Source organism: Rhinopithecus roxellana, chromosome 1 (assembly GCF_007565055.1).
Source record: "Rhinopithecus roxellana isolate Shanxi Qingling chromosome 1, ASM756505v1, whole genome shotgun sequence".
Classification (NCBI taxonomy): domain Eukaryota; kingdom Metazoa; phylum Chordata; class Mammalia; order Primates; family Cercopithecidae; genus Rhinopithecus; species Rhinopithecus roxellana.
The window spans coordinates 129,810,532-129,954,710 of record NC_044549.1 but is presented as its reverse complement, the minus strand read 5'-3'; the positions used below and the strand labels follow the sequence as shown (position 1 = coordinate 129,954,710).

At 40.4% G+C, this 144,179-nt stretch overlaps 1 protein-coding gene, 1 long non-coding RNA gene, 1 other non-coding gene and 1 pseudogene across 3 annotated transcripts in view; 2 read left to right on the top strand and 2 right to left on the bottom strand.

Annotated features, from left to right (window-relative positions):
• Nucleotides 1-16,629: 16,629 nt before the first annotated feature.
• On the top strand, nt 16,630-16,688 carry LOC115892180. Its single transcript, XR_004052064.1, has one exon. It is a non-coding gene; the product is annotated as a small nucleolar RNA SNORD43 (small nucleolar RNA).
• A 15,321-nt stretch (nt 16,689-32,009) lies between these two features.
• On the bottom strand, nt 32,010-111,397 carry EHHADH (enoyl-CoA hydratase and 3-hydroxyacyl CoA dehydrogenase). The gene is made up of 7 exons (XM_010376587.2): nt 111,255-111,397; nt 106,275-106,378; nt 79,822-79,994; nt 74,984-75,095; nt 64,494-64,598; nt 46,169-46,510; nt 32,010-34,866 (listed from the first exon to the last, which is right to left on the bottom strand). Exons 1-7 carry the CDS (start codon nt 111,326-111,328, stop codon nt 33,605-33,607), a joined length of 2,172 nt encoding a protein of 723 aa, XP_010374889.2. The 5' UTR covers nt 111,329-111,397; the 3' UTR covers nt 32,010-33,604.
• Nucleotides 103,329-104,339, bottom strand: LOC104672739 (annotated as a pseudogene).
• Nucleotides 111,398-139,372: 27,975 nt separating the features above from the next.
• LOC115891988 overlaps nt 139,373-144,179 on the top strand; it is a 10,093-nt gene continuing 5,286 nt past the window's right edge. The window contains exons 1-2 of the long non-coding RNA XR_749435.2: nt 139,373-139,457; nt 141,987-142,113. This is a non-coding gene — a long non-coding RNA (uncharacterized LOC115891988). The remainder of the gene's footprint in view (nt 139,458-141,986; nt 142,114-144,179) is intronic.

Below are 144,179 nucleotides of genomic sequence, written 5' to 3'. Positions count from 1 at the left end.
CTGCCTCGGTGCCTTCTCTCGTCCTATTCTCTTTGCCTTGAGTTTCCTGGCCACCCCCTTTTACACATGTGGAATCCTGCCTTTCCTGCAAGTTCTAGCTCAAATGCTTCTTGAAACCTCTTCTTAATTCACTTTCTCCTCCATACTCCAGAACTCTGCACCTACCACTTGGTGCCTCAAGTAGCAAGGCAGGGGTGCACAGAAGATATTCAACAAATAGTTTTAAATGGATGCATTGAAAGATATATGTCTGAAAATTCACAAATAGGATGGAATTTGAATTTCAAATTCCTATTTTGCAAATCTTAGACCCCAAGCACGAGGAGATTCCCTTGAAGTCTTTGAAATTAAAAAGAAGCCTAACTTAAACAACTGGCTTGTAATCTTACTGAATATCTTAGCTCTGTAGGTGACCCAGGCTGAAATAACCACAAATTCAAAGCGGTATTTTATTTATTTATTTATTTATTTATTCATTCATTCATTCATTTAATTTTTTGAGACAGAGTCTCCCTCTGTTGCCCAGGCTAGAGTGCAGTGGCACGATCTCGGCTCACTGCAAACTCTGCCTCCTGGGTTCAAGCGATTCTCCTGCCTCGACCTCCTGAGTAGCTGGGATTACAGGCACCCGCCACCATGTCTGCCTAATTTTTGTATTTTTAGTAGAGATGGGGTTTCTCCATTTTGACCAGGCTGGTCTCGAACTCTTGACCTTGTGCTCTGCCCACCTTGGCCTCCCAAAATGCTGGGATTACAGGCATGAGCCATCACACCTGACCAAAGCAGTATTTTATAAATTGCGTGAATGACAGACCCGTAATAGAGAAATATTCATGGTTCCCCCTCTAACCTTTTGATACTGCATTACGAAGGCCAGCTTTCCCATAAAACATACCATTATGCCACCATCAAAGGCAAAATAGAAAGCCATATGACGCTAAGCCAGTCCAAAATTGCATTTCTTGTATTTTTTAAGTGGTGGATTATGGATCACCTTAATATGATTTTTTAAATTTGCCATTATCTCCCTCAGCTGCTCTTTGAAAGGAACACAGCAGTTTTGTACCAATTTGTTTTATCAACTAGAGAAGTATTTTTATCTATGAAAATGTTTAGTGGAAAAACGAACCTCTAGAGTAGGTTTTGAACATGGAAGGGGAAAGCAAAAAGGCCAGTCTTTAACTTCCTAACGATCTGGCCCCTGGTGGGCCTCGGTAAACACCCTCAGTGTTCATGCTCATCGGGACCAGTAAGCAGAGAGCTTCTCTTGAGTGATGCGATGTGACACTAATAGGTGTAGGATCAGGTCGATTTTGTGCTCCACACTACATAACCCGTTTTTTATACTTCGACAGTCCGCACCTACTTCGGGAAGCAATGGATCTCTCATCATTTTGAAACAAGAACACTCTTGCTTCTTTTAATGGTAGGATAACACACACATTCTACCATTTTCATTTTTAAAAAATTCTTTTCTCTTGATGATTAGCAATTAAAATAGTTCAGCTTTATCTCATTTCAGGAAGCAGCTAGAGGCTAAAATGACAGTGGAGAACAATCTGGAGTACAATGACTGACTCATGGATTATAAATGAGGCAGCTGAGCTTCCATGTGCAAACTGTGAAGATACGAGGCTGCGGTCAGCCCTCCAAGCACACCCAGGGCCCCGTGCACTCAGAGAGCATCTTGCTCACAATGCTGGGCTCATTCATCCCCTCCACAAATAGCTACTGAGTGTCTTCTATGTGCCAGGCGCTGGGCTGGATGCTAGAGAAAATTTCAAGGGAAGACATAAACCAACCATAGGAATATAAAAGGTAACTGCTTTGATTAAGGGGTTTAAACAAAGCACTATAGGAGAATGAGGGAGAAACATGTCTGCCTGCAGCCATCTAAAAACATTTCCTAGGAAGGATGCGTCGGCACTGGTGACGCAGACAAGCTGGGGTGGGTTACAATGGAAGAAAGGCAAGAAAGGCAAAGGCTGCTCCGTGGATCTGGCTTGCCTGGAAGTCACGTGGGAGCAGTCAAACAAGAGGCAGAACTGTTTGATCTGCAGGGGCCAGATCATGGAAAGCCTGGTAAAGTTTAGACTGAGTCCTCTAAACCCATAGTTTTTGTATATCTTTCAGCTGGGCGCACTTTGTTCAATTAAAAAACTCATCAGAAAACATAAATGAAACATCTGTAAAGTCCAGCTGCTCCAGCTGAGGCTGTTGCATATTGCTGGGGTAAGGCTGGAACCCCGTTTGTTTGTAACCCCACAACACCAGAGCGAAACCACTGCTCCAGGAGGTGGGAAGTTGCGATGGACAACCTCTAAGATGGCTCCCACGATTTCCTTGTGTTCATTCTCTCCCCTGGAATATGGACTGGACTTAACAATCCTAAAAGTAGTGATGGGAGTTGTTTCCAAAATTAATTGACAAGGGAAGTCACTTCTTTCGTGTTGGTCTCTCTCAGGGACTTCACTCTAGGGGAAGCCAGATGCCATGTTGTGGGTGGCCCTAGGGAAAGGCCCACATGGCAAGGCCCTGACATCTCTGGACAACAGCCAGTGAGGAGCCAAGCCCTGACAACCACCATGTGAGTGAGCTTAGAAGCAAATCCCTCCAGTAGAGCCTGAGATGAAACCACAGCCCTGGCCAACCCCTTGATTGCGCTCTTGTAAGAGACCCGGCCAGCGCAGCTGCACCTGTATTCCTGACACACAGAAAATGTAAGATCAGATCATAAATATTTCTTGTTTTAACTTATTAAGCTGTGGAGCAATTCGTTCTGCCACAATAAATAACGAATACAGGACCCACTGAGGAATGCTGAGCACAGAGTGAAGGGATCAAATGTGCATTTTAAATGCTGACTCAGGAAAGACCCAGGAGAATAAATTGAATAGAACAAGACCAGAGATAAGGCAACTGCTAGTCCAAGAGGGAGACGAACAGGGCTGAATGGTGGGGGTAGGAAGGAGGGGAGAAGAATGGTAGACATCCTGGGAAGGTAAAATCAATAAGGCTTGGGATTGTTTCTGGGGAGGGGAGGAGTTTCAAGGACAATGCCAGTCATTACCTAGGGAACAAGGACGGAGGAACATATTTGGAGGGAAAGAAAAAAATGTTCAGTTTGGGATGTGTGGAGATCATAGTGGCTGTGAGTCACTCATATGAAGCATGCAAATATGCAAATAGTCAATACGCAGTTCAAAGCAATCTGAAAGAGGAGACTCTGTGTAAGAAGTTGCCCTTATACATTCAGGGCGCTTCACTCACAGAGGCTGCAAACTCCAATGCCTCTGTGCCAAGAAAATAACATAAAGGAGTGAAGAGTCCTGGGTATAAGTCCTGGGTGAAGATCCTGTATTTGGGAGCAGTAGGGACTGTGTTGAATTGCAGAGTGCCTGCCTTCCTTAGAGGCACCAAAGCCAAACATGTTTGAAACTCTGTGCTGTGTGCGACGCTGAATTCAGTTTCAAAAGAAGCTGGCTTGAGTGGCACTCCTTAGGGAAGTGTCACAGCAGAATGAAAAGGACGAGAGTTTTGGAGTCAAGACAGCACTGAGTTCTAATCTTACCTCTGCCACGTGCTAGCTGGTATCCCTGGACGAGTTAATTATGCTGTCTGAGCCAGCGTTTCTTTAGCTGTGTAAGAGACTAATAATACTAGCTTTAGGAAAGTTGTTGTGATTAAATGAGATAGTGCTTGTGAAGTACCAAGTACAGTCCTGGCACCAAAGAGGTGCTTGAGAAGTGGTAGCTGACATTCTGATAGTAATATAATAATGGCCATCATCTCCCCTGAAGGAGGCGGGACTCCAGCACACAGCGAATGTCCTTGCCAGTCTATTCAGAGAGAAGAGTCATCCTGGAACAGCCGTGCTGGAACTCTCAGAACTCAGTGTCGGCGAGGGGTGTGTGGATCTGTCTTTTGGTTGTGATACTTCAAGTGATGAAAAGTTTAATGTCAGGAGGCACATGGTACGATAGAAGACTCCAAGAACAGAAGTCACAGTACATCCAGGACTTCAGGAAGTGGGGCTGGATCCAAGGCAGCCTGAACTGGCAGCAGCAGAAGTTAATGCAGCTTCACTGGTGTGCTCCAGAATATATGATTTTGCTGTTACCCGTGGGTAAGTGTTCCATATCACCTCTATTCTTCCTATTTTGTCTACCTTGTAGCTTCTATTTACACATAGTATCAGTCTGTTTCCTTCTACTTTGACTTCATCTAATCCCAACTCCATCTTATTCTTTTCCACTGTAAATCCTTTCCAATTCAGCTCTTGATATGACCTGCATTTTCCTCTTCCCTCCCAGATTAAATGCCTGAGAGTTAGAATTTGTTTCAACCCCTATCTTAGCAGTCATCCGCAGCTGAAAGAAGAGAAGGCACGTCATGTGGTGTCAATAAAGGCCACCTAAACTGCTCCTTTAGCATGAGCTATGAGAGGATAATTTCCCGTAGAAGGGACTGTGGGCAAGGAGACCCCATGATTGACATGCCTCAGATAGTATATATGTGTGTGTCCAGTGGAGGCTAGGAGGCTGGGAGTGGTAGGGCACATCAGAAATATGATACTCTTAGATCGGGCACAGTGGCTTACGCCTGTAATCCCAGCACTTTGGGAGGCCAAGGCAGGCAGATCACCTGAGGTTGGGAGTTTGAGACTAGCCTGACCAACATGGAGAAACCCATCTCTACAAAAAATACAAAATTAGCCAGGCATGGTGGCACATGCCTATAATCCCAGCTACTCAGGAGGCTGAGCCAGGAGAATAGCTTGAACCCGGGAGGCAGAGGTTGTGGTAAGCCGAGATCGCACCATTGCACTCCAGCCTGGGCAACAAGAGCGAAATTCCATCTCAAAAAAAGAAAAGAAATATCATATTCTTATTTATTTATTTATTTATTTATTTATTTATTTATTTATTTATATTGAGACGGAGTCTTTCTCTGTTACCCAGGCTGGAATGTAGTGGCGAGATCTCGGCTCACTGCAATCTCTTCCTCCTGGGTTCAAGCGATTCTCCTGCCTCAGCCTTCTGAGTAGCTAGGATTACAGGCGTGCCTGGCTAATTTTTTTGTAATTTTAGTACAGACGGGGTTTCACCATATTGGCCAGGCTGATCTTGAACTCCTGACCTCAGGTGATCTGCCCACCTCAGCCTCCCAAAATGCTGGGACTACAGATATGAGCCACTGCACCTGGCCTTATTTTAAACGTCAGTATGAAATTGTTGCAGGAAGATGACACATAACCAGTACAAAACCAGAAGCTTCCTCCAAAAGTCCCTCTCCCTTTTCCTGACATTCAGGTACAAAGAACCATCAAAGCAATTAGCTTCAACGGTAATGTCAATGATGTCAGTGGTGCTAGGTTCTTTATATAGCTATCTGGACAACGAACCCCTTTCCTGCCCTGGCTTCAAAACCCAAGGATAAGGCTTGCTCTCTTTCTCTGCTGCTCACACCTACTCGGCCTGGGTGTATACCTGTGTAGGATTTGGGTGCACTGTTGTTACCCTAGTTCAGAACAAAGCTAGTTCACCTGGGGTGAAATGAGGGTGGAGCCAAGGCTGCTTCTCCTTCCCTTGCAGCTGGCTTCCCCCAGGGAGCTGCTGTCGGGGAGAGTTTTATCTCCGCTTCCCGGCTTCCCGGAGGAAGAGAGCGGAGCCCCAGTAACAGCTGTTGTGATTTCCAGGAGGCACAGGGCTGGGGACTCCCCACCCTCCTCACATCTCCCGTGGGTATCCAAATGCGTATGTTCCTTCCTGAAGCTGAAGGTGTAAATAGCTGTGAAACTGACAAGAGAGATTTGTGGATTCATAGAGTAACACGACTGGTTAAGTAAAATGTCCCTTTTATTATTCAGGAAAGTGGAATTACAGAAAGGGGATAGGGTTACCTGCTCAAGGTCATAAAACCACTCATCCCACCATCTATTCATGGTGGAGAATGAAAGAGTCCATATTTAGTGATTCCGAAGCCACACTGCTCTGCTTGCTCCCTTAGTGGTATGAAGGGAAATTGGCTGATGCTTGTACACATTTTAAATCTTGATGATTGCTTTTCACTCCCTGCCCATTGTTGGTCATGAGGGTGATATTTTGAGGCTATGCTGTTATAGGCAAGGATCCAGCAACACCCTAGCCCTGCTTGCCACACCCCTCTCCCCTTCCCATTAAACCCCCCCAGGAAGCTAAGCATAATAAATGATTGTAGATTGTGAAACAGGTACTTTTTCTTTCTTTCTTTTTTTTTTTTTTGAGACAGAGTCTCACTCTGTTACCCAGGCTGGAGTGAAATGGCACAGTCTTGGCTCACTGCAACCTCTGCCTCCTGGGTTCAAGTGATTCTCCTGCCTCAATCTCCCAAGTAGCTGGGATTACAGGCATGCACCACCACGCCCAGCTAATTTTTTTTTTTTTTTTTTTTTTTTTTTTTTGTATTTTCAGTAGAGACAGGGTCTCACCATGTTGAGAACTCCCGACTTCAGGTCATCCGCCCGCCTTGAACTCCCAAAGTGCTGGGATTATAGGCATGAGCCACCATGCCTGGACGAAACAGGTACTTCTTTATTAAGACGATCCGAGCACCCATACCCCAATGTAGAGCTCTCTGGTGAGAGAGGTAGGGGCCTCCTGCCTCTCGGGATCTTCCTGCTGTCTGACCATATGCAAAGAGGAGGAAGTCTAAGAAACAGGGGAACTGTGTGACCAGGATTGCATAGCAGGCCTTGGCTTATTTGTTCACCTAAATGCATGTTAGCGGGAAAGCAGAAGAGAGAATGAGTTAGGCCTGATCCACCTAGAAATGATATAGGAAGCACAAGAAAGAAGCATATAGGGCCAAGTGCAGTAGCTCACAACTGTAACTCCAGTACTTTGGGAGGCTGAGGCAGGAGTATTGCTTGAGTCCAAGAATTTGAGACCAGCCTGGGCAACATAGGGAGATCCTATCTCTAAAAAAAAAAATTTGTTTTAAACAGCCGGACGTGGAGGTGCATGCTCGTGGCCCCAGCTACTCAGGAGGCTGAGGTGGGAGGATCGCTTGAGCCCAGGAGGTCAAGGCTGCGGTGAGCTGTGATTGTATCAAGCTGCTGCACTCAGCCTGGGTGAGAGAGCAAGCTCCTGTCTCAAAAACAAAAACCAAATCCACAAAAGGGAAGCATATAGGTTCGCACCCTTTAGTAAACATACGCTTTGGTAAATGTGTTATTTCCTTAGTGCTGCATAAGAAATCACTCTAAAACTCGGTGGCTTACAACAGTAATCATTTATTCTCTCTTGCAGTTTCTGTGGGTTAGGAATTCACACAAGGCAGAGCAAAGATGGCTTTTCTCTGCCCTACCATGTCTGGAGTCTCAGCTGGAAGACTCAGAGGCTGGGAATTGGACCTGCCTGAGGAAGCGGTCACTCATACATCTGGTGGTTGGCTGTTGCTTAGCACACTAACACATGGCGCCTCCAAGTGTCTTCCTCAGAATACAGAAGGGGTCCTGAGAGAGAGCCGAGTGGAAGTCATATTGACTTTTAGGACCCAGCCTCAAAAGTCAGGCACCATGACAGGCCAGGTGCGGTTGCTCACGCCTGTAATCCCAGCACTTTGGGAGGCTGAGGTGGGCGGATCACCTGAGGTCAGGAGTTCGAGACCAGCCTGACCAACATGGAGAAACCCCATCTCTACTAAAAATACAAAAATTAGCCAGGTGTGGTGGAGCATGCCTGTGATTCCAGCTACTTGGGAGGCTGAGGCAGGAGAATTGCTTGAACTCGAGAGGTGGAGGTTGCAGTGAGCCGAGATTGTGCCATTGCACTCCAGCCTGGGCAATAAGAGCGAAACTCCCTCTCAGAAAAAAAAAAAAAAGTCAGGCAGCATGACTACATTGGATTTGGATTCGTTGAGGCAGTTACTAAGGTCAGCCTAGGTTCAGAAGGAGACCCCACTTCACAACAGAGACGTGTTAGCATCACATCGTAAGAACAGCATGAGAAATGAGATGTTTTTGGAAAATACCATCTGCCACATAGCCTAGTCAATGTTTAGGGCTCTGACCATTCAGATTAGAAATGTATTCCTTATTTATTTATTTATTTTTCCTCGAGACGGAGTCTTGCTGTCCCAGGCTGGAGTGCAATGGTGTGATCTCAGTTCACTGCAACCTCCACCTCCTGGGTTCAAGCGATTCTCCTGCCTCAGCCTCCCGAGTAGCTGGCATTACAGGTGCCTACCACCATGACCAGTTAATTTTTTATATTTTTAGTAGAGATGGGGTTCCACCATGTTGGCCAGGCTGGTCTTGAACTCCTGACCTCGTGATCTGCCCTCCTTGGCCTCCCAAAGTGCTGGGATTACAGGGGTGAGCCACCGTGCCCAGCCCAGAAACTTCTTCCTCACTGAGGAGGTAGGAAGGACTGGGACCTGAGATACACATGGCTGGGAAGAGTGCCTAAAGTTTTATTTTCTCATACCACCCCTACCTTTTTTTTTTTTTTTTTTACAGTTATTCATTTAGAGACTCCTTTCTACTCCACTCTTTTTAACTTTCTTACCTTCCTTGACCCATGACAAAAATTCAAACTGTTTTTTTCTGTTTTGTTTTTTGGGGGAGACAGGGTCTCACTCTATTGCCCGGGCTGAGTGCAGTGGCACGATCACAGCTCACTGTAGCCTCAACCTCCTGGACTCAAGTGATCCTCCCACCTCAGCCTCCCCACAGGCGAGAGCTACCACACCCAGTTAATTTTTTAATTTTTTGTGGAGACAGGGTCTTACTATGTTGCCCAGGCTGGTTTCAAACTCCTGGACTCAAGCAGTCCTCCTGCCTCAGCCTCCCAAAGTGCTGGGATTACAGGCATAAGCCACCATGCCTGGCCTGCAAACTCTCTGGTTTTGATATTGAGATAGGACTAGGTTGATGGGTAAGAAAGTACATATGTGGATACTCTGGAAAGACCCCTACCCAATCAACCATTTTCCAAAACAAAGTAAAACAAAACTACAATCTAACACTTTATTTTACTATGCCATAAAAATCTGCATGAAAGTTAAATTTGTCTTAAAACTGCATCAAATGCTAAATTCAAATAAAATATAAGTGCTATCTTATGAATCATGTATCACCTTAGTGGAAATTCATTTGGGTTTGAAATCGGGGGGAAAGGGTGACTGGCAATGGAGTTGAGAGGCTGGTAAGGGACAGGGTAGAGGTGAAGAGAACAGCAGAAACAGCAGAAGCTATAATTACCTGGAACATTGCCTGTATTATAGTTGACCAAGAGTTGGTCTTTGTAAGCAGTTTCCATGCTTTCCCAGGTGTAAACCCACAGTATCAGCTTGGGGATCACAGACCCTTTTACACCCCTCACTCAGAGACCAACTACCAAAGCCAAGGCTTCTCTTTCATCCTGCCACTCAATAGAAATTCCCCTTTCCTCTGAGTCCTCCTATAGATAATTCATATTTTCTAATTAATAACAATGACAACTAATATACTAACATTTGTTAACAGCCTACTATGTGCCAAGTACTATGTTAAAAGCTCACTTTATCTCACATAATTTTTATGAAAATAATCGGCCGGGCACGGTGGCTCAAGCCTGTAATCCCAGCACTTTGGGAGGCCGAGACGGGTGGATCACGAGGTCAGGAGATCGAGACCATCCTGGCTAACATGGTGAAACCCCGTCTCTACTAAAAATACAAAAAACTAGCCGGGCGAGGTGGCAGGCGCCTGTAGTCCCAGCTACTTGGGAGGCTGAGGCAGGAGAATGGCGTGAACCCGGGAGGCGGAGCTTGCAGTGAGCTGACATCCGGCCACTGCACTCCAGCCTGGGCGACAGAGCAAGACTCCGTCTCAAAAAAAAAAAAAAAAAAAAAAAAAAAAGAAAATAATCTATGAGGCAGATCCTGGTAACTACCCCTACTTCACACATGAGGATGCTGGAGGCACAGAGAGGTTAAGGAATTTGTCCAAAGCAGCATAGCTAGTAAGGCCTGAAGCTGAGATTAGAACCCAAGCAGCCTGACCCTGGCGCCCATACCTTTAACCATTGCATTAGGGTATACTTATTGTAGGAAAAGATCGTCCTAAATACTTTTTTTTTTAATTACTTATTTTATTTTATTATTTTTTTTTTTTTGAGATGAAGTCTTGCTCTGTCACCAGGCTGGAGTGCAGTGGCACGATCTCGGCTCTCTGCAACCTCCAACTCCCTGGTTCAAGCGATTCTCCCATCTCAGCCTCTCAAGTAACTGGGATTACAGGCGTGTGCTACCACACCCAGCTAATTTTTGTATTTTTAGTAGAGATGGGATTTCACCATGTTGGCCAGGATGGTCTCAATCTCCTGACCTTGTGATCCGCCTGACTTGGCCTCCCAAAGTGCTGGGATTACAGGCGTAAGCCACCGAGGCCGGTCAATACTTTTATTAATTAAAAAAAATGATAAACTTGATAAACTAAAATTCCACTTAAAATATTTAGTGGGATAAAAGTGGCTAGTCTAAAGTAGGAGTAATAAAACAAGATTACATGTAAATAAAATGAGGAACAAAACCAGACTAGCATATTGAAACAGTAAAAAGTAATTTTTCTACAAAAGGCTATTGTCTCAGTCAAAACAAGAAGAAAGAATACATGTTAATAAGATTTGAATAACACAAAATAGACTTGGCATTTAAAAAAATATTATTTCTATATATGTATATGTAAGTAAATTTTGATACCCAAATGTGTACTTGCTGATAAAAATATAAAGCACTGTGACAGATCAAATAACCGGAAAATAAATACAAGAAATTACACCCCAAAAGATGCCTGGTCCTTATGGGTTTACAAAAATTTTGTAAACTTTCAAAGAACAAGAAAAAAATTCCTGTTATATAAACTTTGAAAGTATGTGAGTGCTCATGTGTGTTGTATGTTACCCAGTTCGTTTTGTGAAGAGAAAATGATGCATTTCAAAATCTGAATAGGAAACTGAAATCAAATCTCATTTATGAACACTAATGTTAAGATTTCAACTTGATAGAAAAAAAGAAAAATACTTTATTAAACACAAGGAGTTGATTTAACTTACAGCAAGGTTTATTTGGAGTACATTATACTTTATTCCAAAGACACAAAACTGGTACACAGAAGAAGTGATAACATAACATGTCACATTGACAGGAAAAACAAATATATGTATACATATAATAATTATCCAAAGAGATTTTTTTTTTTTTGAGATGGAATCTCGCTCTGTTGCCCAGGCTGCAGTGCAGTGCTGTGATCTTGACTCACTGCAACCTCCGCCTGTGGAGTTCAAGTGATTCTCCTGCCTCAGGCTTCTGAGTAGCTGGGATTACAGGCGCCTGCCACTACGCCCGGCTAATTTTTGTATTTTTAGTAGAGATGGGGTTTCGGCATGTTGGCCAGAGTGGTCTCGAATTCCTAACCTCAAGTGATCCACCCGCCTCAGACTCCCAAAGTGCTAGGATTATAGGTGTGAGCCACGGCACCTGGCCATCCAAAGAGATTTTAATAAGGTATTTGCTATAATTCTCATTCTCTTCTTGATTAAATTCTAAAAAATCAGGTGTTAGTAATTTCTGGATTGTTTTTTGTCCTATGGGATTTACTTCAGTAATGCACCAGAAAGGCAGATTGGTCTGCCTTGTTCAAACCCATTTTGCTTATATGATAATATATCCTTTACTCCAAGAGAAGGAATAATTTGTTTTACAGATGACATGACTACAAACCTAGAAATCTAAGGAAATCAACTGAAAATTACTGAAAGTAATGAGTTCAGTTGCAGGACTTAACCCTAATACCTCTAAAACATTTGTATGTATGTACATGTGTGTATGTGTGTATATATATTATATATTGTATGTACGTATACTGTTTTATGTATATATGCCAATATTAAACTGATATCTAATAGAGAAATACAAAAAATAAATTTTATTGTTGCTAATACAACCAAAAAACAGATTAAACACGTGGGGTTGATTTAACTTATAGTAAGGTTTTCTCAGAGAAATTACAGAGGATGTTGCTAATAAATCAAGTTCCATATCTGATTAGAAAAGTAAATAAAATATTATTTCCTAGGTTAACATGTAGATTTACCAGTTAAAGCCTCAGCAGGCTAACTTCAAGTATCTAACAAAGTAAGAGGGCAATTCAGCTGGATAATAACAAGAAGAATGCCAAAGAATACTTATTTTAGAGGATGTAATGATTATTGACTCACCCTATTGTACATTTTTGGTCATACTAAATTTTAATAAATGTTACAAAGTGATCATTATAAAAGTAGTGGAGCATTAAGTTAAAAATAGAATAAGTTACTTAATCCGAAATAGAGATTTAACACATGAATTCAAACACTAAGGGCTTAATATATGACAAAATGGAGTACAGTAAGGAAAAGAATCATGACAAAATGCTATTGGTATAAAGAAGCATTTACATATATATTTATACATATATGTGTATGTGTATGTGTGTATATATATATATGGAGAGAGAGAGAGTGTGTGCACAATTAAGAACGGTATTTTGGAATCAGATAGTCTTTGGCAAGTTCCTTAAAATTTCTGTCTCCCTTTCCTTAGTGGTAAAATGGGACCCGTACTACCTAGCTTGAGGGTAATTTTGCAGAATAACTCAGATATTGTATATACAGCACTTAGCATAATGCCAGGAACATAGTAAACAGTTATTATCATGAGTCAGAGTGCTAAATATAAACTAGAACCAACCGGTTAAATGCTCTAGAAACACGAACAGGAAAACATGTTCCCAGTGGAAGAAGGGAAACACATTTCTGATTATGGAAGCATGCAGGACAGTATCCTAGACAAGATGGATGCTCAAACTCTTAAAAAAAAAAAAAAGAAAAGAAAAACTGTATAAACAAACCATATTATTGAGAGTAAATGCAAATTGTTGAGCTCCTAAATGAAGTAGTTTTGGAAAGAGCGGTGGCAGGCCGGTGGAGATGGGCTAAGTTTCAGGATGGCCTGAAATCTCACTATTTGTCAAACAGCCCTTCCAGAGCTGTGCCTGAGAAGGAAAGTTCATGGACAGTTCATGGACCTTTCATGTGACCCCAAAGGCAATCAATCCCAGTGAAAGTGGTCCCCCTTCCCATTCTATCATCCTCTTTGGCTAGGTCTGTCTAGAGCCCTGTGGCCCCTCCTTCTCCAGCTTGGGATGCAGAGGCGCTTCATGTGCGCCGGATGGACTTGTGGTTCTCACTGGTCACCTGAGAGCTGTGCCATCACCCTCTGCTCCCAGGGCTGCTCCTCTGGCACATTTCCAGCCAATCCAGTGGCCCGTTTAGCTTGCCCAATGGTCCAATGTCTCTTTGCTTCTTTACCTTAGCTGATGAATGTTCATTGCCTCACTGTTTTTTCGTTCTGCTAATGTGGAATTTCATGTCATTCCAACAGCCCCAGCCCAGTCAATAAACCCAATGCAACATCATAATTCATATCCCTAAATCCCACTTTTCCCTTCTTCATCTGGATAATTACTTTATCCTGTATGACTCAAGTCACTCCAGGAAGGCTTCTTTGACACATCCTAGCTGAGCTCAGAGTCTCTCTTGTAAGAATCAAGGCAGCTGGTACACCTTGATTAGACTGTAAATTCCTTGTGTGCCAGCGACAGTCACGGCTCTTAGGCATCTTTGTTCCAAGCACGGTGCCTGGCCCACAGTAGTCCTAAGAAAGGTTTGTGCCATTTGCTGCTGTCTCTCTCACTGCTGGGCACTAGCTTTGACACCACTGCCTGTCCAAATGAAACTGCATGTACTAGTTTGGACAGTGGTTCTCCAGCCTGACTGTACATTGACACCTCCTGGGGAGTGCATAAAAATACCAGTCCCGGCCGGGCGCGGTGGCTCAAGCCTGTAATCCCAGCACTTTGGGAGGCCGAGACGGGTGGATCATGAGGTCGGGAGATCGAGACCATCCTGGCTAACACGGTGAAATCCCGTCTCTACTAACAATACAAAAAACTAGCCGGGCGAGGTGGCGGGTGCCTGTAGTCCCAGCTACTCGGGAGGCTGAGGCAGCAGAATGGCGTAAACCCGGGAGGCGGAGCTTGCAGTGAGCTGAGATCCAGCCACTGCACTCCATCCAGCCTGGGCGATAGAGCGAGACTCCGTCTCGAAAAAAAAAAAAAAAAAAAAAAAAAATACCAGTCCCCTGGGCCAAGTAAGTCAGAATCTCCAGGATTGAATTTTTTCAGAACTCCCCAGATTGTTCTTCTGTGCAGCCAGGAGTTGAGAACCACCAACTTAGGACATTATTCCGAGCCCAACTAAGAGATTTTAATTCTGAGTCTGACTAGGGCAGATGGGAAGCGCGCCCTGCTGACATGGTTGCTATACAGAGCCTAGGGGAATCAGGAAGCATCCCAGCTCCCTCTCAGTGCTCCTCTCTCCACACCCCCACCCCCATAAGGCTGAATGTTTAGTGCGATCACTTTCACTTCTCCTTGGAGGGTAGCTGTTTAAACCCTTTCTCTGGGAACTGGCTCTGAACCTGCCTCAGCAATTCACATGCACTCTCATCACTGGCTCTAATCAGAGGGGTGGGGCACTTTACCTGTCATTATAGTACCTCACTTCTTAGATTCCCTTTAAGTGGAAGGATAGCACAGCAGTAATTCGGCGGATCCAATGAGAACCTGAAAGGTATATAATTTTAGGGGTCCTCTTTAAGGAAAAGAGTACAGGATTACAAATCACAAAATTACCAGGGCCTTCCTGAAGTCTTGGAAAGAGCCTGTGCCAAGTGCTGTAAGCTTTGCTAGCTTCAGAGTAGATCTGCTTCTGAGAATAATGGCTACCATTTGTTGTGTCAATACATATGAGACTTTTTATATATAGCTGTGCTTACAACAAACAAGCAAGGATATATTATCCTCCTTTTACAAACAAGGAAACTCAGTCTTGGAAAACATTCATTTTTTTTTTCAGGTCGCACATGTGGGACTAGAATTCAAACTCATTTCTGACTGGCTTGTGAACTCAGAATCTTTCCACCACACTAACAAATTCCAGCATCTACAAAGGTTATGCATGCCAGGGACCCAGAAGAAACAAGCAAATCTATATATATACTGAGTATTCTATGTAGAGTGAAAAAGTAATGTGACTTTCATATGTGTGGGCCACTTTTACATTATGTAGATGCTGCTATAATTAATCAAGTCATTTAAAATCGTGTGTTACTCAATAGCTTTAATTACAGTGTCTTTTCTCAATCAACAGATACAAAAGGTACAACTCTTTTTCTCTTTTTTTTGAGACAGAATCTCGCTCTTGTTGCCTGGGATGGAGTGAAATGGCATGATCTTGGCTCACTGTAACCTCCACTACCTGGGTTCAAGTGGTTCTCCTGCCTCAGCCTCCCGAGTAGCTGCAATTACCGGTGCACACCGCCATCCCAAGCTAATTCTTGTGTTTTTAGTAGAGACAGGTTTTCGCCGTGTTGACCAGGCTGCTCTCGAACTCCTGACCTCTGGTGATCCACCCACCTCGGCCTCCCAAAGTGTTGGGATTTCAGGCGTGAGCCACCGCACCCGGCCTAAAGGTACAACTCTTATATGAGCATCTGCAAAACTTGTTCGTGTTAAAAAGGAAGCATGGTGCTGGAAAGTACTGGAAGCTCACTGTATTAATGGTGAAGTGGTACAGCTCATGTTCCCTGAGCCTGTCATGGTCAGGCTCTTTCCACAGGGCTCCAAATTCTTAAACAGTGGTCTCTAATATGGGGGATTACGAGACAATCTATTGGAGTCAAGGAAGAAAATATCAGAAATTCTATTTATATTTATTGTTGACATTGCCTTTTAAAATGTCCCTGTATGTCTGTGTTTCATGAGGTATATATTAATGTTATTGCAGTAGCATATGTGTGTGATTTATAAATAAGTACAAATTGCATAGCATAATAATTAGGAGCATAGACTCTAGAGCCAGATTGCCCAGGTTAAAGTCTTGGGTTTATCACCTAGAGACAGGTTGATAGCTGCAGCAAACCACCATGGCACATGTATACGTATGTAACCAACCTGCATGTTCAGCACATGTATCCCAGAACTTACAGTAAAGAAAAAAAAACCCAAAAAAACAGCTGGGTGCAGTGGTGCACGCCTGTAATCCCAGCACTTTGGGAGGCTGAGGCGGGCAGATCACGAGGTCAAGAGATGGAGACCATCCTGGCCAACGTGGTGAAACCCCCATCTCTAAAAATACAAAAATTTGCTGGGCCTGGTGGCAGGAGAATCGCTTTAACCCAGGAGGTGGAGATTGCAGTGAGCCAATACTGCACCAAGATTGCCTGGCGACAGACAGAGCAAGACTCCGTCTTGAAACAAAAACAAAAACAAAACAAAAAACACACAAACAAATAAAAACCTTGGGTTTATCTCTGTGTGTCCTTGGGAAAGTAATCTTTCTGTGCTTCAGTTTCCTCATCTGTAAAATGGTGATAATAATACCGGAACGCCTACTGCATAGGGATATTATAAGAATTAAATGAGTTAATACAAGCAGAATACTTAGAATGGTGCTCTGCAATATTAGGGGTGGTGTAGTTTTTTTAATGATAAAGACAGTGACCTACAGATGATGAACTTATTGATGGGTGGACAGAGATAGTGTGCTGTCATGTTCTGATTTTAGAAAAAAAAGAAAAAAGAACAATTATTATTTGCATATATACATATTTTAAGGTATTTTAAAGATGCATTTTCTGTATGTCTCCTTCTCTTGTCTCTCTCTTTAACCCCAAAAGAGTGTGGTTTTACACATTTCGCAATCATGGCTCTAACAACTCTACTAACTAGAGGCACAAAAACAAATGACACTGGGGCATCAGAGCAAGACCACCCCCCAGATTGCCCCTTCCGCTTAAGCCAGCCTCTAGCCTTGGAATCTGGGCTAGCACTGCCAGGTTGCCTAACTCCACAAGTGGTGGAAGAGGGCCCTAATATGCTGGGGTTATTTATCTCGGTGTTGTCCTCTTGCCCAGCCCTGCCCAGGAACAGGAGACAGACTGCTACACAGAGCCTTCCCTCTGATAACTGGGGGATGGAGAGGCTGAGAAACAAGGCTTCACTTAGCAACTTCCTGCTCCCTCCGAGGAAGAAGAAAGGGGTAACTGTGCTAGAGCCACCCCCCTGCCAGCAGCCCAGCAGAACAGCTGCCGATCCCCTGCATCCCCAAGTCCAGGCGCAGGCCCTGGGAAGTGAGAACATCAGCTGGAGAGAAAAGAAGAAAGCAGTACATTGAGTGTTGCTTAGGCCGCTTGCTTTGCTTTCTTCTCTTGCTCTCCCCAGAGACAATCTCATGGCCTGTGTTTCCCTGCAGGCAGGCCCCAGAGCCCTCAAGCCCAGATGTCTGCTGTCCACGCTCTTCTGACTTCCTGAAAGCTAACATCTCATATTCCCTCTCCCTGAAGGACCTTTGGGAAGTCCCAACCCCCACCCCAGGCTCTTCGCTCCCCCTGGGTCTGCTTCTCATTCTCTCAAATAGACGCATAACTTATGTAAATAAATGTACATGATTAGGCAAATGATTATGTAAATGATTCCTTCCTTTTCTCGTCCCAATTCTGGTAACAATAATGATTAGAAGATGGAAAATAGAGTCAACATGTAAAAGGTAAAGAAGCTGGAATTTAATCTGGAAAAGCAAGTGTAATGGCTACTTCATGGCAAGTTTCCATTTGCACAGAGGATAAAATAAAAGAGGTCATTGACTCTCAAATTTCCATGAAAGCTCCAAAACGGTAGCAAATCAGGTAAAATCTGGCCACCTATATTCACCAATTTTCTCATCAAAATTAGTGGCTCTTAGGAAATGACCAAGTAGACTAATTGCTATACTGTATGAATGGTTCATACTATTATTACAGTGATACACGGTATATAGCATACACTCAAAAAAATCCCTGAATTTACTAATAGACAAAATATCTGTGTAGAAAGAGCCATAAATCCAACTGTTAAATTATTATTTTTTAAAACTCTTGCCCGTGTTTTAAAGAATTAATAAAGCTAGCTTTTCAGGAACCATGTAAGAATAAGCAATTGGATTTTTAAAATTGAAATGGTATTATTATGCTCACTCTTGTAGGTTGAACAAGATCTACAAAAAATTATGTACATTTTACATAATTTTTTAACTCTGGGAAGCCAAGTACATAATGATCCCTGAGAATCTACTAAATTCAAATGCCGCTGCAGCTGAAATTCTATCTCCAATTTCCACCTACTCACATTGCCTATTATTTATGAAACTGACCCACATCCCACCCATGCACAAGTTCCAGGAGCCTACAGAACATTTTGTCTAAAGTAATAAAAACAATATTAGAGAACTGTTATTGAACATAGAAATTATATTCTATTACTTGGTTAATAGTTGACTCCCAACTCGGAATTTTTAAGAAAACTTCTCAACAGCACCATCTGGTGGGCAGTGCAGCAAAAAGCAAAACAACAACAACAAAAAACACAGCAAGACAAAAGCCACACTCCATACTTTCAGCTCTTGGAAGTGATTATCAATTGCGCTTCACTAAGTTTATTTTCCAACGTAGAGTCTACATTATGAGATGTTCCTGAGGACCAGCTGGGTAACTGATAATTTAGTGGTATGGCCAAGTCATTTTCTATAACAGTTCATATTTCAAATATTCATACATTCTAATAACAAATATTATTGAATTTTATATTCTTTGTTATGTAATATTATTGTCTCGAAAACGTGGATTTGTAAATTGTACAATGAAGTGTAATTTGAGTTTTAATTTTTTTTTTTTTTTGAGACAGTCTCACTTTGTCATCCAGGCTGGAGTGCAGAGGCACAATCTTGGCTCATGGCAACCTCCACCTACTGGATTCAAGCAATTCTCCTGCCTCAGCCTCCTGAGTAGCTGCGACTATGAGATATTTTTTATGTAAGTCACAAATCAGGAAAATTTTTTTGGATCATTTGTTCTATAATTAGGGGTGGGTAGACAAGGCAAAAGTTAGGTTACCAATGGAAATTTGGCTTTTACATTTCTTATGTTAAGCTGTGCTAGGTAGTTTTGAGACAGATGATGGATGAGCAATCTTTCTATGGCCTTCCTTCAATGTTCTAACATAGCCTGGGCTAATCTCCAATATGCAGAACACAAGGTGTGATCTTTTAAAATGGCTAGTCTAAGACAAGATATAAACTAAGATTTTTATTTCTTCAACAAATATATTGAGCATCTCCGATGTCCAGGCACTGGTCTAGGTTCCAGACACAACAACAAACAGAACACCCAAAATGACTGCTTGTGAGGAGCTGATATTTTAGAGGGGGAAGCATAGAAAGTATTGTCAGACAGTAACTGTGCTCTGAAGAAAATGCAAGATCAAGAAGATAGGGAATATTGGGGAAGGGAATGGTTACTGTTGATATGGAATCATCAGAGAAGCCCTTCTAACAAGGTGACATCAAAGCAGAAGGAAAGAAGTGAGGCAGAAATCTATGCAGTAGTTGAGGGAAGTGAGTTTCAGGTAGACAGAATAGGAGATGCAAAGGCCTTGGGGTGGGAGTTTGCTTGGCATGTTCAGAAAATACCAAGGAAGCCACGTTGGCTGGGACAGAGAATGAGCCAAACATTCCAGATGATGAGGTCAGGGAGGTAATGGGGTTAGATCATGTAGGGTCTTGTAGCATTGTAAAGATGGGTTTTTACTCTAAATAAGATAGAAAACCACTGAGTATTTTGAATAGAAGAGCTATTCTGGCTGCTGTGTTGATATGGTCATAGTAAAACAAGGGCTGAAGCAGGGAGTCCAGTTAGGACACCACTGCCTCAGAGCAGAGACAATAATAATAGGTTGGACCCAGTGATAGCAGAGGAGGCAGTGATAAATAGTTGTATTCTGAATATATTTGCTGGTAGAGCCACCAAGATTTACTGATGGATTAGATGTAGAGAGTGACATAAAGTGAGGAGCTGAGGATGACGCTAAGGTGTATGTCCTGAGCAAATGGCAGAACGGAGCTATCACTTACAGAAAATGGGGCAGATTTACAGAAGTCTGTTTTGGGGGAGGACAGGAAGGGGGATGGAGAATATCAGGAGCTCAATTTGAACATGTTAAGTCTTAGATATTCACTAGACATCCTAACATAAATGTCAAACAGACAGACAAACAAGAGAGAGGTCTAGGCTGAAGGTATGAATTTAGGAGTTCTCTGTGTATAGTTGATATTGAAAACCATGAAACTAAATGAGATCACTGAGAGAGCAGGTATGGAGCATGAAAAGAAGAGATCCAAGGCCTGGGCTCTGGGCTCTCCACTACTTAGAGGTGGGGGAGATAGACAACTAGTAATGGAAACTAAGCAGGAGACCAATGAGGTGGAAGAAATAAAGAGGCTGGTGAAGTCCTGGAATCAGGCAAAGTAAGCTTTGTAAGGAAGAGGGAATGATCGATGAGTGAAGTGAGATGAAAACCAGGAATTGATCATTGGATTCAGCAATAAAAGTGTCACTGGTTGGCTGGACGCAGTGGCTCATGCCTATAATCCCAGCACTTTGGGAGGCCGAGGCAGGTGGATCACGAGGTCAGGAATTCAAGATCAGCCTGGCCAAGATGGTGAAACCCTGTCTCTACTAAAAATTAGCTGGGCGTGGTGGAGAGCACCTGTAATCCCAGCTACTTGGGAGGCTGAGGCAGAGAACTGCTTGAATCGGGAGGTGGAGGTTGCAGTGAGCCAAGATTGTGCCACTGCACTCCAGCCTGGGTGACAGAGCGAGACTCCATCTAAAGAAAAAAAAAAAGTGTCACTGGTGGACTTGACAAAGGCAGTATTGGTAGATTGGTGGGGATCAAAGTCTGACTGGAGCAGGTTTAAGGAAGAATGAGAGGAAATGATAGGAAACGATGAGAAAAATCAATACAGAAGTTTCGCTGTGAAGAAGAAGCAAGTTGGTAGCCGGAAGGGGAAATGGGATCAAATTTTTTTCTAATAGAAAAAGGATTTTTAAACAAGATTTTATTTAATGTGGAAGAAAGTACAACTTTACGTACTGATTAGAAAGAAGCTGTAGCGGGAGGGAAGTTGATGAGGCAGAAGAAAGGGGAGAGAATTGCCGGGACAAGGTATTTGAGTAGGTGAAGGGAGATGGTATCCAGAATATAGCGGAGGAGCTGATTTTTAATAGATGGGCAGATAGTTTATTTACAGAAACAAGAGGGAAGGCAGAATATGTGAGCACAGATGCAGGGAGGTGGGTAGATGTGTTGGTGGGTACTTGAGGAAGCTCTCCTGATTGCTTTCTATTTTCTCAGTGAAAGAAGCAAGGACATCAGCTGAGGAGGATGGAGAAGGAGGTGACAGAATTTGGAAGAATAGGAGGTATGAAAGAATCATCTAGAAGAATGGGGGAATGAATGGTCTAAAGAAATGTGGCAGCATGGCCTCCTTAAGGTTAAGGAGCATACATTTTTAGTGACTACCTTATTCTCTGAATTCCAGTATTAATATTCTACATCATTCATTTGGCAATTGACACTTGTTACATTCAATTATTGCTTATCTGTTCTTGAGAGTTCCATCTCCCTGTTTTTCCTGATTATACCTCACCTGTTAGGGCCTGAGACAAGTAACGCGCCATAGGGAATCATTTAAAACCACATAACTGAGGGCTTCAGGAAATGTGAGAATATACTTGTGGCCCTCTGCTGCTGTGACTATGTAGGGCGGTCCGTCTAATTCTCCAGGGCAGTGTTTTCAAGTCCGTGGGGTTAATATACATCAAACCACATCCTCCTACCTCTCCTCTATCTCTAATAAAGGTGCTATTTTGGCCTCCAGAGTTACTTTTTTGTTTTATTTTTCAATGTATTCAAAAGCTGGCTGATGCAGTCATTTATTAGAGACTCCCTTGAAGACCCCAAGGAGATACAGAAGTGTTCAATAAACATTTGAGACTAGAAGAGATGTTGATGCAAATGTTGAGTTTGAGAGGACTCAGGAGAAGGATTTGGAGAGTTGAGGAACATCAGACATCAGATTAGATGCCATATGATGAAAAGAGTCCGGGGTCACACAGGGATGAGTGTCCAGGTGAGGAGGGATGCTGGGAGTTGCAGGTTTCTTGAGCAAATTAGAAAAACAGGAGCTAAAAGTATAATGAGAGTGATTAGAGCGATAATGAAGGTCTCCAAGGCAGGGCTCTGTGTTGGATGCTGTGCCGCACCGACCAGATTCCTCCAGCTGCTGTGAGTACTGGGTGCTCCTGGGAGACGGTAAGGACCTGAGTTCATCCCAGGATACTGACCTTGGCTGATGGTATATCCAAGGCTGTGCCTTCCTCCCTAGGGGCAACCCACAGCCAAAAGCAAGTCAAGGTCAGGGTACAAAGGTCCATCCCCTTTGCCTTAATTTAGGATCTCTGAAGGGCTATCCGAGCCCCTGACTTCCCCGTGGGTCCACTGAAGCCCCTGTTACATCTGTATCAACCCCTCCTTCTGCTCAATCCTGTTTCCTTCACTCTCTTACAGCTATTGCTGCCAAGGGCATTCACTAGTAGACCTGCATGGAAATCTCTGCTTCAGGTTTCCTTCCCATTCCATGGCAATTTTAACAGAAGTGGTCCTAGGAGGCAAACTGCTAAAATGGAATTTTGGAACTGGATCAGCAACCAGCCACCTGGCAATGAGGACATCATCCCTCGTAGTAAGTGGAGTATTGATACCACCTGGTGTGCTGTGACTGCAAAAGTTAAAACTTTTACCCATGGAGAAGTTGTGATGGGATATCAGCAGGAAGTAATGAAAACAGTATCTCAGGCATTTGAGAGGCTTATCGGAAATTGTGATTATGGAGTCAGATGGTGGCTGCTGGAGGCTATTGCTGAACTGGAAAAATATAATAAAAGATGTGAAGGTGATTAATTACCAATGTAAGATGAACTGTGAACATCACAGGACTTCCCTGGCAGCATATGAAGAAGCTCATCTCCTGTAGTCACAGGGGAGAAAAAGCAGAGTGTCAGGCCTGGGACTTAATTTTTTTTTTTTTTTTTTTTTTTTTTTTTTTTTTTTTTTTTTTTTGAGACGGAGTCTCGCTCTGTCACCCAGGCTGGAGTGCAGTGGCCGGATCTCAGCTCACTGCAAGCTCCGCCTCCCGGGTTCACGCCATTCTCCTGCCTCAGCCTCCCGAGTAGCTGGGACTACAGGCTGCCGCCACCTCGCCCGGCTAGTTTTTTTTGTATTTTTAGTAGAGACGGGGTTTCACCGTGTTAGCCAGGGTGGTCTCGATCTCCTGACCTCGTGATCCGCCCGTCTCGGCCTCCCAAAGTGCTGGGATTACAGGCTTGAGCCACCGCGCCCGGCCGTGGGACTTAATTGTAAGGAAAGTGGAGTTCTGCAAAAGGCCGAATTTTCATGCTAAATCCACTATGATAAGGTTAGGGCTTTGATTAGGAAGAAGTGCGACCCTGTGACTTGGGATGGGGACATCAGGTCAATGAATCTGAAAATCTCAAATTCTGAGATTCCCCTAAATGCTCTGGGCCTGCAGAAGTGATCTGCCTTTCCCTGCTAAACACTAATGCTCCTCACCTGCTTGAAAATAAGAGGTTTCTGTCCTATAAAACAACACATGCCCAGCTCAGAAAATGCCCCTAGAACAATAATTAGAGTTAAGTCACAAAATAACTCATCCAGGGAAGTGTTGAGATCACTAGGGGAGAACAGGGATCATACCCTTAAGGTGCTGTGGGACGTAGCCAACACCTATCAGCAGAAGCCAGGAGAGCATGTGTGGGACTAGACCTGAGGGTGTTAGAGCAAGAGAGCAGCAGCACATAAACTTTGGTAGGTAGAGTTTATCAACATGGCAACACTCTTCAAGACACAGGACTCAATGCCTAGGCACTCTAGGAGACGTCGTTAATACACTGCTAGGTTAACCGTTGAAACTGCTCTGGCAGACGGTGGAGGAAGAAATCCAAAGACTCAGAGAAGTAGCTTGAGGTAAGGATATGTGGGCAATGGTAAACAGCTTGGATGGCTGGTCAAGGCCTAGAAGGAGGCATATTGGAAGCCAGGGAACAGTGAGAACTGGGGAACTTAGAGATGGATGACCTGTGGGAGTGGGCATGAAAAGTGAAAAGTGGTATATCGTATGTTGATGACCTCCAAAGGACACCTACCACAGAAGATGAATTAAGCAACCAAGTAGACAGAGCGGCCAGGCTAGCTGACATCAGCTAGTCATGATCACTGCCCACCTTAGCATTGGCATGACTGACCCATGAACAGAGTAGGCATGGTTGTAGGGATGGAGGCTATGCATGAACTCAACAGAAGGGGCTCCCACTCACCAAGGCTGATCTAGTTGTTGAATGTACAATTTACTAGCCAAAGACTAGTAAATGCTGCACCCCAGGGGCTGGTACTCAAGGACACCAATCAACCTCTTGGTGTTAAGTTGACTACATCAGAACTCTTTTACCCTGGGAGGATCAGTGATCCATCTTGATTGGAATTGACATATATTCCAGATACAGGTTTTTCTTTTCTGACTACAGGGTTTCAGCACCATTCTCCGAGGACTTAAAATCTGAATCAGTGGTACAAGATCTCACATAATATTGCATCAGGGAAAAGGACATACTTTGGAACAAAAGAGGTATAGAAGGTATAGATGACTATGGGATCCTCTAGTTCAATCACATATTGTACTACATAGAAGCCACTAGCCTTCCTATTAGAGCATTTATTGCATTTATTGTTGAGGTGCCAGTTTTGAAATGATGCCCTTGAAATGGGGTATCATTCTCCAGGATATAGTTCATACTCTAAATCAATAATCACATATGGCACTATGTTCCCAGTAGATAGAATACAGGGCTATAGGCACCAAATAGTGGAAGTAGAAGTGGCCCCTTTGGGGAATTTTATTTCCCGCATGAGCAACTAACACTCTGTATCTAGAAGTCCTGGTTCCTAGAGGGGAAATATTTCCACCAGAGATACAGTAAGAATCCCTTAAGCTGTGGCTGTCCCCCAGTCACTTCTGGCTCTTTGTAACCACCCTGGCATGGGTAATTGACCCTGCTCATCAGAAGAAGGTAAGAGTACAAATAAAACATCGGCAAGGCTATACAGAAAACTAGAGAAAGATAATTAATAAGCTTGATCTAATAGTAGAATTCCATATTCACGAAATAGAGAATGAAAATTCTAGCACATATAGAATATTTATAAAGACTGATGGCATGTAAGATCAAAACAAGTCTATTAAACAAATACTAAAGAGTTGATGGCTTGTAGGTTGACGATTGCTAAGCATTTTTTTTTTTTTTTTTTTTTTTTGAGGTGGAGTCTCAGTCGGTGGCCCAGGCTAGAGGGCAGTGGCATGTTCTTGTCTCATGGCAACCTCCGCCTCCCTGGTTCAAGCAATTCTCTTGCCTCAGCCTCCCAAGTAGTTGGCATTACAGGTGCACACCACCATGCCTAGCTAATTTTTTGTATTTTTAGTAGAGGCAGGGTTTTGCCATGTTTGCCAGGCTGGTCTCAAACTCCTGACCTCAGATGATCCACCCACCTCGGCCTCCCAAAGTGCTGGGATTACAAGTGTGAGCCACTGCGTCTGGCTTGCCAAGCATTTTTAATCATGCACCTTCACTGTTGTAGGTTAGGTTTCCTGGGAAGCAGAGACTGAGATTGAGATTCATGTGCAAAATTTTCAGTCATAACCCAAACCTTGGCATTACGCAATATACCCATGTAACAAATATGCATGTGTACCCTGTGATCTAAAATCAAAGTTGAAATTATAAATAAATAAACAAATAAACAAAAAAAACCCAGAATGTTTAGAGAGTGATCTCAGAATTAACACCTTTGAAAGAGAGGAGGGAGAAGCAGGAATGAGCAGAGGAAGAAGTTGAGGGACATTGCAGGATGAAGGAAGACCTCATTCCAATCAATGTGGCCCACCAGGAGCGCTAGACTATGTCAGCCCTGCAGAGCTGGGGCAAGACGACTGCTGCCCAGAGCAGGCAGTGGATGCAAATTACCTTTGGAAGAAGGTGTGACCTTGAGCAAGGCAGTCCCTAAAGAAGGCCGTATTCTGGCAGCACTTCTGGAAGCTGAGAGAATTCATCTTTCATTCCTGAAAGAGGATGTAGGTAGCACATCACAGAAAATTTTAGTATATATATCTAATATGCAGAATGCTTATTGACTTACAAATCATATACTTTCCCTATTATATTGATGTACATGTACATTATACAACGCAAAAAAAAATTTAAAAATGATGAGATATTGACTAAATAATATATTAAAACATCTTACTAATATGTGATGGTTTCATATTATTATTAGCTAATATCATCAGACAGTATACTTTTAGGGCAAACTTCACTATTTATGGCAGGTACATAAATATTTCTTTTTTAAAAAATTTATTTATTATTATTATTTTTGAGACGGAGTTTTGCTCTTGTTGCCCAGGCTGGAGTGCACTGGTGTGATCTTGGCTCACTGTAACTTCTGCCTCCTGGGTTCAAGTGATTCTCCTGCCTCAGCCTCCCGAGTAGCTGAGATTACAGGCGTGTGCCACCATACCAGTTAATTTTTGTATTTTTAGTAGAGATGGGGTTTCGCCATGTTGGTCAGGCTGGTCTTGAATTCCTGATCTCAGGCGATCCACCTGCTTCATCCTCCCAAAGTGCTGGGATTACAGGCGTGTGCCACCGCACCTGGCCATCAATCAAAATTTCTAATAATCTTCTTGATAATTTCCATTTTTTGGCCAACTTCTTGCAAGATTTGACTAACTCATTCTACCTTGTAATGCAGCTGACTAAAAGCTGACACCAGAACTACCAGCTCTGCCATTGTCTTGTTGCTCACCTTTGCTTGCTTTGTTTCATCTTCCCTTGTGCTTTCTTTGAAGGAATCCTTTTTTTATAATTTTATTTTTTAATTAACAAATAATAGCTAGACATATTCATGGGGTTTATGGTGATGTTTTGATACATACACTACACTGTATACTGTTCAGATCAGGTTAATTAGCATATCCATCATTTCAAACATTTATCATTTCTCTGAGTCTAGAATATTCAATATTCTCCTTCCAGCTATTTGAAACTATATAACATATTATTGTGAACTATATCATCCTACAGCCGTATAGAACACTAGAACTTATTCCTCCCATCTAGGTGTAATTTTGTATCCTTTAACAGCTCTCTCCCTATCCCTCCTTTCCCCTTACCCTTCCCAGCCTCTAGTATCCTCTGTTCTACTTTTTGTCACTTCTATGAGATCTGCTTTTTTTAGCTTCCCCATATGAGTGAGAACGTGGTATTTAGCTTTCTGTTCCTGGCTTATTTCACTCAGCACAACATCTTCCAGTGCTATCCATGTTACCACGAATAACAGGATTTATTCTTTTGTACGGCTGAACAATATTCCATCGTGTATGTGTACCCCATTTTCTTTATCCATTCACAAGGAGATTTTTTTAAGAGGGCTTCCCTTCAAGGAATTTTTTGTGAGGGTGAGTTTAGTTAAATTAAATAATGTAGTCTGAATATCCACTTACCCCATTACATAGAATCTGCAATATTTCTGAATACGCTGAAAACAAATGAAAATGGGAGGATACCGCTGTCAGCCTCTGCATTTTGGATGTTGCTTGCTTTGCTCAGGACACCTCATAGCTGTCTGAGATGCAACCTGTTGAGGGCAACAGTGTACATCAGCCCACAAAATATTAATCAAGGTTAAGTTCTTATTTTGTAGGCAAAAATAAGTAGCAATGATAGTTCTAGTATTATCTACCTACACCTCTATGGATCATTTTTCATACTTATTTGGGTAGAGGCACCCCATTTTGGAGATCTCTGATCTAGTGAGCAGAAAGTTTATGCACCCCAGATTTAGTACTTTTAGTCAGTGTGAGAGATGCTGCTTTTCCAATTTTTCTTCTTTTTCCCTTATGCTATTGTTGATCACTTCTCCTTCTGTTAATACATATTTTCATGAATTTTTTAAATTTCTAATTAAGTAACAGTCAAGCTGAGGTTCAAGTAGGCCTGTGAGACTACTTCCTACTAAATGTTTATTTACAGCCCTATTCTCAGGTTCTTAGTGGGCATCTCCATCTGCCCACAACAATTATATGTGGAACATACAAAAATTTCTGAGTAATTCAATATCAAGTTGAAAAACACATCAGACTGGCAAAAACATTTTTTAAAAAAACAAATATGTTTAATGAGACAAGATTCTTAAAACTACCTGTGTGGCCGAGCCTGGTGGCTCATGCCTATAATCCCAGCGCTTTGGGAGGCCGAGGTGAGCAGATCACCCGAGGTCAGGAGTTCAAGACCAGCCTGGCCAACATGGTGAAACCCTGTCTCTATTAAAAATAGAAAAATTAGCTGGGTGTGGTAGCGCGTGCCTGTAATCCCAGCTGCTTGGGAGGATGAGGCAGGAGAATTGCTTGAACCCAGGAGGCAAAGGTTGCAGTGAACCGAGATCGCGCCATTATACTCCAGCCTGGGCAACAAGAGTGAAATTCTGTCCCAAAATAAATAAATAAATAAAACTACCTGTGTATCAGAATTGCCTATAGCACTGAGAAAAAAAACAAACAACAACAACAAAAACAAAGAACCCCAAACTGTACCAATTCTTGGATCCCACTTGCATTCATTTAGATTTTAGGGTCAGTCATGAGTAAAGACTTAAAAATAACACTAAGTTCTCCATGATACAAGTTGATTGCTCTCACATAAATGACTGCTGAAGGGAGTGTGGCTAATGCTGCTCCACGAGCTCCTCAGGGACCCATGTTCTTTACTGCTCTTCATTCCAGGGCCTGGCCTCTGTCTTCATGGTCTAGTCTAGTGGCTGCAACTCCAGCCATCACATCTGTGTTCCAGGCTGGAAGATGGAGGAAGAGACAAAAATGAAATGGGCAAAGGCTGCTCATCATCTGACCGTGAAGGCCAGTTCCCAGAAGCGGCCATGTGATACTCCCTCTGACATCCCATAGCCTAGAACTTAGTCACATATCCACAATTTCACGTAAAAGAAGCTGACAAATATGTTGTGTATTCCGGGCCACTATATGCTTAGCTAACAATTGGGACGTTTATTCCTACATAAGAAGAGAAACTTTGGGGGACAGCCAACGGTCAGTTTACAAATCAACAACACTCTAGGCCTCGGCCCGCTTTGGAAATCCATGTGCATTTAGGATCTGGTTGGAGAAGGTTTTGCCCTAAGTTCATCCTAGGGATATCACACGATGGCTAGAATTAGCGACTGTTTGTGTGTCCTTAGAGAGTGTGGAATAGCCCTAAGTATAGTGAAAATATGCGTGCACGAGTGACTGCATTAGCTCTGCTCATGTCAGCTTATGAGATGCTTTCAGGCACTCATTCTGCCAGGCTACTTTAAGTTTGGGTGAAAGAGAACAAATAAATATTTCTTTCTTTTTTTTTTTTTTTTGAGACGGAGTCTCGCTCTGTCACCCAGGCTGGAGTGCAGTGGCCGGATCTCAGCTCACTGCAAGCTCCACCTCGCGGGTTCCCGCCATTCTCCTGCCTCAGCCTCCCGAGTAGCTGGGACTACAGGCGCCCGCCACCTCACCCGGCTAGTTTTTTGTACTTTTTAGTAGAGACGGGGTTTCACCGTGTTAGCCAGGATGGTCTCGATCTCCTGACCTCGTGATCCGCCCATCTCGGCCTCCCAAAGTGCTGGGATTACAGGCTTGAGCCACCACACCCGGCCTAAATATTTCAATTGAAATGCCCTCGGAGACCGGGTGCAGTGGCTCAGCACTTTGGGAGGCTGAGACAGGAGGATCGCTTGAGCCCAGGAATTTGAGATTAGCCTGGGCAACATAAGTCTCTACAAAAAACAAAAAATAAATTAAATGCCCTGGTATTCTTTGGACAAGAATTTAAAGTTCTGTTCATCTCTCTCATATTCCTCTTTCTCAGGGTGCTAGGGAAAAAAAAGAACAAACAAAACACAAACATTTTGTCCCATTTTGTTCCAAATTTGGTCCCATTGGTGATCCAGTCTAAATAGAAATTTTCTGAACCACTTTTGTCAACTATTATTTAGAAAGATACAGCAATAACCAGAAGAGTTTTTGGCTTGAAACCGCTACACAGAGTGTCCTGGAAACAAAACTAGGCATTATACAATTCCTGGGGATGTCATTCATATCATTTCTATGTGGATGACAGCCCCTTGGTACACAGTATGAATGGTGTCCGCTGGAGTTGTGCAATGCTGCTGTCCTGCATGGAAGCAGTGTAACTTGTCTGTTAATCCCAGAATACGTATAAGCTGTTAAGATAAGCAGATGGTACTGACAGTCCCAGGAATAGTCAAGAACTATTCTGTTCTTGCAAAAAGCTGCTTTTAAACATAGTCCAGAGAACTTGATTTAATCTTATCAATGGCTACCAAAAGGGTTCAGATAATCTAGTGAGGCTGCAATATTTCTGATTTCTAGGTGTCTGTTTTAAAGACAAATCTAAGACCCTAGAAATTCTAGGTTCCTACAGTGCAGTAGAGTGTGATTTGCATAAACGACTCTGTAACATCATTAATCAGGGGAATTTAGGATTCTTCACTTTATCGCTCTCATGCACACCTGTTCCTGCTGGAGATAAATAAACAGAGAGCAACTGCAGCTGCATGGTGGCTTCACTGATTTAAGGAGTATCATTAAGAGCGTCTTTCAAGCTGGGAGTCTTACAGCTTCAAGGGTGTTTCCAATATATCATTCCCGTCACAGTCAATTATCATTAGAACATATTTTTAAAAATGAAATCCAGAGGTTTTTCTTAAACAAATGTTTTAAAATTATTAACAAAATCAGCCTTTTAAGCAAGTATATTTTCAAGGACAGGAGAGAATATCCTGAAAAATTTCATCATAGTAACTACTATTATATGTAGGACCCAGCAAATTTGAATGTTTGGCTTCATTTGATGTAAAATAAGAAGGAATGAACTCGTATTTTCCTTTTCCTGTTTTCTTTCTTTTTTTTTTTTTCTTTAGACGGAGTCTTTTTCTGTCACCCAGGCTGGAATGTAGTGGCGAGATCTCAGCTCACTGCAACCTCTGCCTCCTGGGTTTAAGGGATTCTCCTGCCTCAGCCTCCCGAGTAGCTGGAACTACAGGCATGCGCCCCCACTCCCGGGTAATTTTTGTATTTTTAGTAGAGACGGGGTTTCACCATGTTGGCTAGGCTGGTCTCAAACTCCTGACCCCAAGTGATCTGCCCACCTTGGCCTCCCAAAGTGCTGGGATTACAGGCATGAGCCACCGTGCTGGGCCGCTCTTCCATTTTCTATTGGTCCTTAACCTTTATTGGGTCATGATACTTTTTTTTTTTTTGAGATGGAGTCTCACTCTGTCGCCCAGGCTGGGGTACAGCCGCGCAATCTCAGCTCACTGCAACCTCTGCCTCCTGGGTTCAAGCAATTATCCTGCCTCAGCCTCCCAAGTAGCTAGGACTACAGGCGCGTGCCACCACACCCGGCTAATTTTGTGTATTTTTAGTAGAGATGGGGTTTCACCGTATTAGCCAGGATGGTCTTGATCTCCTGACCTCATGATCTGCCCACCTCGGACTCCCAAAATGTTGGGATTACAGATGTGAGCCACAGTGTCCAGCCGGGTCATGATACTTTTTAGAATATGATGTAAGATCTGGTACCTCTTCCAAGAAATGTACTCAGATACATATACACAAACTTTATCATAACATTTCAGGGGTTATTGACTGATAAAATCTATTCATAGACGCTCTAATTTCAAAACCTCAATCTAGAGGCTAGTGTAGGGTGAAAATAAGTTGCAAGAACTCAAAATTAATTCCAGGTTTGAAGAAAAAGTTAGTGGGTTTTATTTAACATTAATTTGAAAACAAGTCACTTTGGAGACAAAATTACTACTTTCAGGAATCATTTTCATTGATATCTTTAATTTCACAAACCAAATTATATAAAATTAAGTAGTATATATTTCAAACATAATAATTGTGCTCTGTACAATTCAAGGCACACTTGGATTTTTTGTTGGTTTTTTGTTTGCTCTTTAACAACGGAAAACTTATACTCTATTCATTCAAGATTTTTCCATCAGAACTTTCATCATTTTGTTGGGGTTCACAGGTGAAAATATTGTGAAAGTTCATTTCCACCACAATGAAGGATAACATCTTCAGCCCCATTTATTTACTAACAACTTTATTGAGATACAATTCACATACCATATAATTCACCCACTTAAAATATTCAACTCAATGGTTTTTAATATATTGTTATGTGACCATTACCACAATAAGTTTAGACCATTTTCATGAACCATAGAGAAATTCTGTACCTATTAGATGAATCCTGTACTCCCCATTCATCACCCCTAATTCTAGCCTTAGGCAACCACTAATGTACGGGAAGTATTTTTTATAGAGACAGGGTTTTGCTATGTTGCCCAGGCTGGTCTCAAATTTCTGACATCAAACAATCCTCCTGCCTCAGCCTCCCAAAGTGCTGGGATTACAGGTGTGAGCCACTGTGCCTGGTCCTTTATTTCTTTTTATGACTGAATAATAGTCCATTGTATGGATATACCAGATTTATCTATTCATTAGTTAATAGACATTTGGGTTGTATCCAACTTTTGGCCATTATGAATAATTCTGCTATAAATATTTGTGTACAAGTTTTTTGTATTGACCAGCCCCTTAATTTTTAACTACACAACGCAAAAAGTAAAAAGAGAAGAACTCTTATAACAAAATTATACAAAATATGTTTTGCAACAATTTTAGATTTTTCAAGATTCAACCATTTCCATACGTAACATCACAGAGGCCTGTCATGACAGGAAACTGGTGTCATTACTCTATCACAGAATTGGGAAATCCTAGGTTAGATGTTCTCTAAGACCCTTTTACACTAAGTTAACGACTTACTACTTTCTATTATTTCCTCATAAACAGAAGAGGAAAGACCAGAAGAGGAAAGGCTTGCCATGCTAATCTGAGTTCCCTGTGCTGGTTTGAAGTACTCAGTTCCCTTACCAATTTCCAACTGTGTTTTTCCTACGACTTTAATGTTTGTTGAGTGTATGTATGATTCATAAGATTTCTGATCAATACTATGTGTGTGACATTGAAAGGAGTCAAAATCAATGTATGACTTAGCTGCATTTGTCATTTATTAACTGATGACACATTTATCCAATGATCAAAACATTTGAGAATCTCAACTTATACCTGAGCCTCTTTCATCAGCGATTATGATACTACATTCACACAAGTTCATGCATTGAATTTATCTGGTAAGGACAGATTCAGAGGCATAGGAAGCACATTCCTAAAGATTTGACCATTAGAGTTGTCACACAGAAGACTCTACTGATTATTTCTTTTGCTTTGTATTTCAGAATAATCTTACTTTGGATTTTTGATTTAATTTCACTGAAATTCAGTGAGCATTACCTGATGCTAGCATGTGAGGCATAATCTGGAAGGCTGAATCACAAGTGACTGCTAGGGGAGCCTGCCAAGCTTTGCCATTCTTTCAGGGGAGGGTTTCCCTGAGAAGCCAGTTTTTTTAGATAGTCACTGGGCTCCAATTGGGGAATATCAGGGTTCTGCCTGTAATATTTCTGCAACTTCTCTAGAACTGTGGGCAACCCAACCGTGGAAGCATAGAACATGGGCCCGCCCTTGTGCCTTGGCCATCCATATCCATGTAAATAGACAACATCAATGTGCTCTGGGCTAGCAGCTATCCCTTCTCCCAAGATACGGAATGCTTCATTGATAAGTGAATATAAGCAGCGCTCAAGGATCTCATCCTGGCTAATGGCACGTGGTTCAATGTGATAGGTTTCTCTATACTGTGATAGGAATTTGGAAAGCCAGGGATCGGGTTTGTGAATCCTACCCAATGGCTTGTCATATTGATACCAACCCTTACCTGTCTTCTGGCCAAATCGTCCTAATTCACAGAGCACATCAGGAATTGGGCAGTATCTCCTATTGCCCCTTTTTCGGGCAGGAGTTCCTGGAGGCAATGTAGGTCCAGTAAGACCTTGCCCCTTTCTAGATTTCCAGCCCACATCCAACCCAGCAAGATCGGACACTCTAAAAGGTCCCATTTTAAAACCAAACTCTTCCAGCACCTGATCTACCTCCTCTGGTTTGCTGCCTTCTTCTAACAAGAAATATGTCTGATTGTAATAAGGATTCAACATTCGATTCCCCACAAATCCAAAACAGTTGCCTACAACGACTCCAATCTTTTTAATCTTTTTTGATAAGTTCATAACAGTGGCAATGGTAGTGGGGGAAGAGTATCGGCTGGGAATAACTTCTAACAACTTCATGACATGAGCTGGCGAAAAGAAGTGGGTGCCAATGACCAAGTGAGGACGATCAGTGGAAGAAGCAATCTCATCAACATCCAGGGCTGAAGTATTAGTGCACAAAAATGCTTCTGGTTTGCACACGGCTGAGAGTTCAGCAAAGACCTGCTTCTTCAGGCTCATTTCCTCAAATACTGCTTCAATGACTAAATCTACATCACTAAGCTCCTTCATAGATGAAGTTAACCTGGGTTTTGGTCCTGACCAAGGGTGGCCACTCTGTTGCATTTTGGAGGCTTCTTTTTCCAAGACAGAGGTTATTATCTTGTTTGCAGTTGCTAGCTGGTTTTTGTCTGAGTCTACAGCAATCACAGGAATCCTGGCCCTTGCAAAAGAAATGACAATGCCTCGGCCCATTGTTCCCAAGCCTGCAGATAAAAATCAAAGGTGAAAAAGAACGATTCAGTGGTATTGGGAACTGAGAAATTATTCACTGGATGGAAGGCTTATGTGAAATGTGGCATTTAAAGAGATCGATTCAAGAAACACAAATGGATTGAGTAGTAATAAAGACTCTGCACTCTGTTAAGTGTTTCAGAGGATATAAAACTTAGTCGGATTCATACACATAAATAGAAGCTATACAAACTAATAAATGGGTCCAACAGGGTTGTAGGTACATAATTGATACACAAAAATCAAGTATATTTCTATATATTAGCAATAAACAACCTGAATATAAAATTAAAAGAAACAATTCTACTTACAATAGCACCAAAAAGAATACTACACAGGAAGAAATTTAACAAAGAATAGGAGGATCTGTACACTAAAAACTGTAAAACATTGTTAATAGAAATTAAATAAGACCAAATAAATGGAAACACATTACATGTTTATGTATCAGACAACTTAATATTGCTAAGGTGGCAATAGTACCCAAATTGATGTGAAGAACCAACACAATTCCTATAAAAATCCCAGCTGGTTTTTTTGCAGAATCAATAAGCTGATCCTAAAATTCACACAGAAATGCAAGAAATCCAGAAGAGCCAAAACAATACTGTAAAAGAACAAAGCTGGAGGATTCACTCTTCCCAATTTCAAATTGTATGACAAAACTATTCAAGGTTGGGTGAGGTGGCTCGTGCCTGTAATCCCAGCACCTCGGGAGGCCAAGGTGAGAGGATCACTTGCAACCAGGAGTTTGAGACCAGCCCGGGCAATATAGTGAGACTCCAACTCTATAAAAAATTAAAAATTAGCCAGGAGGCCAGGTGCAGTGGCTCACCCCTGTAATCCCAGCACTTCGGGAGGCTGAGGCAGGCGGATCACCTGAGGTCAGGATTTCGAGACCAGCCTGACCAACATGGAGAAACCTCGTCTCTACTAAAAATACAAAATCAGCTAGGCGTGGTGGTACATGCCTGTAATCCCCACTACTCAGGAGGCTGAGGCAGGACAATCACTTGAACCCAGGAGGCAGAGGTTGCAGTGAGCTGAGATCGCACCATTGCACTCCAGCCTGGGCAACAAGAGCAAAATTCCATCTCAACAACAACAACGACAAAAATTAGCCAGGCATGATGGTGCGTGCCTACAGTTACAGCTATTTGGGAAGCTGAAGCAGGAGGATATCTTGAGCCCAGGAGTTTGAGGATTGCAGTGAGCTATGATCACACTACCGCACTCCAGCCTATGTGACAGAGTGAGACCCTGTCTCAAAAAAAAAAAAAAAAAAAAGCCTACAGTATATAAGACAGTGTGATCATAGCAAAAGGATAGACACATAGATCAGCAGAATACAACTGACAGCCAAAAACAAACCCATACAATTATGGCCAATTAATTTTTAACAAGAGCACCAAGAACATTCAATGGAGAAAGTATAGTCTTTTCTTTTTTTTTTTTTTTTTTTCTTTTTGAGACGGAGTCTCGCTCTGTCGCCCAAGCTGGAGTGCAGTGGCCGGATCTCAGCTCACTGCAAGCTCCGCCTCCCGGGTTCATGCCATTCTCCTGCCTTAGCCTCCCAAGTAGCTGGGACTACAGGCGCCCGCCACCTCGCCCGGCTAGTTTTTTGTACTTTTTAGTAGAGACGGGGTTTCACTGTGTTAGCCAGGATGGTCTCGATCTCCTGACCTTGTGATCCGCCCGCCTCGGCCTCCCAAAGAGCTGGGAATACAGGCTTGAGCCACCGCGCCTGGCCCAGAAAGTATAGTCTTTTCAACAAGTGATGCTGGGACAACTGGATATCCACATGTAAAAGAATGAAGTTGGACCCTTACCTCACACCATATACAAAACTAACTCAAAATGGATCACAGGCCTAAATGTAAGAGCTAAAACTATAAAATTCTTAGAGGCAGATCTTAGGAGTAAGTCTGATAGATGGATACATCTTTGCGATCTTGAATTAGGCAATGGTTTCTAAGATATGACACCCAAAGCACAAGCAACACATAGGCAATAATCACATGAAAAAATGTTCAACATCAATAGTCATTAAGAGAATGCAAATCAAAACCACAGTGAGATAATGCTTCAAACCCACTAGGATTGCAATAATGAAAAAGACAGACAATAACAAATTTTGGTGAGGATTTGGGGAAATTAGAACACTGATACATTGCTGGCAAATTTTTTAAATGGTACAGTTGCTGTGAAAAAGAGTTTAGTAGTTACTCAAAATGTTAAACATGGAGTTACTGTATGATCCAGCAATTCCACTGATATCTAAATCTCCAAGAGAACTGAAAATATATGTCCACATAAAGCTTGTACATGAATGTTCATTAGCAGCATTATTCAAAATAGCCAAATGCAGCCATAAAAAAGAATAAAATCACACATTTGCAACAACACAGATGCAGCTGGAGGCCATTATCCTAAGCAAATTAACAGAGAAACAGAAAACCAAATACTGCATGCTCTCACTTATAAGTGGGAGCTAAACACTGGGTACACATGACCCCAAAGATGGGAACAGTAAACACTGGGAATTTCAAAAGAGGGAGTGAGGGAAGACGGAAGGGTTGAAAACCTACCTATCGGGTTCTATGTCCCACTACTTGAGTGAACATTAGAAGCCCAAACCTTGGCATCATGCAATATATATACCCATGTAACAAACCTGTACATGTACCCCCTGAATCTAAAATAAAAGTAAAAAAAAAATTTCAGAAACCCTGAGCTAAGGCTGGATCCAGAAAATTGTGTATATTACATGTACACAGAATGTATACACATCTTTCTTATCTCCTCCCCAAAAGAAATAGATCAGTGGCTATCAGTACTTATTAATTAAATTATTAATTAAATCTTCAACAGAATCAACTGTCTTCCACAGAAATGGAATCTTTCAAAATCTGAGATACAATGAGACATTTTAAAATGAAATCTATTAATTTAGTATAGTTCTCCTGCTTTGTGATTTTCCTGTATCAATGTCACTTGGCATTTTTTAAAGCTTTAAAATATTTTCTTGTAATTTTTGCATTTATACAATAAAAATAAATTTCATCTTCTCACATTAAAAAATTAGCCAAAAAATAAAAGCAATCTGAATGTCCATCAACTGGTGAATGGATACACAAAATGGAGAATATTATTCAGCCATAAAAAGGAATAAAATACGAGGCAGGCAGATCACCTGAGGTCAGGATTTCAAGACCAGCCTGACCAACATGGTGAACCCCATCTCTACTAAAAATACAAAAAATAGCTGGACGTGGTGGTGCACACCTGTAATCCCAGCTTCTTGGAAGGCTGAGGTAGGAGAATCGCTTGAACCTGGGAGGCAGAGGTTGCAGTGAGCTGAGATCACACCATTGCACTCCAGCCTGGGCAACAAGAGCAAAATTCTGTCTCAAAAAAAAAAAAAAAAAAAAAAAAGAATAAAATAATGATACATGCTATAACATGAATGAATCTTGAAAGCATTATGCTAAGTTAAAGAAGCCGGGGCCGGGTGTGGTGGCTCATGCCTGCAATCCCAGCACTTTAGGAGGCCAAGACACAAGGATCATTTGAGCTCAGGGGTTCAAGACCAGCCTGGCCAACATGGCAAAACCCTGTCTCTACCAGAAATGCAACAAATTAGCCAGGTGTGGTGGCATATGCCTATAGTCCCAGCTCCTCAGGAGGCTGAGGTGGAAGGATTGCTTGGACTCAGGAGGCAGTGGTTGCAATGAGTTGAGATTGTGCCACTGCACTCTAGCCTGGGTGACAGAGTGACACCCCATCTCGGAAAAAAAAAAAAAAAAGCCAGACACAAAAGGCTACATATTATACATATTGTATGGTTCCATTTATATGAAATGTCCAGAATAGGCAAATCTATAGAGACAGAAAGTAGATTCATGGTTGCCAAGGGCTGGAGGGAAGGGTGACGGAGAGCGACTATTGATGGGTAGAGGATTTCTTTGGGGAGTGATGAGAATGTTCTAAAATTGATGTGACAATGGTTGCATAAACTGTTAGTATCTAACAACCATTGAATTGTATTCTTTTCTGGTGATACTCTTACTATGCATTGTCTTATTTTTAAAAATTGTGGCAAAATACACATACGATTTACCATCATGACCATTTTTAAGTGCACAGTTCAGTGGCATTAAATACATTCACAATGTGTACAACCATCATCAGAACTCTTCAAATTGCAAAGCTGAAACTCTGTATAGCTTTCAGCTTTGATGAAATGGTAACTCCCTATTTTCCCTCTCCCTAGCCCTGGCCAACCATTCTATTTTCTATATCTGTGAATCTGACTACTCCAGGTACCTCATATAAGTGGAATTATGCAGTATTTGATCTTTTATGCTTGGCTTATTTCACTTAGCAGTATGTCCTCATGGTTCACCCATGCTGTAACATGTGTCACAATTTTCTTCCTTTTTAAGGCTGGATAATATTCCATTGTATGCATATACCAAATTTTATTTACCCATTCATCCTTCAATGGACACTTGGGTTGCTTGTACTGTTGGGCTATTGTGAATGATGCTGTTATGAACATGAGTGTATAAATATCTATTTGAGTCCCTGCTTTCAATTCTTTTTTTGTTTGTTTGTTTCAGATGGAGCCTCTCTCTGTCACCCAGGCTGGAGTGCAGTGGTGTGATTTCGGATCACTGCAACCTCCACCTCCTGGATTCAAGCGATTCTCCTGCCTCAGCCTCCCAAGTAGCAGGGATTACAGGTATGTACCACCACGTCCAGCTAATTTTTGTATTCTTAGTAGAGATGGGGTTTCACCATGTTGGTCAGGCTGGTCCCGAATTCCTGACCTCAAGTGATCCACCTGCCTTGGCCTCCCAAAGTGCTGGGATTACAGGCATGAGCCACTATGCCCAGTCCCTGCTTTCATTTCTTTGGGGTAAACATCCAGAAGTGGAATTGCTGGATCATATGGCACTTTTTACCTTTTAGAACTGTCATGCTGTTGTCCATAGCAGCTGTACCATTTTATTATTTATTTATTTATTTTTTGAGATGGAGTCCTGCTCTGTCACCCAGACTGGAGTGCAGTGGTGTGATCTCAGCTCACTGCAACCTCTGCCTCCTGAGTTCAAGTGATTCTCATGCCTCAGCCTCCGAAGTAGCTGGGATTACAGGCACCTGCCACCATGCCTGGCTAATTGTTTTTTGTATTTTCACTAGAGACAGGGTTTCATCATATTGGCCAGGCTGGTCTCAAATTCCTGACCTCAGGTGATCCACCCACGTCGGCCCCACAAAGTGCTGGGATTACAGGCGTGAGCCACTGTGCCCAGTCGCAGCTGTACCGTTTTACATTAAATCGCTTTAAAAGGGTGATTTTTGGCCTGGCGCAGTGGTTCATGCCTGTAATCCCAGCACTTTGAGAAGCTGAGGCAGGTGGATCACTTGAGGCCAAGAGTTTGAGACCAGACTGGCCAACATGGCGACACCCCATCTCTACTAAAAATACAAAAATTAGCCGGGCATAGTGGCACATGCCTATAGTCCCAGCTACTCAGGAGACCGAGGTACAAAGAATCACTTGAAACTGGAAGGTGGAGATTGCAGTGAGCTGAGATTGTGCCACTGCACTCCAGCCTGGGCAATACAGCAAGAACCTGTCTTCAAAAAAAAAATTAAAATAAATAAATACATACATACATAAAAGGGTGAATTTTATATATGAGTTACATTTCAATTAAACTGTTATATATAAAAAAAAACCTGAAGAGCATCAACCTTCAGGGAGCTTCTGATCTAGCAGTGGAAAGAGGAGTTCACAAATATCCATTCCATATGGTAAAGTAAATGATGTGAAAAGTTCAAATTCCTTTGATTCAAAGGGAAAAAATTACATTCAGTTGGAGGAATCAAGAAGAGCTTCAAGACAAAGACATTTGAAATGGACCTTAAAGGCAGATTAGACTGTAATAGGTAAAATTCAGGACGTTGAACCATCCAGGTCAAGGAAGGGAGAAACATAAGGAGAAATATTTTAAGCAAAGGCAAGAAAAAAATGGAAAATGAAGAAAAATTATTTGATGAAAAATATGTTATTTGTTTCCAACACTAATTCCTTTTCCTCCTGGCACACAGAAGACTGTACTTTCTAGATTCCTGGCATCCTGTTAGGGCCCGTGAGTAACTGTGATCAGTGAAATATTGTGGTGGTGACTGGGGGCAATGTGGGTTCTCAGATTGACTCCTAAAGTCTCCCACAAGACCCTCCATAGATACGCGGATGTAGAGAATGCAGAGAACGACTCCAAGGCCTTGAAGAAGGCCTAAAGTAGGTGATGGGGTAAACTGTGGCCTGTAGGTCAAACCCTACCCACTGCTGATTTTTGCACTGCCTGCAGACAAAAACATGTTTTTACAGTTTTAAATAAAAAACTTAAAAAGCACCGTTTTGTGACACATGAAAAATTTTTTCACATTCAAAATTCAGTGTCCATAAATAAAATTTTATTGGAATACAAGGCTAATTTGTTTCCATATTGTCTATGGCTGGGTTTTTGTTTTGTTTTGTATTTTGTTTGTTTTTAGAGATAGGGTCTTGTTCTGTTGACCAGGATGGAGTACAGTGGTGGCATCATGGCTTACTGCAGCCTCTATGTCCTGGGTTCAAGTGATCTTCCTGCCTCGACCTCCCTAGTGGCTGCAATTGAGGCATGTGCCACCACGCCCGGCTCTATGGCTGTTTTTGTGCACAATGGTAGACTTGGGTAGTTGCAACAGAGACTGTATGGTCCACAAAGCTTAAAATATTTACCATCTGGAACTTTACAGAAAAACTTTGCTGACCCTTATCATGGAGAATGGCAGAGCCACTAGTGGGAAAAAACCCCAGTCCTAGAATGACCTTATGGAATAAGCATTAAATAAATACTTATTGTGTTAAGCTACTGAGATCGCTGGGTTACCTGTTACAGCAGCAGATGATCTGTTGCCTAACCAGTCCACTGTGGATAAAAAAGCTTTGTGAAAGCCACTTATATATTACTCCTCTATACTTTGTATTTACTAGCATGGAGGATTGGTTTTGAAGATAGGATGTATCAGTCATCAGAAATACTGATTTAGTCTATCCAGAACATATTTATTTAATTTTCCAAGTGTATTAAATTACTCAATACTATATAATAAATAAATTATTAAGAACACAGTTTTCCAAATGTATTAACCCCCTGCACTTCTCCCAAGAACAAGCAGACTGAATGACTCTCACTTCTACAGCAACTTGTATCCTAAACTTTAGCTTTGATAAACCTTTTCTACATTAAAAGGTAGAATGTGGGGTTCAAAACTCTGCTAGTTTTGAACCTATCTCCTAGCTATTAGTTTCAAGCTTCATACAGTTCTCTAATTTTGCCTCATAGATGTATATAGACAGGGACAAGGAGTCCTGCTCCCCTGCCAAATTACTGCATTTGACTGCCATGGAATTGAATTTGATCAGGAACCTCTTCTACTCAGAGAAGTAAATACCAAATAAGGATGTTTTAAATGCTAGTTTTGCAGTTTCTTATCAACTACATTCCCCTGTCCTGACAGGCCTGGGAGCCCGCGTGTGGTGTGAGAATGTGAACTTGCAGGGTTACCAATTGGAACTGCATCTCCTGCGGGGCTGAGAAGCCTGGGCCTGGGCTCATGGAAACAAGCAAACAACTGGAATCATCAGGGTGAGGATTCTGTGGGGAGCACAATGGAAGGGCAATGAATCACAGAGTTTTGAGACTTTGGCCTGAGAGTGGCTGAAATGATAATTCCTAAAATTAAAGCTGAATAAGAAGAAAATAAAGATAAGGGGAGCTGATCGAGTAATGGATGTAGTTGAAATAACCCATTAAGAAAGATATAAGGAAAGATATGAGGTATTGGTGAAGAGTGGGATTTCAGATTTTAGAAGTGAGGAAATATTCAGGGTAGTGACAAGACCTGTAGAGAAGCAATGAGTATGGAATGTGGAAGTGAGGTGAGGCGAATGTCCCTGAGTCTGAGGAGGCAAAAAACTCAGACGCTACAAGCAGGGAATGATTGTCCATGGAGACAATGAGGACAACCAGGATGGCAGCAGGGTTTGGGCCAAAGTGGGTAGCTGTGAGCCAGGAACTAAAGTTTTCAGCAAATGGAGGGGGAGCCATGACAGTAATGAAAAGGGATAGAATGACAAGACCACAGGGCAGGACCACAAAGGACAGTGTCCCATAAAGTGCAATGGTCTGAGAAGTGACCCAGAGGCCCATGGAGTGTGGGAAAAGTGGCAGCATTCCCTGGAGAGGGCAGCAGATGCAAGTCCTCAGGGTAAGCCGGGTTTCAGTCAGGAGGCAGAGGAGGGTCATGGAGTCTTTCAGAGGACACGAGGGAGCAGTAGAAGGCTGCACCACAAAGATGAAATGCAGGGTAGTGTGGCAATACACACGAAGAGGGCAGAAACGTCCAGATCCTCTTACTTTATTTCTATCTATGTGTCTTTTATATATTTATTACGCCCTTTCCAATATTTTTCAAAACAATGTGGATATCGTTTTAAAAAAATACTTCAAACTTTTAAACATTATATGCCAGAAACAAACCTGAAGCCTTTTAAAGAAAGGCTCACAACAAAATTGGGAAATTCTGTCAAACAATGGTTGACAAACACAATACTGATGGACTTACCAGCTTGCTATTATTTGCATTAATTATTCTTGGCTTGAAGGAATTGAAGGGAGAAGAAAGAGGTAAGTGCATAACAACTAGAAATAAATATTGGCATTGCTGAAATATTTAATAGTACAAAAAGAGGAACAATCATAGTTCTTTGTCACTCTACTTATCCATCTTCTTAAAAAATCACAAGCAAGGCCAGACACAAAGGCTCATGCCTGTAATTCCAGCACTTTGGAAGGCCAAGGTGGGCAGATCACCTGAGGTCAGGGGTTCAAGACCAGCCTGGACAACATGGTGAAACCCTGTCTCTACTAAAAATACAAAAATCAGCCAGGCTTGGTGGCGCAGCACTTGTAATCTCAGCTACCCAGGAGGCTGAAGCACGAGAATTGCTGGCACCTGGGAGGTGGAGGTTGCAGTGAGCTGAGATTGTGCCACTGCACTCCAGCCTAGGTGACAGAACAAAACTCCATTTCAAAAAAAAAAAAAAAATCACAAGTGAACCAAGGATAGACCTCAACAGAGTCAGAGCTGAAAAGAACACAATGTATTTATATTAAAGACAGATTCTTTGATACCAAAGCTGAATTGAGACAACAAACAGACTGAGAAAATGTGGAGTGAGATCTTTGCCTCCAAGTTGGGTTGGTGCTAGAGCAGGGGTCCTCAACCTCTGGTTGTGGACCGGTACCGGTCCGTGATCTGTCAGCAGAGCAGGAGGTGAGCAGCAGGCCAGGGAGCATTTCAGCCTTGACCTCCGCTTCCTGTCAGATCAGTGGTGGTATTAGACTCTCACAGGAGTGCGACCCCTATTGTGAACTGCGCATGCGAGGGATCTGGGTTGCACACGGGAGGGATCTGGGTTGCACACGGGAGGGATCTGGGTTGCGCACGCGAGGGATCTAGGTTGCGCATGCGAGGGATCCAGGCTGCGGCTCCTTCTGAGAATTTAATGCCTGATGATCTGAGGTGGAACAGTTTCATCCCAAAACCATCACCCCCGAGTCCGTGGAAAAATTGTATTCCGTGAAACTGGCCCTGGTGCCAAAAAGGTTGGAGACCACTGTGCTAAAGAGCTGGGCAAGGGTTAAGAAAGTTGATGCTTTTACACTAAAAGGCAAATATCATATGTTCTCACTCATATGTGGGAGCTTAAAATGTAGATCTCGTAATGATACAGAGTAGATTGCTGGTTGCCAAAAGCCAGGAAGGGAAGGGGAGAAAGGGAGATGAAGGGGGAAAAAAGGATATAAATGTATTTATTACCACTGAACTGTATACTTACAAATCGTAAAGATGGTTAAAAAAAAAAAAGAAAGAAAAATCAGAATAAGGGCTATAGACTAAATAATCGTTTTTTATATTAATCGCCATGTTTTTAAAGATAAATTATACTGTGGTCACGTAAGAGAATATTTAGTTTTAGGAAATACACATAAGTCTGTAACTTATTCTTAGAGTTCAGAAAAGAGAGAGGGAAATAAAATAAATATAGTAAAATGTTAACATTTGGAGGATCTGGATAAAAAGTATATGATAATTTTTTGTACTATTAAAACTTTCTTGCGTGTCTTCAATTATGATTAAAAAAACTTAATTGTAAGAAAAAAAGGAAGAAAGTTGATGCCTTTAGTAAACTATGGACCCTCTCCCCAGAAGATTGTACCTGAGCTGGTACAAAGAATGTTTCACTTGCCATCTCAAGGGATTTAAAATCTACCAAATACCATTCTTGAGCAAGTGAAGCTTAGGAAGGTGGCCCAGAGAAGCCAATCAGGCAGCCAGCTTCTGAGGAAAGAAGATAATTTGTTTGGGAAAATTCCAGAGGGAAAAAAGTAGGGAAGCCATGGTTTCAGGGTTTAGATGGATTTGAGGATAGTGGTTTTGAACAGGAGAAGTGAATGGCTCAGGGGCCAGAAAGACAAGAGACTTCATTACAAATACCTAGCTATGAGAGTGACAGGCCATACCTTGAAATGTGGTACAAATCATCATCAGGAAATCCAGGAATGAGAAATTCATACAGGGAAGAGGTAGCATAGAATAAAAAATGCCAGGCCAGGAGTGGTGGCTCACACCTGTCATCTCAGAACTTTGGGACACTGAGGCAGGTGGATCACTTAAGGCCAGGAGTTCGAGATCAGCCTGACCAACATGGCGAAGCCCTGTCTCTATTAAAAATACAAAAATTAGCTGGGCATGGTGGCAGTAGTCACAGCTACTCAGGAGGCTGAGGAAAGATAATCACTTGAACCCGGGAGGTGGAGGTTGCAGTGAGCCGAGATCACGCCACTGCACTCCTGCCTGGGTGACAGAGCAAGGCTCTGTCTCAAAGAAAAAAAGAATAAAACATTCCTAGTCTGAGTCAGACGTAGGGTCCGACTTTCACCCTACTCGTGTTTAGCTCACTGTTGAGAAGGCTGGCATCTCTAGGCCTCTTATGTTAAAGAAGAGAGCTCATGGGGCGGTGTGAGAATTAGCTTAGCTAACACAAGTAATGTGTCTTACGTGAAACCTAGCATCTGGTGGCCCTAAGCAAATGGTAGCACATTACATGAGCGGATTTGGAGGATTCCATTCATTACCCAATGCTCTTACCAACAACACCAACTGAGGAGACGGGCTGCGCCGATGCTGTTTTCCATGATGCTCCAGAGGGAGTTGACCACTTATTTGCTTTCCTTTCAGCAAAGAAAGCATATTGCAGGGCTCTAGCCTGCCCTGATTGCAAAAGATATAGAAACAGCTCCTCCTCCTTCTTGATGCCCACTTCATAGGGATACTGCACAGCAGCCTGGACTGCACGGACACAAGCCTCCTGAGCAAGACACCCAGGGTGCTGCTTCCACATCTTCAAGAGGACCTCACTAAAAATGGTGTCCATGTTGGGCAAGCTCTGAATTGGCTTGTTGCAGAGTCTACGGGATTCTAGTGGTTGATCTGAAAGGAATAAGAATGATCAGAGCTTTGGAAATAGTACTTGTACAAAGGAAATATGAAAATATAATAATAATATTAACCTGTTCAAATTCAAAGCACAAACTAAAGGCTATTCATTAAGATATTTCATGTACACTAAACCTATGTACACTAACATCTCTGATATTTTTATAACATAGTCTTATAAGATAGAATTTAGTAGATTCAAAGCAATTTTAGATTACCTAGTTTAGGCATAAAAGTTGTATTTTCTTTTTAATCTAAGACCAAGACCATTTTTAATAGATTAATTATTAATTTAATTAATCAATCAATTAATCAATAGATTAAATATTAATTATAATAGATTAAATATTAATCTGTCCAAGGAAAACAGTTCTGAGTTAATATTTTATTTATTAATTTTTAAAAATAATTTCAGCTTTTATTTTAGATTGAGGGCATACATATGCAGGTTTGTTACATGGGTATATCACACAATGCTGAGGCTTGGGATATGAATAATCCCGTCACCCCAGTAGTGAGCATAGTACCCAAAAGTCGGTTTTTCAACTTTTGCTGCCCTCCCTCCCTTCCCCGTAGTAGAGTCCCTAGTGTCTATTGTTGAGTGAATATTTTATATTCAAAATAACCTTAACTCCATTCCTAATAGTAACAAAAACCAGAAAAGGAGACAGTGTGATATTGATGCAAGGATAGGCATATAAATCAATGGAAAAGAATTGAGAGTTCACAAATGAATTCTTACAATTATAGCCAATGATTTTCAATATACGTGCCCAAACAATTCAATGGAAGAAAGGAGAGTCTCTCTCTTTTTTTTTTTATTCACATTCAGAATGTTTATCTTAAAACAAAGAATCGGAGGAACATTAATAATAGAAAATCCATATGGAAAGATTCACAATCTGCTCATTGAGAAATGGGAAAACAACTTCCCTGCCTTACTGCCAACCTGCTGTTTGAGGAGCCAGAAGTTGACGTGAAGTTGGAAGGTCACCTTTTCCAGCTAAACCCCACCGAATAGTTGTGTGCATTTTTCTTCAAAAGCTCCACGACCAGAGGGAGCAGAACTGAGAACCAAAATACTGTTATTGGCAAGGGTTTGGCTCAAGGGTCTGAGATGTGTAAGCACCAAGAAGGGATAAGGAGATTGAGTAACATATGAAAAGGGGGGCTATAGGAACAAGCACAGAGAAAGTAAGTCAACAATAAACTACTTCCATGCAGAGCAAAGTGACTGTGCATATACATTCACACTCTCAAGTGAGGGCTACACTGCACGCTGACTCATACTATCTCAAACGTGGTTTATTGGAAAGATTCTAGTCCCCTAAGGGCACTCAGCATAGGAGCACAGTGACATGGTAACAGACATACACAAGCATACTGTTACCCTAAAGCAACAACACACTTTAGATCATAATCGTTCAGAAAAAATCCTAGAAAGGAGCGTCTTTCAACAAATGGTGGTGGGATAATTGGATATCCACATGCCAAAAACAATCAAACAAAAAAACAAAACTTATGTCCTTACCTAGCACCATATATAAAAAGCAACTGAAAATGGATCACAAATCTAAATTGAAGAACTAATACTATAAAAATTCCTAGAAGAAAATACAAAAAATCTTTCAGGACCTTGGGGTTAGGCAAAGTATTCTTAGATATAACACCAAAAGCATGACATATAAAAGAAACAAGAAATCAGACTTCATAAAAATTGAAGACTTTTGTTATTCAAAGGATATCAATAAGAAAATGAAATGACAGCTGGGTGCTGTGGCTCACGCCTGTAATCCTAGCACTTTGGGAGGCCGAGGTGAGTGGATTGCCTGAGCTCAGGAGTTCGAGACGAGCCTGGGCAACACGGTGAAACACCATCTCTACTAAAATACAAAAAACTAGCTGGACATGGTGATATGCTCCTGTAATCCCAGCTACTCGGGAGGCTGAGGCAGGAGAATTGCTAGAACCTGGAGGGGCGGAGGCTGTAGTGAGCTAAGATCACACCATTGCACTCCAGCCTGGGTGACAGAGCGAGACTCCGTCTCTAAAAAAAAAAAGAAAAAAAAGAAAGAAAGAAATGATAAGCCATAAACTAGGAGAAAAATATTTGTGTGGTAGTCAGAATAACACCCCCACAAATGTTCATGTCTTAATTCCCAGAATCTGTGAATGTATTACCTCACATGGTAAAGGGATGTATCGGTGAGATTAAGATTAAAGACCTTGGCTGGGCGCAGTAGCCCACACCTGTAATTCCAGTACTCTGTGAGGCCGAGAGCTCAGGAAGTCGAGACCAACCTGGGCAATGTGGTGAAACTCTGTCTCTACCAAAAATACAAAAAATTAGCTGGGCATTGTGGCACACCCCTGTGGTCCTAGCTACTCTGGAGGCTGAAATGGGAGAATTGTTTGAGCCTGACAGGTGGCAGTGAGTGAGCCAAGGCTGCGCCACTGCACTGCAGTCTGGGTGACAGAGTGAGACCCCATCTCAAAAAAAAAAAAAAAAAAAAAATCAGACCTTGAGATGGGGAATATTACCCTGTATTATCTGAGTGACTGCCATCTAATCATATGAGTCCTTAAAAGCAGAGAATCTTTCCTGACTGTGGTGAGGGGGATTCAACAAGGAAGAAGGATTAGAGAAATGCAACATGCAAAGGACTTGACCTGTTAGCACTGATGTAGCTTTGAATATGAGGAAAGGAGAGCAAGAACTAAAGAATGCAGTATTCTCTAGAAGCTGGGATTGACCTTTGGTTTACAAGACCGCAAGTTTGCAAGCAAGAACATGGGGACGTTGATCCTACAATGCAAAGTGCTGAGTTCTGCCAACAACCCAAATGAGCAGGAAACAGTTTCTCCCCTAGAGCCTCCAGAAAAGAGTGCACCAGCTGACACCTGGACTTTAGCCCAAGGAGACCTCTAGAATACTTCTAGGCTACAGAACTGGAAGAAAATAATTTCGGATGATTTAAACTGCTAAGCTTGTGGTAATTTGTTATCACTGCGATAGAAAATACAATTGGCACATCGAATATTAAATAAAGAACTTGTTTCCAGGATATGTAATGAACTCTTATGACTCAATAATTAGGTAAACAATGTAATTTCTTAAATGGGCAAAAACTTGAGCAGATATTTCATCAAGGAGCATATGTGAATGGTTAATATGCACACGAAAAGATGCTCGACATCATTAGTCATTAAGGAAATGCAAATTAAAACCACAACAAATGTGGTAGACAGCCTCTAAGTAATGGGCTGTCATTTCTAGACTAGGTTACAAAAAGACTCTGGCTTCAGTCTTGCTCATACTTTCTTGCGCTCTCAAATTGGTCACTGTGATGGAAGCCAGCTGCCCTGTTGTGAGCCACCCTATGGTGAAGCCCACATGGCAAAGAACTGAGGGAGGCTTTTAGCCCACAGTCAGTGAGGAACTGAGGCCCTCAGTACAACAGCCCATACGGAACTGGATCCTACTGCTTGAGTGAGTTTGAAAGCAGATTCTCCCCCTGACTCTCAATCAGCCCGAGATGATGACAGCCACAGCCAACACCTTGATTATAGCTTCATTTGAAATCTGAAAGCCAGAAGACCTAGGACGCTTGGATTCTGGACCCACAGAAATTGTGGAATAAATGTTTGATTTTAAGCCACTAAGTTTTGCGGTCATTTGTTATGCAGTTAGACTTACTAGAATGACTATAATAAAAAGACATCACTACTGAATGTTGCTGATGATGTAGAGAAACTGGAAGCCTCATACATTGCTTCTGAGAGTATAAAACAGCACCTCGCTTTGGAAAACAGTTCAGTTGTTTCTTAAAAAGATAAACATAAACTTATTGTTCAACCCAGCAATTTCACTCCCAGGAATCTACACAAGAGAAATGGAAGCATATGCCATAAAGAAAACCTGTCTACAAATATTCATGGCAGCATTATTTATAACAGCAAAATCTGGAAACAATTCAAACATCCATCAACTGTTGAATGAATAAAGAAAATGTGATAGAGCCATCCAATAGAATATTATTCAGCAATAAAAAGGATCAAACTGTTGACACATGCTACAATATAGATACAGATGAGCCTCAGAAACATTATGCTAACCAAAAGAAGCCAGACGCAAAACATTACACATGGTATGATGCCATTTAGATCCAATGTCCAAAAAATGCAAATCTATAGAGACAGAAAGATCAGTGGTTCCCTAGGGCTGGGGATGTGAGTAGGAGTTAGCGGTAATGGGCATGAAGAAACTTTTTGTGGGAGTGGACAAGTCTTAAAATTGATTTATGGGGATAGCTGCACAATCTGTGAGGCAAATCATGCCTCATTAAAGCTGTTAAAGTATATCTAAAAATGAATTTATCAAGAAAGGTACAAGACCTTTCAGAAGATAACTCTACCATTTTATTGAAGAACGTAAAATAAGACCTTAATAAAAACAGAAAAGCCCCATGCTCCTGGATATAAATATTTAATAGGATAAAAATATAAATATTTTCCATATGTATTATATATGAAATTTTAATAAGAATCCTTATGGTACTGTTAAAAAAATAACTTTACGGAATGATTCCAAAGTTTTCATAAAATAATAAATTCATAACAACTTATAGTTACCAAAACTTCAGCTATACCAGAAGTTGTTTTCTATAATGCACTGGCATCTCTTAAAAAATAAAACCATTTTATCAAAAATGTACATCTTAGTTATTTAGACAGAAAGCCTACCAAGGCTTATACCAGAGCAATTTCACCAGAAAAAGACATGAACATGAGCCCATCTGGCATTGAGCCCATCTGGCATTGGGTGTGTTAGGCGTGTTCAAGGGAACGTAAGGTTTGGATGTAATAATGTGCACATGGTAATACAGATATATTGTATAATCTCAACCTCCTTTTTTAATCAAAGAGACAAGAATATTTTCTTAATGCTTGATTAGTAAGTAGTGTTGGAAAGAATGAGTTTCTAAATTAATGATTTCCCATATGATGTTAAAGGATAGGATTCAGGAATGGAGAGAAGACAGTGGTTAAAGGCATGTGGTCCCTCTCATCCTACTACTCTGAAAAAACATGAACTGTATCCAATAGGCCCACCAATTACTTGCTCAATTACCCAAAGAGTTGCCCAATCCTCAATTTATGGGAAAGCAAACTCAGCAGAGAAGAATGGGGAACTCCCCCGGGGTCTACAGATGATTTTTAATTTGCCGGTGACCTAAAAGGAAGGCAAGAATGGACGATGGGGAGAGGAAGGAGAGAACAAGAGCATGGAGGTGCAAGTGGAAGGCAGGCCGGGTGGCTGGTGCAATCTATGCCATGTAACAGGGCATAGACAGCATTGGGATATCTTAGAACTGGATCTCTGTCTTGTGATACTACCTCTGTTCCCAGCATTCCTGGGGGTGCTTCTCAACATCATAGCACACATCAGATGTATTTGAAGAGTTTAAGAAGTTCAGATGCCCACATCATACCTCAAAATTAACTGTTGAATTTTTTAAGAGTAGTCATGCCCAGGCCTCACCATCGATTCAGTTAAGAATGTTTGCCGAGCACGGTGGCTCATGCCTGTAATCCCAGCACTTTGGGAGGCCGAGGCAGGTGGATCACGAGGTCAGGAGTTCAAGACCAGCTCAACCAAGATAGTGAAACCCTGTCTCTACTAAAAATACAAAAATTAACCAGGCACAGTGGCAGGTGTCTATAGTCTCAGCTACTCAGCAGGAGAATCGTTTGAATCTAGGTGGCAGAGGTTGCAGTGAGCCGAGATCATGCCACTACTCCAGCCTGGGCGACACAGTGAGACTCTGTCTCAAAAAAAAAAGAGAAAAGAAAAGAAAAGAATATTTAAAGGTGGGGCATAGTAAGACTATTCTTGAAAAGTCCAGAAGTTGATTTTAAGGTATAGTCTCTGGGAGCTCCAAGAGCAGAGAGTGTTGTCCACCACTGAATCAGGGACAGCTGCAGTTCCTGGCAATTTCGTTTTAGGCCAGAGATTGAGAAGAAAAGAAGGGGGAAAAAAGAGAGGAGAGAACAAAACTGAAATGAAAAGAAAGCCTGCTTAATGGTGTGCAGTAATTATTTCTGATCAGCATAATCCTATTATCCCGGGGACACTGAAAACCTTGCAGACTGCATATGGGCATTTTGGGAGCTATCCAAGGCACTTGTCTAGACCAGCCCTAGGGCCAAACTAAGCATATCCACTGGAAAATTTTGGATCTGGGCATAATTATAGATGGGTTTTCCCTGCTCAATTTCCTATTTCTTTCTTGCTGCAGCTATAACTAAGGAGGCTGTTATCTTACAACTTCGGTTATAAGATATTCAGAATTTCCCCTTTGGGTCTGTAAGTACAGCTGTTTTCAAAGTGTATTTCTTGTATACTTGGTAGTTTTCAAGTCACTCAGCAGTACCTACACAATAAGAGAGGCAAGTGTCAGCATGTTAGCATCAGCCTTAGCTGCCCAGGGAAATGGGGAGGAAAGGAACTAATCAGTGATTCAAATACATTATTAATTGAATTCTTTCCTTGACCCACTCACATTTTGTCTTAGTTCTATGAGGTATTCTATGACATTTTTGATAAAAAAGATAAGTGAGTCATGTTTCTGAAGGAAGAAAAGGAGGTGATTATTTCCCCTTCTTCTGCTGTAATGGCAAGAAAAGATTTTTTCTGCCTAGGCTAAAGAGAGACTCAACAAGGGGTTCACGGAAATCGTGAACACAGACATAAAGGAATCTCTCTCTCTCTCTCTCTCTCTAACCCTGATAAACAGAAAGCTGTGTCCATCATAAAAGCTTTGCAAAGGACAGACAGAATAACTGCACATTAACAGGCTTCAAGAAGGTGACCCACAGAACTTGTCTAGCAAGTAAAAAGGAAGCTCAATTTAGACATGTGCGTAGGCCTCCTATGTAAGACAGGTCACTCTGCTCTTTTGAAACACTGTTCATATAAATGTTCACAGAGAGCAAAAATAAATTACAAAGTGAGGAAGATAAAATGAAGAGAAAGACAAATAAAACCACTAAGGTTTTTTAAAAGCCACAACTCCAAAAGGACAAATAGACCAAGGTCTTTAGGCAGAATTAGAATTGTTAAAAGTCGCTAACACAGCCCAGCACAGCCACAGGAACAGGACCAGGGTTCATTACAGAGACAAAAACGGAGCATTAGGTTCCAGAGCTGAGACTCCCAGTTAGATAATTCCCTGTGCCCATTCCAGCTGGGGAAGGTTGAGAAAGAGAGAGCCTGTAGTCTCTTGGTCTTTGAATAAAGCACACACATTCAGTGTCATGCCAGAAACATGCACATGAGAACAGGAGTTCTTAGTTCAGAAACAGGCAGGCTGCTGGCCACATGCATGTGCAAATATATAGCATTTTACATGATCCTCCCCTCCCTGGTTTAGTCAAAGCAATCTGGTTTGGCCAAGTAATTCTGCATTGCACTACTGAATGCATTGCACTGCAGTAGTCTGGGAGGCTTCATAGAATACGAACATTAAAATGCATAAAGCTAACGAACTTCCACACTCAGCTCACCAGGATACAGTGTTAAGTTTGTAGAGGAATGTGCAGCTAAGTCCCAAATTGCGTTTTAGGTATGTTAACATTGTACACTCCCTTCCCACCTATAATTGGTTCCAAAAGTGCTGACTGGGACACTGACCACTGGAAATTCCCTTTTCTCCCTCCTTTCGTATAAGAAGTAGAAACTAAATAAATGTTCTTCATCATCTTCTTCTTTTTTTTCTTTTAAAGCAAACATTTGAGCAGTGGGAATGAGAATAGGTTGAATAATTGGAATATTGTTACAAATGGGAAGAGGGAACACAAAAATTTTACATGTATTTTTAAAACAGAGACAGACTTTGCATAACACAAAAGTCCCCACTTTAAAGTGTATAGTTCAGTGTTTTTCAGAATATTCACAAGGTTGTGCAACCATATGTGTATGTATTTTAACCATGCCTTTCATAACTGATTTACAAAAATATCTTTAAGACTATAGCAGCCAGGTGCGGTACCTCACACCTGTAATCCCAGCACTTTAGGAGGCAGAGGCAGGTGGATCACTTGGGGTCAGGAGTTCGAGACCAGCCTGGCCAACATGGTGAAACCCTGTCTCTACTAAAAATACAAAAATTATCTGGGCGTGCTGGCACGCGCCTGTAATCCTAGTTACTTGGGAAACTGAGATAGGAGAACTGCTTGAACCCGGAAGGCGGAGGTTGCAGTAAGCCGAGATTGCACCATTGTACTCCAGCCTGGGCGAAGAAGCAAGACTCGGTCTCAAAAAAAAAGACTATAGGTAGTGTTTGCACGTCAGGTGTAAAAAAATCAAAACTAGCAAAAATTATCTCCTTTCTTACCCTTGTTCTCTGTATATCAATGGTTCTCAAAGTGTGGTCCCCAGAACACAGCATCAACATCACCTAAGCATGTTAGTTAGAGATACAAATTCTTGGGCCCCACCCCAGATTAAATGAATCAGAAAGTAATGAGTGGGGCCCTATCTATGTTTTAACAAGACCACCAAAAAGCAATTTTGATGCACAGTGAGGTTTGAGGACCATGGCTCTAGATCAAGACAATTGCTCTAGCTTTCCATAACTATAGATTTCTAATAAATGCATATATATGTAATGTAATTAACATATTGAATTTTTGTGGAAACTTTCCTTCAAGTTAATCCATCAATTTTGTTCTGATAAATGACCACACACTAACAACTATATTTAAAACAAAGAGGCTGGGTGTGGTGGCTTACGGCTGTAATCCCAGCACTTTGGGAGGCAGAGGCGGTGGATCACCTGAGGTCAGGAGTTTGAGACCAGCCTGGCCAACATGGTGAAACCCCGACTCTACTAAAACCACAAAAATTAGCTGGGTGTGGTGGCGCATGCCTATAATCCCAGCTACTCCAGAGGCTGAGGCAGGAGAATTGCTTGAACCCGAGAGGCGGAGGTTGCAGTGAGCCGAGGTCATGGCACTGCACGCCAGCCTGAGCAACAAGAGTAAAACTCCGTCTCCAAAAAAAAAGGAAAAAGAAAAATAAAGAGAAAAAAGAGGAAAGTGGGGAAGCACAAAAAGAAAAGATAGGCACAAGGCCTCAAATGAAAATGAAAGGCAAAATAAATAGGTCTCATTAAACTACAAAGTTGGTAAGAGAACAAATGGCAAATGTAGATAAGATTCTGAGTTAATCCTTGGTTGATCTGTCCTTTTCTCTACCTTGATCTCTAGCGTTTGTCTATTACAAATCAGCACCAAGAAATCATAGGATTTCAAACAGTGGAACTCATTTAAAAAAGGAAAAACAGTAAGAGTCCTAGGGTTTCCGTAGGATTCTAATCACTAAACCCCAAAACAGACATTACACCCCAAAACCTTGCTTGAGTTGTGGCAAGGACAAATAACTAGGCACCCAACCACTGTAGCCTGTGAGGTCTCAGAACATGATTTGAAACCAACTAATTTTGTTGAACCCTTTCTTTTACCAATACATAAAATAAAGCCCCAAAGGTGATTTGTTAAGGTCCATGTAGCTAAGGCTGAGAGCTCTGTCCCTCCTGACCTCCAGTCCCAAGCCCCTTTCTCTAACAGAATGCATCCTTTCCACACTGGCCTCCCAAAGGCATCCCTTTTTTTTGAGGGGGTAAATTTAATGACTCAGATATTAGGAAAAGATCTTTTTTTTTAAGTCAAGAGTCTAGACTACCTACTACCCAAGTTCAACCTCTACTGAAAATGTTACATCGCCTTATACTTTTTTCCTTATGCAGATATGTATAAGAACACATGCACACACTTGTAAAATTTTCTATCTGGCTGTTTTCTTCTTAATACTATATGTAAGCAATTTTCCAAGTTCTTCAACTTTCTTTAAAAATGGAAGTTGTAATAGCTGAATGAAGTTACTTCATTGAGATTATCGTTTTTACATAATTAATTTCCCAAAACTAAATATTTGACTTTCCAATATTTTATGATAATCTAAAAGCTTTAGTGAGCATTACTATATACAAATCTTTGTGTATTTATGTGATTATTTCTCTATGGTAAATTCCTAAGAATAGAAAAACTAAGTCAAAAGCTATGAGTAATTTTAAGCCTCTATATGTGATTTGTCCAATTGCCTTCTAGATAGGATGTATTACAAGCATTCTAATGAGAGCTTATTTAAACTCAGTCTCACTGTATTTTTTCCATCTGTTCTGATCTGTTTGGCAAAAATTAGTGTCTTTTAAATCACTTTTTTGTTAATAAATTTTAAAAAGCATTTAAGAGTTAAGCGTACACTTACTTTACAACCCAGCAATACTATTCTCAGGTATTTACCCAAGAAAAAGGAAAAACTATGTCTACAAAGACTTGTGTAGGCCCAAAGTGGAAACAACCTAAATGTCCATCAACTGATAATGGATAAACAAATTGTGGTTTACCCACACTGTGGAACACAAGTCAATTAAAAGGAAGAAAATATTAATGCATGCAACAATAGGAATGGCTCTCAAAAACATTATGCAAAATAAAGCCAGCCACAGAAGACTATATACTACTGCATGATTTCATCCATATGAAATTCTAAAAAAACTGTAAAACTATGACAGAAAGTAGGTCACTGGTTGCCTGTGGCCAAGGGGAAGAAAAAAGGATTTATGGGAAAGGAGTATGAGAATACTTTTTAGGGTGATAGAACTATATTTTGATTGTGGCAATGATTACATAACTGTAAACAATTACCAAAATTCACCAAACTCTCCCCTTCAAATGCATGAATTTTATTTGTAGAAATTATACCTCAATAAAGCTGGAAAAAATAAAAACAAAACCAAAAACAATTTAGAAATGTTTGAGAAAGCTAACTTATCCTAAGCCGGGGAATAAAACAAAACAAAAGCAAAAATCACTTAAGAAATTTTGGAGAAAAACTAACATTTTCATTTTTGCTTATTTCCTTTCCATTTGTATCTGTGTCCATACATACTCTAGATCATGATGATCATTACTCTATACACGATTATATACTATATAATTGCAAATACATGTACATTTATATTCTAAACATTTTTATATCACAATTTTACATTTTTCTATATGGTCTTCATGATTATAATTTAAAATAGTAATACATAATTGTCTAAAGCCCTGAAGTGTTAAAAGGCGAATTACAGGTTTAAAGCAAATGGTGCCTCAATATTTGGATGCCACCAAGTGGACAAACTGTATAATGTCATTAAGATTAAACACTACTTGGTAAGTTTTATAAAGTAAAACTGTTTAATTTAATGTTTAAAATTAATTTAAAATTGTCAATAAAATAACGTGTAACCAGACCATTTTACAAATGTAGCTAAGGTTGAGACCTGAATCCAGGTCTCCTAGATCATGAACCTCATCTATTTCTTGAAGTAACTTAATTTTCAAATCAGAATCTAGGGAAATCACTTAAGGAAAAGAACTTCCTGTTGAAATTGAGACCTTTTTCTCCACATCCTCCCCAGCACCTGTTGTTTCCTGATTTTTTAATGATTGCCATTCTAACTGGTGTGAGATGGTATCTCATTGTGGTTTTGATTTGCATTTCTCTGATGGCCAGTGATGATGAGCATTTTTTCATGTGTCTGTTGGCTGTATGAATGTCTTCTTTTGAGAAATGTCTGTTCATATCCTTTGCCCACTTTTTGATGGGGTTGTTTGTTTTTTTCTTGTAAATTTGTTTGAGTTCTTTGTAGGTTCTGGATATTAGCCCTTTGTCAGATGAGTAGATTGCAAAACTTTTCTCCCATTCTGTAGGTTGCCTGTTCACTCTGATGGTAGTTTCTTTTGCTGTACAGAAGCTCTTTAGTTTAATTAGATCCCATTTGTCAATTTTGGCTTTTGCTGCCGTTGCTTTTGGTGTTTGGATTATAAACTAGTTCAACCATTATGGAAAACAGTATGGCGATTCCTCAAGGATCTAGAACTAGATGTACCATATGACCCAGCCATCCCACTACTGGGTATATACCCAAAGGATTATAAATCATGCTGCTATAAAGACACATGCACACGTATGTTTATTGCGGCACTATTCACAATAGCAAAGACTTGGAATCAACCCAAATGTCCATCTGTGACAGACTGGATTAAGAAAATGTGGCACATATACACCATGGAATATTATGCAGCCATAAAAAAAGATGAGTTTGCGTCCTTTGTAGGGACATGGATGCAGCTGGAAACCATCATTCTTAGCAAACTATCACAAGAACAGAAAACCAAACACCGCATGTTCTCACTCATAGGTGGGAACTGAACAATGAGATCACTTGGACTCGGGAAGGGGAACATCACACATCGGGGCCTACCATGGGGTGGGGGAGGGGGGAGGGATTGAATTGGGAGCTATACCTGATATAAATGACGAATTGATGGGTGCTGACGAGTTGATGGGTGCAGCACACCAACATGGCACAAGTATACATATGTAACAAACCTGCACGTTATGCACATGTACCCTAGAACTTAAAGTATAATAAAAAAAAAAAAAAAGAAATTGAGACCTTTACAAACTAAAACTACATATGTGAATGACAGACATGGGTCTATTTTTAGCAAACCAAAGAATCATTTAGGGACCTCCAAATGCAAATAGCCTTTGCTGTGTGTCTATCAAGTGACTTCTAACAAAACAACAAGCCCCCTCGGGAAGCAGTGATGAAATCACAGTGAAGGTTGCCTGAAAGGCAGAGAAAAACAGTAGGAAATTTATTTCTATTTGGGCAAGGACTTGCTGATTCTCTTTAGGGGCCTCCATTATTTTCTCCCCATTGTTCCTCACCTCTCCAGTTCAAGCTTTTACTTTCACATTGAAACAGTAACTGGCTAAAGCCACAAGAAAGAAAGATTATTTCAGGAAAGTGTTTGGTCTCTGCCAGGGTCAACAAAAGAATGACTCCTTCAAAAGAATGCCTTTGAATGACACTGGGCCATCGCCTGCCACCAAGCGGGAGATCAGCACTCTGTTCTGCCTGTGACCCAATACTCTTCCCAATTATTTTTTTCTGGCCATTTTTACCCTCTCCTTCTTGCTCATTTAAAGCTGACAACCTCCATAGACTGAAAATAAACTGTTTACAAACAAACAAACAAAAAACTCTAGGAGTGCCACTGAAAGAACTCTGAAAGGAACATCCCGAGTCCATAAAGTAAGAAATCACTGAGAGAAGGACATAATTCAGTTTGCAGAGACAGAAGTTCTCAAGGTCCACAGCTTTGCTGCAGTAAATTACAGAGCCTGTGATATGGTTTGGATGTGTGTCCCCTCCAAATCTCATGTTGAAATGTGATCCCCAGTGTTTGAGGTGGGAGCCTGGTGGGAGGTTATTGGGTCATGGACGCTGATCCCTCAGGAACGGTTTAGTACCATCCCCTTGGTGATAAGGCAGTTTTCACTCAGTTGATGAGGGATCAGCTTGTTTAAAAGAGTTTGAGCCCGGGCGTGGTGGCTCATGCCTGTAATCCCAGCACTTTGGGAGGCCGAGGTGGGCAGATCACGAGGTCAGGAGTTTGAGATCAGCCTGGCCAACATAGTGAAACCTCGTCTCTACTAAAAATACAAAAATTAACCAGCATGGTGGTGTGCGTCTGTAGTCCTAGCTACAGACGGGCTGCTGAGGCAGGAGAATCACTTGAACCCAGGAGGCAGAGGTTGTGGTGAGCCAAGATCACGCCACTGCACTCCAGCCTGGGCAACACAGCAGGACTTCGCCTCAAAAAACAAACAAAAGAAAAGAGTTTGGGACCTGCACACTTCTCTCTCTTGCCCTGTTGCCATATAACGTGTCTATTCCTGCTTCACCTTCAACCATGGGAAAACTCACCAGAAGCTGAGCAGATGCTGGTACCATGCCTGTACACCCTGCAGAATTGAAGCCAATTAAACCTTTTTTCTTTATAAATTACCTAGCCTCAGGATTTTCTTTTTTCTTTTTTTTTTTTTTTTTTTTTTGAGATGGAGTCTTGCTCTGTCGCCCAGGCTGGAGTGCGGTGGTGCGATCTCGGCTCACTGCAAGCTCCGCCTACCGGGTTCACGTCATTCTCCTGCCTCAGCCTCCCGAGTAGCTGGGACTACAGGCGACCGGCACCACGCCTGGTTAATTTTTTGTATTTTTTAGTAGAGACTGGGTTTCACCGTGTTAGCCAGGATGGTCTCGATCTCCTGACCTCATAATCCGCCCGCCTTGGCCTCCCAAAGTGCTGGGATTACAGGCGTGAGCCACTGCGCCCGGCCAGGATTTTCTTTATAGCAATACAACAGACTAGCACAGGCTGTCTTCAATCTACTGAAGTGTTTGTCTGGTTGGTCGTTTTAATGTATTTTTTAAATTTTATTTTATGTTCCGGGATACCTGTGCAGAATGTGCAGTTTTGTTACATAGGTAAACGTGTGCCATGGCGATTTGCTGCACCTATCAACCCATCACCTAGATATTAAGCCCAGCATCCATTAGCTATTTATCCTGATGCTCTCCCTCCCCCTCCCCTCTGCCGACAACCCCCAGTGTGTGTTGTTCCCCTCCGTGCATCCATGCCTTCTCATTGCTCAGCTCCCACTTATAAGTGAGAGGATGCGGTATCTCGTTTTCTGTTCTTGCATTAGTTTACTAAGGATGATGGCTTCCAGCTCCATCTATGTCCCTGTAAAGGACATGATCTCACTCTTTTTTATGGCTACATAGTATTCCATGGTGTATATGTACCACATTTTCTTTATCCAGTCTATCATTGATGGGCATTTGAGTTGATTCCATGTCTTTGCTATTGTGAATAGTGCTGGAATGTACACATGCAAGTATCTTTATAAAATACAATGATTTATATCCCTTTTGGTATATACCCAGTAATGGGATTGCTGGGTCAAATGGTATTTCTGGTTCTAGGTCTTTGGTGAATTGCCACACTGTTCGTCCACAATGGTTGAACTAATTTATATTCCCACTAACAGTGTAAAAGCGATCCTATTTCTCCACAGCCTCACCAGCATCTATCTGTTGTTTCTTGACTTTAATAATCACCATTTAATAATCGGCATGAGATGGTATCTCATTGTGGTTTAAATTTGCATTTCTCTAATGATCAGTGATGTTGAGCGGTTTTTCATATGTTTGTTGGCTGCATAAATGTCTTCTTTTGAGAAGTGTCTGTTCATGTCCTTTGCTCACTCTTTAATGGGGTTGTTTGTTTTCTTCTTGTAAATTTGTTTAAGGTCCTTGTAGATTCTGGATATTAGACCTTTTTCAGATGGATAGATTGCAAACATTTTCTCCCATTCTGTAGGCAGTCTGTTCACTCTGATGACAGTTTCTTTTGCTGTGCAGAAGTTCTTCAGTTTAATTAGATCCCATTTGTTAATTTTAGCTTTCGTTGCAGTTGCTTTTGATGTTTTAATCATGAAATCTTTGCCCATACCTGTGTCCCGAATGGTATTGCCTAGATTTTCTTCTAGGGTTTTACAGTTTTGAGTTTTACACTTAAGTCTTTAATCCATCTTGAGTTAATTTTTGTATAAGATGTTAGGAAAGGGTCCAGTTTCAATTTTCTGCATATGGCTAGCCAGTTCTCCCAGCACCATTTATTAAATAGGGAATCCTTTCTCCATTGCTTGTTTCTGTCAGGTTTGTTGAAGATCAGATGGTTGCAGATGTGCAGACTTAATTCTGAGTTCTCTATTCTGTTCCATTGGTCTATGTTTCTGCTTTTGTACAGTACTATGTTGTTTTGGCTACTATAGCCTTGTTGTATAGTTTGAAGTTGGTAGTGTGATGCCTCCAGCTTTGTTCTTTTGGCTTAGGATTATCTTGACTATATGGGCTCTTTCTGGGTTCCATATGAATTTTAAAGTAGTTTTTTTTTTTTTTCTAATTCTGTGAAAAATGTCAATGGTAATTTAATGGTAATAGCATTGAATCTATATATTACTTTGGGCAGTATGGCCATTTTCACAATATTGATTCTTCCTGTCCACGAGTATGGAATGTTTTTCCATTTGTTTGTGCCCTCTCCGATTTCCTTTAGCAGTGGTTTGTAGTTCTCCTTGAAGACACCCTTCACTTCCCTTGTTAGCTGTATTCCTAGGTATTTTATTCTCTTTGTAGCAATCGTGAATGGGAGTTCATTCATGATTTGGCTCTCTGCTTGTCTACTATTAGTATATAGGAATGCTTGTGATGTTTGCACATTGATTTTGTATCCTCAGACTTTGCTGAAGTTGCTTAACAGCTTAAGAAACTTTTGGGCTCAGAAGATGGGGTTTTCTAGATATAGGATCATGTCATCTGCAAATAGAGACAGTTTGACTTCCCCTCTTCCTATTTGAATACCTTTTCTCTTTGAGAAGAAGTCTCGCTCTGTCAACCAGGCTGGAGTGCAGTGGCGTGATCTCGGCTGACTGCAATCTCTGCTTCCCAAGTTCAAGCAATTCTCCTGCTTCAGCCTCCCAAGTAGCTAGGATTGCAGGCACCTGCCACCATGCCTGGCTAATTTCTGTATTTTTAGTAGAGACAGAGTTTTACCATGTTGGCCAGGCTGGTCTTGAACTCTTGACTTCACCTTAGCCTCCCAAAGTACTGGGATTACAGGCAGGAGCCACTGCGCCCAGCCCTTGAATGCCCTTTATTTCTTTCTCTTGCCTGATTGCCCTGGCCAGAACTTCCAATACTATGTTGAATAGGAGTGGAGAGAGGGCATCCTTCTCTTGTGCCGGTTTTCAAAGGGAATGCTTCTGGCTTTTTCCCACTTAGTATAGTATTGCCTGTGGGTTTGTCATAAATGGCTCTTATTATTTTGAGGTGTGTTCCGTCAATACCTAGTTTATTGAGCGTTTTTAACATGAAGGGATATTGAATTTTATCAAAGTCCTTTTCTGCATCTATTGAGATAATCATGTGATTTTTGTCAAGTTCTGTTTATGTGATAAATTATGTTTATTGATTTGTATATGTTGAATCAGCCTTGCATCCCGGGGATGAAGCCGACTTGATTGTGGTGGATAAGCTGTTTGATGTGATGCTGGATTCATTTTGCCAGTAAATACATATATATATATATATTTTTAATTGAGATGGAGTCTCACTCTGTCACCCAGGCTGGATGCACAATCTCAGCTTACTGCAATCTCTGCCTCCTGGGTTCAAGCAATTCTCGTGCCTCAGTCTCCCAAGTACCTGGGATTACAGGGTGTGCACCACCATGCCCAGCTAATTTTTGTATTTTTAGTAGAGACAGGGTTTCACCATGTTGGCCAGGCTGGTCTCGAACTCCTGAACTCAAGTGATCCGCCCACCTCGGCCTCCCAAAGTGCTGGGATTACAGGTGTGAGCTACTGTGCCTGGCCTAGTTTGCCAGTATTTTATTGAGAATTTTTGCATTAATGTTCATCAGGGATATTGGCCTGAAGTTTTGTTTTTTTGTTGTATCTCTGGCAGGTTTTGGTATCGGGATAATGCTGACCTCATAAAATGAGTTATGGAGGAGTCCCTCTTTTTTAATAGGAAAAACATTCATGTGATAAAAAATTTAAAAAGCTACAGCAAGGTAAACAGTGAAAAGTCTCCTTCCAGTAGCTTCTGCTGGCTGACCAGCCCTCTTCCCAGAGGCAGCCATTAAACATTTCTTGTGAATTTCTTCAGAAATATTTTATGCATAAACAGTTAGATATATACATTTTCCCATGTTCCATCCCACCCCTCCTTTTTGTTATACCAATGGCAAACCACTATATACAATAATGCTTTTTTCACTTAATGATGTATCATGGGCTTCATACCATATCAGTACAGTTTCTCATTCATTTTTAAGCAGTATCATATTTCATCATATGGATGTACCATAAGATATTTAGGAGTTCCTTATTTAAATGAACATGTATCTTGTTTACAGTCTTTGGCTATTTTTATTATTTTCTTACCTGAAACTCTCTGAGCAAGTCTGATTGCTTCTTCAACTGGGTCTGAGTTCACAACTTTATCTAGAATGCCCAGCTTGAGTGCTTCACCTGCTAAAACATGTCTTCCTGAAATAAACAACAGCAACAACAAAACAATCAAAGAACAACGTAAGATTAAAGCAAAAGCATCACTCTCTCTAGTAGGAAAGGCTGTCTGTCTGGATATAAACATCTATTATTGAATAAGATAAGTAAGAACCACACTGACTGACAGAGTAGAAAGATCACCACCAAGGTAACCAGGAAACTTGGATTCAAGCTCCAGCTCTAGTTTCCACTATTTGTGTGATCATGAAGAACTGCACCAGGACCACCATTTCCTCATCAGCAAATGGCAATAATTATGCTTATCTCAGTAATTCTGAGTATTAAGTGAGAATAATAGATTCTCTTTATATTCTATAACTCTCTACAGAAGTACTTTATGAACTACAAATCTCCATAGAACTCTATAGAAAAGTGAGATGTTTAGTTTTTGATAATAATAATAGAGGCAGTAGCAGCAGAGTAATATATAGTATCTATCTTATCCCTAGCATACACCATTGGCTGTGGTTGGTTTATAAAAAAAAAAAAAAAAAAGACCAGGCACGGTGGCTCATGCCTGTAATCCCAGCACTTTGGGAGGCTGAGGTGGGCAGATCAACTGAGGTCAGGAATTTGAGACCAGCCTAGCCAACATGGTGAAACCCTGTCTCTACTAAAAATACAAAAATTAGCTGGGCATGGTGGCGGGCACCTGCAATCCCAGCTACTCAGGAGGCTAAGGCAGGAGAATCACTTGAACCCAGGAGGTGGAGATTACAGTGGGCTGAGATCACACCACTGCACTCCAGCCTGGGCAACAAAGCTAGACTCCATCTCCAAAAACAAAAACAAAAACAAAAACAAAAAAAAAGAGAGAAAAAATTAAAAAAAGATAGTTCCCAGACATAAATATAGTTAGCTCAATGAGAAAAAAAATTAAGTTGACATTCTATAAGGTATAATTAAAATTACATAGGACAAATGGGATGGACTTCTGCCAGTTTTTGGCTACCCAGCATCTCAACTCTTCCCTTAGTTTGTGGAATTGCTATTGTGTAGGCTTTGAAGCCCTGCCTCCTACTACAGAAGCTGAAAAGGACACAGATGATTAGACAATTGACAATTTGACTGTGGCAGCTGGAGTGTGGCCCATGACCCCAGTTAGTGAACTGAGTGCTCTGTTGAGGGTTTTTAGCTTGGAGTTAGTGACACTAAGCAGCAGCAACAGGTTAAACCTCATTTCACAGCTGCCAACATCTAGTGTCTGGCAGTGGTGGTGCTGGTACACTTAGCATCCAGTCATACCATTGGCATCCTCCAGTACAGAATGTCAGCAATAGGGGATATGGAAGTTTGATGAAGGTTTGCACCATTCCTAAATTTGCCTTGACAGTTCTTCACCCATTGTAAATATGCAATTTGATCGGCATATTCTGAGGTAAGAGGTAGAGGACATCACCATCCCCTACCCCAGGATCAGAAGGAAGGAGACAGTGACACACCGCTTGCTTTCTTGCCAGTACCATCTTGCCTTCTGAAAAGCAACCATCAAATCCATCTTGGTGGCAACAGTTCCACAGTCTTCACTGCACTTACAGTGTTGGTGGATGCCGTCGGAGACAAACCTTCCATTCCTGGTTCTTATTAGTGCTTCAGAGAACTACAAATGAGTTTTCTTGATTGAATAGAAAGTTCAGTGATTTTTTTTTTTTTTTTTGGTAGGTGTCTCTTTGAAAAGCAGTATTTGGGCAGTTTTCTGGAAGTATTTCTGAAAACAGGCTTTCAGAACTCCTCCTGGAGTAAGGAGTAGGGTAGGAAGTACATAAGTGGTTTCCGGGGTCAAGTATCCTGTGTATAAAATCACTTTGGTAAGGAGAGATTGAACAGCCTACCCAGGTTAAGGGAACCAAGCAAACACAAAATGGAACATGGAAACCTGGATACTGTTACAAAAGGATTTTGAGGTCAACTAAGCAGGGAGAATGTGAGCTACTCCCAGATGGACTAAAAATTTATTTAGCTGCAATGATTTCTTCTGGCTTGGATTTCACAAAATTGGAAGAGTATCACTACTATTCTAACAGAGTCAATGGGATTCCAAGTACAGTAATATACCATATAATAACATTTCTGTCAACAACACATATATGATGGTGGTCCCATATGATTACAATATCTTTTTTTTTTTTTTTTTTTTTTTTTTTTGAGACAGAGTCTTGCTCTGTCGCCCAGGCTGGACTGCAGTGGCGGGATCTCAGCTCACTGCAAGCTCCGCCTCCCGGGTTCACGCTATTCTCCTGCCTCAGCCTCTGGAGTAGCTGGGACTATAGGCGCCCGCCACCTCGCCCGGCTAGTTTTTTTGTATTTTTTAGTAGAGACGGGGTTTCACCGTGTTAGCCAGGATGGTCTCGATCTCCTGACCTCGTGATCCGCCCGTCTCGGCCTCCCAAAGTGCTGGGATTACAGGCTTGAGCCACCGCCCCTGGCCTACAATATCATATTTTTACTGTACCTCTTCTATGTTTAGATGTGTTTAGATACACAAATACTTTCCATTATGTTACAAATGTCTACAGTATTCAGTAAAGTAACATGCTGTAACATGCTGTATAGGTTTGTAGCCTAGGAACAATAGGCTACACCATATAGCCTAGGTGTGGTAGGCTATACCATCTAGGTTTGTGTAAGTAAACCATGGTGGTCACATAACAACAAACTCATGTAATGATCATTTCTCAGAATATATCTTGTTGTTAAATGATGCGTAGCTGGACTTCTATCCTGTTTCAAAGAACTAAGGATCTAAAGACATGGCTCTGTATATCCAATCCAGATTCTTAGGCTGTAATTTACATTTGTTTTTTCTTATGACACCGTTAAGTGTAGATGACAACCACTGTCCAATGTGCTCTGATAAGAACCCTGTGTGCCCTAAGGGAACTGAGGCTGAGAGTTCTCTTCTCCAACCTGAGTAATCTCAATTTTCTCCAATTTTCTTGATAGCTTCTTTCCTAACCTTTAAAATTTTTTTCCACATGGAACTCTTTCCAAATGTCATATTCAGGTTTTCCTAAAATTGTGCAGACTACTCAAAAAGACAGGTGTTTAATTCTAATGTTAGCTTTCTTCTAATTCACTGTGACCTTTTCTATGCAAATCAAAACCCCATCATATTCTTACTGTTTTTACCTCTTTTCTGCATGTTAAAAATAGTGATATTTCTTTAAGCAGTGCTTTGGGAAAAGGCCAGTCCTAGTTCGTTTTATTTCTTTTTGTCAAAGCCAGTTTTCCTGATTTCTTCCAATAATCTTGGTTTCAGGCAATACTGCAAATAGGGCCACAAAATGATTCAATATTCCCCCACATGCTTTAAGTTTCTGTAAACCCTCAAATTTACAGACTCATTTCACACTATTATGATTTCCTCCTATATTTTAGGCTTCTTTGCTTCCTATTTTGTCTTTTGCACAATAAATTGTCTCATGTGCTTTGAATTTCTGAAGTATGTTGGATCCTAAGCATCCTTTTATGCATTTGACATTAAATACTTAAAATAGTTCACATTCTTTAAACTGTACTTATTATACCATTGTAAATTAAAACAATATCTACTTGATTTATTGAAGGAAATAAATGTCATATTTCTGGACTTTCTCTCCTTTTATACACTACACTACAGATTTATAAAATCATCCCCCCATTTAAAAGAAAAAAGCCATTTTTAATGCATATAGCCTCACAATATTTTCCTTTTTTTTTTTTTTTCTTTTTCTTTTGAGACGGAATCTCACTGTCACCCAGGCTGGAGTGCAGTGGTACAATCTTGGCTCACTGCAACCTCTGCCTCCCGGGTTCAAGTGATTCTCCTGCCTCAGTCTCCTGAGTAGCTGGTACTACAGGTGCATGCCACCACCCTCGGCTATTTTTTTGTATTTTTAATGGAGATGGGGTTTCACCATGTTGACCAGGCTGTTATCAAACTCCTGACCCCAAGTGATCTGCCCACCTTGGCCTCCCACAGTGCCTGGCCCACCTCACATTATTTTCTAATTTGGCTAATGTATACACAATTTTATATCATGGTTTCTATGTCAAAAGATGTGGATTTCTACTAGCAGTTCTCGAAGGGGTCTTAGGACCCCTTTGCCCTCTTAAAAATTCTGGAGAACTCCAAAAAGCTTTTGTTTATATAGGTTATATCTATCAATATTTACTGTATTAGAAATTAAAACTGCAAGCTTTTGTCTGGGTGTTGAAATTACAAGGCTAGATGCTGTGGCTCACACCTGTAATCCAAGCACTTTGGGAGGCCAAGGTGGGCGGATCACCTGAGGTCAGGAGTTTGAGAGCAGCCTGGCCAACATGGTGCCCCCCACCCCCATTACTACTAAAAATACAAAAATTAGCTGGGTGTGGCACAAGCCTGTAGTCCCAGCTACTTTCGAGGCTGAAGCAGGATAATTGCTTGAACCTGGAAGGTGGAGGCTGCAGTGAGCCAAGATCGTGCCACTGCACTCCAGCCTGGGCAACAGTGGGAGATGCCATCTCAAAAAAAAACAAAAACAAAAACAAAAACAAAAATCACTGCAAGCTTTAAAAATGTTTCTTTATTAGTTCATTTTAAAATAATAAACTCACTGCATGTTAGCATACGTTTTTATGCAATAATAATTATATAAAAAATTTAAAAATTAGTGAGAAGAGTGCAATTGTTTTAAATTTTTGCAAAGTTATTTACTGTCTGATTTAACAGACGACAGCTGCATTCTTATTCTCCTATTGCTTCTGCATTCAATCTGTTATGATATCACACAGCATATTACAGTCTCTGGAAAATTCCACTACACATTTGTGAGAAAGGCAAGTAATGTCTTATTATTATGAAAATAGATCTGATCTCAAGGACCCTGTAAAGGTCTTAGGCCATATCCAAGAGTCCCTGGACCACACTTTAAGAATCTTGCGATTTAGATAATCATTCTTCATAAATATTACATAGCATCCTAGTATGTGAATGTTCCATAGCATTTACTTGTGGCTGGTATAATTTTAGTTCCTTTGAAAGGAACCTTTCGTTTTATTTGTTTTTATCCTTTGGAAGCTTGCAGGATTCCATTTTCTGGATGTTTAAAATCTTTGCCAAGACACATCAAAGAATTATCTCCTCATCAGTTTTTCCAGGAAAATGGCATGCTTGTTAAAGTACAATTTCTGATGCTATTCAATGTCTGAAGAATTTCTTCTATTTTTTTCTTTTGGTTATTGCTTTCATTTTGCCTTGTGCTTTGGGAGCACTAATTATTCAAAGCAGAGACCTCTGTTATATATCTTCCATGTCTGCTATCTTTATTTACATTTTATTTATCTTTTTGTTAAATTCTTCTGAATTCTCTAGATGTGTCTCTTTTTATCCTCTATGTTGTTGATTCTGAAATCTATTCTATCACATCTTTTCATTACTTCAAAAAGAAATTATTTTGGCTAAGGTTTTGATTTTAAATATGGTATTCTTATTTATCAAAATATTTTCTTTTCTAATTTAGAATAATGTGAGTGTTCTAAACTTTTTTGTTTTCTTTAATGCTTAAGTAGATTCACATTTACATTTCATTTTTTTAAGTTGTAAAATATTTTCGTAGGTTTTAGGGTTGCAGTTATTTTAGTTTTAAGAATTTTTGTGTGTCTGTTTCTTTTGGTCATAGAACAATATTTGCTGCTATTAATTATTTCTGCCTGAGAGCCTTGAGGTGCTAGTACTAAAAAAAATATAGAGAAAACTCACCTGGACCTACAGCTAAAAGGCAAGCAGGATAAAGATGTTACTCCCAATTCCTCTTCCCCCCTCAAGTATTCTGGGTAGTCAGAGGTATCCCACCAAAGTCTAGAGCTCAAAGCCTGTCCTGTGAATGAGTATAGAGTAACTCATCAGGGCTGGGGCCAAGCTTTATGAGAATACAGCAGAGCTTTCTATGCTTTTCTGTGAACAAAGAGGACAGTGCCTAGAAAATAAAACAGAAAGAGGAGCAGGACACTGTAGTCCTGTCAGCTGATTGGACAGAGAACATCAGGGAATGAACTGCAATATGATCAGGCATATCCTTTGTGGTTAATGCTAAAGATTCCTTCATTTTCAGATGGCATTTTAAGGAAATTGTGGAGAAGGTTGCTGTTGTAATCACTCTACTTTCTAGAATTACCTCTCTTATGGATTTCAGAAGATCAGAAAGGGTCAGCCACCTGAATCTATTTACTTATTAATTTCCTATGGGAACAGTGCCTACAAGGTTGGCACTTTTTTCCCTCATTCACATCAGTAGGGAATCTTCAACTTTCACAATTTAATCTTTTTCTTTAACATCCTTAGAAAAACAAAATTTTCAGCCAGGCGCAGTGGCTCACGCCTGTAATCCCAGCACTTTGGGAGGTCGAGGCAGGTGGCTCACTTGAGGTCAGCAGTTTGAGACCAGCCTGGTCAACATGGTGAAACCTTGTCTCTACTAAAAATACAAAAAATTAGCTGGGTGTGGTGGCACATGCCTGTAATCCCAGTTACTGGGGAGGCTGAGACAGGAGAATCACTTGAACCTGGGGAGGTGGAGGTTGCAGTGAGCTGAGATCATGCCACTGCACTCCAGCGTGGGAGACAGAATGAGACCCTGTCACAAAAAAAAAAAAAAAAAAAAGAAAAAGAAAAAGAAAAAATATTTTCCAAACCAAAGCAGGATTCTGAATATCGTGATTACTAATAGCTTTCATATTAGTAGCATATTACTGCTGTAACAAATTACCACAAACTTAGAGGCTTAAAACACACATTTACTATCTTATAGTTTAAGATGTCAAAAGTCTAGGTCAGCAGAAGGTGTTCCTTCTGGATGCTGTAATAAAGAATGTTTTCCTTGTCTTTTCCAGGTTCTAGAAGCTGCCTACATTACTTGGCTTGTGACCTCTCCCTCCATCTTCAAAGCCAGCACATAGCGTCTTCTCTCTTCTCTGACCTCCTGCTTCCCTGTTGTAAGGATGCTTGTGATAAAATGGGCTGAGCTAGATAGTCCAGGGTAATCTCCCTCTCAAGATCTTTAATGTAATCACACGTACAAAGGCTCTTTTGAATGTAACATAATATATTCACGGGTTCTGCGAATTATGATGTGGACATCTTTGGGGGCCATTTGGATACCATTTATGAAATATGGTCTGTTTAACAGGCACTATATCAGAAGCATGTCATGTTATTTCATTATTCCTTAAAACAACCATGTGGTTGTTTACTGATGAGAAAACAGAGGCCTAGAGGAGTTCAGAAGACCTCTCTCTCCTAAACCCTAGGCCCATCTATCCGATTATCTATTTGACATCTCCACTTGTATGTGTAACATGCCTATCAAACTTAACATGTCCCAAATGAAGCTCTTGTGATACTTCCATAAAACCTGCTCTATCAGTAGAAATCCCAGTCTTAGTGATGGCACCACCCTTCCAGCAACTCACTCCGGCCATTAGATCATCCTTGACTCTCCTCTTTCTCTCACATCTCGTATCTGCTCTGTAACAAAATCCTATTGGTTCTACCTTCAAAATATCTCCAGAATCTGATCATATCTTACAAGTTACATTGCTACCACTCAGATCCATGCCCCCATCATCTCTCCCTTGGATTATGATAGCAGCCCTCAGTCTTCCTGTTTTTGTCCTTGTCTCCGATTAGTATATTTTCAACAGTCAGAGTGATTTTTAAAAAAAAACCTAAGTGAGAGCATGTTACTCTTCTGCTTGAAACACTCCAATGCCTTTCTTCCTCATTCACAAGAAAAGTCAAAGTTCTTTCTATAACCTTCCAAGCCCAATAAGATATGGCTTCATCCCCTAGTACTTTTCCCCTGACTCATTTCATTCCAGCTACATTGACCATTGACCTTCTTGCTGTTCTTTGAACATTCTAAGCATGTCCCTGCCTCGGGGCTTTGTACTTGCTATTTTCTCTATGTGGGATTCCTTCCTCCAGATATTGGCATAACAAGCTTCCTTATCTTCTTCAGATCTTTATTCAGACGTCATTTTGTAGAGAAGGCTTTTCTAGCTATCCTACCTAAAATATTAATTCACTTCCCATTCCTAACATTTTATATCTCCCCCTTCCTGTTTTGTGTTTTCTTAGCACTTATCTCCACCTGATTATATATATATATAAATTATATAATAGGTAGGCATATGTGTGTGTATTCAGTTGTGGTGGATAGTCTCCAAAGTGACCCCCCAGCAAGTCTAACCTCTTGGTATTCAAGTTTCCTTCCATATTGAATAGAGAAGACCTGCATAGCCAATAGGAGAGTTTAGAAAAGATGGCATGTGACTCTAATGCTAGGTCATAAAAGACACTATGGCTTTTGCCTTGCTTTCTCTCTTAGGTCACTTATTCTGGAGGAAGCGAGCTGTCACGTTGTGCGAATACTCAGGAAGCTCTCTGGAGAGGTCCCCGTACATAGGAAAGGAAGCCTCCTGCCAAGGTCAGCACCATTCAGCCATCCATGTGACTGGGTCATCTTGAAAGCAGATCCTCCAGGCCAAGTGTGGTGGCTCATGCCTGTAATCCCAGCACTTTGGGAGGCTGAGGCAGGTGGATCATCTGAAGTTAGGAGTTCAAGACCAGCCTGGCCAACATGGTGAAACCCTGTCTCTACTAAAAATACAAAAATTAGCCGGATGTGGAGGTGCATGTCTGTAATTCCAGCTACTCAGGAGGCTGAGGCAGGAGAACTGCTTGAACTCGGGAGGTAGATGTTGTGGTGAGTCAAGATCGCTCCATTGCACTCCAGCCGGGGCAACAAGAGCAAAACTCCATCTCAAATAAATAATAAATAATAATAATATATATCTAACAATTATGGAGTTATTACCATGTGGAGGACTGTCCTAAGGACATTGTATGTATTAACTTTTCCAATTTTCACCACACCACCACATGGTAGGTACTATTCCTATGCACATTTATAAAGAAAATAAGGCACAGAAAAGTAAAATGACTGACCTAAATTCTTATTATTAGTTATGTCTGTTTGAAGTATATTGTTGTATACATTCTTTCTTCTAAACTTACCTCAACTGAAAGTTTCATTCACATCTTACAAACAAATATATGGTAAATCTGAGGCAGGAGAATCACTTGAACCCGGCAGACAGAGGGTGCAGTGAGCAGAGATCATACCACTGCACTCCAGCCTGGCGACAGAGCGAGACTCCGTCTCAAAGAAAAAAAAATAAAATATATATACACACACACACACACACACACACACACATATAGTAAATCCAGGATCTCTAAGTGTTGTCTAGTGTTGTAGTGTTCACATTCTCTATGAAAAAGAACAACTTAAAAAGCACTGGGCCGGCCGGGTGCGGTGACTCACGCCTGTAATCCCAGCACTTTGGGAGGCTGAGGCGGGCGGATCACCTGAGGTCAGGAGTTCGAGACCAGCCTGACCAACATGGAGAAACCCCGTCTCTATCAAAAGTACAAAATTAGCCGGGCATGGTGGCACATGCCTGTAATCCCAGCTACTCAGGAGGCTGAGACAGGATAATCGCTTGAACCCGGGAAGCGGAGGTTGCTGTGAACCAAGATAATGCCACTGCACTCCAGCCTGGGCAACAAGAATGAAACTCCGTCTCAAAAAAAAAAGAAAATAAAGAGAACAACTGGTATTTCTAATATCTTAATACTTGCAAATGAAAAATTTAGTCATTTTCATATAAAATTTGAAAACATATCTTGAAAATTATGATTTTCTCATTTATATTACAATTTTTTTTTTTTTAGATGGAGTCTTGCTCTGTGGTCCAGGCTGAAGTGCAGTGGTGTGATCTCAGCTCACTGCAACCTCCGCCTCCTGGGTTCAAGCGATTCTCCTGCCTCAGTCTCCCAAGTAGCTGGGATTACAGGTGCCTGCCGCCATTCCTGGGTAATTTTTTTTGTATTTATTAGAGATGAGGTTTCACCATGCTGGTTTCCAACTCCTGACCTCAAGTGATCTGCCCATCTCAGCCTCCCAAAGTTCTGGGATTACAGGCATGAGCCACCATGCCCGGCCTATATTACAATTTCTAAATTAGTTCTGAATATAATGCACTCTATGTGAACACCAGTGTTTATGAATAGTCACTTGAACCGAAATAAAATCCTAAATTTGATTTGCTCTTCACATCCACTTTCATTTAAAAGGTTCTCACATTTGATCTTCATGATAACATTTGAGAAGCTCAGAAAGGTATTTCGCCATATTACAAATCAGAAAATTGACAGGCCAAGAAGTCCAGGAATCCTTTCACGGTTACATAGGGAGTAGGTGGTCAAGCCAGACTTTTTCTAAATCCTAGTCCAATTCTTCACACTAATCTAGACAGTTGTTCCCAAGGTCTATACTGACCTGAGGTAATTAAGTCAAGTGCAGCAGGAACTCCAATGAGTCTGGGGAGAAGCTGGGTTCCTCTTGCACCAGGGAGAAGTCCCAGTGTAACTTCTGGTAAGCCAACTTGGGCCTATCAAAGATTGAAGGCATAAAGGCCATTAGAATGAGATGGTATGTTCAGAGTTGAGGCAAGCATTTCCCTGGATTTCCTGTATTCTCAAAAGCATAGTTTCATTGAATTCAGCAAGATTTCTACAGGGCAAATCAGTGCACATCCTTTTCTTTAATTAACAGCATAAACAGAGCTGTGCTGTCCCTAACTCTTCATGTTGAAACACATTTTTAGCTTCTTACACATTTATTCTCTGACAGTATTATGACCTGTCTCAGCCAACAAAAATAATATTCTCTGGAAACAACTTTCTGGAGTCCTGCAAGAATCAGGAAACAACAGAAAGTGAAAAGACAACCCACAGAATGGGAGAGAATACTTACAAATTATATATCTGATACAGGATTTCTATCTGGAATATATAAAGAACTTTACAAATCAATAATAAAAGACAAGTAACCAGTTAAAAATGGGCACAGGATCTGGATAGACATTTCTTCAAAGAAGAGCTACAAATGGCCAGTAAGCACTTGAAAAGATGCTCAATATCAATAGCCATCAGAGGAATTCAAATCAAAACCACAAGATAACACTTTATACCAACTAAGACGGCTATTTAAAAAAACGACAGACAATAACAGGTGTTGGAGAGGATAATGGAGAATACAGAACCCTCATACATTGCTAGGGGGAATATAAAACAGAGTAGACACTTTGGAAAACAATCTGGCAGTTCCTTAAATGTTAAACACAAAGTTACCATATGACCCATCAAATCCATTCATGGGTATATGCCCAAGAGAAATGAAAACATATGCCCACAAAAATCTTGTATACAAATTTTCATGGCATCATGGTTCATAAAAGCCAAAAAAGTAGAAGCAGCCCAAATGTTCATCAATGATTAGTGGAAAAATGAAAGGTGGTACATCCATACAATGGAATATTATTCAGCAATATTAATAAAGAACTGATTCATGCTACAACGTGGATGAAACTTGAAAACATGCTAAAAACAAAGTCAGTCACAGGAGACCACATATTGTATAATTCTGTTTATATGAAATATCCAGAATAGGCAAATCTATAGAGACAGAAAGTAGATTAGTGGGTGCTTAGGATAGCAGGAGAAGGTGATGGAGGATTACCACTAAAGGTTACAAGGTTTCTTTTTGGGGTGATAAAATGTTCTAAAATTTACTATGATAATGGTTGCACAACTCTGAGAATATACTCATATACCATTGGATTGTACACTTTAATTGTATGGTATGCAAATTATATCTCAAAAAGGCTGTTATTTTTTTAAAAGAAAGTCAGACAGTAATCTCAGTCCAGACAAGAAGGTGAGCTTGAGTCCTTCATTACATTGCCTTTCTTGGCCATTCCATTTAAAAGTGGCTAAGGATCTGTTAGCCATTTACAGGTACAAGGGTGAGAAGAGGGTACTTAAATGCAGACTGCCATTTACCCAGATTGTGATTCCAGCAGTTCCAAAACACCTCACATATGTGAGGTCTGTCTTACATGAGGTTTTCCTAACAGTCAATCACCATTCTTTCTATCACTGCCCATCTCTACCTCTTTACTTATTGCTAGTAACTCAGATCTGCACTCAGGGTACAGAGGTTACAGTAAGAGGGACACAGAAAAGGAGCACTTAGGACATATATGCGTATTTATTTATAAGCATTTATAAAACTTAAAACACCATTGGGAAATGGTTAAATAAATACTTGTATAGCCATATGATCGAATACTATGCCGCCACTTACAATGATTTTTTTTTTTTTGGAGACAGAGTTTCGCTCTTGCTGCCCAGGCTGAAGTGCAATGGTGCAATCTCGGCTCGCTGCAACCTCCATCTCCCGGGTTCAAGTGATTCTCCTGCCTTAGCCTTCTGAGTAGCTGGGATTACAGGTATGTGCCACCATGCCCAGCTAGTTTTATATTTTTAATAGAGACGGGGTTTCTCCATGTTGGTCAGGCTGGTTTTGAACTCCTGACCTCAGGTGATCCGCCTGCCTCGGCCTCCCAAAGTGTTGGGATTACAGGCGTGAGTCACTGTGCTCAGCCTATAATGATATATATATATATATATATTTTTTTTTTTTTTTTTTTTTTTTTTTTTGAGGTGGAGTCTTGCTCTGTCGCCCGGGCTGGAGTGCAGTGGCCGGATCTCAGCTCACTGCAAGCTCCGCCTCCCGGGTTTACGCCATTCTCCTGCCTCAGCCTCCCAAGTAGCTGGGACTACAGGCGCCCGCCATCTCGCCCGGCTAGTTTTTTTTTTTGTATTTTTAGTAGAGACGGGGTTTCACCATGTTAGCCAGGAAGGTCTCAATCTCCTGACCTCGCGATCCGCCCGTCTCGGCCTCCCAAAGTGCTGGGATTACAGGCTTGAGCCACCACGCCCGGCCGCCTATAGTGATATTTTTAAAGAATATTTACCAGAAGATTAGCATGATTTCTCCTCAGAAGCCACAGAGGTCAGAAGGCATGAAATGACATATACAAAGTGCTGAAAGAAAACAACTGTCAATCAAGAATTCTATATTGAACAAAACTATCCTTTGAAAATGAAGGCAAAATTAACACATTTCCAGATAAAGAAAAACTGATGTTATTGTTAGTATATTTGCCCTATAAGAAATACTTCAGGCTGTAATGAAAAGACATTAGACAGTAACTTGAATTCACATGAAGAAATAAAGAACACTGATAAAGAGTAACTACATGGGTAAACAGAAAAGACAGTAATAATGTATTTTTCATTTGTAATTCTTCTTTTTCTTATCTGATTTAGGACCACTGTGTAAAGCAATAATGATAAATCTATGTTAAGTGGTACATAACTTATAAAGATATAACTTGTGACAATAATAGCATAAAGGGGCAAGTAATAGAGGCTACAGAGGAGCAAATTTTTTGTATATTATTAAAATTCAGTCAGTAATAATCTGAACTAGATTGTCATAAATTAAGATGCTAATTGTAATCACCAAGTTAACCACCACTAAGAAAATAACTAAAATATATATATAGTAAAATAACAAGAAAGTTACAAGGGTACAGTTTTCCATTTAACACAAATGAAAGCAGTAACGGAGGAATTGAACAAAAAAACCAAAAAACATAGAAAACAAATAGCAAAATGGCAGAAGTATGTTCTTCCTTATCAGTAATTACATTAAATATAAGTGTATTAAGTTCTCTAATCCAAAGACAGAGATTGGCAGAGTAAAGGATATGTAATAATGGGTTAAATATTATAGTATAAAAATAGAGTATAAACTAAACACAATAAAAACCCAAATGTGGTTTTTTTGGTTGTTGTTTGTTTGTTCTGAGATGGAGACTCGCTCTGTCACCAGGCTGGAGTGCAATGGCACGATCTTGGCTTACTGCAACCTCCACCTCCCAGGTTCAAGTGATTCTCCTGCCTCAGCCTCCTGAGTAGCTGGGACTACAGGCGCATGCCAGCATGCCCAGCTAATTTTTGTATCTTTAGTAGCGACGGGGTTTCATCATGTTGGCCAGGATGGTCTCGATCTCCTGACCTTGTGATCTGCCTGCCTCAGCCTCTCAAAGTGCTGGGATTACAGGCACGAGCCACCGTGCTGGCCAATGTCCTTTTTTTTTAAACGATGTTTTTCAAAGGAAAAATAAACTGTAAGAAAAAAATTACATACAATAAAGACTAGAATGAAATAGAATGTTAATAGGGGTTATTTCTGAACTGTGAGTTTATGATGATTTTAGTTTACATCTGTATACTTTCTTATGTTTTCTAGTTTAGTAGAATAATGAACATTATTTTTATCATTAGAAAAATATATTAATTACAAAAATGCTACCATTATATATACCGTGATACACAGTGGTATCATAGACCTCATCTGACATGTCTAATAGCCTAAATTAAACCTATTTCCAGAAATTTCCCCGTATTTACTAGTTTTGTGCTATTTTCCAATAGAAATTCATCTTATTAGGTACTGATAATTATAAGGGACCATGAAACAGAAATCTTTGAGTTATCAAAGAAGCATATTTAATACGTCATACTGCATGAGCACTGCATCAGTGAAATCTGATATGGGTCACAGTACTGGAGGTAGAGTCTTGGGGCTCTCTATTGACTCAGGAGTTCCCCTAGAGTTGATGGATCATAGAAAGGCCCTAGGGCTAAGGTTAAGGGAAATAAGGAGACAGAGGGCTCACAGGAGCAGGTGTTTACTTATCAGAATGGAAGTGAAGTATTTGAACATTTTAACAATTAGTACCATTGTACTGGTACATAACAGCTAAAGAGGTTAATCAGTAAGCTAAGCATTCAAAATTATCACCTCTGGGCTGGGTCCAGTGGCTCATGCCTGTAATCCAAGAACTTTGGGAAGCTGAGGCAGGTGGTCACCTGAGGTCAGGAGTTTGAGACCAGCCTGGTCAACATGGTGAAACCCTGTCTCTACTAAAAATACAAAAACTTGCTGGGCATGGTAGCGTGCCTGTAGTCCCAGCTTCTCGGGAGGCTGAGGCAGGAGAACTGCTTGAATTCGGGAGGTGGAGGTTGCAGGGAGCTGAGATCACACCACTGTACTCCAGCTTGGAAGACAGAGTAAGACTCTGTCTCAAAAAATAAATAAATAAAATAAAATAATCACCTCTGATACATATGACTACATTTAGAATTTGCCCTAAAGAAAAGCCCCACACATCAGCCACTATATAGAGCCTTGGTTGTTACCTCTGTATGGGCAATTCTATAGTGACAGCCCAGGGCCAGCTCTAGCCCCCCTCCAAAAGCCATGCCTTGGATTGCTGCCACCACAGGCTTCGCATTTCTCTGTATTTCATCTACTACATGTCCCAGTGTAAAGCCAAATGTCCTAGGAGCGCTGAAGCCATGAATATCAGCACCTAAAGGCACAAAGACAAGGAGAAAACAGAGTTGAGAAATACATGGGAATTGTTATCTAGCAATAAGTTACCTGATACTCTTTAAAATTTTTTTTAATTTGTTTTATTTATTTCTTAATTTTTTTTAAGAGTTCCTGATGACTCTTAAAAAGTCTCAGACCTCTTTGGGCCCTTACACTTCATCCTTGGCTGAAAACAAGTATATTGGAGAATGTAGAATGCTATGAGAGAAAATCCTCAAATCTTTACCAGGAATTCTGTAATTTTCTAAAATCTATCTTTCCATATAGTAAGTAGTAATTCTATCTTTAAAAAAATTAAAAATCTCAGAAAAGGGGAATAGAGATTCTCCTCCAAAGATCATTATTCTGAGATTGAGTCAGCCCCTCTCATTTTCGTATGTGTGATATTGTTAATCAATCATATTTACAGCAACTTAGCTCCATATCTTTGTTAAGGGCATGAGTCATTACAATATCAAATATCAGGGTAACATATATACATATTTATGAGTTATATGTTAGTCAACCAGCTTAGAATTATGTTTTTGTAATAGATTTTTATCTTCAATAAAAATAATATTTATTGGCCAGGTGTAGTGGCTCACGCCTGTAATCCCAGCACTTTGGGAAGCTGAGGCGGGCAGATCACTTGAGGTCTGGAGTTTGAGACCATCCTGGCTAACATGGTGAAACCCCATCTCTACTAAAAAAATACAAAAAATTAGCCGGGCATGGTGGCAGGCATCTGTAGTCCCAGCTTCTCGGGAGGCTGAGGTAGGAGAAGGGTGTGAACCCTGGGAACCAGAGCTTGCAATGAGCCAAGATTGCGTCATGGCACTCCAGCCTGAGTGACAGAGCAAGACTCCGTCTCAAAAAAATAAATAAAATAAAATAAAAATAATATTTATTGCTTTTCCTGATTATAAAAATAACATGTATTACGGAAAACTTGAAAACCACACAAAATTAAAAAGAACATGAAGATCACCCTAAATATCACCATACAACCATAATTTAATATTTTGGGGAATTCTTAGTTTTTTTCCACATGGGTGAGCGAGCATTACCACCTGAACTCTGCTTTCTGTCAGATCAGTAGTGGCATTAGATTCTCACAGGAGCGTGAACCCTATTGTGAACTGCACAAGTAAGGGATCTAGGTTGTGCTCTCCTTATGAGAATCTAATGCCTGATGATCTAAGGTGAAACAGTTTCATCCCCGAACCATCCCTGACCCCCCACTCTCCCAGGACTGCACCCACACCCCCAACCCCTGTCCACGGAAAAACTGTCTTCCATGAAAGCAGTCCCTGGTACCAAAAAGGTTGAGGACAGCTGATATAGAGCATACTATAAAATCATTTTTATATTTTCCTATTTTCATATAATATTATACATAGTAAGCTTTTTCCTACAGCATTATCTATTCCTTGAAAACACTAGGCCAAGCATGGTGGCTCACGCCTGTAATCCCAGCACTGTGGGAGGCCAAGGTGGGTGAATCAAGAGGTCAGGAGATTGAGACCATCCTGGCAAACATGGTGAAACCCTGTCTCTACTAAAAATACCAAAAAAATTAGCCAGGTGTGGTGGCGAGTGCCTGTAGTCCCAGCTACTCAGGAGGCTGAGGCAGCAGAATAGCAGGAACCTGGGAGCTGGAGCTTGCAGTGAGCTGAGATTGCGCCACTGCACTCCATCCTGGATGACAGAGCGAGACTCCGTCTCAAAAAAAATAAAAAATAAAATTAAAGTTAAAAAAAAAAAACACTGCTGGGCGCACCCAAGATGGCTGAATAGGAACAGCTTCAGCCTCCAGCTCCCAGTGTGAGTGACACAGAAGACGGGTGATTTCTGCATTTTCAACTGAGGTACCAGGTTCATCTCACTGGGTAGTGCTGGACAGTCGGTACTAGTCAGCTGGTGCAGCCCGACCAGTGAGAGCTGAAGCAATCGCCTCACCTAGAAAGTGCAAGGGGGAAGGGAATCCCTTTTCCTAGCCAAGGGAAACAGAGACACACAACACCTGGAAAATCGGGTAACTCCCACCCTAATACTGCGCTTTATCAAGGGTCTTAGCAAACGGCACACCAGGAGATTATATCCCACACCTGGCCCGGAGGGTCCCACGCCCACGGAGCCTCCCTCATTGCTAGCACAGCAGTCTGAGATCTAACTGCAAGGCGGCAGCGAGGCTGGGGGAGGGGCACCCACCATTGCTGAGGCTTAAGTAGGTAAACAAAGCCACTGGGAAGCTCGAATTGGGTGGAGTCCACTGCAGCACAAGGAGGCCGGCCTGCCTCTGTAGACTACTCCTCTGGGGACAGGGCATAGCTAAACAAAAAGCAGCAGAAACCTCGGCAGAGGTAAATGCCCCTGTCTGATAGCTTTGAAGAGAGCAGTGATCTCCCAGCATGGAGGTTGAGATCTGAGAACGGACAGACTGCCTACTCAAGTGGTCCCTAACCCCTGAGTAGCCTAACTGGGAGACATCCCCCACTAGGTGCAGACCAACACCTCACACCTCACACGGTGGGGTACACCCCTGAGACGAAGCTTCCAGAACAAGAATGAGACAGCAACACTCGCTGTTCAGCAATATTCTATCTTCTGCAGCCTCCGCTGCTGATACCCAGGCAAACAGGGTCTGGAGTGGACCTCAAGCAAACTCCAACAGTCCTACAGCTGAGGGTCCTGACTGTTAGAAGGAAAACTATCAAACAGGAAGGACACCCACACCAAAACCCCATCAGTACGTCACCATCATCAAAGACCAAGGGCAGATAAAACCACAAAGATGGGGAAAAAGCAGTGCAGAAAAGTTGGAAATTCAAAAAATCAGAGTGCATCTCCCCTTCCAAAGGAACGCAGCTCATCGCCAGCAACGGAACAAAGCTGGACGGAGAATGACTTTGACGAGTTGAGAGAAGAAGGCTTCAGTCGATCAAACTTCTCAGAGCTAAAGGAGGAACTACGTAACCAGCGCAAAGAAAGTAAAAACCTTGAAAAAAGAATGGATGAATGGATAACTAGAATAATCAATGCAGAGAAGACCTTAAAAGAACTGATAGAGATGAAAATCATAACATGAGAAATACATGACAAATGCACAAGCTTCAGTAACTGAGTCGATCAACTGGAAGAAAGAGTATCAGCGATTGAAGATCAAATGAATGAAATGAAATGAGAAGAGAAGTGTGGAGAAAAAAGAGTAAAAAGAAATGAACAAAGCCTCCAAGAAATATGGGATTATGTGAAAAGACCAAATCTACATCTGATTGGTGTGCCTGAAAGTGACGGGAAAAATGGAACCAAGTTGGAAAACACTCTGCAGGATATCATTCAGGAGAACTTCCCCAACCTAGTAAGGCAGGCCAACATTCAAATTCAGGAAATACAGAGAACGCCACAAAGATACTCCTTAAGAAGAGCAACTCCAAGACATATAATTGTCAGATTCATCAAAGTTGAAATGAAGGAAAAAATGTTAAGGGCAGCCAGACAGAAAGGTCGGGTTACACACAAAGGGAAGTCCATCAGACTAACAGCAGATCTCTCAGCAGAAACTCTCCAAGCCAGAAGAGAGTGGGGGCCAATATTCAACATTATTAAAGAAAAGAATTTTCAACCCAGAATTTCATATCCAGCCAAACTAAGTTTCATAAGTGAGGGAGAAATAAAATCCTTTACAGACAAGCAAATGCTTAGAGATTTTGTCACCACCAGGCCTGCCCTATAGGAGATCCTGAAGGAAGCACTAAACATGGAAAGGAAAAACAGGTACCAGCCATTGCAAAAACATGTCAAAATGTAAAGTACATCGATGCTAGGAATAAACTGCATCAACTAGCGAGCAAAATAACCAGCTAATATCATAATGACAGGATCAAATTCACACATAACAATATTAACCTTAAATGTAAATGGACTAAATGGTCCAATTAAAAGACACAGGCTGGCAAACTGGATAAAGAGTCAAGACCCATCAGTTTGCTATATTCAGGAGACCCATCTCACATGCAGAGACACACATAGGCTCAAAATAAAGGGATGGAGGAAGATCTACCAAGCAAATGGAGAACAACAACAACAAAAAAAGCAGGGGTTGCAATCCTAGTCTCTGATAAAACAGACTTTAAACCATCAAAGATCAAAAGAGACAAAGAAGGCCATTACATAATGGTAAAGGGATCAGCTCATCAGCAAGAGCTAACTATCCTAAATATATATGCACCCAATACAGGAGCACCCAGATGCATAAAGCAAGTCCTTAGAGACTTACAAAGAGACTTAGACTCCCATACAATAATAATGGGAGACTTTAACACTCCACTGTCAACATTAGACAGATCAACGAGACAGAAAGTTAACAAGGATATCCAGGAATTGAACTCAACTCTGCACCAAGCGGACCTAATAGACATCTACAGAACTCTCCACCCCAAATCAACAGAATATACATTCTTCTCAGCACCACATCACACTTATTCCAAAATTGACCACATAGTTGGAAGTAAAGCACCCCTCAGCAAATGTAAAAGAAAAGAAATTATAACAAACTGTCTCTCAGACCACAGTGCAATCAAACTAGAACTCAGGACTAAGAAACTCAATCAAAACCGCTCAACTACATGGAAACTGAACAACCTGCTCCTGAATGACTACTGGGTACATAACGAAATGAAGGCAGAAATAAAGACGTTCTTTGAAACCAACGAGAACAAAGATACAACATACCAGAATCTCTGGGACACATTTAAAACAGTGTGTAGAGGGAAATTTATAGCACTAAATGCCCACAAGAGAAAGCAGGAAAGATCTAAAATTGACACCCTAACATCACAATTAAAAGGACTAGAGAAGCAACAGCAAACACATTCAAAAGCTAGCAGAAGGCAAGAAATAACTAAGATCACAGCAGAACTGAAGGAGATAGAGACACAAAAAACCCTCCAAAAAAATCAATGAATCCAGGAGCTGGTTTTTTGAAAAGATCAACCAAATTGATAGACTGCTAGCAAGACTAATAAAGAAGAAAAGAGAAAAGAATCAAATAGACGCAATAAAAAATGACAAAGGGGATATCACCACCGACCCCACAGAAATACAAACTACCATCAGAGAATACTATAAACACCTCTATGCAAATAAACTAGAAAACCTAGAAGAAATCGATAATTTCCTGGACACTTACACTCTCCCAAGACTAAACCAGGAAGAAGTTGAATCCCTGAACAGACCAATAGCAGGCTCTGGAATTGAGGCAATAATTAACAGCCTACCAACCAAAAAAAGTCCAGGACCAGATGGATTCACAGCCGAATTCTACCAGAGGTACAAGGAGGAGCTGGTACCATTCCTTCTGAAACTATTCCAATCAATAGAAAAAGAGGGAATCCTCCCTAACTCATTTTATGAGGCCAACATCATCCTGATACCAAAGCCTGACAGAGATACAACAAAGAAAGACAATTTTAGACCAATATCCCTGATGAACATCGATGCAAAAATCCTCAAGAAAATACTGGCAAACCAAATCCAGCAGCACATGAAAAAGCTTATCCACCATGATCAAGTGGGCTTCATCCCTGGGATGCAAGGCTGGTTCAACATACGCAAATCAATAAATGTAATCCAGCATATAAACAGAACCAAAGACAAAAACCAAATGATTATCTCAATAGGTGCAGAAAAGGCCTTTGACAAAATTCAACAGCCCTTCATGCTAAAAACTCTCAATAAATTCGGTATTGATGGAACATATCTCAAAATAATCAGAGCTATTTATGACAAACCCACAGCCAATATGATACTGAATGGGCAAAAACTGGAAGCATTCCCTTTGAAAACTGGCACAAGACAGGGATGCCCTCTCTCACCACTCCTGTTCAACATAGTGTTGGAAGTTCTGGTTAGGGCAATCAGGCAAGAGAAAGAAATCAAGGGTATTCAGTTAGGAAAAGAAGAAGTCAAATTGTCCCTGTTTGCAGATGACGTGATTGTATATTTAGAAAACCCCATCGTCTCAGCCCAAAATCTCCTTAAGCTGATAAGCAACTTCAGCAAAGTCTCAGGATACAAAATCAATGTGCAAAAATTACAAGCATTGTTATACATCAGTAACAGACAAACAGAGAGCCAAATCATGAATGAACTCCCATTCACAATAGCTTCAAAGAGAATAAAATACCTAGGAATCCAACTTACAAGGGATGTAAAGGACCTCTTCAAGGAGAACTACAAACCACTGCTCAGTGAAATAAAAGAGGACACTAACAAATGGAAGAACATACCATGCTCATGGATAGGAAGAATCAATATTGTGAAAATGACCATACTGCCCAAGGTAATTTATAGATTCAATGCCATCCCCATTAAGATACCAATGACTTTCTTCACAGAATTGTAAAAATTGCTTTAAAGTTCATATGAAACCAAAAAAGAGCCTGCATTGCCAAGATAATCCTAAGCAAAAAGAACAAAGCTGGAGGCATCATGCTACCTGATTTCAAACTATACTACAAGGCCACAGTAACCAAAACAGCATGGTACTGGTACCAAAACAGAGATATAGACCAATGCAACAGAACAGAGCCCTCAGAAATAATACCACACATCTACAGCCATCTGATCTTTGACAAACCTGAGAAAAACAAGAAATGGGGAAAGGATTCCCTATTTAATAAATGGTGCTGGGAAAATTGGCTAGCCATAAGTAGAAAGCTGAGACTGGATCCTTTCCTTACTCCTTATATGAAAATTAATTCAAGATGGATTAGAGACTTAAATGTTAGACTAATACCATAAAAACCTTAGAATAAAACCTAAGGACATTCAGGACATAGGCATGGGCAAGGACTTCATGTCTAAAACACCAAAAGCAATGGCAGCAAAAGCCAAAATTGACAAATGGGATCTAATTAAACTAAAGAGCTTCTGCACAGCAAAAGAAACTACCATCAGAGTGAACAGGCAACCTACAGAACGGGAGAAAATTCTTACAATCTACTCGTCTGACAAAGTGCTAATATCCAGAACCTATAAAGAACTCAGTCAAATTTACAAGAAAAAAACAAACAACTTCATCAAAAAGTGGGCAAAGGATATGAACAGACACTTCTCAAAAGAAGACATTCATACAGCCAACAGACACATGAAAAAATGCTCATCATCACTCGCCATCAGAGAAATGCAAACCAAAACCACAATGAGATACCATCTCACACCAGTTAGAATGGCAATCATTAAAAAATCAGGAAACAACAGGTGCTGGAGAGGATGTGGAGAAATAGGAACACTTTTACACTGTTGGTGGGATGTAAATTAGTTCAACCATTGTGGAAAACAGTGTGGCGATTCCTCAAGGATCTAGAACTAGAAATACCATTTGACCCAGCCATCCCATTACTGGGGATATACCCAAAGGATTATAAGTCATGCTGCTATAAAGACACATGCACACATATGTTTATTGTGGCACTATTCACAATAGCAAAGACTTGGAATCAACCCAAATGTCCATCAGTGACAGACTGGATTAAGAAAATGTGGCACATATACACCATGGAATACTATGCAGCCATAAAAAAGGATGAGTTCGTGTCCTTTGTAGGGACGTGGATGCAGCTGGAAACCATCATTCTCAGCAAACTATCGCAAGAACAGAGAACCAAATATCGCATGTTCTCACTCATAGGTGGGAAGTGAGCAATGAGATCACTTGGACACAGGAAGGGGAGCATCACACACCGGGTCCTATTGTGGGGAGGGGGAAGGGGGAGGGATAGCATTAGGAGATATACTTAATGTAAATGACGAGTTAATGGGTGAAGCACATCAGCATGGCACATGTATACATATGTAACAAACCTGCACGTTGTACACATGTTCCCTAGAACTTAAAGTATAAAAAAAAAAAAAAAAAAAAAAAAAAACACTAAGCTTGGTACAAGTTTTAAAAATTAATTATTTTATATCTAGCCTATTCATCTTTTTTTCTCTTTTCGCTACCTGTTCCTCATCTAGCAGCAATCCAGGAGTTATGCTTTTTTCTCACCAATTCATTATATTTCACTCTCTAGTCCAGTGTTTTGTTTTGTGTTTTCAATTCCTTTTGGTTCTAGAGAAACAAGATCAATTTCAATCTAAGTCTCAAGCCTATCATTCCTGTAGCTTTAGATTGAGATGGTTTTTTAGATAATAACAGAAATAAACAGTCATTGGATAAATGCATCAAGCACTGTGCTAAGCAGTTTCATATACTGTCTCATTTAATTTTCATAACACCTAAGTTAAGCAGCATAACAATTCCCATTTTACAGGTAAGGAAGTTAATGCTTTGAGACAAGTGACTACTTCAGACATATGACTAATAACTTGTGGAATAGGGATTTAAACTTAGGTAATTTGACTACAAACCCCACATTCTTAAAAGCTATACTATATTCTTCTACTTATAGCAGAAGGTTAGTAGCATTATTATCCCAATTTTTGGAAAACCAAAGCACAGTGTAGTGATTTCACTTTTTAATTATTTCCAGCACACCAAAATCCAATTAATTTTGGGATATTGATTTTATATCCAGCAAAACAGCTAAATTTTCTTATTAATTCTAACAATTTTTAATAGATTATTTTGATTTTCTACAAACATTATTGTATCTTCTGAATAATTAAGTTGTGTTCCTTCTTTTTCATTCCTTATACCTTTTGTTTCTTGTACTAGCTTTACTGGTTATCAAAAACCTTGAATATAATGCAAAAGAAATGGTGAGAGCAGTCAGCTTTGTCTTGTTCCTTTCTCATAAGAAAAGCTTTCAATTTGCCATTTTGTTTGTTTCCTGTAGATTTTTCAAAATGGATACCTTTTGCCTGATTAAGGCATTTTCTTTCTGTACCTCATTTACTACGAATGTTTCTTCTGAATGCACGTCAAATGTTGCAGAATGTCTTTTCTACATCTCGACATAATCATATAATTTTTCTTTTTAATCTTTTAATGGGATGAATTTCATTAATCTAGTGTTCAGCCAATCTGATATTTCTAGGACAAAAGTTATATATTATACTTTTTATATGTTGTTAGATTCAGCTTCACAACACACTAAGATTATTTAAAATTATTTTTATAGATTCAGGGGGTACATGTACAGGTTTGTTACACAGATATATTGCATAATGGTGAGGTTTGGGTTTTTGGTGTGCCTATCACCTCAACAGTGAACATTGTGCCACTTGGTAACTTTTCAACCCTCACCCCAACCTCCTTGCCCTTTTGAAGGTGCCTATGTATATTATTTCCCTCTGTATGTCCATGTGTTCCCATTGTTTAGCTCCCCCTTTATTTCCCTGACAATTATTCCTTCATAATAGCTCCCACTTATAAGTGAGAATATGTGGTATTTGATTTTCTATTTCTGAGCTATTTTACTTAGGATAATGGCCTAAGTAAAGACGTAATTTCATTCTTTTTTATGGCTGTATAGTATGCTATGGTTTTCTTTATCTAATCAACCATTGATAGATCCTTGGGTTGATTCCATGACTTTGCTATCATTAACAGTGCTGTGATAAATATATGAGTATAGTTATCTTTTGATATAATAATTTATGTTCCTTTGGATGGATCTCCAGTAGTTGGATTGCTGGGTCAAATGATAGTTCTGTTTTTAATTCTTTGAGAAATCTCCATACTGTTTTTCCATAAAGGTTATACCAATTTCCATTCCAAATAACAGTGGATAAGCATTCCCTTTTCTCTGTATCCTTGCCAACATGTTCTTGTTTTACTTTTTAATAACAGCCACTCTAAGTGGTGTGAGATAACTCATTGCAGTTTTGATTTACATTTCTCTGATGATTTGTGATGTTGAGAATTTTTTCATGTTTATTGGCCACTTGTGTGTCTTGTTTTGGCAAATGTATATGTCCTATGTGTACTTCAAAAAAAATTTTTAAGTATATATAACCAAAAGATAATGTCCACTTTTTATTTTTTATTATTTTTTTAATTTTTTTAATTTTTATTTTATTATTATTATTATTATACTTTAAGTTCTAGGGTACATGTGCATAACGTGCAGGTTTGTTACATACGTATACTTGTGCCATGTGGTGTGCTGCACCCATCAACTCGTCAGCACCCTTGCTGAGTTGTTTGAGTTCCTTATAGATTCTGGATATTAGTCCTTTGTCAGATGCATAGTTTGCAAATATTTTCTCTCATTCTGTAGGTTGTCTGTTTACTCTGCTGATTACTTCTTTTGCTGTGCAGAAGCTCTTAGTTTAATTAAGTCGCATTCATCTATTTTTGTTTTTGTTGCATTTGAGGTCTTAGTCAAAAGTTATTTGCCTAGGCCAACGTCCAAAAGAGTTTTTCCTAAGTATTCATCCAGGTATTTTTTTGATTTCAGATCTTACACTTAAATCTTTAATCCATCTTGAATTAATTTTTGTATATGGTGAAAGATAGGGGTCCAGCTTCATTCTTCCGCACATGGCGCTCCCATTTTCCCAGCACCATTTACTGAACAGCATGTCCTTTCCCATTGCATATTTTTGTTGACTTTGTTGAAGATCGGTTGGTGTAGGTATGCGGTTTTATTTCTGGATTCTCTATTCTGTTCCACTGATCTATGTGTCTATTTTTGTATCAGTACCATGCTGTTTTGGTTACCATAGCCTTATAATATAATACGAAGTCAGGTAATGTGTTGCCCCCAGCTTTGTTCTTTTTCTTAGGATTGCTTTGGCTATTTGAGCTCTTTTTTGTTTCCATAATTTTGGGATTGTTTTTTCTAAATCCATGAAAAATGACATTGGTAATGTGATAGGAATTACATAGAATCTGTCTATTGTTTTGGGCAGTATGTCCATTTTAACAATATTGATTCTTTCAGTCCATGAGCATGGATGTTTTTCCATTTGTCTGTGTCATCTAACAATTCTTTCATCAGTGCTTTGTAATACCCCTTATAGAGATCTTTCACCTCATTGGTTAAAGGTATTCCTAGGTATTTTATTTTTTTGTGGCTATTGTAAATGGAACTGAGTTTTTGATTTGGTTCTCAGCTTGAACATTATTAGTGTATAGAATGCTACTGATTTTTGTATATTGATTTTGCATCCTGAAATTTACTGAAATCATTTATCAAGTGGAAAAGTCTTTTGGAGGAGTCATTAGGGTTTTCTAGGTATAAGATCATGTTATCAGTGAACAGAGGAAATCTGACTTCCTCTTTTCCAATTTGGATGCCTTTTATTTATTTCTGTTGCCTGATTGCTCTGGCTAGTACTTCCAGTCCTATGTTGACTAGGAGTGGTGAGAGTGGGCATCCTTGTCTTGTTCCAGTTCTTAGGAGTAATGTTGGATTTTACCAAATGCTTTTTCTGCATCTATTGAGGCAATCATGGATTTTGTTTTTAAATTCTGTTTATCTGGTGAATCACAGTTACTGAAGCATCCTAGAAACCCTGCAATAAAGCCCATCTAATATTGATATAATATCTTTTTGAAGTGCTATTGGATTTGGTTTGATAGTATTTTGCTGATGATTTTAGCATTTATGTTCATCAGTTATATTGGCCTTTAGTTTTTCGTTTGTTTTGTTTTGTTTTGTTTTCTTGTGTCCTTGCCTGATTTTGGTATCAAGGTGATACTGCTTTCACAGAATGAGTTAGGGAGGAATCTTTCTTCCTTGATTTTTTGGAATAGTTCCAGTAAAGATTGGTACCAGCTCTTCTTTGTACGTCTGGTAAAATTTGGCTATGAATCTATCTGGTCTTGGACTTTTTTTGGCTGAAAAAATTTTTTATTACTGATTCAATCTCATAACTCAGTATTGGTCTGTTCAGGATTTCTATTTCTTCCTGATTCAATCTTGGGACGTTGTATGTTTACAGAAGTTTATCCATTTTTTTTTTAGGTATTCTAGTTTATGCATGTAGAGATACTCACAGTAGTCTCTGAGCATCTTTTGTCTTTTTGTGGAATCAGCTGTACTATCACCTTTATAATTTCTAATTGTGTTTACTTGAATCTTCTCTCTTTTCTGATTAGTTTACTTAGCAGCATATAAAATTTGTTTCTCTTTTCAAAGAACCAACTTTTCATCTCATTTATCCTTTGTATGTTTTTATACTATATTACCAACTTATATTTGTAATATTTTCATAAGTATATTTCTTTTTTCTGTTTTATTTTTTATTTTTCCATAGGTTATTGGGGTACAGGTGGTGTTTGGTTACATGAGTAACTTCTTTAGTGGGGATTTGTGAGATTTTGGTGCATCTATCACTCAAGCAGTATATACTGCACTATATTTGTAATCTTTTATCCCTTGCCCCACTCCCACCCTTCCCCCCAAGTTCCCAAAGTCCATTGTATCATTCTTATGCCTTTGCATCCCCATAGCTTAGCTCCCACATATCAGTGAGAATGTACAATATTTGGTTTTCCATTCCTGAGTTACTTTATTTAGCATAATAGTCTCCAATCTCATCCAGATTGCTGTGAATGCTGTTAATTCATTCATTTTTATGGCTGAGTAGTATTCCATCACATAAATATATCACAGTTTGTTTGTCTACTTGTTGATTGATGGGCATATGGGTTGGTTCCACAATTTTGCAATTGCAAATTGTGCTGCTATAAACGTGTGTGCAAGTATCTTTTCGTATGACCTTTTTCCTCTGTGTAGATACCAAGCAGTAGGATTGCTGGATCAAATGGTAGTTCTACTTTTAGTTCTTTAAGGAATCTCCATACTGTTTTCCATAGTAGTTGTACTAGTTTACATTCCCACCAGCAATGTACAAGTGTTTCCTTTTCACCGCATCCCTGTCAACATCTATTGTTTTTTGATTTTTTGATTATGGCCATTCTTGCAGGAGTAAGGTGGTATCTCATTGTGGTTTTGATTTGCATTTTCCTGATCATTAGTGATGCTGAGCATTTTTTCATATGTTTGTTGGCTAGTTGTATATCTTCTTTTACGAATTGTCTATTCATGTCCTTAGCCCACTTTTTAATGGGATTGTTTGTTTTTTTCTTGTTGATTTGTTTGAGTTCGTTGTAGAGTCTGGGTATTAGTAGTTTGTTGGATGTATAGATGGTGAAGATTTTCTCCCACTCTGTGGGTTGTCTGTTTACTCTGCTGACTGTTCCTCTTGCCATGCAAAAGCTCATTAGTTTAATTAACTTCCATCTATTTATCTTTGTTTTTATTGCATTTGCTTTTGGGTTCTTGGTCATGAAATCCTTGCCTAAGCCAATTTCTAGAAGGGTTTTTCCAACGTTATCTTCTAGAATTTTTATAGTTTCAGGTTTTATATTTAAGTCCTTGATCCATCTTGAGTTGATTTTTGTATAAGGTGTGAGATGAGGATCCAGTTTCATTCTCCTACATGTGGCTAACCAATTATCCCAGCACCATTTGTAGAAAAGGGTGTCCTTTTCCCACTTCGTTTTTGATTGCTTTGTCAAAGATCAGTTGGCTATAAGTATTTGGGTTTATTTTTTGGGTTCTCTATTCTGTTCCATTGGTCTATGTGCCTATTTTTATACCAGTACCATGCTGTTTTGGTGACTATGGCCTTATAGTATAGTTTGAAATCAGGTAGTGTGATGCCTCCAGATTTCTTATTTTTGCTTAGTCTTGCTTTGGCTGTCCGGGCTCTATTTTGGTTCCATATGAATTTTAGAATTCTTTTTCTAATTCTGTGAAGAATGATGGTGGTATTTTGATGGGGGTTGCATTGAATTTGTAGATTGCTTTTGAGAGCATGGTCATTTTCACAATATTGATTCTACCCATCCATGAGCATGGGATGTATTTCCATTTGTTTACATCATCTAAGATTTCTTTCAGCAGTGTTTTTTAGTTTTCCTTGTAGAAGTCTTTTGACTCCTTGGTTAGGTACATTCCTAAATAGTTTATTTTATTTTTTGCAGCTATTGTAAAAGGGGATGAGTTATTGCTTTCATTATCTGCTTGGTCACTGTTGGTGTATAGAAGAGCTACTGATTTCTGCACATTAATCTTGTATCCGGAAACTGCTGAATTCTTTTATCAGTTCTAGGAACTTTCAGGAGGAGTCTTTAGGGTTTTCAAGGCAAACAATCATATCGTCAGCAAACAATGAACGTTTGACTTCCTCTTTACAGATTTGGATGCCCTTTATTTCTTTCTCTTGTCTGATTGCTCTGGCTAGGACTTCCAGTACTATGTTGAAGAGGAGTGGTGAGAGTGGGCATCCTTGTCCTGTTCCAGTTCTCAGAGGGAATACTTTAAACTTTTCCCCATTCATTATTATGATGGCTGTGGGTTTGTCATAGATGGCTTTTATTACATTGAGTTATGTCCCTTGTACATCAGTTTTGCTGAGTTTTAATAATAATGGGATGTTGGATTTTGTCAAATGCTTTTTCTGCATCTATTGAGATGATCATGTGATTTTTGTTTTTAATTCTGTTTATATGGTGTATCACATTTATTGACTTGTGTATGTTAAACCATCCCTGCATCCCTGGTATGAAACCCAGTTGACCATGGTGGATTATCTTTCTGCTATGTTGTTGGATTCAGTTAGCTAGTATTTCATTAGAGATTTTAGCATATATGTTCATCAAGGATATCGGTCTGTAGTTTTCTTTTTTGGTTATGTCCTGTCCTGGTTTTGGTATTAGGGTGATGCTGGCTTCATAGAATGAATTAGGGAGGGTTCCTCCTTTCTCTTTCTTGTGGAATAATGTCAAAAGGATTGGTACCATGAGGATGGAAGATTTTTCCATTTGTTTGTGTCCTCTCTTATTTCCTTGAGCAGTGGTTTGTAGTTCTCCGTGAAGACATCCTTCACATCCCTTGTTAGCTGTACTCTTAGGTATTTTATTCTCTTTGTAGCAATTGTAAATGGGAGTTCATTCATGATTTGGCTCTGTGCTTGCCTATTGTTTGTGTAAAGGAATGCTTGTGAATTTTGCACATTGATTTTGTATCCTGAGACTTTGCTGAAGTTGCTTATCAGATCAAGAAGTTTTTGGACTGAGATGATCGGGTTTTCTAAATATAAAATCATGCTATCTGCAAACAGAGCCAACGTGACTTCCTCTCTTCCTATTCGAATATGCTTTATTTCTTCGTCTTGCCTGATTGCCCTGGCCAGAAGTTCCAATACTATGTTGAACAGGGGTGGTGAGAGAGGGCATCTTTGTCTTGTACTGGTTTTCAAAGGGAATGCTTCCAGCTTTTGCCCATTTAATATGATATTGGCTGTGGGTTTGTCACAAATAACTCTTATTATTTTGAGTTATGTTTCATTAATACCGAGTTTACTGAGAGTTTTTAACATGAAGAGATGTTGAATATTATCAAAGGCCTTTTCTGCATCTATTGAGATAATCATGTGGTTTTTTCCTTTGGTTCTGTTTATGTCAATATCATGAAAATGGTCATACTGCCCAAAGTAATTTATAGATTCAATGCTATTTTTATGAAACTATCATTGACATTCTTCACAAATTTAGAAAAAACTACTTTAAATTTTACATGGAATCAAAGAAGACCCCATATAACCAAGACAATCCTAAGCAAAAAGAACAAAGCTGGAGGCATCACACTACCTGACTTCAAACTATACTACAAGGTTACAGTAAACAAAACAGCACAGTACTGGTACCAAAACAGACATATAGACCAACGGAGCAGAACAGAGACCTCAGAAATAACACTACACATCTACAACCATCTGAACTTCAACAAAACTGACAAAAACAAGCAATGGGGAAAGGATCTCCTATTAAGTAAATTATGCTGGGAAAACTGGCTAGCCATATGCAGGAAACTGAAACTGGAGCCCTTCCTTACACCTTATACAAAACTTAACTCAATATGGATTACAGACTTAAGTGTAAAACCAAAAACCATAAAAACTCTAGAAGAAAACCTAGGCAATACCACTCAGGACATAGGAATGGGCAAAGCCTTCATCAAAAATGACAAAAGCAATTGCAACAAAAGCCAAAATTGACAAATGGTATCTAATTAAACTAAAGAGCTTCTGCACAGCAAAAGAAACTACCATCAGAATGAACAGGCAACCTAAAGAATGGGAGAGAATTTTTGCAATCTACCCATCTGATAAAGGTCTAATATCCAGTATTTACAAGGAAGTTAAATATATTTGCAAGAAAAAAACAACCCCATCAAAAAGTGGGCAAAGGATATAAACAGACACTTCTCAAAAGAAGACATTCACACAGCCAACAAACATATGAAAAAAGCTCAACATCACTGATCATCAGAGAAATGCAAATCAAAACTGCAATGATATACCATCTCATGCCATGCAGAATGGTGATTATTAAAAAGTCAGGGAACAACAGATCTGGTGAGGCTGTGGAGAAATAGGATCACTTTTATACCATTGGTGGGAATGTAAATTAGTTCAACCATTGTGGAAGAGACTATGGCAATTCCTCAAGGATCTAGAACCAGAAATACCATTTGACCTAGCAATCCCATTACTGGGTATATGCCCAAAGGATTATAAATCATCCTACTATAAAGACACATGCACATGTATATTTATTGCAGGCACTATTTATAACAGCAAAGACATGGAGCCAATGCAAATGCCCATCAATTATAGACTGAATAAAGAAAATGTGGTACATATATACAATGGAATACTATGCAGCCATAAAAAGGGATGAGATCATGTCCTCTGCAGGGACATGGATGAAGCTGGAAGCCATCATCTTCAGCAAACTAACACAGGAACAGAAAACCAAATACTGCATGTTCTCACTGATAAGTGGGAGTTGAACAGTGGGAACACATGGACAGAGAGGGGAACAACACACACCAGGGCCTGTTGGGGGGTTGGGAGGTGAAGGGGGGGAACTTAGAGGACAGATCAATAGGTGCAGCAAACCACCATGCACACATATACCTAAGTAACAAACCTGCATGTTCTGCACATATATCCCATTTTTTTAAAAGAAATAATAATAATAATAATAATAATAATAAAAGGATTGGTACCAATTTGTCTTTGAATGTCTGGCAGAATTCTGCTGTGAATTCATCTGGTCCTGGACTTTTTCTTAGTTGGTAATTTACTGATCTGTTCTGGGTATGTAATTCTTCCTGGTTTAAGCTAGAAGGGTTGCATTTTTTCAGGAATTTATCCATCTCTTCTAGGTTTTCTAGTTTATGTATGTAAAAGTGTTCACAGTAGCCTTGTATTTCAGTGGTGTCAACTGTGATATCTCCTGTTTCATTTCTTCATGAGGTTATTTGGATTTTCTGTCTTCTTGGTTAATCTTACTAATGGTCTATCAATTTTTTTAATCTTTTCAAAGAACCAGCTTTTTGTTTCATTTATCTTTCATATATTTTTGGGGGGTTGGTTCCACTTCACGTAGTTCTGCTCTGATCGTGGTTACTTCTTTTCTTCTGCTGGGTTTGGGTTTGGTTTGTTCTTGTTTCTCTAGTTCCTTGAGGCACTGTGACCTTACAACGTCAGTTTGTGCTCTTTCAGTCTTTTTGATACAGGCATTTAGGGCTATGAACTTTCCTCTTAGCATTGCCTTTGCTGTATCCCAGAGGTATTGATAGATTGTGTCATTATTGTCATTCAGTTTAAAGAATGTTTTCATTTCCATCTTGATTTTGTTTTTGACCCAATGACCATTCAGGAGCAGGTTATTTAATTTCCATATATTTGCATGGTTGGAGGTTCCTTTTAGAGTTGATTCCCTGTTTTATTCCACTGTGGTCTGAGAGAGTGCTTGATATAATTTCAATTTTCTTAAATGTATTGAGGTTCATTTTGTGGCCTATAATACGGTCTATCTTGGAGAAAGTTCGATGCACAGTTGAATAGAATGTGTATTCTGTGGTTGTTGGATGAAATGTTCTGTGTAAATCTGTTAAGTCCATTTGTTCCAAGGTATAGTTTGAATCCATTGTTTTTTTGTTGACTTTCTGTCTTGATGACCTGTCTGGTGCCATCAGTGGAGTACTGAAGTCCCCCACTATTATTGTGCTGCTGTCTATCTCATTTCTTAGGTCTATTAGTAATTGTTTTATAAATTTGGGAGCTCCAGTGTTAGATGCACATATGTTTAGGATTGTGACATCTTCCTGTTGGACAATGCCTTTTACCATTATATCATGTCCCTCTTTGTCTCTTTTAACTGCTGTTGCTTTAAAGTTTGTTTTGTCTGATATAAGAATAGCTACCCCTGCTTGCTTTTAGTATCCATTTGCATGAAATGCCTTTTTCCACCCCTTTAAGTTTATGTGAGTGCTTATGTGTTAGGTGAGTCTCCTGAAGGCAGCAGATAGTTGGTTGGTGAGTTCTTATTCATCCTGCAGTTCTGGATATCTCAAGTGGAGTATTTAGGCCATTTACATTCAATGTTAGTATTGAGATGTGAGGTACTGTTGCATTCATCACGCTATTTGTCACCTGTGTACCTTGGTTTCTTTGGTGTTTTTTTGTTTGTTTTTTGCTTTTTAACTTGTATTTTTGTTTTATAGGTCCCGTGTAATTTATGCTTTAAAGAGGTTCTATTTTGATGTGTTTCCAGGATTTGTTTCAAGATTTAGAGCTCCTTTTAGCAGTTCTTACAGTGGTGGCTTGGTAATGGTGAATTCCCTCAGCATTTGTTTGTCTGAAAAAGACTGTATCTTTCCTTCATATAGGATGCTTAGTTTTGCTGAATAAAAAATTCTTGACTGACAATTGTTTTGTTTGATGGGGCTGAAGATAGAGCCCCACACCCTTCTAGCTTGTAAGGTTTCTGCTGACAAACCTGCTGTTAATATGATAGGTTTTCCTTTATAGGTTACCTGGTACTTTTGTCTCACAGCTCTTAAGACTCTTTTCTTTGTCTTAACTTTAGACAACCTGAAGACAATATGCCAGGTGATGAACTTTTTGTGATGAATTTCCCAGGTGTTCTTTGTGCTTCTTGTATTTGGATGTCTAGATTTCTAGCAAGCCCAGGCAAGTTTTCCTCAAATATTCCCCCAAATATATTTCCCAAACTTCTAGATTTCTGTTCTTCCTCTGTGACACTCATTATTCGTAGGTTTGGTTGTTTAACATAATCCAAAACTTCTTGGAGGCTTTGTTCACATTTTCTTATTCTTTTTTGTCTTGTTGGATTGGATTAATTCAAAGACCTTGTCTTTAAGCTCTGAATTTCTTCCTTCTACTTGCTCAATTCTATTGCTGAGACTTTCCAGAGCATTTTGCATTTCTATAAGTGCATCCAGTGTTTCCTGAATTTTTGATTGTTTTTTCTTCATGCTATCCATTTCCTTGAATATTTCTCCCTTCACTTCTTGTATTGTTTTTTGTATTTCCTTGCACTGGGCTTTACCTTTCTCTGGTGCCTCCCTGATTAGCTTAATAACTAACCTCCTGAATTCTTTTTTCAGGTAAATCAGGGATTTCTTCTTCGTTTGGATCCATTGCTGTGAGTTAATGTGATTTTGGGGTGTGTTACAGTGCCTTGTTTGTCATATTACCAGAGTTGGTTTTCTGGTTCCTTTTCATTTGGGTAGGCTCTGTCAGAGGGAAGGTCTAGGGCTGAAGGCTGTTGTTCAGATTCTTTTGTCACATGGGGTGTTCTCTTGATGTAGTATTCTCCCCCTTTTCCTACGGATGTGGCTTCCTGAGAGCTGAGCTGGAGATTGTCGTCACTCTTCTGGATCTAGCCACCCAGAAAATCTACCAGGCTCTGGGCTGGTATTGGGGGTTGTCTGCACAGAGTCCTGTGATGTGAACTGTCTGTGGATATCCCTCAGCCATGGATACCAGCACCTGTTCTGGTGGAGGTAGCAGGGGGGATGAAATGGACTCTGTGAGGGTTCTTAGCTTTGGTAGTTTGATGCTCTATTTTTGTGCTGGTTGGCCTCCTACTGGGAGGTGGCACTTTCCAGAGGGCATCAGCTGTGGTATTATGGAGAGGAACTGGTAGTGGATGGGGGCTCTAGAACTCCCAAGAGTATATGCCCTTTGTCTTCAGCTACCAGGGTAGAAAGGGAAGGCCCATCAGGTGGGGGCAGAGCTAGGCGTGTCTGAGCTGAGACTCTCCTTAGGCGGGTCTTTCTGTGGCTGCCGTAGGGGATTGAGGTGAGATTCCCCGGTCACTGGAGTCATGTACCTAAACGGATTATGGCTGCCTCTGCTGAGTCATGCAGGTTGTAAGGGAAGTGGGGGAAAGTTGGCAGTCTCAGGCCTCACCCAGCTCTCACACAATCCAAGAGCCTGTCTCACTCCCCATCTAACAGCACCAAGTCTGTTTCCAGGCAGTAGGCAAGCAGGGCTAAGAACTTGCCCCAGACTACCCACCTCCAAGCTGCATAAGGGCTTTAGTTTTTCCCCTGCCTGTGGAGTCTGCACTCCAGATTCACACCCTCCCCCGAGTTCTGGCCAGGAGGCTTCTAGACTAGTTCAAATTGTTACAAAGTTCGGCTGGAGACTTCCTTCTCTCTGTGGTGTTTTCCCCATGACTCTGGCCACCCTCTCAGAGGATCTCTATGATGTCAGGCAGGAACAGCCTGCTTAGGGATGGTCCCAGCAAGCTCCGAGGGCCTTTCCCGCTGCATCCTCTACCCCTGTATTTCATACGGCTCTCTAAATTGACTCAGCTCCAGGTAAGGTAAGGATGTTCTCCCACAAACTAGACCTTCAGTTTCCCCAGTGGGGGTGTGTGTTCAGGAATGGAGGATCTCCCTTTCCCATTTCTGCAGTTTGGGCACTCACAGTATTTGGGATGTCTCCTGTGTCCTGCAGGAGCAGTCTGCTTCCTTCAGAGGGTCTGTGGGTCCCTTGGGATTCCTGATTTATTCTTGTAGTCATTCTGGAGCTAAAATTCACGATGTGAGCCTCTGCATGCTGCTCTGTCCATCCAAGTCAGAGCTGCAATCTAGTCCTGACTCCCGTCTACCATGATGATCCTTAATCCTCATTATTATTATTTTTGTCTCAATCTCATTCAGTTCTGCTCAGATCTTTGTTATTTCTTTTCTTCTGCTAGCTCTGGGTTTGGTTTGTTCTTGTTTTTCTATTTCCATGAGGTGCAACATCAGGTTGCAATTTTAGATCTTTCTATATTTTAAAAAAATTTCTGCCTTGATTTCCTCATTTACCTAATGAACATTCAGGAGCAAGTTGTTTAGTTCCCATGTATTTGTAGAGTTTTGAGAGTTCCTCTTGCTATTGATTTCTACTTTTATTCCACTATAATATGAAAAGATACTTGATATGATTTAGATTTTTTTGAATTTGTTGAGGTTTATGGCCAAACATATGATCTATTTTGGAGAATGTTCTATGCACAGAATGTCCCATGCACAAATGAGAAAAATGCATATTTTGCAGTTGTTGCATAGAATGTTCTATAAATGTCTATTAGGTCCACTTGGGCTAAAGTCTAGTTTAAGTCCATAGTTTCTTTGCTGATTTTCTGCCTTAATCATCTGTCTAGTGCTGTCAGTGGGGTTTTGAAGTCTTCCCTTATTATTGTATTGCTGTCTATCTCTTTTCTTAGGTTAAGTAGTATTTGTTTTATAAATCTGGGTTGTCCATTTTGGGATGCATATATTTTTAAGACAGCTATACCTTCTTCTTGTATTGAACCCTTTATCATTATATAATAAATTACTGTTGTTGATTTAAAATCTGCTTTATCTGACATAAGCATAGCTACTACTGCTCATTTTTGTTTTCTGTTTGCATGATGTATCTTTTTCCACTCCTTTGAGTTTATGTGTGTCTTTACCAAAGGGTGTCACTTGTGGGCAGAAAACGATTAGTTTTTTTTTTTTTTTTTTAATCCAATTTGCCAGTCTATATCTTTAAGTGGAGTATTTAGGCCATTTATGTTCAAGGTTAATATTGATATATGAGGTTTTGTTCCCGTCATAATGTTGTTACCTAGTTGCTTTGTTGTCTCAATTTACACTAAGATTTTTATATCTACATTTATAAATGAAATTAGCCTGTAATTTTTCTTTTCCATACTGTCCTTGTCAGGTGTTAGTATCAAGGGTATGCTGCCTCAAAAAATGAGTTGGGAAGTGTACCGAGTTGAATAGTGTTCACCCAGAAGCTGTGAGTGTGACATTTGGAAATAAGGTCTTTGCAGATGTTATCAAATTAAGATAAGGTCATGCTGGGTTAGGGTAGGCCTATTGAAGATCAGGAAAATTTAGACATGGAGGAAAGGAAGCCATGTGATTAAAGTGAGACTGGAGTGATGCATCCATAGGCCAAGGATTGCTAGCAACCATAAGAAGCTAGAAGAGGCAAGGAAGGATTCTTCCCTAAAGAAAACAGAGGAAGAATGACCCTGCTGATATCTTGATTACAAACTTCTATCCTCCAGAGCTATGAGAGAATAGATTTCTGTTGTTTTTAGCCATTTAGTTTGTGGCAATTTGTTATGGTGCTCTAGGAAACTAATAGAGAAAGTGTTCCCACTTTTTTGATTCTCTAAAATGTTTATGTAAAATTGGAATATTTTCCTTGACTTTACAGTAGACCTTGCCAATGGAGTCTTCTGGGTCAAGTATTTACTTGGTGAGATTTTTGATTACTGATTGAATTTCTTTAACGATTACAGAACTATTTGGATTTTCTATTTCTTCTTGAGTTAATTTTGAGAAGCTATTTTTTACATGTTCATAATATTTTCATTATCTTTCTTTTTTCACTGTTATGATAACTTTGATTTATCTTGCATTTTACAGAAGTCTATGAACGATTTTTAAAAAGCACCTCCTTACCCCATATCACGTTTCTCTGACAGGTGTTAAAGTAGGCTATAAGTATGTCAACAGCTTGAGCATCAGTGTCTTGCAAGGATTTCAGACCAACCAACCACCAGCCAAAGAACTTGGCAGCTTTTTAATCTTGTTTTTAATACAATGGTATATCCACTCTGATGGCAAACCAGTCTAGCCACATCTCTACAACACACTTTGAAAAATCAATGATGGCCGGGCGCGGTGGCTCAAGCCTGTAATCCCAGCACTTTGGGAGGCCGAGATGGGCAGATCACAAGGTCAGGAGATCGAGACCATCCTGGCTAACCCGGTGAAACCCCGTCTCTACTAAAAAATACAAAAAACTAGCCGGGCGAGGTGGCGGGCACTTGTAGTCCCAGCTACTCGGGAGGCTGAGGCAGGAGAATGGCATAAACCCAGGAGGCGGAGCTTGCAGTGAGCTGAGATCCGGCCACTGCACTCCAGCCTGGGCGACAGAGCGAGACTCCGTCTCAAAAAAAAAAAAAAAAGAAAAGTCAGTGATTAGCAAATTAGTTAGCTTTGGCACGGAGCTGTGCTCGCTTGCCCATGACAGTCTGAAAGCAGGTTTTGATACTGGCAACAGCACATCTAGAATGACAAGTTTCACACTGTAGGAAGTAAGAGTTGCATGTCCTTCTGCAGGATTGTGTCCAGTGATCTGCATGTGTGACAAACGACACATGCCTTGATAAATCTTTGTAAGACATTTTCTATCTGTTTCTGTTGGAATCTTCCTTTACAAGTTGGTTATTACCATCTATAGAACCACTTGTACCCAATTCAGCCAACAAAAATGCAAGTGTGCTGTGATGTAATAGTTTACAGATATCTGTAAAGTTGACAAAAGAAGTTTTCTTGGTTCCTACTCGGACGACCTGCGGAGGTTTCATAATGAATTTCTTTTTCTCCCCAGCAACCATATCTGAATTCTTTTCCCTTATGATGTTGAACACACGATTCAGCAGCTCCTCTTACGTGTAGTCTCCTTCTGAGCCTACCCAAGCAGGGCCTGTCTGATTACTGAATGAGATATCGTCATCTTTTTTTGCTGTCTTCATCTTCTAGAGCTTCATCTTTTTCTAGCATTTCATCCTCATCTGGGTACTTGACATTCTTCTTTTTCTTGCCAAGCATAATGTCAAGGTCATGCTCTGGTTCAGCTGGTCCTTGAACATCACTTTCAATCTTAAGATCCTTTACATCTTCTTCAGCGTCATCAATATCAAATATCTTTTTTGTTTTTTTCTTTTTTCTATTGATTAAAGAAGTTCTGGTCATCTAGATCATCAGAAGCATCTTTTTTCCTACTGTCCTCATCATCAGCTTCCAAATTTTTGTCCTCAGTTGGCTCTGGCTCCAGACTTTTGTTTCTGAAGGCTGCGTTTCCTCTGTTTGGGTATCCCCTTCCTCATCTAACATAAAAGGCTTCTTCTTCATCTTCTTTTCTTCTTGCTCATAGTGGGATCAAAAATCACCTCATCCCCAGACATGGATGCGGCTCCAGTGGGCTCAGCATGGACAAGAAGTCAGACAGGTCACCCCCAGGCCCCGCAGCAGCGCTGCTCCTGCCAATACCTCTCCCACTACTGCACTAGGCTCTTGTATCAGACAAAGGGCCATTATCTTTCTTAAAGGCTATAGTATCTGCAATGATATCCCTTTCATCATTCTTCATATGCATTGTTTGTGCCTTATCTTCTCCTTCAATCTCTCCAGAGTTTGTGAATTGTATTAGTCTCAAAAAACTGACATTGTTGTTCCTCTTGATTCAAATGTTTTCTATTTCATTAATTTCTCCTCTTTATTATTTCCTTTCTTCTACTTGATTAGGGTATATTTTACTGTTAGTCAGTTCCTTTATATAAATATTTAAGTCATTACATTTCAGCCTGTTTTCTTTTCTAATATATATTTTTAAAGCTATAAATTTCCTGATAAGTTTTATTTGAGCTGCATCCCTCAAGTTTTATATTATGTTTTCATTGCCATTCAGTTCCCAATTTTTTCTAAATTCCATTATTTCTGTTTTCACTCAGAGGATATTGGAAATTAACTTCCAAACATATGAGAATTACTAGTTATATTTTGTTATTGATTTCTAGCTTAATTGCATTGTTGTCAGATAATATATTCTTAATGAAATTTATTTAGATAAGATTTTATAATTCAGTATCTAGTCAATTTTTGTAAACATTCCAGATGTATTTCAGAAGAATGTATATTCTCCCATTTTGGGGTGCATTGTTCTATGTACATGCATTAAGCCAAGTTTCATAATCCCTAATACTTTTTTAGAAGAATAATTTTTTCTGCCTCCTAACTCTAATTGCATTCTCTCATCTACCTTCTTTCTTACAAAGAAATATCAAGTTCTTTATCATTCCGATCACTTTTTCCATGCGTCATTGTCATCCTCTTGGGTGCCAAACCTTAAGTTTCCAAACAGTGAGTAAGCTATTTAATAACTGGTTAAGGTTTGGGACATTATATTAATCTCTTTCAGGCTCAAAATCTCTTCTTACTTGTAAATGAGGATTGTAGGACTAACTGAGAATTAAAATAGAATGTGTTTAAAAATACTATTACTTTTATTATTATTAATAAATAACCTACATGGTACTAGCACATAACAGGCAAGATAAATGGTAATATTATAATGATTCACATTTTTATATTTATTTATTGCCATGATTCTAACATCTGTGTCTTTTCAGGCTACGATTAACACACATTAAATTTCTCTGGCTACAGTAAGGTTGAATAGGCCCCCATATCCATGTGACTTTTGTCAAAGGGTATAATGTATTCATTAAGGAAAAGATGCCATATATACCATTGAATAAATCACCATTTCAAAATACTTTTTCCATATTTTGTCAATAATTTTGCATCTTTACACAATAACCCAATAAAACAGTGCCATGGTCACCGAGATGGGTGATTATCAGAAGAAAAATGAATTCTATTATAAGACTCTGTGTGAATTAAACAGTAACATTTATTGACCATCTTCTGTGTATAGGTACTGTAGTAGAGGCTTTCAGATATGTTATCTCATTTAATGTCACAAAAACCCCTTAAAATAGATATTATTGTTCCTACTTTATAGATAGAGAAATTGAGGTTCAGGAGGTTAAAGAGATTTGCCCAAGCCCATATGTTGTGGAGATACATGCAATGCAGGTATATATCAGCAGGTGTATAACAGCCATCAAGTCTGGAACTAAATATACTCTAAAACCCCAATCCACTATAAAAGAAACTAAGCCCAAAGACTTCTCTGGGTCTCTCTTGTAATTCCTGTCCCTTTCTCCACAATGTTTCTCATTCTCACTCAAGTCTGTCATTTCCATTACCTACACTCAGTTATTACCCACAAGCACAGCTAATGTAGTATTGGTCTCAGTCTGTGGTTGGATTCCAGAGATAGTGGGAAAGGGTTAGATTTAAGTTACCTGCAGAAAATTTGCCCTCTGCTCCACAAATCACAATGGCTTTTATTGTATTGTCTATTACAGCTTTCTGTAGTCCTTCTTTTACATCACGGAGTACAGCCGTACTAAAAGAAAACAAAATACATAAAGTAAATTAGTCAGAATTAAATTCCTACCATTCAGAGTGTTTTCCTTTCGTAACAAGGAAAAATTAAACACACACATAATGGATAAGAACTGTAGATACTTCTCAATAAAGCTTCCAACAAATAATATATGTGTCTACTATGACTATTATATTTGTTCTACAAATAATATATGTGCCTATGATTAATTAAGCACTGAACAGATTAAATGAATCCACTTTTTAAAAATGTAATTTTCCTGCCCTGTGCTTTCACTTTGACCACTTAAAACTGGCACCAACCAATTTAAAAATATTATTACATGTCTTCTATATACTGTACAAGGAGTTATCCAATACTTGTACATAATTTATCATGTAAGGTGCACTAAGATGAGTGCTGTAACAAAGGTACAAAGAAAAAGTGATGTTGAAGTTGAGAAGGGTGAAATGACTTTCAATTTTTCATATTGGTAAAATATAAGAAAATTAAATGAGAAACAGTCTAGGAGCTGTGGCAGGGGCTGTGAGTTACCTCAAATATCCATTCCTCTCCGTCTTCTTCATAGTATTAAAACACCTGGTTTTTACTTGAATATATGTGATAGGGTTTTGGCTCTTAATCCCCACCAAAACTTCATTTTGAATTGCAATCCCCACATATCAGGGAAAGATCTGGCGGGAGGTGACTGGATCATACCAATGGTTTGCCCCATGCTGTTGTTCTATGAGGGAATTCTCAGGAGATCTAGTGGTTTATAAGTGGCAGTCCCCCCTGCACTCACGCCTCTCTCCTGCCACCTTGTGAAGAAGGTACTTGCTTCTCCTTTGCCTTCTGCCATGATTGTAAGTTTCCCCAGGCTTCCCCAGCCATGTGGAACTGGCAGTCAATTAAACCTCCCTCCTTTATAAATTACCCAGTCTTGGGTATGTCTTTATAGCAAAGTGAAAATGGACTAATACAAAAATATGGTTGCCCAAAAGAAAGACTACATTTTCCAGCCTGCTTTACAGTAAGGTCCGCACAAGGAACTAAGTTCTAGCCAATGGGATGGAAGCATATTTGGTATATGCAACTTTTGGGAAGGGTTCTTAAAGATTTGGGTATGCTTTTCCCTTTTTCTTTCCTTCCTACTCCTGGCACCAATGATGGTTAGATCAGGAGCAGCCACCTTGGATCAGGAGATAGAAGCTATGTATTGAGGATGGTAGAGCAAGAGATAGACAGAAGAAATAATTGAGGCCCTTGTTGATTGTGGAGCAGCTGTATCATTCCAGGACACTGTCGTGAGAGAAATTAGCTTTTTATTGTCTAGTTCACTATTATCTTGAATATTGTGTCAGTGACAGCCAAGCATAATCTTAGATAAGAGATAAAGGCAAGATCGTGGAAAGATAGGGCATGTAGCAGATTTTGCCAAGTTTTAGTATATGAGGAAGTCATCCACAAAAGAGATAGCTAAAACCAAGACTGAATGAGTCTACCAATGGAAAAGAGAGCTGAGGTCTGATCCTCTGGATATATCTTCATTTAAGAAGTGGGACAAGCTCAGCAGCGTGATTCAGGAAGTGAGCTCAAAGTCACAAAGACCAAGAGAGAAAATTTGTGAAGAAGGAGGGGATTAATAAGTACCAAGCAACCGAAGAGAATCTAGGGCAAGTGGTGAGGAACTGCTTAAAAGAAAAATCACAGAACCAGATTCCAATCAGTTTTGCCTTGGAATTCCAAGTATTCTGGGTAAAATCTCTGTTCTTTAGTATACAGGGTTAAAAATAAGTTTTAAAACAAAACAAACAACAACAAACTTCTGTAAAGGCCATATTGTTAAGACCAATAACTATGAGTTAAAAACCCAAGCAATAAAAAGGATACTTGCCCTTGTATATAATGGTTCCCTTTCACCTAATTACTTTTCACCTCTTAACCTAGATGAAATCAGACAAAACCTCTTGCCTTCAGCTGGTTAATTAGAAGCCAAATCTGATCATGAAAAGCAAATTCAGAACCATTATATAATCAAAAAATCCAAAAGGCACACATTTCCTTCTGAATAAACAATGCCTACAAAACTAGCCAAAATTAGCTCAATCAGTGCCACTGAGGAGAAGAAACCAGCTTTTCCTATTTCAACCAATCTTCCTTTTATATTTATGCTCATAATTTTGCAAATATCAAAAACAGGAAAAAAATGAAAATAGCTATAACAGATACACACTTTACTAGATTCAAGCTGACAGAGAGTCACAGCAATGTAAAGGCCACAGAAGTTACGAAATTATTTTCTCCTGTTAATACTGTCAGGCATAAGGAAATAGAATCTGGAGTAGAGACAGCATTTCATGACTACTGACCAAAACTCTTCAGCTTCTTTGACTATAGGAGGTCTTTCTTTTTTTTCAGACAGTTTGTTTGTTTGTTTGTTTTTTAACCAAACGTCATCAAATCAAGTTTGTGGCTTGTGACCAGGATTTTTTCAAAGGAAAAGAAGAGAAAATAGACTATATCAAACAATACACCAAGTAAGGATAGGTTTTGTTTTAGGAAACTGTTTTCAGTTACGTGTTTGTATGTGTGTCTTGAATTGCTATTAAAAACGTGAGCTTTCTTAGTCTGTGGATCATAGTAAAGCAATAGTGTGAAAGCCATTGTTCTGGGAGACAGGCCTATTAATCAGGCATGTCCTACGCTTATAAAGGGGGCTGGTGTTTATCTGAATGGAAGCAAACATGGCTGCTAAACTAGCAATGAAGGATTTAAACTATTTGTTTTGGGGAAAAAAATTACATATATGTGTGTGTTACACTCAAGTAAGAATCTCTCAATCAGCTAGGAAGAGACACCTTCCCATATAAAATGAGAAATAGGAAGCGGAAAAGGAAGAAAGGGAGGAAAGAAAGAAAAGTGTAATAAAAAAATTGAGGAATCTATTAAACTTGAGGAACTCCTAGGATGTACATTTCTACCTAAAAAAAAGTTCAGAAGACAGACGAAAAAGGGCAGAGAAGTACTTATTCCCAAGTGGAGAATATCTTCTTGATGAAACTGAAGTGAGTCCTGAGTAGCAGGGACTGTTGTTAGGGGCATGAATAGGTCTTCTGACTAACAGGAATGATAACCAACATCTGTTAAATGCCACTTTATAATTTCCAGCTGATTTAAACTTCACAACTTTATGAAGTAGGCCCTAACATTTCTCCTCCAAAGGGGATGGGGGTGGTACAAGCGGTTGCATGGGTGGGCAGGGAGAGCAGGTTAAATTCCAGAAACATTTGAAACAGTTGTCAGAGGCTAGGCACGTGGCTCACGCCTGTAATCCCAGCACTTTGGGAGGCCGAGGTGGGTGGATCACGAGGTCAGGAGATTGAGACCATCCTGGCCAACACGGTGAAACCCTGTCTCTACTAAAATACAAAAAATTAGCTGGGTGTGGTGGCGCACACCTGTAGGCCCAGCTACTCAGGAGGCCGAGGCAGGGGAATCACTTGAACCTGGGAGGCAGAAGTTGCAGTGAGTCAAGATCACACCACTGCACTCCAGCCTGGCCACAGAGCAAGACTCCATCTCAAAACAAACAAACTAACTAAAAAATAAAAAAGAACAGTTGTCAGAAAACATTCCTAGTCATGAGTATTAGAGTATGGAACTTTTCCCCCTAAGGTCCTAATATCTAGCAATTCTAATCAGTATACAGACCCGTCCAAAATGGACAAGTAATCAAATTACTTACGTTTTTCTTTGTCAAAACCAACATAACAGATATTTTGCTTTTTATTCTGGGAATGGCAAGTTAGTAGACATGTCATCCTTATGTGATTTTAGTCCTGCATTTTTTTGGCATTATTAAATGTAATAACTCATATTGAATTAATATTAATACTAATGATAAATCTGATGACAGTAGGATTTTTAAATTGTATTAAAATTAGCAGGTCTTCTCATTTCAGTCTCTTTGCTTCAGCAGCATGTGATAAGAATTTTGACCAAAGACCTTTCTCTCTATGCTTTATATATTCTTGGTAAATTATGATTTCCACTAATCTTATTCCCTGTGGATAGGTAATTCTTCTTCAAGGCTGATGTATAACTACTTTTTTTAAGAGATGTAGAATGACCAAACCGAACAACTTCATTACTTTTCAAAAGAGCAACATTGATGTCACTTTTTAATATTTTAAGTGCACCACACAAGGCAAATACCTCCCAGTGAGAAAAAGAAGACAAGGTGCAGTTTTTCAGAAAACGTCATTACATAGGGTTAGTCTGATGTGAGTCTTCCTCGGAAGCACCAAAGTCCTGAGGTTTAAACAAATCAGGAGAAATAATTTTGCGTTTCTGGACCAGGGCACAATTCTGCTTTAATCACTGCGCTGGCATTAGTGGGACTTTTATTATTATTTTTAAATATTAAACCATTTTATTGCCCTATTCCGAAAGCCTTTAGCCAAACATTGTAAGGGCAGCCTGGACTCAAAGTTGGGGAGTGAGATTGGATCAAAGTCCAACATCAAACTAAGTTAAGACCTTTGGATTAGAAAGTCGGCCTGCAAAGCCAAAGTTGCAAGTAAGCAGGAGGACTCTGCATGAAGGAACAGGTTTAGGCGGACTCCCTAAGTGCTGATCTGTCTCAGCCTCAGTTTCTTTATCAGTAAAACGGGGACAAGAGTTCTCTGCGAAGATTAACCAAGCTAATCTAGGTTAAAAAAAAAAAAAAAAAGGAAAGAAAGAAAAAGAAAAAAAAGGCTCCTGGCATGTACCAGTTGCTCAACTCTGAGTGTCCTTCTCGGTTTAAACCAGCCGGGGAGAGTCAAAGCCTCCGGAGCCGGAGAGCGGGTAAGGCCCGCACGGTCTCCAGGCTGGAGGCGACCGAGCCCGTTACCTGATCGCGTTGACCGGCGGGTTTCGGAGGCGGATCAGCGCCAAGGCGTTGTGCAGCCGCGTATACTCGGCCATGTTTCTTCTATCACCGAGGGCACCTCTGCCTCTCGCCGCCAGGCAAAGCCACTTTTCCGGGCGCGCCCGGCCCCCAGAGGAGGGACGCCGGCTGGGCCAATGCGAGCCCGGGCGCCGCCTCCCGCCGCGCCTCTTCCCACCCAGCCCTCCTCTCCAGAGACCCCACCCCGCGCTCTCCAGACGCTTGTCGCTTTCTCTTTATTGACTCCTATGCTGCTCCCACCACAAGGTACAGCAAGGAGAATGATGGAAACAGGTGTAATTGCCGGCAAGCTGAAGTTTGCAACCCCTTGGCCCATAGGGGCTGGCTACTGAGGACAAGTTCTGAGTTCGCTGAGTCGGGCAAGTTGTCCGCATCGCGGTATTCATCTTCATGATCTTTCTGAACAGGGACAGATACCTGGGGCCCTGACAGTTATGTGATATTGATACACATCTGGAACACATAAAATACACATTGTTCACTTCACCTAAATGAGTAGGGTACTAATAAAACAGCCTTTGCAAAAATTCTAACAGTGAGAAAATTATGGCAGTGAAAGAGATCTGATTTAACCAACCCCATCTTACCTTTAGCTGCCCTTAATTATTCCTGAGCTCAGGTCAAGTTAACTTTGGGAGACATTTAGTTTATAGTTTAAATGATAATAGCCCTTCCCCAAAACTCTACTGCCTTTGTAAAGCTTAACTGAGAGACCACCAGGCTAGGAGGATAGAGGAGTGTGAATTCTGTCTGCTAAGGTGTAGACATAGACTATTGCCAGCCATTATTCCGGAGACCACCAAATAGACAACCCCCATTTACTCCTGCAGATAACATCACTATTGTAGAACCTAAGTTTGGCCTTTTGAGGCGTTTTTTTCTGTTTTTTTGCATGCCTGACACTAATGGCTCCATCTGGACCTGTCCACCGCTCTTGCGGCCCCACCCACAAGCAACTCAGCACAAGAGGATAGCTTCAACGCCCTATGATTTCATCTCCAACCCAACCAGTCAGCACTTTCCATACTCTAGTCCCTGCCCACCAAACTACCTTTGAAAAACCCCTAACCTACTAGACTTCAACGAGATTGATTTGAGTAATAACTCCATCTCCCATGTGGCGTGGCCAGCCTCACATCAATTAAATTCTATCCTTACTGCAATACTGTAGTCTTCTTGAATTGATTTTGTTTGTGCAGCAGGCAAGAAGAACTCATCCAGTGATTACACTAACATCAAACAAATACTTATATAACATTGTTACTAGAGGAGGGTCTGGACTGCAAGTTGTCCAGGTTCTTGGTGTTTTGAACAAAGAATTGGACAAAACACACAAACAAAGCAGGAAAAAACAAAGCAACAGAAGCAGATATTTATTGAAAACGAAAAGACACTCCACAGGGTGGGAGTGGGCCGGAGAAAGAGGTTCAAGGGACCTTGTTACAGAATTTTTTGGGGTTTCAATACCCTCTAGAGGTTTCCCATTAGTTACTGGGTGTACACCCTATGTAAATGAAAAGGACCAAGTAAAGTTTCAAAGTCATTTACTCAGTGTACACCCTAGGTAAATGAAGAGAATATTTTCTGTCACAGCTGAAGTGTTGCCATCATTTGATTTAGTTCTAGGAAGTCCTTAGGTTCCCTGCCTCCAGGCCATATTCTCCTGCCTCAACATCACTTTTTTTTTTTTTTTTTTTTTTTTGAGGCAGAGTCTCACTGTGTCACCCAGCCTGGAGTACAGTGGCGTGATCTCGGCTCACTGCAAGCTCCGCCTCCCAGATTCACGCCATTCTCCTGCCTCAACCTCCTGAGTAGCTGGGACGACAGGCACCTGCCACCACGCCTGGCTAATTTTTTGTATTTTTCGTAGAGATGGGGTTTCACCTTGTTAGCCAGGATGGTCTCGATCTCCTGACCTTGTGATCCGCCCGCCTCGGCCTCCCAAAGTGCTGGGATTACAGGTGTGAGCCACCACACCTGGCCCTCAACATCATTTTTATTTGTCTTACAATCACATGCAACTAGTGAAACTGTTATGGGTGGAGGGTGTCCAGGTTCTTGGCATTTTGACCAAAGAATTGAAAATGCAAAAACAAAGCAAGGAAAGAATGAAGTAACAAAAGCGGAGATTTATTGAAAATGAAAACACACTCCACAGGGTGGGAGCAGGCCTGAGCAAGTGGCTCAGTGGCCCAGTTACAGAATTTTCTGGGATTTCAATATCCTCTAGAAGTTTCCATTGGTTACTTGGTGTATGCCCTACGTAAATAAAGGATGATGATGGTTGGGTGTGGGGGCTCACACCTGTAATCCCACCACTTTGGGAGGCCAACGTGGGCAGATCACAAGTTCAGGAGTTCGAGACCAGCCTGACCAATATGGTGAAACCCCATCGCTAATAAAAATACAAAAATTAGCCCGGCATGGTGGCACATGCCTGTAATTCTAGCTACTCAGGAGGCTGAGGCAAGAGAATCACTTGAACCCGGGAGGGGGAGGTTGCAGTGAGCTGAGATCGTGCCACTGCTCTCCAGCCTGGCAACAGAGCAAGACTCCATCTCAAAAAATAGAAAAAGAAAAGAAAATGACAATTTAAATGTTTAAATGGCCCATCAGGTAGCCAAATATACCTGAAGCTTTGATTGTAAACCAAACATTGATTATAAACTATTTTAGCAATTTATGAGTTGGCACACCAATATATATTTAATCTGGATCATTTTATCTTTTCCATGATGAGTCATGGAATGCAGAAACTTTAATAACAAAAGCTTTAAGGACTCAGGAAGAACAAAGTGGCCATCTTGGTTCTCCATGAGTCCATACTTAACACTAGACTTATGTCCTCTTGAATACGAGTTGTTTCTCCAATTTAGGTGCATAGCACTGATAACTAATGGGTTTTCATAGCTAAATTTGACTTAGACCATGGAGTTCAAATGACTTTAAATAGTGATAGTTAAAAACACTATTGACAAGGAGATTTGTTTATTTCTGTGGTCTACAATAACATAATAATTATGATTGATAGCATATACTCACACATATTAGAATTTTAGAAATTCCATACAATTTTGGAACATATATTAATATCATTTACTAACATATAACCTGAAGATTAAACATTATTTTTTATTTTCACAGTGCTTCCCATGTAACTAAACATATCAAATAATCCTGTTTATCTCTCTTTTGGATGGTTCACGGGCCTGATGTAGCATCTCAAAATTTGAGGTCAGAAAAGACAATTTTGAAGCTGCAATTTGATTTTGGGAAGCTTGTTAAATGTTTACAAAAATTTACATTTCCATGCCTTCTTATAATCTTTTACCATTCATTCAACCAGTTTGTACAGAGAGGGGCCAGAAGTCCAACTGGTAAGAAATTCTTATCCTATTGCCGGCATGTCAGGTTTCTGAGTTGTCTCTCTGTGAGCAGCCCTAGTGACCCTGCTCAACTGTATGCAAACAAACACATTGTCATGAATTAAGAATATTCACAAATAATTTACAGATTTTGAAGAAATTGGGCAGAGAGAGAGAAATATGACTCAAGTTCTATTTACAAAAGTATACACTTAAAGTATTAGGAAGCCTAATATCCAAAAAGTTAGTTTAAGGTTAAAAAGCTTACTGTGCTCTGGCCAGGCACGGTAGCTCATGCCTGTAATCCCAGCACTTTGGGAGGCTGAGGAGGGAGGATCACGAGGTCAGGAGATCGAGACCATCCTGGCTAACATGGTGAAACCCTGTCTCTACTAAAAATACAAAAAATTAGCTGGGTGTAGTGGCAGGCGCCTGTAGTCCCAGCTGCTCAGGAGGCTGAGGCAGGAGAATGGTGTGAACCCAGGAGGCGGAGCTTGCAGTGAGCTGAGATTGAGCCACTGCACTCCAGCCTGGGCAACAGAGTGAGACTCCGTCTCAAAAAAAATAAAATAAATAAAAAATAAAATAAATAAAGCGTAATGTGCTCTGTCAATTCCTGTGGGCTTGACAAAGGTAGCCTAGGAATTGCAGATAAATGGAACAAATGATGACTTGGTAGAAATGCATAGAAAATAAAATAACTATTCACAGAACCAAATAAAAGCCTCCCACTAGAAACTTAAAAGACAAACAATAAAAAATGGTTTTATAAATATGTGACCACAAGCAAAGTCCAGAGGAGAATAAACAGCAAACAAATGAAAATTAGAAGCAAAAACAAACAAACAGGAACCCAACCCTAAATTTTTCCTACTCAATCTACCCTGGAGGCTACAGTGTTACTCACGGCTTCCAAACACCCACATAATGAATATTTTATTCCTGATACACAATTCAATATCCTTAAGTCCACCAATATCACCATACATCCTACACAATCAAGAAATTCACTCTAGGCACATGACCAATAAGTACTCCAGTTCCAGCACTATCCATGCAAAACAGTAAACGATGTGAAGCAATGCATGCATGTACATGAAACTTAGCTCCATACTTAACTGGCTTCATGCTTAAGTATATTAAAAAATATACTTATATTTCTTATTTTACTTTAATTAAGACTAAGAGCTCTAACTATGAAATGTTAATTAGCCAAATTTCTCCAATTTTCTATTAGGTTTTAAGGAATACTTTATTATGTAAACTTTTTTTTTTTCACATCTCTCTCCCCTACTTACTGGTTCCTTACTACATTGTTTCATAAATAACCTTTTCTTTTTTTTTTTTTATTATACCTTAAGTTTTAGGGTACATGTGCACAATGTGCAGATTTGTTACATAGGTATACATGTGCCATGCTGGTTTGCTGCACCCATCAACTCGTCATTTACATTAGGTATATCTCCTAATGCTATCCCTCCCCCAGCCCATCACCCACCAACAGGCCTCACTGTGTGATGTTCCCCTCCCTGTGCCCATGTGTTCTCATTGTTCAACTCCCACCTATGAGTGAGAACATGCGGTGTTTAGTTTTGTGTCCTTGCGATAGTTTGCTTAGAATGATGGTTTCCAGTTTCATCAATGTCCCTGCAAAGGACATGAACTTATCTTTTTTATGGCTGCATAGTATTCCATGGTGTATATGCGCCACATTTTCTTAATCCAGTCTATCATTGATGGACATTTGGGTTGGTTCCAAATCTCTGCTATTGTGAATAGTCCTGTAATAAGCATATGTGTGCATGTGTCTTTACAGTAGCATAATTAATAATCCTTTGGGTATATACCCACTAATGGGATTGCTGGGTCAAATGGTATATCTAGTTCTAGATCCTTGAGGAATCACCACACTGTCTTCCACAATGGTTGAACTAATTTACACTCCCACCAACAGTGTAAAAGTGTTCCTATTTCTTCACATCCTCTCCAGCATCTGTTGTTTCCTGACTTTTTAATGATCACCATTCTAACTGGCATGAGATGGTATCTAGTTGTGGTTTTGATTTGCATTTCTCTGATGACCAGTGATGAGCATTTTTTCATATGTCTGTTTGGCTGCATAAATGTCTTCTTTTGAGAAGTGTGTGTTCCTATCCTTTACCCACTTTTTGATGGGGTGTTTTTTTCTTGTAAATTTGTTTCTTTGTAGATTCTGGATATTAGCCTTTTGTCAGATGGGTGGATTACAAAGATTTTCTCCCATTCTGTAGGTTGCCTCTTCACTCTGATGATAGTTTATTTCACTGTGCAGAAGCTCTTTAGTTTAATTAGATCCCATCTGTCTATTTTGGCTTTTGTTGCTATTGCTTTTGGTGTTTTAGTCATGAAGTCTTTGCCCATGCCTATGTCCTGAATGGTACTGCCTAGGTTTTCTTCTAGGGTTTTTATGGTGTTAGGTCTTACATTTAAGTCTTTAATCCATCTTGAGTTAATTTTTGTATACGATGTAGGGAAGGGATCCAGTTTCAGCTTTCTGCATATGGCTAGCCAGTTTTCCCAGCATAATTTACTTAATAGGAGATGCTTTCCCCATTGCTTGTTTTTGTCAGATTTGTCAAAAATCAGATGGTTGTAGATGTGTGGTGTTATTTCTGAGGTCTCTGTTCTGTTCCATTGGTCTATATATCTGTTTTGGTACCAGTACCATGCTGTTTTGGTTACTATAGCCTTGTAGTATAGTTTGAAATCAGGTAGTGTGATGCCTCCGGTTTTGTTCTTTTTGCTTAGGATTGTCTTTTAGATAACTTCTGAATTAGACAAAACTATTCTTTTTCTCATAAACAACACAACTTTTTCAGGCACATTTTGTATACAGAATTATGTGTTAACTAGAATTCTTATCCTTGGTAACCTAAAACTTTAATGAAATCCTAAAAAGCAAGAAATCCTGAACTATCAGATATGGACATTTATAGATAAGAACAATTACACAATTTTAGAAACTTACTTCCCCATATCACAAACCTTTCTTAATTGGAAATGACCCAGATATTCAATGAACATCCAAAATAATTTTAAGATTTTAATTTACATAAAAACTTTCCCTAAAACATTTATTACATTCACTGTATTCAATTCATTCACTTTTTTTTTTTTTTTTTTTTTTTTTGAGATGGAGTCTCACTCTGTTGCCCAGGCTGGAATGCAGTTGTATGGCCTTGGCTCACTGCTACCTCCACCTCCCAGGATCGAGCAATTTTCCTGCCTCAGCCTCCCAAGTGGCTGGGGTTACAGGCACAAACGCCATCATGCCTGGCTAATTTTTGTATCTTTAGTAGACACAAAGTTTCACTATGGCTGGTCTCAAACTTCTGACCTCAGGTAATCCGCCCACCTCAGCCTCCCAAATTGCTGGGATTACAGGTGTGAGCCACTGTGCCTGGCTAATTCTTTTAGTTTTTTAACAGTTTATCTAGATTACTTCTGTAAACTGAGGTATTAGACATTATCATTTAAAGTTAGTTGTTTCCTTGTTAACCATGTTTTTAATAGCCAGTGAACATCAGGTGCTCACCCAAACCTAAGTAAGAGCCTCAAAGTTAAATATATTGGTATTTTTACCAGTAACTCAGAAGATTTAGCAAACAATATTAAATTACTCTCATTTGTCAAAAAAAAAAAAAAAGGCACTCAAACCCAGATCATTTTGTTTTGGCTGGGTTATAGTTTTATAACCTTCTATGTCAAACACTGACATCTCAAAGTGTCTAGCGAAGACAAACAAAATCCAGACCAACATGTATGCTGACAATTCTGAAGGCATACCTATTTTTATTTTATCAATAATTTTAAAACCAATTTGTTTAGTAACTTATACTTAAGTCACATGAATTTGAAATTGCTTAGATTTATTTACTTAATATATGAGTGCTCTTTTACTTATAAGTCAGTTTGGTAGACACATCATATAACAATAAGTGTACATACAAATAACCACATCTAGACATGTATATACACATACACACACAAAGATCCAATAGCTTGGAATCCTAGCCATGAAATAGCAATACAAGCTTGCCAGTTTTTCTTTGTTTGCCCCAATATGTAATACAATGCTGTGAACCAAAATTTCAGGTAAAGCGGTTCTCACAGCAGTTTGATATTTAAAGGCCAAACCTCCCCAGATTCCAAAGAACACTGGGGCCAAACAGCACCAAAGGAGAACTTCACATACTAACCAGTCCTGACCCTGCTTAGAACAGCAGCCCAAAAGCCTGGATACATGCAACTCCATTCCACTTTTCCGTTCAACAGGAAACTTCAGATTCTTTTTTTTTTTTTGAGACGGAGTCTCGCTCTGTCGCCCAGGCTGGAGTGCAGTGGCCGGATCTCGGATCACTGCAAGCTCCACCTCCCGGGTTTATGCCATTCTCCTGCCTCAGCCTCCCTAGCAGCTGGGACTACAGGCGCCCGCCACCTCACCCGGCTAGTTTTTTTGTATTTTTTAGTAGAGACGGGGTTTCACCGTGTTAGCCAGGATGGTCTCGATCTCCTGACCTCGTGATCCGCCCGTCTCGGCCTCCCAAAGTGCTGGGATTACAGGCTTGAGCCACCGCGCCCGGCCACAAACTCCAGATTCTAAACAATATTGGGGCCAAACAGTATTGCAACTGCCAGAGAAAATTCTAAGCAGGTAGTACTAGACCTCAGAAACTCTGCTGAGGGTGTTTCCTTTGGAGAGGTTGAGGTCTGGAGGATCCCCCGGGGTACCCCCTTTGGGGTCCAATCTGAGTGTCAGACATCTTTGACCTTAGGTGGGCACAGATACCACTTTGCATGTTTTCCTTCCAGAGGCAATGCCCTACTCTGAGCTTTCCTTTGGTTCATGGGTATAATTCCTGACTTTTAGCATCCTTATAATTTGATAAGTCTGTGCTTTCCCATGCTTCCCATTCCACTAAAGTGATAGCCATGAACTGTAATGATAGGAACTGGAGGCTAGGTGAGTTTCTCTTCTCCTCAGCTGAGTAGGGTAAGGGAAGAATTCAGCATAAGAAAAAAAGGGTTGGCCAGGCATGGTGGCTCATGCCTGTAATCCCAGCACTTTGGGAGGTCCCAGCTACTCGGGAGGCTGAGGCAGGAGAATCACTTTAACCTGGAAGGTGGAGTTTGTGGTGAGCCAAGATCATGCCACTGTACTCCAACCTGAGTGACAGAACAAGACTTTGTCTCAAAAAATAAAAATAAAAAAAGAAAAGAAGGTTGAAGTCACCTGAAACACGTGCAAGTTCACCCCGAGTTGCACCACACATAGTTAGCTATAATTTAAAGGGAATTATTTATAATAGTCTTTTAAGATTGGTCCCGTATATTAAAACAAGATTTTCCTAAGGTATTGATTTGCTCTTACTGAAATTAGAAAAAATTTTACTTTAATTTTATAATCTATTTCCTTTAGTTTTATTATTTTATTTATTTTTCTAGAGACAGAATATCGCTTTGTTGACCAGGCTGGAGTGCAGTGGCACAGTCTTGGCTCACTGCAGCCTCCGCCTCCCAGGTTCAAGCAATTCTCCTGCCTCAGCCTCCCAAAGTACTGGGATTACAGGCATGAGCCACCATGCACTGTAATTAAAATTAAAATTTAAAATTTTAATGTTTAAAAAATTGTTATTTATGTATTTATTTTGAGATGGAGTCTCACTCTTGTTGCCCAGGCTGGAGTGCAGTGGCATGATCTCAGCTCACTGCAACCTCCACCTCCCAGGTTCAAGCGATTCTCCTGCTTCCGCCTACTGAGTAGCTGGGATTACAGCCATGCACTATCATGCCTGGCTACATTTTGTGTTTTTAGTAGAGATAGGGTTTTACCATGTTGGTCAGACTGGTCTTAAACTCCTGGCCTCAAGTGATTCCCCCGCCTCACCCTCCTGAAGTGGGATTATAGGCATGAGCCACTGTGCCTGGCCTAACCTATTTCTTTCTTTCTTTTTTCTTTTTTTTTTTTGAGATGGAGTTTCGCTTTTGTTGCCCAGGCTGGAGTGCAATGGTGTGATCTCGGCTCACCACAACCTCCACCTCCCAGGTTCAAGCGATTCTCCTGCCTCAGCCTCCCGAGTAGCTGGGATTATAGGCATGCGCCACTATGCCCAGCTAAGTTTGTATTTTTATTAGAGATGGGTTTCTCCACATTGGTCAGGCTGATCTCGAACTCTTGACCTCAGGTGATCTGCCTGCCTCGACCTCCCAAAGTGCTGGGATTACAGGCGTAAGTCACTGCACCCGGCCCACCTATTTCTTTTGAAAACTCAGAATCACATCTCAGAAGTTCAGCTTTTGCCAAGTCTTGCTGTTCTCAGCATTTTTTCTGCTTGAGAAGGCCTGAGATGATCTTTCCTTCAGCAACACTTGTTGCTGGGTTCCATGGTTCTCTTCCATGACCCACAGCTTCTAACAGAGCTCACTGCATGGCCCAAGGTTCCATTCCTTGGAATCTGTGAGGAAAAGAACCCCAGGTGAGAGAACAAAAGGCTTGCTGCCATCTTGGGAGCGGCTGCCACCATCTTGGGAGTGGCCTGCCACCATCTTGGGAGTTCTAAGAACAAAGACCCACCCTGTAACACTGGGAGGCAGAGGCTGCGGTGAGCCAAGATCATGCCATTGCACTCAGGCCTGGGCAACAAGAGCGAAACTCAGTCTTTAAAAAAAAAAAAAAAATCTGAGATTTAAAAGGGTTAAGGTTTTTACATCCATTTAACTTTCTGTATTGCCTTTGAGGTCTTTTAATTATCACTTATCACTCTTGGTTAAATGTATGATTTATTTTACAATAACCTGTGATTCTGTTTTAATCAAATGGTTTGAGCCTGTTTACATCTTAAACAAATGCCCTCAAAATCAAAATCCTAAATTAAGTCTGTCAGTCTTATTACTGGGGCTTATTAAGGCTATAAAAATTAATTACTGCAAGGTTGTAGAGTCTTTCTCCAGCTTCTAGTCAGAGCGTGAACTCCAGTATCACCACCTCAAGCCTGATAATTACATATACTCAAAGAAAACCAGTTAAAGGACTCCTTCTTGTCCCCTTAAAAGGGTCCTTATCAGGTGTTATTAACTTATCCTTGTGCTAAGTTACAGGGCTTTGACTCCTGGGTACACACATCTCATCTGAAGAAGACATGGAGTCCTGCCAGTATCTGACACCAAACCCAAGTTAACCAAAGCCTTGACTTTAGACCTGGACAAAAGCAGCAATCAAAGTAAACCGCTTCATTATTATTATTTTTTTTGAGACGAAGTCTCGCTCGCTCTGTTTCCCAGGCTGGAGTGCAATGGCTCAATCTCGGCTCACCACAACCTCCGCCCCCCAGGTTCAAGCAATTCACCTGCCTTAGCCTCCCAGGTAGCTGAGATTACAGGTGCTTGCCAGCATGCCCAGCTAATTTTTGTATTTCTAGTACAGATGGGGTTTCATCATGTTGTCCAGGCTGGTCTCGAACTCTTGACCTCAGGTGATCCGCCCACCTCAGCCTCACCAAGTGCTGGGATTATAGGCCTGAGCCACCTCACCCAGCCATAAACTGCTTTTGTGAGACACAGGGACAGACCTGTATTCAAAACATTAAAATTCATTTAATAATTTTGCCTTTATCTGAAATTATATAATTTTTTCTATGCCTTGATACTAAATAATTTAAATGTTTGGCTACCTATGGGCTTCCTTTCCTATCATTCTTTAGAATTAGGCAAGGCCTATGACCTTTTGTTTAAAACGTTGCTAATTTTTAAATATTTTATTTTACCTACAGAGTTTAAAACTATTAAATCCCTCCAGGTGGCCCAGGGACTATCACATGAGATTGTTGGGGCTGGTCCTGAGGGATAAAATTAATTCAGACCCTCCTAATTGAGGCCAGGTGCACAGATGCCTGTGCAGCTGGAAAAAAAAAAAAATGCTTGTGTTTTGTATAGCTAATTGCTAAAGCCAAGATTACAATAGCTCAATGCATAGAATTTATAGAAAAGTCAATTTTATGACCTTGCCTTTTGGCTTTGGATTTTTGGCTCTTAGGTTGCTTAAAGGGGGTTTTAAGGGTTGATGAATGCCTATCCATCTCCATTCCCATCTGGCCTGTAATGTTTCATTGGCTATAAATCTTTTGACTCTAAGTCCCTTGCCACAGGGTTCCCACTGAAGGACATGATGGACCCGAGGCAGGTAGCAAGTCACCCCGGCATCGATATGGGACAAAATAAAAGCTTGGCTATCGATGCTGCCTCTTTCATACCTTGACAAAAAAAGGAAACATATGAACAAAAATAAAATCCTAAGCTCTCCAACAGAATGAACACCCCTCTTGGCCAAAAGGAATTGAAAAAAAAAAAAAAAAAAAAAACTTGAAAACACTAGTTCAGGCCATGAAGGAAGTGGGGGTTGGACACACCTCGCTATACTCCCCCCACTACCCCTTAGAATTCAGGCACAACTGACCAGCCTTAATATTAAAATAGAGCTTATAAGACTGACAGATTCTTCAAGGCAATAAAATATCAAATTATAAACAGAATCTAAGACTATGCCAAGGAAGGGTTAATTCTCTACCCCAAGGTAAACAGTCATGTTTCTTCCATGTTTGTTCAATATACATGCATCAGGACCACTTTCATAAATATTCATAGCTTCCCTGTTCAACCAGGAGACTTAGTCTTATTAAAAACTTGGAGAGAAGGATTCCCTGAAGATCAAATTTAACCAAAACGGAAGGGCCCCTATCAGGTGTTGCTAAGTACCCCAACTGTTGTTAAATTCGAGAGAGTCACTAGCTGGGTACACTTGTCAAAGAGTAAACCTGTTTCTTATGAGGCCCCGCAGGGGCACTTGAGAAAGACACCATGACCTACGTTTGTGAACCCCTAGGACACCTAAAGCTGTTGTTTTGCAAATAAACACATAAGTAACAGCCTTAGTCCCTCCTGCAGGTACTCCGCTTTCTTAACAACTCCATCCCGGCCGGGCGCGGTGGCTCAAGCCTGTAATCCCAGCACTTTGGGAGGCCGAGACGGGCAGATCACAAGGTCAGGAGATCGAGACCATCCTGGCTAACACAGTGAAACCCCCCCGCCCCCGTCTCTACTAAAAATACAAAAACTAGCCGGGCGAGGTGGCGGGCGCCTGTATTCCCAGCTACTTGGGAGGCTGAGGCGGGAGAATGGCGCAAACCCGGGAGGCGGAGCTTGCAGTGAGCTGAGATCCGGCCACTGCACTCCAGTCCGGGTGACAGAGCGAGACTCCGCCTCAAAAAAAAAAAAAAAAAAAAAAACTCCATCCCGTACAGATTTGTACCCCAATGGATATCTATGGCTATGTGGTCACCCACTCAATCAGCCTATAAAATAACTTGTGTTTCATTTGGGATCATAAAACACATGACTATCAGGGTATTGATAATGTTTGGTTCCTGGATCAATGTACAATAGGACAAGCAGAGACCCTAACATACAATTATATAATATCACTCACCTGAGTGCTATGCCAGGAGGCAATCAGCCTTATATTGGCTAGGGTTGGAGCTGTCATCGGCTTTTTGGCCCCATGGGGCAACTTTTCATTAAAAGCGCCCTCCCAAGTCTCACTTAGTTTTTGCCCTTCCTAGGACTTTTGATGGCTATCTTGTTATTACTAATCTTTGGCCCTTGCTTGTTTAACGTCTTGGTGAAATTTGTGTGGTCTAGATTATAATAATCTCATATAAACATCATGCTGGCACAAGGCTTCTAACCTGTCCTATCTTCTGAGTTGGGAAATAAAGACATCCTGCCCCTGCCCCTTAGATCAGGCATCCAGATATTTTTTACTCCTCCTTTACCAGGCAGGGCTATGCTCATAAAATCAGCAGGAAGAAGTTACAGAAGAATGATCTTGTCCTTCATCTCTCCTTAAGATTAAGGGTTCTCTGATAAGTAAAGGGAGGATTATGTTAGGGAAATAGAAGCATGGGAGACCCAGGGTAACACCATTTTAAAATCAACTCCATCTTAAAACTAGCAAGGCACATCCTTTGCCAGTCATGACTAGTAGTCATAAGATGTTTAAGGATAAGGAAACAGCTTAATAATGCCTGCAAAGACCAGTTCCCAAAACAGTGGGTCACATGACCCCACTAATGAAAGACAGGAGACAGTAAACAACAGGTCACATGACCACACTGATAAGAAAGGGGACAGTAAAGAAACCAGCCTAAACCAGCTAGAAGCAAGATGGCAAAAAAGCAACCTTCAGTACTCATTATATGCTAATTATAATGCATTAGCATACTAAAAACCACTCCCATTAGTGTCATGATAGTTTACAAATGCCATGGCAATATCCAGAAGTTACCCTGTATGGTCTGGATGGGGGAGAAACTCCCGGTTCCAGGAGTTCCCAGAAAATTCATGAGTAATCCACCCCTTGTATAGCATATAATCAAATAGCTATAAAATAGCCAGCTAGCAGCTCCCTCAATGCTACTCTGCATATGGGGTAGCCCTGCTCTGCTTTTGGAGCAGCCACTCTTTTACTCCTTTACTTTTTAATAAACTTGTTTTCACTTTACTCTATCGGCATGCTCTTTTTAAATTTTATTTATTTTTATTTTTTTAATTTTTTTAAGATGGAGTCTCCCTCTTTTGTCTAGGCTGGAGTGCAGTGGCGCCCTCTCGGCTCACTGCAACCTCTGCCTCCTGGATTCAAGCAATTCTCCTGCCTCAGTCTCCCGAATAGCTGGGGTTACAGGCACGCGCCACCATGCCTGGCTAATTTTTGTATTTTTAGTAGAGATGGGGTTTCCCCACATTGGCCAGGCTGGTCTCAAACTCCCGACTTTCAGATGATGCACCCGCCTCGGCCTCCCAACGTGTTGGGATTGCAGGTATGAGCCACTGCTCCCAGCCTGTCGGCTTGCTCTTGAACTCTTTCTTGCATGAAGCCAAGAACCCACTTGGCCTTGTGAGCTGAGCCTAAATTTGGGGATTTGCCTGCAACACTACTACCGTAACTGGGTCACTTGAGATTTTCAGCACCCCAGCATTTTTTAGTGACTAAAATAATGAGAATTCTGATCAGGACCTTGCTTGTTTGCTCATGTTAACCACTTGCTTTTTGCCCAATATCTGTTTTTCCCACAATGTAACTATAAACTTCTGATACACTGTTTATTTGTCAAGTGGGAGGAGATAACTTCAGGGTCACAAAAGGTGTTTGCCGAAGGAAAGAATGCATTGAAAGTTATTGCAACCAGCTGCTGACGCCCAAAACTCTGGCTGTTCAAGGTGTTAAGTGGGACTGAGGAAACAGACTTTTCACTTTGATTCCCTAAAACTCCCCCTCCTTTATTCCTCTAGCCACATAAAAATTCCCTGCTTTTTCCTTTTGTTAACATGGATTTGAGAGATCTTGCTTTCCTACCTTGTTGCTTTGGCCAAATAGAACAAACCTTCCTCTATCTCCGAACTGCTGTGTCAGTGTTTGGCATCAATTGCACATTGGGTACAAGAGCCTGAATTTGGGCTTCTACTAGAAAAGTACTGACTGCCGTGAAGCCCTGGTAACAAGTAGCAGTGAGACCCCATTCGATTTAGCATGGACAACTGCCTCAATGATCAATGACAACGTCTCGATGACAGCCAATCATGAACAGTCCTAAGCACATGCTGCTGAGTATTGACAATCAACAACAGCCTCATCACAGCAATCAGCTTCTTACAGGTGAGATATCAATCTCTAACACCTCTACAAATTCGCTGATCCCTGAACTCCACTGTGCTCTAAAACTCTAAGTGAGACCAACAGCTTGTTCTGCTTGGAGAGACTGTGCACAGCCGGCACAGTTCTCCCTTACTATAGTAAGCAATAAATTCAGTAGTCTTGGCCGGGCGCGGTGGCTCAAGCCTTTAATCCCAGCACTTTGGGAGGCCGAGACGGGAGGATCACGAGGTCAGGAGATCGAGACCATCCTGGCTAACACGGTGAAACCCCGTCTCTACTAAAAATACAAAAAATCTAGCCGGGCGAGGTGGCAGGCGCCTGTAGTCCCAGCTACTCCGGAGGCTGAGGCAGGAGAATGGCGTAAACCCGGGAGGCGGAGCTTGCAGTGAGCTGAGATCCGGCCACTGCACTCCAGCCCGGGCGACAGAGCAAGACTCCGTCTCAAAAAAAAAAAAAAAAAAAAAAAAAAAAAAAAAAAAAAAAAAAAAAAAATTCAGTAATCTTGCTTCAGATATTGGTCTTTAGAGGAACACCCTGCCAGGGTGTTCTAGCAACTTTGAACATCTCCACAAAGGCTAAGTAGGCAAGGCTTCACAGCTCTGAATAGCCTGAAATTCCTCCTGGAGCAAGGCGAGATAATGAGCATGGTGTGGAGCCACTTTGAGGCAGCCTCTCCTCTGTCTGGTAGGAGTCTGTCACGGGCCATTTCTTATTTATCCTCCTAGTTTCAATTGAATACAGAACTTTCTGCCTTGTGCCCCCACCTAAGGGTTCAGCTGCAAGCTTCTGTGAAGATCTATAAAAATGCTTGATGGTAGTTTTGGGTTGGCACTTAACAGGGCAGGGACTAGGGTGAGGCAAGAAAGACACCTAGTGGACAAAACTGTGGGGGCACAGTAACAGGGCTGTGCAATGCTGATCCTGCTCTGCTCAACAACAGAGCAACTCACCATTCCTGACATCTGTCATCTGGTTCCTCTGTTTGGTGTCATGCTGTGAGACTAGGGATACAGGGAGCTGACGCCATGCTGACTTTCTTTTGCTGTAAATACTAAACTGTCTAAATCCATTTGGGCTTCTTACTTGCTGATTTCATAGAAGACAAGCCAATTAAGCAGGTGCTACCATGCTACTGCTTATAGACTGCTTGACCACTTTACAGTCTCCTTATCATTATGATCTGATATATTCTTAAATTATCTTCTCATTTAATTTGTTTCAGTAATTGCTACTTAACAGGATGCTGGTCCTCTTGGCTAACGCACTTCCACGCCATTTTCATGTTAGTGCTTTTGCTTGTTAAATGCGTTGGCTGGGCTTCATTGTTATCATTATGTCATTATATCCCTAATTCACAAAAGCAGATCAGTTAGTCGGAAGTGGTTCATTACAGTTAAAAACAAAGATAAAAGAATGGAAATGCTATAACTTAGCATAATGCCCAGAAGGCAAACGGTGAGCTGGATTTCAAAGCAAATATCGAGCTTTTGCTGCTAGAACATGCAAATCTATTGTCATAGGAAGAAGAGAAATGGCTATCTAAACCCAGCTTTCCCTGCAATGGTGATCTATTAGCCCAGGAACCCAGGGTGCGCATGTGAAATTTCATTCAATAGTGACATGAAGCCATCAAAACTGACTTCTCTGGTAAACCAATCAGGTTTTTCTGGAACAAACAAAATAATGTTTTCCAGTCTGGGTGAGTAAAGACTATTAATGGAGCAAGAAATAAATTTGAGTCTGTTTGTTAACAAATTTTACCATACCCTAAATGGGCATTGGGTATACTCTTCCAGGGTGAAGTTGGCTGACATTCAAGGAAAAAAGCTACTCACATAAATGTTTTAAATGAGAGATAGAATGGCCGGGCACGGTGGCTCACACCTGTAATCCCAGCGCTTTGGGCAGATCACCTGAGACCAGGAGTTCAAGACCAGTCTGGCCAATATGGTGAAACCCTGTCTCTACTAAAAATACAAAATTAGCTGGGTGTGGTGGCAGGCGCCTGTAGTCCCAGCTACTCAGGACGCTGAGGCAGGAGAATCGCTTGGACCCAGGAGGCGGAGGTTGCAGTGAGCTGAGATCGCGCCACTGCACTCCAGCCTAGGCGACCGAGTGAGACTCTGTCTTAAAAAAAAAAAAAAAAAAAAAAAGAATGAGACATAGGATAAAAATAACTTCTTCACAATACCAATATGAAAGTTGTCAATCTCAAGATGGAGTCACTCATGTCAAACCCAAACAAAAAAAGTCAGGTTAGAAAGGGAAAGCCCTCCTGCACACATGCCTATGATAAGAACTATATCAAAGACTCTCTGAAAGTCTCTTATGCACATTTGCCTGTAACAAGAACTTTTGCCAAAGACTTTCTAACCTGAGTCTTGCTTCATGAATCACAGGGACAGCTAGCCAAAAGGGCAAGAATGCTTGCCTGGCACACTGTCTCCACTAATAAACTGACATCATCTTCTGTGATAAGCCACTGTAACCAATGTTCTCTTTGTTTCAAAACAAATTATGTGTACTTCTTTTGCCTTTAAAAGTTTCCCCTTACCTCAACCTCCTCGAATATGCCCACAGTTTACTATGGCCCCGGTGTCCTGGATTGCAATTCCTCTGCTTATTCCCAATTAAACTCAATATTTTTAGAGTCTCTCTGCTGGTTTCTTAGGTTGACACAAAGAATATCAGTAATGACGATTTATATAATTTCAAGTGGCTTGTTCAAGTGTCAAGTGTTGAGCCTTGGAGATATGCATATATTCATTATATATATATATATATTTTTTTTTTTTTTTTTGAGACAGAGTCTGGCTCTGTCGCCCAAGCTGGAGTGCGGTGGCCGGATCTCAGCTCACTGCAAGCTCCGCCTCCCGGGTTTACGCCATTCTCCTGCCTCAGCCTCCCAAGTAGCTGGGACTACAGGCGCCCGCCTCGTCGCCCGGCTAGTTTTTTGTATTCTTTAGTAGAGACGGGGTTTCACCGTATTAGCCAGGGTGGTCTCGATCTCCTGACCTTGTGATCCGCCCGTCTCGGCCTCCCAAAGTGCTGGGATTACAGGCGTGAGCCACCGCGCCCGGCCTATTCATTATATTAATGTTTAATAGAAGCCATCGTGATTCCTAAAGAAAATGCAATTGTGGCAAAAATGACTCAATTGCATGTTATCTTCATCAGGTGAAATAAGTCAGAGATCAATGATGTATTATTGAGCATATTTAAAGTTCACAGTCATATGCTGCAACCAATCTGAGCTGAACACAGCCAAAAATTGATCTGAGAATGCATTCACTGCTATTTCTCGTGTTTCAACTTCTTAGCTTTTCAGTGAGCCTGGCTTGTCACTTTAGGTTTGCAGGTAGTTCTTCATTACATATGTCATCTCTGTCAGCTTCTGAACTGAAAATCATACAAGAAATGTCCCTTTTCAACAACATAAGCACCTTTTATGACATCTCGGCATTCTCCAGCATCCAATTTCATTTCGTGTTGAAAATGCAATTAGGCTATCGTTTGCAGGTCTCTCTCCCAATTTCCACCATATATCATTCTTTTCAGAGAATATTTCATTTGCCAGTGATCATCCCTTTCAGCTTTTCTGACATACTGACCCTAGTAAGAAAAAGGCTACATAGATATATATTGGAGATATGCCCCAGGTAACTTTGTCGAGTATTCTTTCTAATATAGGATTGCTTCACCACCATTCCTGGTAAAAGATGACTCATCCCTCTGAATGCTTCCAGTGATTGGCAACACAGCACTTTTCAAGGTACAGAGTTCTGCTTACTTAAAAAAAAAAAAAAAAGTTCCTATTCTACTCCCTGCGACCTTCCCCTACATGATTCTACTTTTGTTCTCAAGAATTACACATTAAATCTCTCTTTAATAGAATGGTGTTTCATCAAATATTTAAAGATACTAACAAGTCTGCCCTAAGCTGTTCCTCTTAGGGGCTTTCTCAGGGACTCCAATGTCTCATATGGTAACGTATTTCTAACTGCTATGGTGGTTGTTCAGAACACTCTTCAAATTTGTCAGTGACTCTTTCAATGAGCATCAATTCCCTGTATCCTGTACCTCTCATCAATCGGGCCATATTCATGTTTCCTTAATTCATGTTTGCTGTCTCTTGCTCTCTCTTTTAAAACTATAAAGACAGGGTTCCCCGCCCCTTTTAAACTTCCAGCAAAGTTTTGTTTGTTTGTTTGTTTGTTTGTTTGTTTGTTTGTTTTGAGACAGAGTCTCACTCTTTTGCCCAGGCTGGAGTGCAGTGGCATGATCTTGGCTCACTGCAACTACTGCTTCCCAGGTTGAAGCAATTCTCGTGCCTCAGCCTCCTGAGTAGCTGGGATTACAGGCACGCACCACCATGCCTGGGTAGTTTTTCTATTTTTGGTAGAGGGGGGATTTCACCATGTTGGCCAGACTGGTCTCAAACTCCTGACCTCAAGTGATCTGCCCACCTTGGCCTCCCAAAGTACTGGGATTACAGGCACGAACCAATGCACCTGACCTGTTGTTGTTTTTTTTTAAAAGGGATAATTAACTTTTTATTGAGGTATAATTCATATACTATACATACACCCTTTTATTTTATTTTGTTTTTGAGACAGGGTCTTCTAGGCTTGAGTGCAGTGATGTGTATGGCTCACTGTGGCCTCAACCTTCTCGGCTCAAGTGATCCTCCCACCTCAGCCTCCTGAGCAGCTGGGACTACAGGTGTGTGCCACCACATCTGGCTAAATTGTGTATTTTTTGTAGAGACAGGGTTTTGCCATGTTGCCCAGGCTGGTGGCAAACAATTCATCCTTTTAAAGTATAAAACTGAGTGGTTTTTAGTATATTGACAAGGTTGTGCGACCATCACCACTCTCTAGTTCCAGAACATTTTAATGACTTCAAAAAGAAATTCTGTATCCATCAAATAGTCCCTTGCCATTCCTCTTCCTCTCTATTCTTGACAACCACTAATCTACTCTAGTAGACACACTAACCTGTTTCTATGGGTTTGCCTTTTCTAGATTTTTCAAATAAATGGAATCACATGATATGTGGCCTTTGGTCAAAGTCTGGCTTCTTTCACTTAGAAGAAGGGTTTCAAGTTTCATCCACATTGTAGCATATATCAATACTTCATTTCTTTTTATGGCTGAATATTTCATTGCAAAAATAAACTATTTTGTGTATTCATTCACCAGTTGATAGATATCTGGGTTATTTCTACTTCTTGGCTACTGTGAATAATGCTGTATATGAATATGTATATGAATTTTTTCATGAACTATTCATTTCATATACAAATTTTTGCATAAATTCTCTTGAGCATATATCTAGGAGTCGAATTGCTAGGTCATATGGTAACTCTGCTTAACTTACTGAGGAATTACCAAACTGATTTCTTCATTTTTTTTTTTTTTTTTTGAGACGGAGTCTCGCTCTGTGGTTCGGGTTGGAGTGTGGTGGTGCGATCTTGGCTCACTGCAACCTCCGTCTCCCAGGTTCAAGTGATTCTCCTGCCTCAGCCTCCCAAGTAGCTGGGATTATAGGTGCATGCCTCCATGCCTGGCTAATTTTTGTATTTTTAGTAGAGACAGCATTTCCCCATGTTAGCCAGGCTGGTCTCGAACTCCTGGTCTCAAGTAATCCGTCCGCCTCAGCCTCCCAAAGTGCTGGGATTACAGGCGTGAGGCACCATGCCCGGCCCCAAACTGCTTTCTAAGGTAGCCACGCCATTTGACATTCACACTAGCAATGTATGAGGTTTCCAATTTCTCCATAACCTTTCCAATACTTTTCAATTTCTAAAAAATTACTAAAGTATTTGTTCTTAGCTATAAATTATATCACATCTTTCTTTGTCACCAAGCATGGTCTTCTTCCTTTTGTGTAAATACATATTTAGAATTTGTCTGGCTTATGGAAAGCACTCAATAAAAATATTCATATTGTTAGTCATTATTAGTATTAAGTACCTTTAAGAAGAATCAAATTGAACTGCCTTTTCTCTAGTATTAGAGTTCCATCTGCTTTGAGTAGCAAATAGAATATACCTAATATATGATGCATTGCTGAGGTCAAGGAAAAACAGGTTGATATAACTCAAACGTTCTAGCAATTGTTATTTCTTTCCAGGTTTCCCTAACGAAGTGCTTGATTTTAAGCCTGGGGATTGAGCCATTGTGGAGCAGGTCCGCCACCCCTACATGGCAGATGAGGCTTCTGATGTTGACATTGGCCAAGGCCTTTGCAAACAAGCCAGGCCAAAAAGGTTCAACAGTTACAGCAGGTGCTTTAATGAGGGCATTGGTCTTATCCTCTGTGATGGGCACCTCATCAGCATGCAGGGTGAGGGTCGAGTAGATGCAGTGGAGCTTGGAGATGAAAAGGCCATGGTGTAGGTAATGCAGGGCTGTCTCTGCCAGGTGTGGTGTTAGTCACCGAATGAAGTGGGCCTCACCCCAATGCAGCTTTAGTTTCTTCAGGACAGAGCAGCTTGGCGACAGATGAGAAAAGGAAGCAATTTCTTAAAATAAGAAAACAATAAAGTTTGCCACATCAATGGATTCTTCCTTTCACAAAACATTCCCCTGTAGCAGGCAATGCTGTTTGGTAGCATTTTATCCATAGGAGAATTTCTTTCAAAATTGGAGTCAATCCTCCCAAACCCTGCCGCTGCCTTGTCAACTAAGTTTATGTAATATTCCAAATCCTTTATTGTCATTTCAACAGTGTTCACAACATCTTCACCAGAAGTAGATTTCATCTCAAGAAACCACTTTCTTTGCTCATTCATAAGAAGCAACTCCTCATTCACTCACCTTTTATCATGAGATTGCAACAATTCAGTCCCATCTTAAGGCTCTACTTTTAATTCTAGTTCTCTTCCTATTTCTACCACATTCGCAGTTTCTTCCTACACTGAAGTCTTGAACCCCTCATGTTATCCATGTGGGTTGGAATCAACTTCTTCCAAACTTCCAAACTCTTATTAATGTTGATATTTTTACCTACTCAAGAATTATACATTACATTTATCTTTAATAGAATGGTCTTTCATGAAATATTTAAAGATACTAACAAGTCTGCCCTAAGCTGTTCCTCTTAGGGGCTTTCTCAGGGACTACCATTTCTCATATGGTAAGATATTTCTAGCTGCTATGTTGGTTGTTCAGAAAACTCTTCAAATTTGTCAAATATTCTCATTAGTCACAAATGTTCTTAATGGCATCTAGAATGGTAAATCCTTTCCAGAAAGTTTTCAATTTACTTTGCACAGATCCGTCAGAGGAATCACTATGTATGACAGCTATAGCTTATGACATGTATTTCTTCTTCTTCTTCTTCTTCTTTTTTTTTTTTTTTTTTTTTTTTTGACAAAGTCTCACTCTGTTGCCCAGGCTGGAGTGCAATGGCACGATCTCAGCTCACTGCAACCTGCACCTCCCAGGTTCAAGCAATTCTTCTGCCTCAGCCTCCCGAGTAGCTGGGATTACAGGTGTATGCCACCATTCCAGCTAATTTTTGTATTTTTAGTAGAGACGAAGTTTCACCATGTTGGTCAGGCTGGTCTTGAACTCCTGACCTCAGGTGATGTGCCCACTTCAGTCTCCCAAAGTTCTGGGATTGCAGGCATGAACCACCACTCCTGGCTGAAATGTATTTCTTTTTTTTTTTTTTTTTTTTTTTTTTTTTTTGAGAGGGAGTCTCGCTCTGTCGCTCAGGCTGGAGTGCAGTGGCCGGATCTCAGCTCACCGCAAGCTCCGCCTCCTGGGTTTACGCCATTCTCCTGCCTCAGCCTCCTGAGTAGCTGGGACTACAGGCGCCCGCCACCTCACCCGGCTTTTTTTTTTTTTTTTGCATTTTTTAGTAGAGACGGGGTTTCACCGTGTTAGCCAGGATGGTCTCGATCTCCTGACCTCGTGATCCGCTCGTCTCGGCCTCCCAAAGTGCTGGGATTACAGGCTTGAGCCACCGCGCCCAGCCTGAAATGTATTTCTTAAATAATGAGACTTGAGATTTGAAATTGCTCCTTGATCCATGGGCTGCAGAATGGAAGCTGTGTTAGCAGGCATGAAAATAACATTCATCTCCTTGTACATCTCCATCAGAGCTTTTGGATAACAGATCATTGTCAATGAGCTGCCACATTTTGAAGGAATTTTTTTTTAAAGAAGCAGATCTCACAGTGGGCTTAAGATATTCAGTATATCATGCTGCAAACAGATGTGCTATCATCCAGGCTTTCTTGTTCCATTTATAGAGCACAGGCAGAGTAGATTTAACGTAATTCTTAAGGACCCTAGGATTTTCAGAATGGCAAATGAGCACTGGTTTCAAGTTAAAGTTACCAGTTGCATTAGACCCTAACGAGAGTCGGTAGGTCCTTGAGAGCATTGAAGCCAGACACTGACTTCTCCTCTTTAGCTATGAAAGTCTTAAATGGCATCTTACAATAGAAGGCTGTTTTATTGAAAATCTGTTGTTGTTTAGTGTAGCCACCTTCATCAATAATCTTAGCTGGATCTTCTGGATAACTTGCTACAGTTTCTTCATCAGCACTTGCTGCTTGACCTTGCACTTTTATGTTATAGAGAAGGCTTCTTTCCTTAAACCTCATGAATTAACTTCTGCTGGCTTCCAACTTTTCTTCTGAAGCTTCCTCACCTCTCTTAGCCTTCATAGAATTGAGGAGAGTTAGGGCCTTGCTCTGGATTATGCTTTGGCTTAAGGGAATGTTGTGGCTGATTTGATCTTCTATCCAGACCAATAGAACTTTCTCTATATCATCAATGAAGCTGTTTTGCTTTCTTATCATTCGTGTGTTCACTTAAGTAGCACTTTTAATTTCCTTCACATTCACAACTTGGCTAACTATATGGCACAAGAGGCCTAATTTTTGGCCCATCTTGGCTATCGATATGTCTTCCTCACTAAGCTTTACCAGTTCTAGCTTTTGGTTTAAAGTGAGAGACATGTGACTCTTCACTTCAACACTTAGAGGCCATTGTAGGATTATTAATTGGCCTTTCGGAATAGGGAGGCCCTAAGAGAGGGACAGAGATGGGGGAAAGGCCCATTGATGAAACAAAACATATACAATATTTATCAATTAAATTCGCTGTCTTAATGGCATGGTTGATGGTGCCCCAAAACAATTACAATAGTAACACTAAAGATCACTGATCACAGATCACTGTAACAGACATAATAATACTGAAAAGTTTGAAATACTGCAATAATTATCAAAACGTGACAGAGATATGCTGTTAGAAAAACGGCACTGACAGACTTGCTCTACACAAAATTGCCACAAACCTTCAATTTGTTAAAAATGAAATATGTGAGAAGCACAAGAAAGTGGTGCACAATACAATGAGGTATGCCTGTACTGAATGTGTGTCCATCCCCTCAGGGTGTGTACAGTGTGTAAATATGAACACAAACTGCTAGAGCAATTTTGCCATCTCAAGGGAAGCTGGCCATAAGTGGAAGCAGATGCTACTGAAGGCAGAGCAAAGACAGAAACAAATATGGGTCCTGGATGATATCATCGAGTTTCTGAGGCAACCAACCCTGATGCCTGTCATAATACTCCAGTTATAGAAGTCAAGATATCCCCTTATTGTTTAAGCCAATTTGTGTTGCATTTTGTGGAAGATGCAAAGATACGCTGCCCAGATTCCCTTTCAAGGAAGCACTTGCTGCCCGGGTGTAGGGAATGCGGTTAGCAGGCAGCCCCCAGCTATTTTCTTCAGGGTCTGCTTCAGCAGCAGAAGGCCACCTTGCTTGAGATTACACCCTTTCTAGGTCAGACAGCATCTAGTATAAGGGGCTGGCCATTTTAGCCTGACAACGACACTTTTGATGGGCAATACTTACTCTAAAGCTCCCTCTCAGGATGGCTGAGAATTTGCTGGACGTGAATAGCAGTGTAACTACTTCCTCTGAACAATCCTGCTTCCACTCCATTCCTAATAAAAATCTTTCTTCTCATCTCCAATGTGGAATACCCAATCTGTGACAAGTTTTCTGTAACATCAGGCAAAAGCATCCTGAGATTCAGTGAGCTAGTCTGAATTCAATCTTGTCTACAGGATGAGAAATGCACTCATGATCTCTTATTTTTGACTTTGTATTAAGGAAGATTCCCAGCATGCACAAAAATAGAAGAATATAATGAAACAACAATATCAATATATGACAAATAGTTATCATCTGATGCCCTCGTGTATTATTTTAAAATAAGTCCTAGACATTATATTATTCCATCCAAAAATACCATAGTGCACCAATGTTTGCTTTGAGATGCAATACAGTGACTTTTTCTCCGTTCTTCTCCTAATCCAACTCCTCTTTATATTATCTCATCTTTTCTTCCTCTTCCCACCACCATAGCTTTAAAAAGAGGAAGTATTTCAATAGGAGAAGGGGCAGGGGTGGCAGTGGTAAGGGATAGAAAGCCCAGAACAAATATTGGAATCCTTTCATTCATTCAACAAACATTTTAGACCTATCCTCTCTCAAAGTCTCAATCATCACTAGTGTAGGCAGTTGTTCAGATAGGTGGTACTGGACAATGATGTTTTTGTTTAGCCAGAAAGGAAGAATGGAAAAGAGTCCCTTAACACCTGCCATCTAGTGGTTACAGTAATAAGTAACATGCATGCTTTCTACTAGACAGATTTATACATGGTTTGTTTTATGGAACAAACAGGAAATTAAGGCCAGAGGGGTAAAGTGATTTAAGGTCATATGGCTAGTTAATAGCAGAGCTTGGCATAGAACCCAAACAAGTTGATTTTAAGACCTGTGTAAATTTTGATTGTTTGAAACATAAAGATGTTATTCAAATGATTTTAAATTTGATTAAAGCATCATCCTGTTTTGTATTTATTTGTATAGTACATTAGTATCAAAGGAGAAAAAGTGCCATTGGTTGAATGAGGGAACAAGATGGGCCTATGAGATAATATTAACATTGAATTATTTTCCATTAAATGGTCCTATTACCAACATTTCAATAATAATAATAATGCCTATGCTAGCTCTGTCATATTCCTAAACAAAGGTTGAATAATTATATTAGAGAAAACTAAATGCAATTATGCCACATCATTGACAGTGCATTCACAGAGTCTATGTTACCTTCTGGAGTTTGTTGGATCTGTTACTTATTCCTGTCCAGTCAGTTAAAATTGAAGGTGGAGCTCACAGGAGCTGATACTTTACACTTTATTTCTGGGTAAATATAAGAAGTTTGCCAGGGGAATGGAAATACTGTGTTTCAAATGAATCCAGCAATGCCACACCAAACATTCAGATGATCATCACAATTAGGTGGCATCTAGGTTACACTGCCCTTGTCTCTCCAGGACTGGGACTTTCCTAATCCTTTTCACTTGAGAGGGAAGGATTTAAAAGTGAATCTACCCCTACCTTATTAACATTTTGAGGCAGATTTTGGGAATGGGGAGAGGTGGCGAGCATTTTGAGACTCTACTTTTGGTGTTAGCATTGAAACTCATTGTGTGACATTTAGACGCTTCTTTGGATCCCATTTTCCTTATCTGTAACAGCAAGAGGTTGACTAAGTGATTACCTGTAAAAGTTCCTTTCAGTTCTGTCATTCTGTGAAATTTTTGTGCTAAGGATAAATCTTCAGTTCAGCTGGTCCCTTCTGCTTTTTCCTGGGTTGACTTCCTTCCTCCCACAATCATTTATTGAGTATCTCCATGTTCTTGAGGGTAGGGCCTGGGTTTTATTCAACTTTCCCCATTACCTAGCACAATAACTAAGCAGGTTATTTCCAGTAGGGTTAAAGTTGTTTTCTTTTTTTTTTTTTTTTTTGAGACGGAGTCTTGCTCTGCCACCAAGGCTGGAGTGCAGTGGCCGGCTCTCAGCTCACTGCAAGCTCCGCCTCCCGGGTTCACGCCATTCTCCTGTCTCAGCCTCCCGAGTAGTTGGGACTACAGGCGCCCGCCTCGTCGCCCGGCTAGTTTTTTGTATTTTTTAGTAGAGACGGGGTTTCACCGTGTTAGCCAGGATGGTCTCGATCTCCTGACCTCGGTCTCGATCTCCTGACCTCGTGATCCGCCCGTCTCGGCCTCCCAAAGTGCTGGGATTACAGGCTTGAGCCACCGCGCCCGGCCAAAGTTGTTTTCTATATAAGATTCCAACTTTGAATGGAGGGGCTCACAGTTCCAAAGAGGGTGCCAGGCATCATCAATTAACTAAAAGCTGAGTATCCGTAAAAATAAAAAAAAAGTTGGGGGGGGGACGCGGGGGGACATAAAGGCTAGCAGGATATCTGGTTCCAGTTGTCCTTAAGCACAGGTATGTTACAACAGGGAATAAGAGTGCATAATAATGCAAAAAGTAATGGTTAACACTCATCGAATGCTTTCAGTGTGACAGCGCTTTCAGTGTATTATCTCAAGTAATACAATCGTCCTATTTTCTAGGTACTAGTATTATGTTTCACACTTGAAGTGGGCACAGAGAGGTTAAGTAACATGCCCAGGCAACACTGTTAGAAGCGGGAGGCAGCATTTGAAACCAGATAGCGAAACCTCACAGCCTGCACTCCTAGCGCTCCACTGCGTAGATAAATAAGAAAAATCACAATAACAATCGTGATTTCTCCAAGAGGCCAGGTGAATTTGACCAGTGATGAGTACAACCTACAGAAGGAGCAGAGGGAAGTGGCTGCCGAAGAGAAGGCTAAAGAAGTTTGCAAAAAGATAACATGCACTTTTCCAGGCTAGATACCCAGGCCGAGAAGCAAACCGGCGGAATAAAATTCGACAAGCAAGATCTGGAGCGCGCCAGGATGCCAGGTGAACTCAAAAGAACAGGTCGGAAGTGACGTCACTAGCTGAGTCTGGCGCTCCGCGGGACTGCGGGTCAGGTGGAATTCCGGCGGACGTGGCGCACGGGAAGTTACGTAAGGGAGGCGGTACCTGGTTGTGGAGGGTGACGCCATGGGCGGGGCGGGGCGTCTGGGATCCGCTGGGAGCCTCGGATCCCCGACAGGTAACCTGCTGGCGGGATCTGAACTGGGGTGAGGGTGGCAGCTGGGGTTGATGGCCTAGGTCGCTCGGGACCCTAAGCGCGGGCGGACACAGGTTAGGTAATGGACAGCATTAGGTCGTGGCTGGAGAAAAGGCTCCTTGACATGAGACTCCCTGAGGGGTTGAGGATATGGAGAACTCTTGGGAACTTGGTCTTGGGGACCCGAAGTCGTCGAGGAAATACAGACAGGTTGAGTCTTCTCAGAATCAGACATGGCTGGGGGCCATGGGTTTGCGATCATTGGCGCGTGTATTGGAGAGACGGAGCCTGGGACACTGAGATGAGTTGACCTAGGGTTCACCTACCCCGACCTGTTCTGCTAATAGGGGACAGGGACCTCAACTTTTTGTCTCTTAACTCGTAGCACAATGCCTTGCCGCAAGTAAGCATTCTTTAGATGCTGTCGAAGGAATGAATGAATGAATGAATGAATGAACCAACCAACCTGATTCTGGCTCCCCGGCAGAACCTCTCCCAAATTTCAGTATTCTAACCTCTGAATATAGAAATGACTCCAGTTTAGTTTGCTAACCAGTGGTTTATGAGGATGCTGGTGCAGCAGATACCCAGGACATTGTTGGTTTTTGTTAGTTTTGTCTTTTATGGTTATTGAAATTTAGAAATGTGTCTTAGTATTCTTATCCGGGTGGAGAGGATGAGTCACTTACTTTGGCTTCTTTCAGGTTCCTTGACTTTTCTGGGAAGAACTTGTAGGGAAATGATACCAGGGAGGAGTTGGACCGTTGTAAATAAACTGCTGTTATAGCACTGACTGCTCTTAATGCTTTCTTTTAAGCAAAGTAAACTTACTTTCCCTTTTTTTTTTTTTTTTTTTTTTTTGAGACGGAGCCTTGCTCTGTCGCCAGGCTGGAGTGCGGTGGTGATCTCGGCTCACTGCGCGACTTCCGACTCCCTGTTTCAAGTGATTCTCCTCCCTCAGCTTCCCGAGTAGCTGGGATTACAGGCACACGCCACCACCCCCAGCTAATTTTTGTATTTTTAGTAGAGACGAGGTTTCACCATGTTGGCCAGGATGGTCTCGATCTCCTGACCTCGTGATCCGCCCACCTTGGCCTCCCAAAGTGCTGGGATCACAGGCTTGAGCCACTGCAAGTGCGGCCACTTTCCTTTTTCTTAATGGTTTCTTCGTTATCTTATACGTAAGTGTACTACTTACATTTGAGATGTGAGAATTATAACTCACTATAATTATATTGTAATTGAGAATATACCTTATATTTTTGATTATGAAAATGAAAATAGTAATTTATAAAAATCCAGTCAGAGATTATACCTGGTGTTTATAAGTAAGGTTAACTCCTTCCAAACAGTTATATTAATAGAGGGTCCCCAAAAGAAGATTAAACTGTTTCCTTTGTTGGAAGTACTTTTTTAGGTGTCTTAAATGTGATCAAGAGTGGGGCCAGGCATGGTGGCTCACGCCTGTAATCCCAGCACGTTGGGAGGCCAAGGTGGGTGGATCACTTGAGGTCAGGAGTTCAAGACCAGCCTGGCCAACATGGTGAAACCCCGTCTGTACTAAAAATATGGAAAAAATTAGCCGGGGAGGGTGTGATCCTGTAATTCCAGCTACTTGGGAGGCTGAGGCACTAGAATCACTTGAAGCTGGGAGGCGGAGGTTGCAGGAGCAGAGGTTGTGCCACTGCACTCCAGCCTGGGCGACAGTGTTAACTCCTCAGGAAATATAAATAAATAAATAAAATATAAAATATAAATAAATAAAATTTAAAAAATAAAAATTAATTTTAAAAATGTGATAAAAAGTGGGAAGGGACCTAAAAAACAACTACTGTAACCTTATTGGTTTTGGTTGTCAAATGGAAAAAAAGAGCAGATGAGACTGTCTTCAGGCTGTGTAATGAAATCTTGGCATGAATCACTACCTAGTCCAGTGAGGTGAATGTGTGTATGGACCACATAATGAGATAGCAGCTCTGGTTTCAGAATCTTACCATTAGATTGGGTATAGTAGGAGTAGGAAACCCTGAATTTATGCCACATGGGTGTGTGTGTGTGTGTGTGTTACAGAGATGAAACTTCTTAAGCATTTTTTAGATATAAAAATCTAAGATGTTCTCAAAATAGGTTGAAAACTCCAAAAAGTTGACATGTAAATATATTATTGCACTGTTTAAATTTTAAGTTTACATACCCTTAAACCTTGTTTTCCCAGTTTCTGGAAAGTGCCCAGAATCATGCCCAGTTGTGTATACTGTTACTTTAGAATACGTAAAATTATGGTACAAAGTCATGTTTTGAGATCCTGTAGATTTATGTTAATATTATTGTCTTACTTAAAAATCCAGTCTTTGCTACCTCAGTCTCCTGTTCAGTGTCAATCTGTTGTTCAGTGTGATGTCCACTAAGTTGTGGACATCTAAATGTCTGTGTAGTATAACTTTTATTCATAATGAGTTGGTATCTCAGTGGTAACTTAGGTCTGTACATTGACATTCTTGAGGTTTTTAGTTTTGCAGAACACTGATATCTATGGACTCTAAAATGGACTTCATTTAAAGAAACCCACGGACCATTAATGGACAAAAACATGAGTCAATATGTATTATGGCATTCAAATCCTAGCACTTTGGGAGAGGTAAGTAATTGACTGTGTTTTATGTTTGTTGAGATGGTAGAACAATCTTAAATTTGCCTAGGAAATTATAGGATTGTAATTGAAAAGTACAGTTCTTAATCTCTTTATGTTTTAATCAGGACCTTCCAAAGAAAGGTTTGTTTTGTATATATAAAGCAATTGTTCTTATTTTCCTGTAAAGTTGATCAGAAATTGAAGATTGGCAAGCTATATTTATATTGTTCCTGAAAAGCTACTGCTCTGCTTTCTTTTTTTAGGGCGGAACCTCCTTTCAACACTTTACATCCTGGTAGAAATAATTTAATCTGTGGATACCCTGTAGAAATGAGGCCTCAAATAGTCATTTAAATTATCTTGCATCCAAGTTTGGCTATGTAATAGTATATGTATCAAATCTACTGATCAGTTTTATCTTGTGCCTCAGGTTTAAGCAAGAAAAGAGGCCCTAAAATGTCTTTTTTTCTTTATCCTGCCTTATTCATGCTATTTTATTTTTTTCTTTCTTCTTCTGTTAAAAAATATATTAGGTGGTTGATTCTCCAGGCCTTTTATCTTTCTGTCTCAAGGGGGTAAAATTTATTTTCTCCCATTTAACCTTTTTTAATTGATCGGTTTGTTCATTTTCAGAACCTTAACTTCTAACTTTATGATAATATTTGTCACCCTTTAATCACTAAGCATTAAACTTGTAGTTTTTTTCTGGTCTCCTTTGTAGATACCCTGGCTTCTTATTTAGAATTTGCTTAATTCTATAGCAGGCAGTACTTCTAGGAATTCATCTTTCAGATTGATTTGGCCTTACACACAGAAATTTGCATACAAAGATTTTTGTCACCATATTGTTTGAAATTAAAAAAACCTGCTAGAAATAGCCTAACTGTGTTTCAACAGAGGTCTAGTTAAATGACTGTCTTTATACAAAGTAATACTTTGCAGCTCTTAGGATAAAGTAGTTGCAGAGATGCAGATATGGAAAAATCTCTAATACACATTGTTAACTGATAAAACAATAAAAAGAACTATACATACAGTATGTTTTCATTTGTGTTTATATAAAGCATATATTTATATACATACATACAAAATTTCTTCAAACCAGTGTAAGGAATTATTGACAGATAACCCTGGGAAATGAGACTAGAGGCCTACAATAGGAAGAAGAGACTCACATCTCACAATTTTTCCGTCTACTATTTCTGGTGGTTTGATTTTTTTTTTTACTATGAGCATGTTTGTATTTTCATAATACTAAGAAACAAACAGCAAGTCTTTACAATAATTTAGCAATTATGAGAGCCTTTTACTATTCTCTTATGACTTTCTGTTCTTATAATACTTGGACTATTTAGAAGAAGTAGGGTTACATAAATGAGTTAAGATTTTTTCAGAGCTGCAATCTATTCCAATCCATTGCAGTAGATTTTAAACCTTGATGTTAGATTGTTACTATTAATAAGATCTTAAGAATACTAAATGCTTAGTCTTGCCGAATTCAGTATTCATTTACAGTATACTGCGTGTTGCTGACCTGACCAGGTGATATGGTGGGTGTTACCATTGTTTGCAAGCTAGGTTAGTATTGCTGTGGCATAGTTCTGAACTTCACAGTATTACTGAATAGGATGAACTTTGTTTTATCTGAATTGCTATTTAGGGACTTTTAAAACAACTCATTATTGTTTTTCTTTGTTCTTGATGTTTAGAACTGGCTTAAGGCATTGCAAAGAATGGCTTGTTCTGTTAGTAAAATCAGTAAACCAGAAAAATAATTTATATAATTGGTAATCTCATTTTGTATTACTTTTAATTAGCTGATTATCTGCCTTAGGAATGCAGCAGAAAATTCTGGTGACTTTTACTTCGATAATCATTTTTGTCTTCCCACACTTTTATTGTAGGACATTTGGAATAGTAATAATAGATAAGTAAAATGAATTATATGAAAAATTTAAATATATAATAATCTTTATTTTTTAATAGGGATTTTATTAGAAACTTGCTTGAGAACAGGCTTTGTAAGATATATACCTATATGATACCACTTATTGTGTGTCTGTTAAAAATCA

Excerpts from the sequence above, each read along its gene's own strand:
- EHHADH (XM_010376587.2), bottom strand. The coding sequence starts at position 111,328 with ATGGCCGAGTATACGCGGCTGCACAACGCCTTGGCGCTGATCCGCCTC. Across the intron at positions 106,379-111,254 it reads CCGCCGGTCAACGCGATCAG|TACGGCTGTACTCCGTGATG; the intron begins GTAACGGGCTCG and ends GTTTTCTTTTAG. Across the intron at positions 46,511-64,493 it reads ACTTGCTCAGAGAGTTTCAG|ATCAACCACTAGAATCCCGT; the intron begins GTAAGAAAATAA and ends TATTCCTTTCAG.